Source organism: Pelophylax lessonae, assembly GCF_965119305.1.
Source record: "Pelophylax lessonae genome assembly, chromosome: 12".
In the NCBI taxonomy this organism is placed as follows: Eukaryota; Metazoa; Chordata; class Amphibia; order Anura; family Ranidae; genus Pelophylax; species Pelophylax lessonae.
Genome location: NC_138779.1, coordinates 27,439,034 through 27,583,212, shown reverse-complemented (window position 1 = coordinate 27,583,212; position 144,179 = coordinate 27,439,034). Strand labels below are relative to the sequence as shown.

General features: G+C 46.0%; 2 protein-coding genes across 7 annotated transcripts in view; one reads left to right on the top strand and one right to left on the bottom strand.

Annotated features, from left to right (window-relative positions):
* Nucleotides 1–50,291: 50,291 nt before the first annotated feature.
* Nucleotides 50,292–118,963, top strand: SCN3B (sodium voltage-gated channel beta subunit 3). Its single transcript, XM_082273759.1, has 6 exons — nucleotides 50,292–50,776; nucleotides 66,487–66,656; nucleotides 68,816–69,044; nucleotides 92,828–92,966; nucleotides 98,996–99,089; nucleotides 118,072–118,963. The coding sequence occupies exons 1-5, from the start codon at nucleotides 50,719–50,721 to the stop codon at nucleotides 99,057–99,059; spliced, it is 660 nt and encodes a 219-aa protein (XP_082129885.1). The 5' UTR covers nucleotides 50,292–50,718; the 3' UTR covers nucleotides 99,060–99,089; nucleotides 118,072–118,963.
* A 21,370-nt stretch (nucleotides 118,964–140,333) lies between these two features.
* Nucleotides 140,334–144,179, bottom strand: part of GRAMD1B (GRAM domain containing 1B) — a gene marked incomplete at its 5' end in the record, with an annotated part of 441,171 nt that continues 437,325 nt past the window's right edge. For 5 of the 6 annotated variants that reach the window (XM_082273757.1, XM_082273755.1, XM_082273753.1 and 2 more), the window contains 3 exons: nucleotides 140,334–141,403; nucleotides 143,445–143,577; nucleotides 143,660–143,767. In XM_082273757.1, the coding sequence (XP_082129883.1) occupies nucleotides 141,320–141,403; nucleotides 143,445–143,577; nucleotides 143,660–143,767 (325 nt within the window). In that variant the 3' untranslated portion in view covers nucleotides 140,334–141,319. The remainder of the gene's footprint in view (nucleotides 141,404–143,444; nucleotides 143,578–143,659; nucleotides 143,768–144,179) is intronic. The other variant, XM_082273752.1, reaches the window with a different exon arrangement.

The window sequence follows — 144,179 nt, the reverse complement described above, 5'->3', positions numbered from 1 at the left end:
TCACATCGGCTCTAAAAGAGGTCGTTGTTGAAGAATGGAAAAAGATAGATGTTGCAATTTGTCGCCAACTTGTTCATTCCATGCCTAGAAGACTTGGTGCTGGCCTTACAAATCATGGTGGTCATACAAAATACTAGATGTAGGAGTTTTAGTTGTGGGGTGTATTCATTTTTGCATCAACGAATTTAATCACTTGCCGACCGCCGCACGACTATTTACTGCGGCGGTCAGCCCCTCACAGGCAAAGCGACGTAGTACTACGTCGCTAGCCTGTGAGGGTCTCGGGAGCAAAAGCGTGCCGCCGGAGGCGCGCTCCCGCTCCCGCGCGGTCACGGACCCCCCCCATCCCGATCGTCCGCCGGTCACTCGCGATCGTCGGTGGAGAGGGAGAAAGGCAGGCGGCTGATGTAAACAAGCCGCCTGTCATTCTCCCCTGTGTAGGAATAGTGATCATACGGTTCTACTATGTAGGACCTTTGATCACTGTTCCTACACCTCAAGCCACAGCCAATCACAGTTAGAATCACGCCCCTAGGGACACACATAACCCCTCCCTCTCAAAAAAAGTTAACCCCTTCACTGCCAGTGTATTTTTACAGTAACAGTGCGTATGTATAGCACTGATTACTGTAGTAATGTCACTGGTAACCCCAAAAGTGTCAAAAATGTCAGTCAAGGGTCTGATCTGTCCGCCGCAATGTCGCAGTACCGCAAAAAAAAAAAAATCGCAGATCGCCGACATTACGCGTTAAAAAAAAAAACAACAAAAATGACATAAAATATTTCCCTTTGTTAGTAAACGCGATAACTTTTTCGCAAACCAATCAAAATACGCTTTTTGCGATTTTTTTTTTTACCAAACATATGTAGCATAAAACAAATTGGCCGAAAATGTTAAAAAATTTAGATTTTTACATTTTTTTGGGGGGGGGGGGGGGGGAATTTCATATAAAAAAAATGTGAAAAATATTGTTAGTTTTGCAAAATCGAATCGCAAAATAGGCCCTGGTCAGGAAGGGGGTTAAATCTTCTGGGGGTTAAGTGGTTAAGTAAAACTGAAGATTTCGTAATCTAAGTTATATTATTAAACTTACTTTCATGTAATGAGCTAAACAAATGTTCTTTTATGTATTGAGATATTGAGTAAAATCTAACTTTTCAAAAGGGGTGTACTCATTTATGCTAAGCACTGTACCTTTTGCTGGAGTTATGTTGGGACATGATCATTCCTGCCTATGCTTACCAATTCTCCTTCCATGGGAGCTATTCATATATTGACTTTAATTTCTGTTCCAGGGCATTCTTGGGTGTTAGCTGAAAGTTACATTAGCAAGCTGCCAAGCCCCATGTTCCTTTCCTCCTACTCCTAAAATCATTCCTTAGTAGCTGCTATTATAGGAGCTGCTACTAAAAATATGATTCAGTACAGAAGAATAATCATGTCAAGGGTTTGCTGAAAGGCAGCATGCTGTAGTGATTGCATTGTTACACACAACAGTTTGTTAAGTATTCTTATTTACCAGGTCGCTATGCAAAATATCTACTTGTACTGTGCCAGGATGGGAAATGAGCGGGTATTAGGAGACGCATTTGTCCCATTTTCCCGTGAATAACACGGAGTTCAATCTAATTTATACCAAAAGAGATTTTATTGCTCCAAAATTCATAATCATATATGAAGGGTAGGAACGCTGATAGGTGGGTGTTCAATACCTCGCTACCGCTATGCCTGAGCTGCTCCTGTTCTCTAGCGGACACGGGATGGAGAATAACAGCTGAAACTAAAATTGAAAGGGACATTGAGCCCAACAATGCTATTAATGGAAAGAAGTAAACTCCGCACTATGGATATCTACCGGGTGTATAAAAAGTATTAAGGCTGCAGCCTACCCTACTCTACAATCAAATGACTGTATAAAAAGGGGGGGGGGGGGGGGAATAAATATGGGTAATTGGCGCTGCCTCTGTTAAATATTAAAATATATAAATAACAACGTGACGTGCGTAAATGGAAGTGTCAATATACGCAATTAAATAAATAAAATAAAACCAACATATAAAAACAAGAATAATATAAGACCAACATATAAAATGAATGATATATCCCAGTGATAAAAAGTGGAATCAAGTGATAGAAAACAATTGCATTAGTACTGGTATAAGCAATATAAAGTGCTAAATAACAAATGGTGCTGTGTGGTGCACAAAAAGTAGAAAACGGGTGTATTAAGAAGAAACCTACAGAAAATTTGCAATGAATGCGGTAATGTGCAAAACAATGAATATTATGGCAAACTGGCTAAAAATATATAGTCCAAATGGCCAATAAAATGATAAAACCAAATATTAAAACAACGTGGATAAAGTGCAATTAATGCAATAATGTGCAAAAAAAGCAATGAATATTATAATATCTGGCTAAAAACTATATATTTAGTCCTAGTAGCCGGTAATGGTGATAAGAGATAGTCCGAATACAGAAAAAAGATCAGTGAAAAGAGATCCGTGAATGGATGAAATAGGATTCAGGTGACCCCGTGGTGGGCAACTGGCGAGGTGCAAGGAGATCCCCCTAGTGACTAAATGACCTACTAACCAGATGTACCCACCCCTCACAGGGGTAAAGGGCGGGTATTAGGGTGTGGATGGAACTCCTTCCCTTCACTCTTAACTTCTTGGGTCAGGGGGATGTTGAAGGCCGTCCCTGGGGGTCCCGGGTGTCACTGAAGGAAAAATAGGATCCTAAGGTCCTCTCCAATAGGAGTGAGTACCCTGTTTTATATATTGCTTTAATAAAGAGCCTTACGGTATTATACTATCGAGCCTTTTTCCTCGCCCTGTATGATTTACTGCTGAGTGGCCAGCCTTTATCTACGTACTTCGCATATATCACCATTCCTATTGGAGAGGACCTTAGGATCCTATTTTTCCTTCGGTGACACCCGGGACCCCCAGGGACGGCCTTCAACATCCCCCTGACCCAAGAAGTTAAGAGCGAAGGGAGGGAGTTCCATCCACACCCTAATACCCGCGCTTTACCCCTGTGAGGGATGGGTACATCTGGTTAGTAGGTCATTTAGTAGGGGGATCTCCTTGCGCCTCGCCAGTATGAATCCTATTTCATCCATTCACGGATCTTTTTTCTGTATTCGGACTATCTCTTATCACCATTACTGGCTACTAGGACTAAATATATAGTTTTTAGCCAGATATTATAATATTCATTGCTTTTTTGCACATTATTGCATTAATTGCACTTTATCCACGTTGTTTTAATATTTGGTTTTATCATTTTACTGGCCATTTGGACTATATATTTTTAGCCAGTTTGCCAACCGTGCCGGTTTAGGAGATATTAATTATACCTACAGGTAAGCCTTATTGTAGGCTTACCTGTAGGTAAAAGTGTCAAAAAGCGGGATACTACCGCTTTAAGCCCCGGAAGATTTGGCTGCTCAATGACCAGGCCCTATTTTGCGATTCGGCACTGTGTAAGACTTTAACGGACAATTGCGCGGTCGTGCGACGCTGTACCCAAATGAAATTGACGTCCTTTTTCCCCCACAAACAGAGCTTTCTTTTGGTGATATTTGATCACCTGTGCAATATTTATTTTTTGCGCTATAAACAAAAAAAGAGCGACAATTTTGAAAAAATAACAATATTTTTCACATTTTTTTATACGAAATTCTCCAAAAAATTTAAAAATCAAAATTTTTTAACATTTTAGGCCAATTTGTTTTCTGCTACATATTTTTGGTAAAAAAAAGAAAATTGCAATCAGCGTATTTTGATTGGTTTGCGCAAATGTTATTGCGTTTACTAACTACGGGAAAGATTTATGTCATTTTTATAGTTTTTTTTACTAGCGGCGGAGATCTGCAATTTTTTTTGCGGGACTGCGACATTACAGCGGACAGATCGGACCCCTAACTGACATTTTAGATACTTTTGGGGGTACCAGTGACATTACTAGAGTAATCAGTGCTAAAAATATGCACTGTTACTGTAATAATGACACTGGCAGGGAAGGGGTTAACTTTACTGGTGATCAAGGGGTTAAGTGTGTCCCTAGGGGCGTGATTCTAACTGTCAGGGGGCGTGGCTAGTGAAGTAACCACAGAGACATGTGATCCTATATAGCAGGATCACATAGCCTCTGTGCTTACTTCAGTGAGAATGACAGACGGCTGTGTTTACATCAGCCGTCCGTCCTGTCTCTGCTGCCGGAGATCGCGAGTGGCCGGCGGCCATCGGAGCTGCCGGTCACATGCACTGGCTCCCCAGGGAACGAGCGGGGGCGGAAGCACGGCACCAGCGGCGCACGCTCGCCCCCTACAGTCTCCTGAGCGAGCGACGTAGGGCTACGTCACTTTGGCCAGCAGCGGCAGGGTGCCGCAGTAAATGTACGGTGGGCGGGGTTAAAGTGGTTAACTAGGGATAAACAGATTATCGGCAAGGTGAATATATTTGGGGCCGATATGCACTTTCCCCAATATATCGGTATTGCCCCCGGAAATGGCTAATATTGCCGATATTTTTGTGATGTCATCCTGCCTTCTTAGGCCGCCTCCCTTGCCTTGGACAGCCTCATCTGGAGTCAGGACTAACCTCGCCGGAGTGTATTACAGCCATACACCCACCCACAGCAGCCCATACCAGCCAGCCACCCACATCAACAGGCCCTGTACCAGCCAGCCACAGGCCCTGTACCTGCCACCCATTGTACCAGCCAGCCACCCACCTACCACAGGGTGCCAGCCACCCACCCACAGCCAGGGTGCCAGAAGGCCAGCCATCCACAGGCCCTGTACCAGTCAGCCACAGGCACTGTACCAGCCGCCCACAGGCCCTGTAGCAGCCAGCCACCCACAGCCCCTGTGCCAGCCAGCCCCCTATCACAGGGTGCCAGCCACCAACCACAGGGTGCCAGCCAGCCACCCACAGGCCCTGTACCAGTCAGCCACAGGCACTGTACCAGCCGCCCACAGGCCCTGTACCAGCCAGCCACCCACAGCCCCTGTGCCAGCCAGCTACCTACCACAGGGTGAAAGCTACCCACCACCGGGTGCCAGCCAGCCATCCACCACAGGGTGCCAGCAAGCCAGCCACCCACCACAGGGTGTCAGCAAGGTAAAGCATCACACGACCGCGCAATTGTCTGTTAAAGTAACGCAGTACCAAATCGCAAAATAGGGCCTGGTCATTAAGGGGGAACATCCTTCCAGTCTTAAAGTGGTTAAATGACATTTACCGGCCCCTTTTCCTGCTCTCTGCCTTGAAGCATCCCCCTCTGTGCAGCTGCCGGGGGGAGAGGAGAGGAGGGAAGCCAGCAGCGCTGCAGGGGAAAGGGGCACACAGGGAGGCCAGCACAGCAGATGGAAGGGGTGCATGTGAGGGGGAAAGAAGAGCAGAAGCCGGCAGCACTGCAGGGGGAGGCAGAAAAGGATCAGTGTCTGCAATAAAACAGTACAGCCGGACCTCCTGCTTAACAGACGCCCAGGCCCCTCTTTTGAATGGATGTGGCCGGGCCAGGCACAGGATTGGCTGAATGACCTTGAATGACAGCAGCTGGAGCCAATGGCATCCACTGCTGTGTCTCAGCCAATGATGATGGGAGTCCCGGGCAGCTGAGACACTCCTGCAACATTACTGGATCTAAAAGGGGCTCAGGTAAGTATTAGGGGGGCGGAGGGGGCTGCTGCACACAGAAGGCTTTTTTTAATCTTAATGCATTAAGATAAAAAACCTTCTGACTTTACAGCCCCTTTAATTCTTGGTGGAATAGATTCAACAAGGTGTTGGAAACATTCCTCAGAGATTTTGCTCCATAGTGACATGATAACATCACACAGTTGCTGCAGATTTGTCGGCTGCACATCCATGATGTGAATCTCCCATTCCACCACATCCCAATGGTGCTCTATTGGATGAGATGTGGTGAGTGTGGAGGCCATTGGAGGACAGTGACCTCATTGTCATGGTACAGAAACCAGTGGTGAGATGATTGGAGCTTTGTGACATGGTGCATTATCCTGCTGGAAGGAGCCATCAGAAGATGGGTACACTGTAGTCATAAAGGGATGGACATGGTCAGCAACAATACTCAGGTAGGCCGTGGGGTTTAAACAACGCTCCATGGGTACTAAGGGGTCCAAAGTGTGCCAAAAAAATATCCCCCACACCATTACACCACCACCAGCCTGAACCGTTGATACAAGGCAGGATGGATCCATGCTTTCATGTTTATGCCCTGACACTACCATCTGAATGTTGCAGCTGAAATTGAGGCTCATCAGACCAGGCAACGTTTTTCCAATCTTGGTGATCCTGTGTGAATTGTAGCCTCAGTTTCCTGTTCTTAGCTGACAGCAGTGGCACCCGGTGTGGTCTTCTGCTGCTGCAGCTCGTCTGCTTCAAGGTTGGATGTGTTGTGCATTCAGAGATGGTATTCTGCATACCTTGGTTGTAACAAGTGGTTACTGGAGTTACTGTTGCCTATCATCTCGAACCAGTCTGCCCATTCTTCTCTGACTCACTGGATATTTTCTCTTTTTCAGACCATTCTCTGTAAGACCCCATTCACACTGGGGCGATCCGACTTGCCGGGGCGACCTCACAGGTCGCGGCGCGCAGCTTGCACCGCGACCTCGGATCGGCCGGCACAGACTTCATAACATTGAAGTCAATGCAGGTCGCTCCAGGTCGCCCCAAAGAAGCTCTGGACCCTTTTTCTAAGTCGGAGCGACTTGTGTCGCTCCTATTAGAACGGGTCCACAGCTTCTCTATGGCAGGCGACCTGTCAGGCGACCAGGTCGCCTGACAGGTCGCCCCAGTGTGAACGGGGTCTAAACCCGAGAGATGGTTGTGTGTGAAAATCCCAGTAGATCAGCAGTTTTTTTAAATCCTCGGACCAGCCCACCTGGCACCAACAACCATGCCACGTTCAAAGCCACTTAAATTCCCTTTCTTCCCCAATCTGATGCTCAGTTTGAACTTCAGCAAGTCGTCTTCACCACGTCCTAGATGCCTCAATGCATTGAGTTGCTGCCATGTGATTGGCTGATTAGCAATTTGTGTTACCAAGCAATTGAACAGGTGTACCTAATAAAGTGGCCGGTGAGTGTACAGTATATGTGTACACAAATGCAGGGAAAAAAGCAAGGGCCACCTTTTCAAAAAAGAAGGATTTGTCCGGTACAATCACTACAGACGAGACAAATCTTACTACAGTTATTGTTTTACAGCTGTGATCAACTCTGCTATATAATTTTCTTTTAGCCACTTGCCAACCAGGCGCTGCAGTTATACAGCTGCAGGCTGCCGCAAATCGCTGTACCTAAACTACGGTTCGCAGGAGCGATCCTGGGGGTGCGCGCCCACTGACCAGCGGGGAAGACGATCTACAGGGCCGGCGGCTGCAATCGCTCCCCGTGAAGAGAGAACGGCGATCTTCTGTTGTAAACACAGCTGACCTTTGTTCTCTCAGGAATCATCACAGAGCCCCGGTGTTCCTCCTATTTAGGATGGCAGGTGTTTTGATTTCACAAGCCCATCCCCCCCACAGTTAGAAAACACCCCCTAGGCTCACATTTAACTCTTTGATCGCCCCTGGGTTAACTACTTCCTTGCCAGTGTCATTATTACAGTAATAGTGCATATTTTTAGCACTGATTACTGTAGTAATGTCACTGGTCTCCCCAAAAGTGTCAAAAATGTCAGTTTGGTGTCCGATCTGTCCGCTGCAATGTCGCAGTCCAGTACAATATTAGTAAAATAAATAAATAAATAAAACTGACAAACCTTTCCCCTAATTTGTAGACACAATAACTTTTGTGCAAACCAATCAATATACGCTTATTGGGGAGGGGGGGGGGGGTTTACCAAAAATATGTAGCAGAATACAAATTGGGCTAAAATTATAAAAAAAAATCCGATTTTTAAATGTTTTTATTGGGAATGTTATATAGCAGAAAGTAAAAAATATTGTTTTTTTTTTTTTTCAGAATTGTCGCATCTTTTTGTTTATAACGCAAAAAATAAAAATCACACAGGTCATCAAATATCACCAAAAGAATTCTCTATTTGTGGGGAAAAAAAGGACATCAATTGTATTTGGGTACAGCGTCACATGACTGCGCAATTGTCCGATAAAATAACGCAGTGCCGAATCGCAAAAAATGGCCTGGTCATTAAGGGGGAAAATCTTCCGGTCCAGAAGTGGTTAAGGGGCCCCCAGGTGGGTTATGCCATAAGGTGATTGTGTAATAGTACATTATGGCAGACTTACCTGTCAATCGGTGCCCTCCAGCAATGCAGTGGGATCAATCCGGCGTGGCCCTGGCGCCTCCATCTTCGCCGGTCTTCCTTCTGGGTGTCTTTTGCCGTTTGACAGGCCAGCCCGTGATGACGTCACTCCTGTGCATGTGCAAGGGAGTTACATTGCAGCGGCACAGATTGAGGCCGTAAATGTTGGCTGAGCTGCGCATGCGTTGCTCAGTGTACAGAACGCCTGACAGGCAGGAGGAAGCATTTATGGCAGAAGAGACTGATGAGGACCGATAAGATACAATGTTACTTCCACTTTAATGAGAAATAGGAAATAATTATGAAGATGTGTGATTATCGATCACTGAATACGTCTTTGTGTGCCTTAATGCGGTATTAAACCCAAAAATGTCATAATGCAACTTGCCAATTATTAGATGTGACGGCTGCATTCGTTTTCTTCTTTTTTTTCCTCTTTTATCCCCTTTATTTCACATGGTGATCCTGCCAGTAACATGCCTCCTGTCTTCGGGTCAGTTCTGTGTTCTGGATGCGTTTCTGCATGCACGTTTTTGATGCTCAATTCATGACATGTGCATTCTGGTGCATTTTTTATGCATTTTCCCTCATCCCAGATGCGTTCCATGCAGAAAAGAATGCAGCATGTTCTACTTTTGCTGACTGCACTGGAAGGCGCTGCATTGGTGTGAACTAAAGCTATTGTAATACAAATTAAACACTGCCCATGCGTTTGTGATGCAGATTAAAAACGCACTGCCTCTTGTGTGAACCAGCCCTTAGGGCCCGTTCACATCAGAGCACAGTGCGGGAAACCCATGTTCTGTGCGTGTTTCTCCGCACCGCATTTGAGATGTACTTCCGTAACCGTTGACACCCCAAATGCAAGTCGCAAACACAGTGTGTATGCCCGCCACAGATTGCATGGATCAGATGTCCCATGCTCTCTGATTGCAGTGAGTCTCCAGAAGTGGTGCATGCACTATTGCACTATTCTTGGTGGTGCATTTTCAGCCCATTCAAAATGGATAGGCTGATATCGCACCGCACAGAACTTTATGTGAATCACGAAGGCACGCACAGTGCAGTACTGTGCGATTCCCCATATGAAGTGTCTGCATTCTGGGCGGAGTAATAAAGCAGAATTGTCAGTATGGGGGGAGGGGGGTAGTATTACACTAACAGATACCGTTACAGGGGGATCAGTGAGCTCCGCGGGGGCGGGCCCCTCAGCTCTACAATACAATGTACATTGCTTGTTACAGGGCAGGCAATGCTTACCAGTCGGTGGCGGTTTTATGATTGCAGAATGTCCTGTAAATGCTGCCAGTGCATGCTGAGAGGTGTAGCTACCGCCACAAGGCAGAAAACTGGATCCCCGCCGCTATTACCGTGTATGGCCGTCACCTGCAACCCCAACATCCGAGGCTCTGGCATCCTGCAGAACCATAAACAGCCACAAGGTGGCGCCTGCACCTCCTCACTCACACTGCATAGGGAGGAATGCCATCCTAGTGGACACACTGACACAGACAGTACATAGGATAGATAGAGGGGACACAGACAGTACATAGGATGGGGACACAGACAGTACATAGGATAGAGGGGACACAGACAGCACATAGGATAGAGGGGACACAGACAGCACATAGGATAGAGGGGACACAGACAGCGCATAGGATAGAGGGGACACAGACAGTGCATAGGATAGAGGGGACACAGACAGTACATAGGATGGAGGGGACACAGACAGTACATAGGATGAAGGGGACACAGACAGTACATAGGATGGAGGGGACACAGACAGTACATAGGATGGAGGGGACACAGACAGTACATAGGATAGAGGGGACACAGACAGTACATAGGATGTAGGGGACACAGACAGTACATAGGGTAGAGGGGACACAGACAGCGCATAGGATAGAGGGGACACAGACAGTGCATAGGATAGAGGGGACACAGACAGTACATAGGATGGAGGGGACACAGACAGTACATAGGATGGAGGGGACACAGACAGTACATAGGATGGAGGGGACACAGACAGTACATAGGATGGAGGGGACACAGACAGTACATAGGATAGAGGGGACACAGACAGTACATAGGATGGAGGGGACACACACAGTACATAGGATGGAGGGGACACAGACAGTACATAGGATGGAGGGGACACAGACAGTACATAGGATAGAGGGGACACAGACAGTACATTGGATAGAGGGGACACAGACAGTACATTGGATGGAGGGGACACAGACAGTACATAGTCACATCAAAGCCCCCTTCTTTACATCATAGCCCCCTTCACATCAAAGCCCCCCCCCTCTTTACATCAAAGCCCTCCCCTTCACATCAGTGTCCTCAGCCCCCCCTTCACATCCGTGTCCTCGGTCCCCCATTCACATCAGTGTCCTCGGTCCCCCCTTCACATCAGTGTCCTCGGTCCCCCCTTCACATCAGTGTCCTCGGTCCCCGCTTCACATCTGTCTCTCGGCCCCCCTTCACAACTTTATCCCCAGTCCCCCCTTCACATATGTGCCCTCAGGCCCCCCTTTACAACTTTGTCCTCCGTTCCCCCATTACAACTTTTTCCTCAGTCCCACTTCACATATGTGCCCTCAGGCCCCCCTTTACAACTTTGTCCTCCGTTCCCCCATTACAACTTTTTCCTCAGTCCCACTTCACATCTGTGCCCTCAGGCCCCCCTTCACATCTGTGTCCTCGGTCCCCCCTATTACATCTGTGTCCTCAGTCCCCCCTTCACATCTGTGCCCTCAGGCCCCCCTTCACATCTGTGCCCTCAGGCCCCCCTTCACATCTGTGTCCTCGGTCCCCCTTATTACATCTGTGTCCTTGGTCCCCCCTATTACATCGGTGTCCTCGGTCCATCCGTCACATCACAGCCTCATTTTACCCTTCACATCACAGTCCCCCCCCCCCCTTACATCATAGACCCCCTTTATATCACAGTCGCCCATTACATCATATTACCATTACCTTTTATATCAGATTCACCCTTATATCAAAGCCCCCCTTTACATCAGTGTCCCTAGTCCCCCTTTCGCATCACATTCCCCCCTTTACATCAGTGTCCTCAGTCATCCCTTCACATCACATCACTGACAGCGAAGGACAGGATTACACAGAGAGAGCACCTCTGCTGTCAGTGTGACAGTTCCTCGCTCTGTATGACCTCACACTAACAGCGAAGGTCAGGATTACACAGGGAGGCCAGCTCTTCCTGTGTAATCAGAAGGACTGAGCTGTCACTCTTGACAACCCAGTCCTGCTCTTTATTTATTAAGCCTAAAAAATGCTGGGTGAGTCTTTTATTGTGAACAGTCCTGTTTAATGATATTTACAATGTTTACAAAGTAAAACTGTAAAATCACATATTGGCATCCACAATCACAGCAAATCGTCGGATGTCAAGGCAAAGCGCCCAAAAGAAGTTCCTGTATTCTTTTGGGCGACAGGCATACTGCGATTCGATTTGCGCGATTTTACCGCAATTCATTGCGTTTAGGGTGCCATTGGAAGTGAAGGGAATTGCGGTTTCCCCGTGATTTGCCATGATATGGGATTGTAGGTAGAATCGTGCCGATTTTGCCCGTGATCCTGGATGACAATATGTGAACGGAGCCTAAGGCCTCTTGCCTCTTGGATGAAGAAGAATGTTCAATGTGTATACACCTACCCATGTTTATGCACCTATATGCATATGTATGAAAGATCTTTACAGAACATAAAACTTGGTTTTTAACTTAGGTCCCTTTCACACGAACGATCCGATCAGATCCGCCTGTCAGTTTTTTAGGCGGCCCTGATTGGATCCTCCATGCATCCCTATGGGGCAGCGGATGTCAGCGGAGACATGTCTGCTGACACCCGCTGCTATCCGATTCATATCCTATCCATGAAATCTGGACGGATGGAAACCCTATTTTCCATTCGTCCAGGGGATCGGATGACATCGGACAGGTGGTACGTTTTCATCCGATTCCCACCTAGAGAGCAGCGGGGCTCTTACACCTCCCTCTCCGCACAGTGAGCGGAGACGGAGCTGACATCCTCCTGCTCAGCGGGGATCGGCGGATCAATCCCCCGCTGAGCAACACAGAGTCCGACGATGGAGGCGGATTGTGTGAAAGGACCCTTAAGATATTTTATGCTAGCAAGATCCTGTGCATAAGCATCAGTAACGAAAAAATTTACAACAAATGCATTCTATGCATGAAGATAAAAACCTTCTGTGTGCAGCAGCCCCCCCCCCTTACCTGAGCCCCCTCTTGATCCATCGATGTGCATGAGAGCAGCGGCCCTCCCTGGTCTCTTCCACCTCATTGGCCGAGACATCAGCAGGAGCCACTTGCTACTGTCCATCACAGCCAGTGAGCCAATGAGGAGAGAGCAGTGACAGGGGCCATGTGCAAGTGTTCTAAGCAATAAAAAGGTTAAATGCATGAGAAACATAGTGGCTCTCTTATTGAAAGAGGTGGTAAACCATGGGCATCCGCAGAACTTTTTTTCGGGGAGGGGGGGGGGGGAGCATAATTTTAAGGTCACGCATGCTCCGCCCATTTTCAACAATGTCATGAAGGGGTGGTGCTTATTCATTATGCTTATTTTGAGCATTTATTTTTAAAGCATTTGTTAGCCTTTAAAAAAACAAAAAACAAAATGGATCCTGTTCCCTTAAAGTATGTTATACAGCACAGTGCTTTGCTCTGTAATTTGGCACCTTCTATCTCCTTAAATACCTGACTGATCCTGCCTATGTCCTCCCCTCTGTAAACTGACCACGGTATGCCATGGCTGCTGAGCCCTGACACTGTGGTCAGTTTACATGCTTCCTTCATCCGCAGCCCTCCTGCCCTCTGTCCTCTCTCCCCCCCCCCCCTCCCTCCCTGCCCATCTGCTCCTCTGTCAGTGACCGCCCCCCCCCTCTTCTCCTGCTGCTGTAGTTTCATTAAAGTTTCATATCCTGTCTACAGTCCGTTTAACAATCCTGTGTGCCCCTGTGTCTGTGTTTTATAAAAATAAGCCATTCTTTACAAGTTTTCAGAGTGCCACTCATCACTCACGTGACCTGCTGCCTCTCTCCTCCTCCTCCCTTCCCGACTGACATCAGTGAGGAATCCTCGGCCCCGCCCACTGCAGGCAACTGTCAGATGGGGAGAGAAGAGAGCCGAAGGAACACGAGCGGCGCTTGGCCCTCTGAAAACTGGTAAAGATTGGCTTATTTTTTTAAAACACATACACAGACACAGGATTATTAAACAGACCAGACAGGATGGTATAAAGTGACTTACCAAACAATTAAAAGTGGAAGTTGAGATTCCGGGGGGGGGGGGGGGGCATTTGCCCCTACCTGCGGACGCCCATGTGGTAAACCTAAGGAAAAAATATTCCCATCTATCCTATCCATTTGGAGTGTAAGAGAGATTGGAGGATTCTGACCAACATACTGGGCTTTGTTTGATGAGCGTGTCTGCTGGTCTATAATTTGATCAGCTCTGCATCTGGTGAGTTAAACTGGATACACACTATACAATTTTCTGTAGACTTTTCCGTTTTGATTTACCAAAACCATATAATATGAGGTCAAACCTAAACACTTTCAATGTGTATGCAATCAGGCAGGCCCTTGCACCACATAGTTGCAGGTAAATCTAAAGGAAATCTGACAACAAAAGTTGTATAGTGTGTATCCAGTTTTAGATCTAGAGGAAACGGTGGAGCACGGTTGGTGGGATTTCTCACGTGTGGACACTAACATATTGATCATTGGACTCAAGCAGTATTTGCACTTTTTTTTGTCACTTTTCCACATGGACTATTTATTGATCAATTTTTGAATATTGATTTACTTATTTATTTTTATTGTACGTCAATCCATTTTCTAGGATATTGATTGTCTTTGAATTTTAGCAATGAGTTTGTTGCATTAGCTTTTTTTGGATCAGGTTTAAATCATACTGAGTCCATAGCACTAGAACTTTTTGAATTTAGCTGCAATTTTACAAAATTACCTTTATCAGAACACTTTTTGAGTACTTTTTTTTTTTTTTTGTATTGACTGCACTTTGTAAGTATTTTTTTGTATTTGGATATTGATTGTCTTTAGATTATAGCAAGGGGCTCATTGCACTAGCACTTTTTGGATCAGATGTAATCATATTGAGTTCATTGCACTAGCATTTTTTGGAGTTAAACTGCAATTCCAAAAAATTACCTTTGTCAGAATACGAGTGGTTCTATCCTGATATCCAGGTGTTTTGTACATTGCACTTTTTGTATTGATTGCACTTTGCGATTATTTATTTGCATTTTTGCACTTTCAATATAGAAACCCGATTCCAAAAAAGTTGGGAAACTGTACAAATTGTGAATAAAAACAGAATGCGATGATGTGGAAGTTTCAAATTTCAATATTTTATTCAGAATACAACATAGATGACATATCAAATGTTTAAACTGAGAAAATGTAACATTTTAAGGGAAAAATAAATTGATTTTAAATTTCATGGAAACAACACATCTCAAAAAAGTTGGGACAAGGCCATGTTTACCACTGTGTGGCCTCCCCTCTTCTTTTTATAACAGTCTGCAAACATCTGGGAACTGAGGAGACAAGTTGCTGAAGTTTAGGAATAGGAATGTTGTCCCATTCTTGTCTAATACAGGCTTCTAGTTGCTCAACTGTCTTAGGTCTTTGTCACATCTTCCTCTTTATGATGCGCCAAATGTTTTCTATGGGTGAAAGATCTGGACTGCAGGCTGGCCATTTCAGTACCCGGATCCTTCTTCTACGCAGCCATGATGTTGTAATTGATGCAGTATGTGGTCTGGCATTGTCATGTTGGAAAAGGCAAGGTCTTCCCTGAAAGAGACGACGTCTGGATGGGAGCATATGTTGTTCTAGAACTTGGATATACCTTTCAGCATTGATGGTGCCTTTCCAGATGTGTAAGCTGCCCATGCCACACGCACTTATGCAACCCCATACCATCAGAGATGTAGGCTTCTGAACTGAGCGCTGATAACAACTTGGGTTGTTCTTGTCCTCTTTAGTCCAGATGACATGTTCAGTTTTCTACAAAGAACTTCAAATTTTGATTCGTCTGACCACAGAACAGTTTCCCACTTTGCCACAGACCATTTTAAATGAGCCTTGGCCCAGAGAAACGCCTGCGCTTCTGGATCATGTTTAGATATGGCTTCTTTTTTGGCCTATAGAGTTTAAGACGGCAACGGTGAATGGCACGGTGGATTGTGTTCACCGACAATGTTTTCTGGAAGTATTCCTGAGCCCATGTTGTGATTTCCATTACAGTAGCATTCCTGTATGTGATGCAGTGCCGTCTAAGGGCCCGAAGATCACTGCCATCCAGTATGGTTTCCCAGCCTTGACCCTTACACACAGAGATTGTTCCAGATTCTCTGAATCTTTGGATGATATTATGCACTGTAGATGATGATAACTCCAAACTCTGTAATTTTTCTCTGAGAAACTCCTTTCTGATATTGCTCCACTATTTTTCCCCGCAGCATTGGGGGAATTGGTGATCCTCTGCCCATCTTGACCTCTGAGAGACATTGCCACTCTGAGAGGATCTTTTTATACCCAATCATGTTGCCAATTGACCTAATAAGTTGCAAATTGGTCCTCCAGCTGTTCCTTATATGTACATTTAACTTTTCCGGCCTTTTATTGCTACCTGTCCCAACTTTTTTGGAATGTGTAGCTCTCATGAAATCCAAAATGAGCCAATATTTGGCATGACATTTCAAAATGTTTCACTTTCAACAATTGATATGTTATCTATATTATATTGTGAATAAAATAAAAGATTATGAGATTTGTAAATCCATTCCTTTTTTACTCACAATTTGTACAGCGTCCCAACTTTTTTGGATTTGGGTTTGTACATATTTATTTGTTTAAAATTAACCAATTAGCACCTCACACACAGTTTTAGTATCACCGACTGTACCACAGCAATTTTTTTTGGATTGTGGAATTACAATGTTTTATGCTGATTTAGTTTACTCTTTAATTCACATGTAGTATACCTGAAGCAGATCAGCAGCATTTCTTTGTGTTCCCTCAGTAGTCTTGATCATTTTTAACCTCTGAAATCCTTAGGCGCCAAATCTTTTTTATTATTAAATATATATATATATATATATATATATATATATATATATATATAAATGTATATATATATATACATATATACATACACACACATACACACACATACATACATACACACACACACATATATTTTTTAGCAGAGGCCATAGAGAATAAAATATCGATCGTTGCAATCTTTTATGTTACACTGTATTTGCGCAGAAGTCTTTCAAATGCAGTTTTTTGGGGAAAAAAATGGATTTTTGTAAAATTACCGTAAAATCCTTTTCTCTTAGCTCATTGACAGACGTAGTCCTCGGTGATACACCACCTTCGGTTTGGCTGGGTTATGTTGCCTCCACAGGAGCAGGACTAGACAGGAAATTAAAAAGCTCTGGCCACACCCTAGGGGCAGTCCCAGAGGGTATATCCTCTCTCTCTCTGCCTCAGCAAATCAGTTATGTGAAAAAGCAGTCTTTACAGATTTTAACCCAACCCAACTCAAAAACAGAGGGGCGGGGACTACGTCTGTCAATGAGCTAAGAGAAAAGGATTTTACGGTAATTTTACAAAAATCCATTTTTCTCTAGCGCTCATTGACAGACGTAGTCCTCGGTGATACACCACCTTCGGGACGTCCCAGAGCAGTATCACAAATGAGGGGTGGGAAAATGGAAATCAAATCCCAATCTAGAAGGCCCAACCGGTGCCAACTAGAAGTTTACAATGCTCATCCTTAATGATGAGACTCAACAAAAAGAAATTTTTCAAACAGAAAAAAACTCTCGAGGTAGACCACCGGTCTCCTCAAATTCCGGCCTGCAAAACCTTGCGGCCAAATGAGGCATCCGCCGATGCCGTCACATCAATTTTATAGAATTTTGTAAAGGTATGTACCGACGACCAGGTGGCCGCCTTACATACCTGGACCACTGACGCCTGATGGCGAAAGGCCCAGGAAGTACTGAGCGCTCGAGTGGAGTGCGCCCTAACAGGGAACGGAGGACTCTGACCCTTAATAGAATAAGCCTGTACCACCGTCTGTCTAATCCATTTGGCAATGGTCACGGCAGATGCAGGCAAACCCTTTCTGGGGCCATCCGTGATCACAAAAAGTGAATCCGTCTAACGGAATGATTCCGTAGCTTTCAGGTATACCCTGATTGCCCGAACCACATCTAAGGAATGCAACGCATGTTCCCGATGATGCTTGGGCTGAGGACACAAGGAAGGTAGTACAATATCTTCATTCAGATGAAAAATCTGAAACCACCTTAGGAAGAAAAGATGGCTTAGGATGAAGTACTACCTTATCCCTATGAATCACTAGGTATGGGGACTGGCATGATAATGCAGCCAGTTCTGACACCCTGCGAGCAGAAGTAATAGCCACCAAGAAGGCCACCTTCTGGGATAAAGTAAGCAAGGGAATCTCCCTGATGTTTTCAAAGGGAGGTTTCTGTAGAACCGACAAAACCAAATTAAGATCCCAGGGCGGTAAGGGCGCGCGGACTGGAGGAGCCAGGTGCCGCACCCCCTGGATGAAATTCCGCACCAAGGACTTGGTAGCTAAAGGTTTCTGAAAGAAGATTGCTAATGCTGAAACTTGACCCTTGATGGTGCTCAAGGCTAGCTTCTGCTCAACCCCTTGTTGCAAAAAGGCCAATATTCGAGTCACCGAATAGGTACGTGGAGGAAATCCTAAAGATTCGCACCACGCAATATAAGTCTTCCATGTGTGATAATAGACCTTGCTGGAAGTCGCTTTCCTTGCTTTAATAAGGGTAGGAATGACTGAAGTAGACAAACCTCTGTCCTTCAGTACTTGGGTCTCAATGGCCAGGCCATTAAACCCAGCGACTGTAAAGCATGATGGTAAATTGGTCCTTGAGACCACAGACACTCCCCGAGACGAAGTTCCCACGGAACGTCTGCGACTAGCATGTCCAAGTCGGCCAGGCCGGCTTGAGGAGGCCAGCCTAGAATTTCTAGGACCACTGGCGCTGATAGAATCTGAACCAGGCGTCCCTAGAGGTATCTGGCCCCGACCATCCGAGAAAGTCTGGTTGTTTTCTGTTCCCACACATTTATCAGATACCTGATTGTTATCAGGAAGGGTGATCTTTTCTGGTTGAACCTCAGGGACCGAAGTCACCCGACTAGAGGCTGCTTGGCCTATCTGGTCAACCAGATCCGATTCCTGTGAGGTATAGGGACTAATCTTAGGAAAAGGTAAAGGAAAAGATCTATTCAGGGAACGGTAACTACCGCTTCCTGTAGTACTTAAATGTTGGAAGGGAAGAATCGCACCGGTAGTAGTGGTTGAAGCTCGATCTAATGTCCTGAATACCGGTGAAAACGTCCCCCCACCCTGAAACCGGGTGGGGGCGCACCTTCAGGCTGTGTACTCCTTTGCTTCGGGTTTGGCTGGGTTGGTCCTCTGCTTGTCCGACCAGCCCTTCTTGAACCCTCCTGGAGGAGTCTTGCCTTTCCCGCTAGTACCAGCCGGGCGCCCTTTATGGGCGGTAAAGAAAGGTCCTCGCTTGTTGCGAGGTCCCTTAGCTTTAGCAGCCTTTGGCAAAAAAAGTGCTCTTGCCCCCAGTGGCATCCTTAATGATTTCATCTAGGTTGGCCCCAAATAGACGATTCCCCTGAAAAGGGAGATTTGTCAAGGTCTTTTTGGAACCTAGGTCAGCTGACCAGCATTTTAACCACAGCACACGTCTGAGGATCACCGCTGACATAGATGCATGCCCTAATAAGGGAGTAGTGTCCAAGGCTGCGTCACAGATAAACTGTAGCCCTTGTATAATCTGTTCCATCAAATCAGATGTCTCCTGGGGAATATCTTTTCCCCTAAGGTCTTGGCGTACCATTTTCGCCCATTCCGTAAGTGTCTGGGAAACTAGACCAATAACAATTACTGGTCTAAATGCTGACCCTATCAGAGAGAAGATGGTGCGGGACTCTGCTTCCATCTTTCGATCCACCGGATCCTTAAAGGACGAAGTGTCCTCCACTGGGATAACCGTGGCTTTATTCAGCCTGGAAATAGGTGGATCCACCACTGGTGGTACCGTCCATTTCTTAATGATGGATTCCTCAAACGGATAGCGTCTAGCAATACGCTTGGAAATAGTAAAGGTACGTTTAGAATGCTCCCATTCTCCTTTAATCTGATTACCGAAACATTTGGGTACAGGAAAAACCTTCACCGTTTTGATGGGCTTATTAGTACCAAAAGGAATCTCTGTTTCAGTTGCCTCTGCCGGTAAAGCCTCAAGTTTTAAGGTTTCCTGCACTGCCACAACTAGTGCGTCCACCAATGCTTCTTCCTGAATTATAGCAGGAGAAGAAGCGTCCTCCTCACTGTCTGAGGGGGCTTTACCTGGGATAACAGCCCTTGCAGAGGAACCTGCAACTGCAGTGACCATCTCTGAATCAGAGTCAGAGGTGTCAGATAGTATAGGGGTAGGCGGGGGTCGCTTCCTTGACCCCCGTCCCTGACAGGCCGCCTCCACCCGAGCCACCATAGACTCCAAAATTGCTGTAAATGACTCTACACTCTGTGCACCGGCGGGTCCCGTGGCCCCCTCGAGGGAAACAGGTGGGGAATATGTGTGGCAGGGTCCATGATAATTCCAGTCACTTCCTGGATAATATAATTCAAAAATAAAAAACTTTTTTTTTTTTTTTTTTTCAGACCCCCAGCGCCACAAAAAGCCCCTTAGTGTTACCTGCTAGGGATCCCTATCGATCGAGAGAGAGAGAGAGAGAGAGATAGACCCCCAGGCTCACCACTTGATGCTCAGAGTTTAATTGCAACAGGTTACAGCGCTGTCTTGACAAACAGGAAGTCTTTTGGCTGGCTGCCCAGGAAGAAAGGAGGCGGCTCCGCCCCTCTGCACGCCTTCCGGCGCCTCCCCTAGCTCCACGAGGTGTTTGGATCACCTCAAACATGCCCCCCCCCCCATGCTGGAGACACGAGGCTACGCCAAAATGGCGGCTCGTGCGATCCAGCAAAAAAAATGGCGGCGGCCTGTACTGAATAGCGGTGTGCTGCAGGGCACACAACACTCTCTCTGCATGGGGATTTGGCGTGGTTGGCGGTACCGGCCCTGGCGGACCGCATGGCCATTCGGGAGGCCTGCTAATAGCTGGAGATCTGATTAGGAAGGCAGTCTACAGGTCCGTGGCTTCTGACTGGTAGGTAGCTTATTCTTATCACCGTAAGATTCCCAGAATGCCACAGATTATAATCTTTTTAACATGTATACAATTAGATTGTTAGCTCCCAAACCAAGCCTCCTGGCTTTTTGCACATAAAATCACACTCAAAGTAGGGGGATCTGTGTCATGTTATAGGATAGAGAGGGACTCTATCTTACCATACAGAGAGGGGCCCGCGTTCACCACAAGACCCGTCAGGGAAAAAAGGGGGAACAAACTACTCACCATACCGGAACCAGGCGGGCACCAACTCCTGACAGTACCCCTCTCCACCGGGGCGGGAGGGCTGTCGACCGATCTGGACGCCGTGACTCATGGTCTTTGGCGTTTCAGCGAGACGTTTAACTCGCGGGGTCAGTCCTTTAATGGGACTTTGTCGCGGCCGACCCAGCGCGGAGCTATGGCCTGCACGCGCTCGTAGGCTGAACTGGGGTGACCACCGGATCTCAACATCCAGCCCGTCGCCCAGTTCAGCTTTCTTGCTTGAAGATCTCACAGGAACCCTGGAGAAAAAAGGCTGTCTAAAAAAATCTTTTAAGATAAAAATCTTGCCAGGACCTAAGATCCCAGCAAGGTATCTAGGTCCTTACTCCTAACTAGACAGAAAATAACTGATTTGCTGAGGCAGAGAGAGAGAGGATATACCCTCTGGGACTGCCCCTAGGGTGTGGCCAGAATTTTTAATTTCCTGTCTAGTCCTGCTCCTGTGGAGGCAACATAACCCAGCCAAACCGAAGGTGGTGTATCACCGAGGACTACGTCTGTCAATGAGCGCTAGAGAAATACACTTTAATTTTAAAAAATAAATAGTAAAGTTAGCCCAATTTTTTTGTGTAATGTGAAATAGTTACACAAAAGGACGGCCAAAAATGTCTGCCGTGTTACGGTGAACGGGCAGCACTGCAGGGGCTTCGTTATAAGGTAAGTATTTCATAATGAGCTAGCTCATTATGCCTTTGTCTTACAGGTTTTTCTTTTTTTTCTGAGGTTTGCTGTGCTCAATCAGTGCTTCTTGCTCCAAATTGATGCTTAAAGCGAGTGTTCCACTTTCCATTAGTGTTCAAATTCAGTCACCATTTGCTCCCCCCTCTAGGAATAATCCTACCTGAGGGAGTGTGATTTCTACATTGAAGTGAGATCAATGCACACCTTTTAGCCTTCACTGGCTTAGAAATCCCATGCTGTTACTTCCTCTCACATGGCTCATGATGATCCGTGATATCCAAAGTGTATGTAAAAAAAAAAAAACGAATAATGCTTATATCCTCCAAACAGACTACAATTTATTAAATAAACGATCATCCCCTGAGGAAGACACGTGACCCTGTGTCGACACGCGTAGGGGAGGGGCCAGGACGGTGACAACGTCTGTATCCAGCATCAGGCTGTGCATCTGATTGTTGTCTGCGAGGCTTGTGTGGAGTGAGTGGCATCTTCAAAACACTGATTTTAAACAGCACTTGTTTTAGCTTGGTGCACTGGAAGCACCTAAGCAATGGGAGTAACCTGCATTTATTTAATAAATTGAAGTCCGTTTGGAGGATATAAGCACTATTTGCTGTTGTTTTTTTACATGCACTTTGGATATCACGGATCATCGTGAGCCATGTGTGTGGAAGTAACTTCAATTCAAATTTAAAAAAAAAAATAAAAAAAGAAAAAACAGCTTGGAGACCCCCCCCCCCCCAGAGCCCCCCCTTCCCCAAGCACCCACCCACCCCCTCCCCCCATGTTGAGGGCATGTGGCCTGGTGTGGTTCAGAAAGGGGGGCGCTCGCTCATTACACCCCCTCCTTTCCTGACCTGCCAGGCTGCATGCCCAAGTGAAAGTCTAGAATGGATTTTGAGGGGGGCCCCACTCCAACTCGAATTTTTTACTGGCACTTTTTTTTTCCATTCACCCATTAACGGCTGATGACTCATCTGTTGTTAAGGACGCCGCAGCCGGCTTTCTGGCCCTGCTCCTTAACAACCAGCTTACACTGTGCCCTGATTGGGCAAAGCTTTGCCCAATCAGGGAGCAGAATGCACTGTGCAGCGCCCAGTGTATTGCAGGGTGTTCATCAGGCCGAACACCCTGCAAATTCTGGTGTTCAGGAATGGCCAAACAAGCAAAACTATGGCCTAAACTCATGTTTGGGCCAAACCATTCGCCCCTTCCCTACTTGCCTGTATTATTTCCATATAAAAGGATGTCAGCAAATTGGCCTCTACAAACTCGGCAGTGTCTAAAAATGGAGAACAACTGAGCATGTGCAGAGTCGGGTGAGACAGTGTATTACTGGTTTGTAAACCGTATAGGCACTTATTTTTTATGTTTTACGTAGCTATACCTGCTAAAGGGGCCAGTCTGAAGTAATGTAGGAGCACCTAATTTTCTGAATAAAGTTCTACTTTAAGTGAAAGGTCAATCAGTGTTATCACCCCTGTGGACAGCAGAGCACATCCCTGCAATACTATGGAGAGGAGTATAGAGGGAGGTGTTCTGTAGTCAAAATCAAAGAGTGAACATTAGCAGTGCACCCTATTGTTTTACAGGATCTTAAGTAAAAAAAATAAAGCTAATGAAGAAATGTAATACAGTCATGGACTGATAAGCTGTAATACAATATATATTATATTTTGTTCTTGGATTTATACGCAGTGTGAAATAATAAGATAAGATAATCATCATCCTCCATTTGTTCCTATCTGTCTGCTGTGTAATGTGAAGAGTAATCTCATCTTACCGCTGGAGGCTCTGAGAGAATACAAACAAGAAAGAGATATATATTTTTAGCTACAGATGGCATTCCTCGGAGGGTCACAACATTATTTCACATGTCTGCAGATGGTTTTGGCTACACGTGCTATATCCATACCTTCAGCATGCACGGGATCAGGATATCAGTGTATATAGTACACTGTATATTTCATTATAGAGACTTCTGGAATGATCTTCTATTTCCCTGCTGCTGGTCAAAGGCTCCCCCATAAGAGCTTCCCACATAGGAGCTGCCCATAATTGCCCATTGGTGCTGTGATAATTGCCGATGCAATGGTGACCAGAAGTGTACACAATCAGCGAATATTCAACCAGCGTCCAGATCTTCTATTTCCCTGCTGCTGGTCAAAGAGTTCCCACATAAGAGCTGCCCACATTGGAGCTGCCCATAATTGCCAATTGGTACTGTAAAAATTGCCGGTGCAGTGGTGACCAGAAGTGTACACAATCCGTGGGCATTCAACCAGCGTCAAGATCTTCTATTTCTCTGCGGTTGGTCAAAGGCTCCCACATAAGAGCTACCCACATAGGAGCTGCCCATAATTGCCCACTGGTGTTGTGATAATTGCAGATGCAGTGGTGACCAGAAGTGTACACAATTTGCAGGAATTCAACCAGCATCCAGATCTTCTATTTCCCTGCTGCTGGTCAAAGCCTCCCCCATAAGAGCTTCCCATATTGGAGCTGCCCATAATTGCCCATTGGTGCTTTGATAATTGCTGATGCAGTGGTGACCAGAAGTGTACACAATCAGCGGGGATTCAACCAGCATCCAGATCTTCTATTTCCTTGCTGCTGGTCAAAGGCTCCCACATTGCAGCTCTCCACATTGGAACTGCCCACATAAGATCTGCCCATAATTGCCCATTGGTGCTGTGATAATTGCGGTTCAGTGGTGAGCAGAAGTGTACACAATTTGCAGGAATTCAACCAGCATCCAGATCTTCTATTTCCCTGCTGCTGGTCAAAGACTCCCCCATAAGAGCTACCCATATTGGAGCTGCCCACATAGGAGCTGCCCATAATTGCCCATTGGTACTGTGATAATTACCGGTGCAGTGGTGACCAGAAGTGTACACAATCAGCGGGGATTCATCCAGCATCCAGATCTTCTATTTCCTTGCTGCTGGTCAAAGGCTCCCACATTGCAGCTCTCCACATTGGAGCTGCCCACATAAGATCTGCCCACATAGGAGCTGCCCATAATTGCCCATTGGTGCTGTGATAATTGCCGGTTCAGTGGTGAGCAGAAGTGTACACAATTCGCAGGAATTCAACCAGCATCCAGATCTTCTATTTCCCTGCTGCTGGTCAAAGGCTCCCCCATAAGAGCTACCCATATTGGAGCTGCCCACATAGGAGCTTCCCATAATTGCCCATTGGTGCTGTGATAATTACCGGTGCAGTGGTGACCAGAGGTGTACACAATCAGCGGGGATTCAACCAGCATCCAGATCTTCTATTTCCTTGCTGCTGGTCAAAGGCTCCCACATTGCAGCTCTCCACATTGGAGCTGCCCACATAGGAGCTGCCCATAATTGCCCATTGGTGCTGTGATAATTGCCGGTGCAGTGGTGACCAGAAGTGTACACAATTCCCGGGAATTCAACCAGCGTCCAGATCTTCTATTTCCTTGCTGCTGGTCAAAAAGTTCCCACATAAGAGATGCCCACATAAGAGATGCCCACATAAGAGCTGATGCCCTGCAGAGACCTTTGGCATACTGAAAGGGTCTATCCACTTTCCTGTGTAGGTGCAAGTGAACCTATGATTGGATATAATAGAGGTAATGTTTGCATTTTTATAGCTAACCTTTCATGTGTTTTTCTTTTGTTTTCACAAATAAAAAGAAGTCCTAATGCACCAAATGTCAGTATGGATCATGGTCTTTATTACCCGGTAGCTCCCAGACTCCAACTTTCAGTTTTTGAGCGCCATTTTCCAGGACCCTCGTCAATCCAACTGCTGGCTAATTAATAATAATTTCTAAACTTTTACTTCTGAATAACACATATGATTCAAGCATGCAACAGAACATGTTCATCAAAACAAAGGATGGAGATTTGTGCAAATGGAAATTGTGACTTGTTAAGACGTATGGCCAGGGGGCAGTAAAAGCAGGTGGTTAAGCGGCAGTTTTACCTCACCCTTCCCCCAACATCTCACCTAAACAAAGAAATGCAGTCACTCGGGGTTAGACAAATACCACGACCACGTGAAAACTTAAAGCGGAACTTTACCCATAACGACTTTATAAAAAAATAAAAAATAAGCAAGGAACATACATTCCACATCAATAATTATGCTACCAAAATTAGTGTGTCTTGTAAATTGCCTCCAGCGTTGTTCTGTTTCGTCTTGCTACTGCCATTTTGCTGAAGCCCAGAGCCCCTGAACAGCAGTAAATGTTAAAGCGGAACTAAACCCATTGATTTAACAGTCTCAAAAACAGTTACATTCCTTGCCGGGATTGCCAACTGTCACATTTGCTTGTTTCCTCAACCAAACTGTCAAACTATCAAATGGCTGGTGTCATAACTGATCACATGTGCAGTGCTATGGCAGTTGCAGATCAAACAGAAGCAGCTTCCTTGCCTGTAAAGGATAGGAGGGTTTAATTCCGCTTTAAAGCAGAGGTAAACCTATCAATTGTAAAAACAGCTACATTCCTAGCACGTGCTAGGAATGTAACTGTCACATTGGCAGGGCCGGGACAAGGGTGGGAGGGGCGGCTGCCCTGGGCGCATTCGTTTACTGTATGGATGGGTCACCTTCCTTCTGTTTCAAAGCTGACAGGAGTAGTGACAGCAGCAGTGATTTTGACAAGTGAGTGACTGCTTGGCGTAGGATCCATCATAACTGGGGGGGAGGGGTTGCAGTTTGCCATCTTTGCCCTGGGCGCTGAATGAACTGGGGGCGCACAATGAATTTGTCGTCAAGCTCCTTGAATTCTTACTCCAACATAACTATTTTCAATTTTTACAAAATTACTATCAACAAATTAGAGGTACATCCATGGGGGCACCGTGGGCTCCGGCCTACGCGTGTCTCCATTTGGGCCTCTGGGAGGAGCAGGTGGTCTATCCATCCCCGTTGTACCTCAGCCACTCACGTATGTGGCTGAGGTACATCGACGATGTCCTGCTCCTCTGGGGCGGTACCCAGTGCGAATTGGAGGAATTCATGTATGAACTCAACGACAACAACCGCAATATTAAACTTACATTCAATGCCTCTTCCAGTCATCTCCCCTTTTTAGACCTGCTCATATCCAATGAAAGTGGTAGGCTTAAAACGACTACATACCGTAAGGAGACTGCAGCCAACACACTCCTGGCAGCTAGCAGCCACCACCCGAGATCCCTGGTTCAGAGCATCCCAGTGGGTCAATTTCTCCGTCATAAAAGGAATTGCTCTGAACCAGAGGATTACCAGGTGGAGGCCAGACAGCTCCATAAGAGATTTCATGAAAGGGGCTACACACACCAGACCATCAAACGTGCCCGCAAAAAAGTGGCCTTGAGACCCAGGACAACTCTCCTGGGCAATGGTGATAATTTAACCCCTAAAAAAACTTTGAAAGAAACAACTTATCCCCGTATTATTACACCTTTCGGCACACAATGGGAACAGGTCAGGTCAGTGTTAAATAAACATTGGCCAGTCCTCACAATTTCCCCTTCAATAGAACGCATTGTTGGATCACGCCCCCTACTTACAGCCAAACGGGCACCGAGCCTTAGGGACAATCTCTGTCATTCAGAGTTTACACGCTCACGAGGAGAAGACAATTGGCTTACCTCGTTGCCTAGATTAAAAGGCATGTTCCCATGCGGGAGGTGTACAATCTGCAAATCGGTTTTGAAATGTAAAACCTTCTCAAGTTGTGATGGACGAAGGGAGTTTACCATAAACAGCTTTATCAATTGCCAAACAGAGCGCGTTATTTACGAACTTATCTGCCCCTGTAAGAAATCTTACATCGGTAAGACAAAACGTCAGCTCAAAGTGCGGATTCTGGAACACATCTCCGACATCAGGAAAAAAGTGGACAACAGAACCGTGCCCCTCCATTTCTTGGAGTATCACGGGGCTGACCCGGAGGGTTTGAAGGTTAGGGGGATCTATGCACTTAAATTGCCAGCTAGAAGGGGGGACTTTGACAATGTCCTCCTTCAAAAAGAAAAGATGTGGATATACATGATGGGGTCTCGGGTACCCCATGGTTTAAATGTTGAATTCAACCTCCAGCCTTTTCTTAATGTATGAATAGATCCCCCTGACCATCATCCTCCTGATGCCCGGGACCTGAGGGGCACGGTTCTGCTCCCACTTTGCCAACTCTCTATAACTCCTCCCTTTCTTATTTACCCATTCAGTATTTATATCTGCTATGTAATGTACATTTTCTGTATTCCAGGACAGTGTAAGAAGCAGTCTCTATCAGCAATAGGTCACTAGTTTTATGACCTACTTCCAGCCTGTTCAATTTTCGGTACCATTCACCTTTTATAAGGTATTGGTTATCTTCCCCTCTTTCCCTATAGGTTCCCACGGTGGTGTGCAATTATATAAACTAATTAGTTTTATCTGTGATGTCACATTCACTGTACAATGTGTTTGTATTATGCAGTATTTTTATTCTCATATGTATTTCTGTTCGTTTACAAAATGAACGCCGACATTTCCTGTGGTGCCACCCCGCATGATTGACCTAATCACTTTACCCCAAGATACGGGTGCCTTCTATCCATTGGAGAAATAATCTCTATTGATTTCCCATGAATGGGTTAAATGCTGTAATGGTAGTGATATGGTTAATCTGTTGTAGCCAATTAGGTCCATCATAAAGGCGGGCACCCTGGATCACACCACCAGCTCTGAAGAAACCGACAGCCCGTCGGTGAAACGCGTCAGCGTTGGCGTTGTGGCATTCCTCACATGCTGTCCCCCTGTGCAGTATAGCCCCCACGGCTTGCCATCTCGTTGGTCACTGTCAGCGGCTGTTCCCCTTACCTGGCACCCGGCGGATCGATCCTACCGGAAGTGACGCTGTTCACTCACACCAGGAAGTAACCGAATCCTCCATGCCGTGGTAGCCGACAACCGGGTCGAACGCCGCTCGGAAACAGACAGCGGACCGGACCGCACAGTTCAGCGGGACTGAGAAGGAGCTCTATACCTCCTTGGATCCCACTTGGTGCCCAGCTGGATCACATATCCTTACTACATCTGCAGGTAAAACTTGCATTTAAAATCATACCTGTGGAGCTATTCCCCTGCTGGCTGGACCCCAATTCACCGTATGAGGACATTTCCACTTCACCGGCATATCCAGCAGCCAAAACCGGGGGCGTCACTGGACTCCAGCGACCGATTAGCACAAACTTTCTATCATTCACCCCCTTCTTTTTGGAAGTTGGAGCTCACAGCCCCCACACATCTCCGTTTTGAGAGGACTGCACAATCTTCCGTGCCCCGTGTATATACCCACATGGATGTGCTGTGAGTTTCACCCAGTAACAGTGGGTCATTTACTTTCATCAATTTCCATCTAAGTACGTTTTCCATTGTGCTATTCGATGCATCCATAGGTCATTACATACCACCTGGCAACCGTACCGAGCTCATTGTTCGATACATGTCTGGTGGTATGTGAGGTCACGTATGAGATATATACTAGTATCTGGTTTTCTTGTCTTTATTCACCCTTGAGTGTATTAGCCAGTCCAGAAATATTACTAGATCATCCTCATCCGGTATTGACCGGCTCCAGTCTCTACTGTTACATGTGTCTTATGCCACTTTTTATTACATGTTTTTTTTTAACAATGTCCAAACAGTGTATCTCTCCATTGCCTTGTATTTAATCTTTTTTTCTCATTTTTTATTGGCACAAGTGCCTAAATAAAATTTACCGTTTTGCACTAATTTCCTTGCTCGAGTATCCTTAGTTGGCTTTCCGTGGGAGTGCTCCATGTTGGATCACTACCACAATTTTTGTTTTTGCATTATTATATATACCAACGGTTACTCTATGCTTTTTCTCTAGTCCTAGCTGTGCCACCATACACAATTGGGTGACTAGGCATATAATATGTTCCAGTACTTTTGAGGCCCACTACGGATTACCATATATCCTGTTCTGTTTGCTGAATGACCTTGTCCCGGCACTGCGCATTGGTTGTGCTCTCAACCACACTGTCAAACCTTCCAATGGCTGGTGTCATAATGGATCACATGTGAAGCATCATGGCAGCGAATGATTAAACTGAGGCTAAGATGGCAGCTTTCTAGGCTGAAAACTAAAGGAGGGTTTCCTTCCACTTTAAGGTTGTCAGCAGATTGGCCTCTAAAAATTTGGCAGTGCCTATAAATGAGAACAACTGAACATGTGCAGAGCAGGGTGAGACAGGGTTTTACTGGATTTTATACAGTATAGGCATCTATTTTTAATGTTTTACATAGCTATTCCTGCAAAATGGACCAGCCTGAAGTGATCTAGCAGGACTTAATTTTCTGACTAAAGTTCCACTTTAAACTGCGTCACATTCGGTGAGCAGCACTGCAGCAAAATGCAACCTATTAACGTCAATCTGGCCTCGCAGCAACTGCAGTAAATTCATGAACAATTGATTTTAAAAGCAATAAAAATGGATTCTAAGATTTTTGGGGTTAATTATAAGATGCATGGATACGAATGGAAAGTACTGCCCTAAGATTGAGTTTTTTCCATGTGCTCTGTGCATCAGCAAAGTCAGAAGGCTGGGGGTGCTGTATTTTCTCTGTGCAGAGTCATTGAAATATTGTGTTACAAGGTCGGCATGCAGCGTTTAAGTTGGGTGCAGCTGTGGCGACCTTTTAGCATTCAATCTAAACCACAATGACTTCGGAAAATCAATTTACCATACATTAATGCAAAGCACATGGAAAAAAGGCATCTACTTAGTAGACATGCTGCACTGGTATGGTAGTACGTATACACTTATACAACACTGCACCTGGGCAGACTACAGACATTATGTGCTACTGAACATCTGCAGTGAACACATTTTTATTAGAGAGGGAAAAAAACAACATTCACTGCCTAAGTTCATTTTTTACATTTCAAACTGAAGAATATCTTGGTATATGCTATCCACCCCCCTTTATTTCTATGCCCATACATTGTGTTAAAGTAGAACTGTGGCCAGGCTACGAACAATTAAATATAAAGCCCAACTCTGACAAATAAAAAGTTCTCCCTTGCAGTGGGGCTGTGCCTGCACTGTAAGGGCTAACTGCTTGTTTATGTCTAAGGGGGGGCATGGAAAAGTAGATTTACTTACCCAATCCACTGTGATGCAAGACCGGTCCCTATAGCCAGTGCCAGGACAAGGTCATCCAGTGCAAAAATGCCAAACTGCACCACTTCCTTCCCCGATTTATTGTGAATTAATCAGTGTCTATTCAAAACAAAAACATATTTAAAACATTATACAATAAATTAGGATTAATTAAAAACAGAATTCACTCACACATTTTAACTAATTATTTTAGTAGTTCCAGTGTTCCCACAGCAAGGCACGCTGAAGAGAAAGCAGAAGTAAAAAAAAGCCCAACTATTGGAAGTAATAGTATCTCCCAGCATTGGTGTCATGGGGCAAAATAACAACCCCTAACATTGGTGTCAGTAACAGTAAACCTCTCCCAGTATTGGTGCCAGTGTGCGCAATAATAACCCCAAGCATTGGTGCCCATTTCTGCAATAATATCCCCCAGCATTGGTTCCAGGTTCTGCAATAATAACCCCCAACATTGGTTCCAGGTTCTGCAATAATAACCTCCAGCATCGGTGCAAGTTTCTGCAATATTAACCCCGAGCATCAGTTCCAGTTTCTGCAATAACCCCAAGCATCAGTGCCAGTTTCTGCAAAAAATAAAACCCCAGCATCAGTTCCAGTTTCTGCAATAACCCCAAGCATCAGTGCCAGTTTCTGCAAAAAATAAAACCCCAGCATCAGTTCCAGTTTCTGCAATAATAACCCCAAACATTGGTTGCAGGTTCTGCAATAATAACCTCCAGCATCGGTGCAAGTTTCTGCAATATTAACCCCCAGCATCAGTTCCAGTTTCTGCAATAACCCCAAGCATCAGTGCCAGTTTCTGCAAAAAATAAAACCCCAGCATCAGTTCCAGTTTCTGCAAAAACCCCCCAGCATTGGTGCCAGTTTCTGCAATAATAACCTCCAGCATCAGTTCCAGTTTCTGCAATAACCCCCCGGCATTGGTGCCATTTTCTGCAATAATAACCCCCAGCATCGATGCCAGTTTATGCAAAAACAACACTAAGCATTGGTTCCAGATTCTGCAACACTAACTTCCAGCTTCTGTGTCAGTTTCTGCAATAACAACTTCCAGCTTCTGTGTTAATTTCTGCATTAATAACCCCCAGCATCGGTGCAAATTTCTGCAATACAAAAACACTTGGCATCGGAGCCAGTTTTTGCAATAATAACCCCAAGCATTGATTCCAGTTTCTGCAATAACCCCCAACATCTGCAATAACCCCCAACATCGTGCCAGTTTCTGCAATTACCCCCAGCGTTGGTTCCAGTTTCTGCAATAATAACCCCCAGCATCGGTTCAAGTTTCAGCAATAATAACCTCCAGCATTGGTGCAAGTTTCTGCAATAATAACTCCGAGCATCAGTTCCAGTTTCTGCAATAACCCCCAGCATCGGCGCCAGTTTCTGCAATAATAACCCCCAGCATCGGTGCCAGTTTCTGCAATAATAACCCCCAGCATCGGTGCCAGTTTCTGCAATACCACTCAGCATCGGTTCCAGTTTCTGCAATAATAACCCCCAGCTTCTGTGTCAGTTTCTGCAATAATAACCCCCCGAGCATCAGTTCCAGTTTCTGCAATAACCCCCAGCATCGGCGCCAGTTTCTGCAATAATAACCCCCAGCATCGGTGCCAGTTTTCTGCAATACCACTCCGCATCGATTCAAGTTTCTGCAATAATAACCCTCAACATTTTGCCAGTTTCTGCAATAACCCCCAGCGTCGGTTCCAGTTTCTGCAATAATAACCTCCAGCATCGTTGCAAGTTTCTGCAATAATAACCCCGAGCATTAGTTCCCAGTTTCTGCAATAACCCAGAGCATTAGTTCCTAGTTTCTGCAGTAACCCCCAGCATCTGCGCCAATTTCTGCCATAATAACCCCCAGCATCTGTGCCAGTTTCTGCAATACCAAAACACCTGGCATCAGTGCCAGTTCGATTCCAATTTTTGCACTAATAACCCCCAGCATCGGTGCCAGTTTCTGCAAAAATAACCCCTAGCATCAGTTCCAGTCTCTGAAATAATAACCCCATGCATCTGTGCCAGTTTCAGCAATAATAACTACCCCAGCATTGGTGCCAGTTTCTGCAATCATAACCCCCAGGATTGGTGCCAGTTTCAGCAATAATCTCCCAAGCATTGGTGCCAGTTTACACAATAACTCCCAGCACTGGTAACAGTAATTGGAATAATAATGAGGGTGTTATTTAACATTGCCACTAGCCAGTAATATAAGGTTAGTAAACTTTGTTACTGGCCACTTAAGCAGAAATGGCCAGTGGCAGTGTTAATTAACCCCCTTAAGGCTGCATTAGATGGCATTGCCAGTGTTAAATTAACCCACTTACTCCCACACAGAGTTAACCATTTTTCTATACAAATATCACATCAAGTGTAGCCCAATCGAACGTGCATAGTCCCAATAAAATTATAAAAATCAACTGTCGTGCAATATTCAAAAGGACTGTTAAACAGTCCTATAATCCAGTGACCTCCACCTATGGCTAGAATGCCAGCTCACCTCCAAGCAGTGGCCACACAACAGAGCCTCAAATGCCTGTAATTATGTCCTCCTGAATCTCACTGGGATTGACTTCCTCTGGATGTACTCAGACCCAAATAGACTCCTCCGCAGATATCCATCAATCGTGTATAACCAGAAAATAGAGAGACACCACAGTGCTGTCTATTTCCAATAATTTATTGAACTAAAACCAGAGATAAAAATACTCACATATTCTAGGGTGAAGGAGCTTTGGGACATGGAAGACTTGTCGGCTACTTTGCACAATCAGGAACAGGCTTTTCGGGACAAATGGAGACCGTGGGATCACTTCACGTGTACAGACGTCTACCTGTGAGAGCTTTCTGTCTTTTGCTAGGGCGCGGGGGGTATGGGCCTGGGAATCGGGTTACGCCAGCCCCTCCAGCTTCCTTCCTGCTTCTTTCCTCCTTCCTTCCTTCCCTCTTGTGCTTTTCTCCTCTACACCCTGTGGTTCCTGCCACTTTCCCCCTACTCTCACCTCTGTATGTATCCTCACTTTCTCCCCAAGTCTGGGGTCCTCTGTAACTTATACTTAACTGCTTGTTCATTCCCCGACTGACTCCACGGTTAGGAGTCGTGGTTTCTTGCTCTTGTTCTTTACAGGAGCCCGTCTGTCGGTACTACCCTGGTACCTGACACTCACAAGTTTTGTATAACTGAGGTTGTTTACTTATCCCCAAATCCATCAGCCCTTGTTTCATTTGATATGTCGGTTACTATACACGTCCGGGAGGGGTTTGACTTCACCTTTCTGGTCCAGTTGACCATGTTCATCCTCCAACTAATGTAACCTTTTTGACGAAACTATGTTTATGATGTTGTTGTCAGATTGTACTGTCTCTTTTTTTTTCCTGATGTGCCTTAACTCTGTTTATTCTGCAACCTCTTCTTAAAAAAAAAAAAAATAAATAAATAATAATACTCGCATAGAAATGGGAAAATAAAACACATCATCAGCTCTCCCTGCTGACTAAATAACATGGAAAATCCTGAACAGAGGCTCCCTTCACCTGTTTTTCAGTGACCAAAAATTTAGGGAGGGGATGGGGTGCGTTTTTATTTGCTCCTGTTATAACATTTATAAAATTTAGAAAATTTTGCAAGTGAATAATCGTTCAAAAATTTAGGCCAAAATGATTTCTGCTACATTTCTTTGGTAAAAACAACACACATCAGTGTATAATATTTAGTCGATATGAAAGCTATAGTCCACAAACTATGGTATATATCTGAAAAGTGATCAATCCTGATGTATTGACCGAAAATACCAGCACAGTACAAATATCCCCCCAATGGCCCTATATAATATATTATATATATACTATATAATATTATATATAATATACAATAATACCAATATAATGGATATAAGGTATTTAGTAAGAGGCATGGTGGGTTTTTTGAAGTTGTAATTTTTTGTCAATTTTTCTAAAATTAAAAAAGGATATACTGTCACCAGTGCAGCACAGCGTCATCATATAACTGGTGTGGTGGTGATCAGGGACACTAACACTATAAAAAAAAAAAAAAAAAATCTATTTTTTTAATATCTTTTTCTTTTTTATTACATCTTTTTTTACATACTGTGACCATAGTAACACTGTATTAGGGCTCTTTCACACGGGCCTTTCCGATCAGATCCGCCTGTCAGTTTTTTAGGCGGATCTGATCGGATGCCCCATTCAGCCCTATGGAGCAGTGGATGTCAGCGGTGACATGTCCGCTGACACCCGCTGCCATCCGCATCCGATCCTGTCCGTGAAATCCGGACGGAAGGAAACCCTATTTTCCATCCGTCCTGGGGATGGGATCGGATGGGATCGGATGAGAGCGGACAGGCGGTTTGCTCTCATCCGATTCCCCATAGAGAGCAGCGGGGCTCTGACACCTCCCTCTCCGCACACAGTGCGGAGACGGAGCTGTCATCCGCCAGCTCAGCGGGAATCGGCAGATCGATCCCCGCTGAGCAGAGCACGGTCCGCAACGGAATGCGGACCGTGTGAAAGAGCCCTGGGGAGGTGATCAGGATTTTTTTCCACCCTATGACAGCCTATAACAGTGCATATCACAGTTATAAACAACCATTTTTACTGAATGAAATTGATTTACTTAGTATTTACTAGTTGTGATTACCTGTGAATTGCCACGACCAATCACGTTACAGATGGGTTGTGATTGGCCCTGCCAGTACCATCTGATCACTGTGCCCAATCACAGATATCAACACAATAGTACACACTGAATGGCATGAATGAGAGCCAGGCAGGAACTGGTTAAAGAGAAACTCTCAATCAACATTGCTATGCTGCTAGCATTAGTAAATAGATAGGAAAATGTATTATATTTACTTGTATTAAACTTTTTTATTTATTTTTTTTATTTCTCTAGCTACTTCAAGGTTTCCAGGCTTAGGCAAAAGTAGTCTTCAGTAGTGGAGGAGGGATTTTCTCAGCTAAGCACATTCCCCTGCCTGCATGCCTGAGCTAAGGGCAGATGGATTCCAGGAAGTATCAAGATCAAAAAAATAATCCAAAATATCAAAAATCAATTGAACAACGTTATTGGTTTGTGGTGCGCAAATGCAGTGTAGTTCCGCTTTAAGTCAATCTCAAGATACATAATTTTACACTTTGTGACACATCAGTCAATAAATTATTAATGGTAGATCATTCGTCTTAATTTGCAAATTTCAAATTCGGTCACAAATTGCTTTGTGTATGGCTACCTTAAAAGGGGAATCCACTTTATTTTGGAATTTCCTGCAGCATTTCCGGGACAGGAAGTGGTGGGAAATATCCTCAATGGTACACAATCCGTAAAAAGAATGCCGGGGGTTTTAACCCTTTTCTACTCTAATCTATGCAAATGTTTAGGCTATGCATAAACTTTTAGTGATCTATACTATATACATTATTTGTCTACCTTGCTTTGCAAAGGTTTTTTTTATTTTATTTGCCACATGGAGCTACAAACTTTGTGTACAAGAGTCAAAAACCCCTAAGAATGCTGGGACAGGGTCCTTTAGCACCCAAGAGGAAAAGGCTTTAAGTGTGCCCCCCCCCCCCCCCCCCGCTGTGAGCCACTTCAGCAGCAAAGGTTGCAGATCCTGCCCTTCTTTCATCCCTTTATGCTGAAATGCCCAAGACAGCCACCTTCTTCCTACCCCTCAACCCAGTTTATAGCGGTGAAGTGGTTAGCACTTCTGCCTTGCAGCACTGGGGTCTTTGGCTTAAATCCTGACCGGGGAACTATCTGCCTGGACATAGGTGTGTGCAGCCCATGCATTAGGCAGCCCAAAGCTTAAACAAAGCTGCACTGGACAGGGAATGAATGGTAAGTGCTCTGTGCTGAACGGCTTCCTGTTCATTCACAAACTGAAGCATAGTAAATACAGTTTAATATGTTATGAATGAACACAGTGAGTGGGTGTGTTCATTTAGAAAAAGAAGGGGGCGGTAAATGACATATTTACTAGCCCTTTCCCTACTTTCCATTTTAACACATCCCCCGTAGCAGCTGGGGGGGGGGGGGGGGAGGAGGGAAGTCAGCAGCATTGTGGGGGAGGTGCCACCTGAGGAGAAGCCTGGCCAGGAGGGGGAATCGGCACCGCACATAGTGATAAGGGTATGCCCACACCTGGCACAGCCCCTGTGCACGCCTATGTGCATGGAGTTTACAAGTTCTCCCTGTGCTTATGTAGGTTTCCTTTAGGTACTCAGGGTACCTCCCACACTCCAAAAACATGCTAGGTGGTTGATTGCCTCATTGATTATGCCCAAGATGGCAGCCTCGCCTTCTTAGGCAACAGCCCAGGGTGTGCCTGGGCACACCCTAATCACCCTGTGCAATGGCGATTCCCCCTGCTTCCCAACTTCCCCTTGCAGTGCTGCCAGCTTTCCTCCTCTCAGGAGCGAGGAAAGGGCTGATAAATATTTAACTGGCCTTCCTTTTCTCACTGAACACGGTGAGTGATCTGTACGGATCGCTCCTGTCTTCATTCCTAACTGAAGTATAGTAAACTGTGTTTAATGCAGGCTGCAAAGAAAGGGAATGGGGAATCTCTGTCTTCAGTTTCTTTCTGTAGCTCAAAAGTGAGACATCAAGAGTCTGTTTAGACGCTTGGTATTTTGCTAAAGCCCCATAGCAGAGCTCCTAAAAAAAAATTGTAAAAATAATAATTATTGTAAAAAATAATACATTTAAAAAAATTACGGACACTGTCCACTGCTCTACTGACACCAATCTGCTCTACTGGCACGGTCCACTGCTCTGCTGATATACATGCATGTGTTTGCGCTCTGGGGTGCACACCCTAATGCAATAGGCCAATGCTCGCCTCCTAAGTGCTTTGAGTCCCCACTGGGAAAAGCATTATTGAAATACAAGATTAAAAATTAAAATTAGGAAGGCGTATTCAAAACAATACAAAGAGGAACTGTGTGAAGTGCATTGACTCATAGCAAGCAAACAGAACTCCGATCACTGCAGCCAGATCAGGGATGATTTATGATGTGTACTGAGCTTTACTGCCTTTTCCCATCCTCATCACTTACTACTACAAGACTTTATATATAGGAGTGTAGAGTTCCTATACTGCCCATTACATTATACATTACAGTCAAGTGTAACCACAAGACAGGCGCTCCAATCGGAGCCTCCTAAGGCTACAGCCAGGCAGGAGAGGACTGGGCCAGGGGGCAGGGGGGTTATTGCCCCCTTAGCTGCTGTGATGCTCCATAAAAAGCCTACACCGTTTCTGCCAAAGACATGCCTAAACGATTCCTGGTGAAGAGAAGTAAAAAGTCCCTGCCACTGACCTAATAAGTGAGGGTTGAAGACAAGGACAGAGCGCAGGCCTCTCCCCAGCATGGATGGTGTAAACTGTGTGTCTGAGCAGAGGCCGGTTCCATGCCCCACTGGAGATTCTCCTCCCCTGGCCAGCCTCAACTGAGCTGTCCAAGCTCCCCCCAACCACCCCCTGCTGGCCAGGTCAGGAACCCAGATTCAGCCAGTGAGTAGAGAGTACCTGGAGCAGAGCTTCAGCCTGGAATGGGGGGTCAGGAGGAGGCTGGGAAGAGGGAGAGTGGGAGGGGAGCCAAATTGCTGCACCATGGGCCTCTGGTTTGTATTTGCCCCCTGGGCTTAAAGTCGCCAGTTTGTATTCAGAGGTGGCTTAACTCCGTCTCTGGATGCAGCAACACCTTGTGCTTCAGCAGCATATAAATTGGCCTATTACCTGCAGCCAGATTGTGTGTGCGACTAAACCTCCAAAGAAATGCTGTCCCTGGTCGAACACTGGCAGGATCTAGGGTCGATTGGAGGCTCTATTCACATGTAACTGATAAGATGAGCAATTACATGCAAACAGCAGTGGTGCTGGCCGTTCATCTGTACAGAGGGACAAATAGGACACCTGCTGCTGGTTGCACACAAAGTGCCGCCAATGAGAAGCTACTGATTCTCTTCACCTTCACTCTCTGTGATAATGGTATAAGGAAGTAAAGTGGGGGAAATAACTATTTTATGCCCTGCAGAGTTTGTAAGTTTGCCCACTTATAAAGAAATTAAGGGTCTATAATTTTTATCATAGGTGTATTTTAAATGATAAAGACAGAATATCAATCAACCATAAATCCAGAAAAAAACACGATACAAATGTTATAAATGAAGTTGCAGTTCAGTAAATAAAATAATTATTTTATCCCCAAGCAAAACATGACTTAGTACTTGGTGGAGAAACCCTCTTTGGCGAGCACAGAGGTAAGACGTTTACATACATCTCAGGAGGGATTTTGGTCCACTCTTCTTTACAGATCTTCTCTAAATCCCTAAGGTTTTTTGTTTGTCACTTCTCAACTCGAAGTTTCAGCTCCCTCCATAAATTTTCTATAAGATTTAGGTCTGGAGACTGGCTAGGCCGCTCCATGACCTTAATGTGCTTCTTCTTGAGCCACTCCTTTGTTGCCTTGGCGGTACGGTTTGGGTCATTGTCATGCTGGAAGACCCATCCATGACCCATCTCCAGTGTTCTGGCTGAGGGAAGAAGGTTCTCATCCAAGATTTTACAATACATTGGCCGCTTAATATGGCAAAATCAGCCCTTTAGCATAGAAACGACCCCAAAGCATGATCCCGTGGTGCACTGTTCCTGATGTCTTCACGTCTACAGCAGGTCTATGGGTGTGATGACATCAGGAAGAGTCCACCACACAAGACTGGTGGGGGGGGGGGGGGGGGTTCAGGCAGGAGCCACCGGGACTGGTCTTGTGCTGAGAGGTAGCTGGGCTTCAAACGCACATTTTTTTTTTTTAAAAAGAGAAGAGCATAAAACCCAGTGACCTGTCTCCCTGGCTCTACTACTAGCTGAGGATTCTGAGGTGACGCTGGGGACCGAAAGACGGGTGAAGAACTGGCTCAGATGAGAACAGTGCTGGAATCCCGGACTGGTAAGTGTCTCATTATTAAAAGTCAGCAACTACTGGTAAATACATTATTTGTAGCTGCAGACTTTTTAATTTTTTTAAAAACGGACTGAAGATCCTCCTTAAAAATGTAGAAGTCCAGTCAAATCCCAACTATACTTTAACCAGCTTCAGTGTAGAGGAAGGTCAGCCGACAATAAATGCCCCATAGTAAGTCAATGGGTGATTCCATCACACAGGCTCTGCAGCCGTAGTTGGCGATCTCTCCTCTTCACTGAAGCCGCTGCTGGAGAGAACATGTAACCGGACCGGAGCACCCTAAGTATAGGTAGGTAAATGCATCTTACCACTACAGGGTAGTTATAATAGGCTCATACCTCCCACCTTTTTGAGATGAGAATGAGAGACACCTATTAGCAAACGTATGTAGGCCTAGGACACACCTCCTGCCACGCCCCCTTATAGGCGCACTCTACAAAATAAAGGTTAGTTAAACCCCCAAGTGCTATTACTATTCCTTTATACTGACTTTTGAAATATACAAATGTCCCAATTTGCAAATTGAATTAAAGGTTTAGCACTGGAAAACACTTCTTGAAAGATAAATAGTGTATTTTATATCCACTTGAGCTCCGGAAAGATTTTGCCCCCTCCATGACCAGGCCATTTTTTGCACTGCGCTACTTTAACTAGTATATGCATGGTCATGCCACACTGTACCCATACAAATTCTATTAAAAAAACAAGTTAAAAAAACAAGCTTGTGCTTTAAGTTGGGGTAGTAGATATGGAAAAGGAACCTTTTTATACTAGTTTGGGTATTTGGTATATACCTCCAGCATTTTTGACTACAGTTACCTAGATTTTACCTATTTTTGTTTTCAGTTTTATAATATCTGTATTTTCCAAAGAGGAGAGGCTCTGCTTTGTCACATTGCTTATTGTGAATTGTAATTCCTTTACATTTTCTTCTTGATTTATTATTGTGAACACCTTTAACAAAATATTTTTTAACAAAAAAAAAAAAATGGATTTTTGTAAAATCTTACCGTAAAATCCCTTTCTCTTAAGCTCATTGACAGACGTAGTCCTCCTTGATTAATATCAACTCGGGTTATACTGCCCTCTACAGGAGTAGGACTAGACAGGAAAGAAAACGTTCTGGCCACACCTTAGGGGCAGTCCCAGAGGGTATATCCTCTCTCTCTCTGCTACAGCAAATCCGTTATGTCACAAAGCAATGTTTAGAGAATTTAACCCAACCCAACTCAAAAACAGAGGGGCGGGTACTACGTCTGTCAATGAGCTTAAGAGAAAAGGATTTTACGGTAAGATTTTACAAAAATCAATTTTTCTCTGTCGCTCATTGACAGACGTAGTCCTCATTGATTAATATCAACTCGGGACGTCCCAAAGCAGTACCACAAATGAGGGGTGGGAAAATGGAAAACAAAATCCAATCTAGAAGGCCCAACCGGTGCCAACTAGAAGTTTTAAAGGCTCAATCAAAGGATGAGACTCCACTGAAATTCCAACGGAAAAAAACCCTCGAGGTAGACCACCGGTCTCCTCAAATTGCGGCCTGCAAAACCTTGCGGCCAAATGAGGCATCCGCCGATGCCATCACATCAACTTTATAAAATTTTGTAAAGGTATGCACCGACGACCAGGTGGCCGCCTTGCACACCTGGACCACTGACGCCTGATGGCGGTAGGCCCAGGAAGTGCTGAGCGCTCGAGTGGAGTGCGCCTTAACAGGGAACGGAGGATTCCGACCCCTAATCGAATAAGCCTGTACCACCGTCTGTCTAATCCATTTGGAGATAGTCGCGGCAGATGCAGGCAACCCCTTTCTGGGGCCATCCGTGATCACAAAAAGTGAATCCGTCTTACGGAAAGATTCCGTAGCCTTCAGGTATACCCCGATTGCCCGAACCACATCCAAGGAATGCAACACATATTCCCGAGGATGATTGGGCTGAGGACACAAGGAAGGTAGCACAATATCTTCATTCAGATGAAAGTCTGAAACCACCTTAGGAAGAAAGGATGGCTTCGGATGAAGAACTACCTTATCCCTATGAACCACTAGATATGGGGAATGGCATGATAATGCAGCCAGTTCTGACACCCTGCGTGCAGAAGTGATAGCCACCAAGAAGGCCACCTTCTGGGATAATGTAAGCAAGGGAATCTCCCTGATATTTTCAAAGGGAGGTTTCTGCAGAACAGACAAAACCAAATTAAGATCCCAGGGCGGTAAGGGCGCGCGGACTGGCGGAGCCAAGTGCCGCACCCCCTGGATGAAATTCCGCACCAAGGAATGAGTAGCCAAAGGCTTCTGAAAGAAGATTGCTAATGCTAAAACCTGACCCTTGATAGTGCTCAAGGATAGTTTCTGCTCAACCCCCTTTTGCATAAAAGCCAATATTCGGGTCACCGAATAGGTCCGTGGGGGAAATCCCAAAGATTCACACCACGCGATATAAGTCTACCATGTGCGATAATAGACTTTGCTGGAAGTCGCTTTCCTTGCTTTAATTAGAGTAGGAATAACTGAAGCTAACAACCCTCTGTCTTCAGTACCTGGGTCTCAATGGCCAGACCATTAAAACCAGCGACTGTAAAGCACGATGGAAGATCGGTCCTTGAGACCGCAGATCCTCCCTGAGAGGAAGTCTCCAAGGAGCGTTCGCGACTAGCATGTCCAAGTCGGCCTGACCGGCTTGACGAGGCTAGCCTAGAATTTCCAGGATAACTGGAGTTCCCTCCATCTCTATCCTGCGGAGAAATCTCAGCAGCAATCTGAGAGGAGGGAAGACATATAGTAGCTGACACTGCCTTTACAGGCCGTTCAGCGCATCTGCTGCGTCCGCTAGAGGATCGCGGGCGCGCGTTACCAACCTCCGCGCCTTCCTGTTGAGCCGATCTGCCAACAGATCCACCTCCGGGATGCTCTGATGAAGACACAGATGGTGAAATCCTTGGTGATCGAAGTCATCACCCTGATATTGTCTGACTGGATCCGAACCAGGCTGCCCTAGAGCTGCTTGGTCCAGGCAATCCGACAAAGTCTGATCGCTCTCTGATCCCACACATTTATCAGAAACTTAATTCATATCAGGAGTGATGATTTCTCCTGGTTGAGCATAAGAGACGGAAGTCACCAGACTAGAGGCTCCTTGGTCCGCTTGCTCAACCGGATCCGATTCCTGGAGGGAACTGAGAATGATCTTTGGAAAAGGTAAAGAAAATGATCTGTTCAGGGAACGGGAACTACCGCTCCCTGTAGCACCTAAATGTTGGAAGGGAAGAATCGCACCGGTAGCAGTGATCGACACTCGATCTTGTATCCTGATCATATGATCTCCTGAACCCCTTAGTCCGGGATTCAGGAAAGCCCTAGATCTGAACACCGGTGAAGACGTCGCCCCACCCCTAAGCCGGGTGGGGGCGCACCTTCAGGCTGTATTAGCCTTAACTTCAGGTTTGGCCGAGTCGGCCTTTTGTTTGCCCGACCAGCGCCTCTTGAACCCTCCTAGAGGGGCTTTGCCTTTCCCGCTCGCCCCAGCGGAGCGAACGAACCCTTTATGAGCGGCAAAGAAAGGTCCACGCTTGTTACGAGGTCCTTTAGCTTTAGCAGCCTGCGGCAAAAAAGTGCTCTTGCCCCCAGTGACATCCTTAATGATTTCATCTAGGGTGGCCCCAAATAGGCGATTCCCCTGAAAGGGGAGATTCGCCAAGGCTTTTTTGGAACCTAGATCCGCCGACCAGCATTTTAACCACAGTACACGTCTGAGGACTACCGCTGACATCGATGCAGGCCCTAACAAGGGGGTGGCATCCAGGGCTGCGTCACAGACGAACTGCAGTCCTTGTATAATTTGTTCCATCAAATCAGATGCTGCCTGGGGGATACCTTTCCCCTTTAGGTCATGGCGTAAAAATTTTGCCCATTCCGTTAATGTTTGTGAAACTAAACCAATGACAATCACTGGTCTAAAGGTTGACCCTATCAGGGGAAAAAATAGTGCGGGACTCCGCTTCCATTTTCCGATCCACCGGATCCTTAAAGGACGGAGCGTCCTCCAACGGGATAACAGTGGCTTTATTCAGTCTGGAAATAGGTGGATCCACCACTGTTCGTACCGTCCATTTCTTAATGAGGGATTCCTCAAACGGATAGCGTCTAGCAATGCGCTTGGAAACAGTAAGGGTACGTTTTGGATGATCCCATTCCTCTTTAATTTTATTACCAAAACATTTGGGTAAGGGAAAAACCTTCGCCGTCTTGGTAGGTTTACTAGTACCAAAGGGAATTTCCATCTCGGTTACTTCTGCCGGTAAAACCTCAAGTCTTAAGGTTTCCCGGACCGACACAACTAGTGCGTCCACCAATGCTTCTTCTTGTGCTATGGCGGAGGCAGGAACGTCCTCCTCACTGTCTGAGGGAACTTTACCTGAGACAACAGCCCCTGCAGAGGGACCTGCAGCTGCAATGACCATCTCAGAATCCGTATCTGAAGTATCAGATGAAATAGGGGTAGGCGGGGGTCGCTTTCTTGACCCCCGTCCCTGACAGGCCATCTCCACCCGGGATACCAAAGACTCCAAAACTGCTGTAAATGCATCAATATTCTGTGAACTGGAGGGTCCTGCGGTCACCTCGAGGGGATCAGGTGGGGGTACCTGTGTGGCAGGGTCCATGATTATTCCAGACACTTGCCTGAAAAAAATAATTTGCAAAAAAAAATAAAACTTTTTTTTTTTTTCTTTAGACCCCCAGCGCCACAGCGCCCCTCAGTGTTACCTGCTTTAGGACCCCTACAGACAGAGAGAGAGAGAGAGACCCCAAGGCTCACCACTTGATGCTCAGAAGTTTCAATACAACCTGTTCCAGCACTGTCTATTACAGACAGGAAGTCTTTGGCTGGCTTTCCCGGGTAAAAGGAGGTGGCTCCGCCCCTTTGCACACCTTCCGGCGCCTCCCCCTAGCTCCTCGAGGTGTTTGGTCACCTCAAACATGGCCGCCCCCATGCTGGAGACACGAGGCTACGCCGGGTAAAAGGAGGTGGCTCCGCCCCTTTACACGCCTTCCGGCGCCTCCCCATAGCTCCTCGAGGTGTTTGGTCACCTCAAACATGGCCGCCCCCATGCTGGAGACACGAGGCTACGCCAATATGGCGGCCTCGTGCGATCTGCAAGACAATGGCGGCGGCCTGTGTAGGATAGCGGCGGCTAGCAGCGGCCTGCGGGATGTATGTATTCGGCCTGGCGGCCTGCGGGAGTGCCTCGGCCCCACAAACTTCACCATGAATGGTGATAAGCCTGGCCGGCGGTACAGGACCCTGGCGGGCCGCATGCGGTCCGTGGGCCATCGGGAGACTGTGCAGCCCGTGGAAGTGACCGGTTGCTGGAGGAATGGCGATCTGGACTGCAGTAACTCAGGCATAGGCATCGGCCTGTGTACACACTCTGACAGGTAGGATACCTTTTACTTCAATAGTAATGCCTTTTAGTACTGCCACTGACTTCTGTCACCCTTACAGTCTTACAATGACTTTAGATAGTCAGCTCCCAAACCAAGCCTCCTGGTTTCTATTCACAAAAAATCACACTCAAATTGGGGGATCTGTGACCTGTTATAGGATAGAGGGGAGACCCATCCTACCATCCCAGAGAGGGGCCCGCGTCCACCACAAACCCGACAGGGGGAGAGGGGGAACATTCTACTCACCATACCGGAACCAGGCGGGCGCCAACTCCTGACAGAACCCCTCTCCACCGGGGTGGGGGGGCTGTCGACCAATACGGACGCCGTGACTCTGTTGGTCATTGGCGTCCAGGCGAGACGTTTAACTCGCAGGGTCAGTCCCTGTCCAGTGGGACTATGTCGCGGCCGACCCAGCGCGGAGCTATGGCCTGCACGCGCTCGTAGGCTGAACTGGGGTGACCACTGGATCTCAACATCCAGCCCGCCGCCCAGTTCCAGCGTGTTTGCTTGAAGATCTCACAGGAACACTGGAGAAAAAAAGCTGTCTAAAAAAGTCTTTCTAGAAAAAAATCGTGCCAGGACCGAAGATCCTAGTAAGGCATCTAGGTCCTTACTCCTAACTAGACAGAAAAAAACTGATTTGCTGTAGCAGAGAGAGAGAGGATATACCCTCTGGGACTGCCCCTAAGGTGTGGCCAGAACGTTTTCTTTCCTGTCTAGTCCTACTCCTGGAGAGGGCAGTATAACCCGAGTTGATATTAATCAAGGAGGACTACGTCTGTCAATGAGCGACAGAGAAATCAAGTTTTAGCCAAAATGTATCCTGCTACACATGTCCTTATTTAAGGTTGAAGGGTAACTCCACTTTCATGGGGAAAAGAAAATAGAAAACAAAGAAAAAATAGTATAGCGTATACAATTGTGACACAAATCATATTGTAATTGAATGTTATTAAAAATGACCTTTCCTTTTCAATCTGTAGCGGCTGTAATGTTCTGAAAATGCAATATGGCCGCCTGGAGTTGTTCTGTACACAGAACGTATACTGACCACACCCCAGAAACATCATTTCCTGCTTGTGTGATTGGCTCACCAATTTTCCCAGAAGGCTGCTTAAGGTACAAGTCAGATTTCTGGCATCCCCTGCAACAAAAATGTCATTTTTGGTGAAATACTCCCAATAGGAACACGTCTAAAGGGATGCAGGCCCAGCAGCTTTCCTTATTAGAGCCCTGCAGGTGCACAGCTGATTGATAATTATGAAACCACTCCCATTAGACCCACTCAGCACAGAGGAACAAACAATGATTTCTTCAGAATAACAAAAGGTAGGAATCTGCAACAAAGGTTGTTATAATCCTTGCAATGTACAGAGATCACCCGGAGTGGAGTTACACTTTAAAGTAGAAGTTCAGTCATATACTAACAATACCTGAACATGCTTCTATCCCCATTCTAAGCCTACATAGCTCCCAACTGTCCCTGATTTTGAGGGACTGTCTCGAATTAGGAAAAAAGTCCCTCTGTCCTCCTCATTTTGGTCTGATCTATATAACTGTTTATACGCTTAAAGACCGGCTAACCGCAATGTACTGCAGACAGGCAGCCGCTGTAGGCAAAGCAACACATCCGTATGTCGCTGCCTACTGCTAGGTTTAGGGCGTGCGCTTGCCCACGGCCGGAATCTGCTGTAATTGTATCCAGCAGGAGCCTGTCTGCAAGTCCTGTCCAATGATTCATGGCCTGAACCTGCTGATCGGCTGTGTGCAATCACAGTCCAAAGCTCTGTGTTAGTAAACTACACAGAGCTCTATACAGAAGGAGCGATCTGTCAAAAAGAGATCTGTTGGTAAAAGCGGCACACTGTACACACATTACACATAGTTAGGCACATATTTAACCCCTTGATCGCCCTAGATGTTAACTGCTTCCCAGCCAGTGTCATTAGTACAGTGACAGTGTATAGTATTATCACTGATCACTGTATTCGTGTGAGTGGCAGTTAGTCAGTTCCCCCCCAGCGTCAATTAGTGTCAGATTCCTCACCGCACTATTGCAGTCTCATTATAAGTCGTTGATCTCTGCCATTAGTAGTATAAAAAAAATGTAAAAAATAAAAATGTCAGTATATATGCACCATAGCTTGTAGATGTTCTAACTTTCAAGAAATCCATATACACTTATTGGGATTTTTTTCTTATTAAAGACCTGTAGCAGGATACATACAGTATGACTTGTCGCAATTGTATACGCTATATTATTTTTTCTTTACTTGCAATTTTTTTTCCCCATGAAAGTGGAGTTACCCTTTAACCTTAAATAAGGACATGTGTGTTCCAGTGCTTTTTTGGTGTGTTTAGGTGCATTCCAGTGCATTTTTAATGCGTTCTGTGTTCCAGTACAGAAAAAAATTCAGCATGTTATACTTTTTTTTTCTGGAACCGGATTGCCCTGGAACTGAGCGCACTGGTGTGAACTATGCCATTTAAAAACCATATAACCTACTACCCATGCATTTTTTATGCAGAAAAAAAAATGCACCGGACTGCATGTGGTGTGAACTTGCCCTTAAGGTTAAGAAAAAAAAGAAGTAAAAAAATGCACTGGAATGCATCAAAAATGAGCATGCAGAAAAGCATCCAGGACGCATCTGGACTGCGTTTCTATGGTGTGGACTGGCCCTTAATTGTTTTTTTTTTTTCTCCCTTGGCTTATTAGCAGTAAAAATCTGACAGGTATTCTTTGCGTTATCCAGAACTTGAAGCAGAGTCCCATCCGAAAGTGGAAATTCCGCTCATCTGCTCCCCCCCCCCTCCGGGCACCTTTCAGGGGGAAGGTGGGAATGGGCACCTGGGTTTAACAGCTACCCTTCCCCACTTCCGGGCGAGAGCACCGCGGCGCAGTCCCTCGGAGGTTCCATCCCCTTTCTCCTTTCCCCGCTGCCGAGCCAATGAAAATGCGCAGTAGGGAACTGGCTGTGAAGCTGAAAGGCTTCATTGCCGGTTTCCCTTGGAATGAATGGCGGTGGCAGCAACTGGCAGCCGATTGGAAAATCAGCTGGGGTGCAGACATTGCGGGCTCCCTGGACAGGTGTCTGTATATTAAAAGTCAGCAGCTACAGTATTAGTAGCTGCTGACTTTTAACCACTTCTGGACCAGAAGAATTTCCCCCTTAATGACCAGGCCATTTTTTGCAATTTGGCACTGCGTTACTTTAACTGACAATTGTGCGGTCATGCGACGCTGTACCCAAACAAAATTGATATTTTTTTTCCCCCCACAAATAAAGCTTTCTTTTGGTGGTATTTGATCACCACTCACTGCAGGTTTTATTTTTTGCACTATAAACAAAAAAAAAGAGCGACAATTCTGAAAAAAAGAAAAAAAACAAACAATATTTTTCACTTTCTGCTATATAACATTCCATAGAAAAAATTTAAAAATCAAATTTTTTTATCCTTTTAGGCCAATTTGTATTCTGCTACATATTTTTGGTAAAAAAAAATTTAGCAATAAGCGTATTTTTATTTGTTTGTGCACAAGTTATCACGTCTACAAACTAGTGGAAAGATTTGTGTCATTTTTATTTATTTTATTTTATTTTTTTACTAGTAATGGTGGCGACCAGCAGTTTTTACCAGTACTGCGACATTGTGGTGGAAAGATCGGACCCCTAACTGACATTTTTGACACTTTTGGGGCTACCAGTGACATTACTACAGTAATCGGTGCTAAAAAAACATGCACTGTCACTGTAATAATGACACTGGCAGGGAAGGGGTTAACACAGGGACAATCAAAGGGTTAAGTGTGAGCCTAGGGGAGTGTTTTCTAACTGTGGGTGGGATTGGCTTGTTATATCAACACAGATTCCAAAAACATGCTGGTAGGTTAATTGGATCCTGTATAAAAAATTGGCCCTACTGTGTATGTATGTATGTGAGTTAGGGACCTTAGATTGTAAGCTCCTTGAGGGCAGGGACTGATGTGAATGTGCAATATATATGTAAAGCGCTGCGTAAATTGTGACAGCGCTATATAAGCACCTGAAATAAATAAAATAAATAAATACCCGTGTTCCTAAATAGCAGAAACACAGGCATTCTGTATTGATAGAAGAGAGAACAACGGTCTGCTGTGTTTACAACAGCAGACCGCCGTTCTCTCCACGGGGAGCGATCCAATGGATCGGCTTCCCCACTGGGGAGTGGGCTTGCGCGCGCCCGCAGGATCACTCCCGCGGACCGCCGTTCTCTCCACGGGGAGCGATCCCATGGATCGGCTTCCCCACTGGGGAGTGGGCTTGCGCGCGCCCCCAGGATCACTCCCGCGGACCGCCGTTCTCTCAAAGGGGAGCGATCCCATGGATCGGCTTCCCCACTGGGGAGTGGGCTTGCGCGCGCCCCCAGGATCACTCCAGCGGACTGCCGTTCTCTCCACGGGGAGCGATCCCATGGATCGGCTTCCCCACTGGGGAGTGGGCTTGCGTGCGCCCCCAGGATCACTCCCGCGGACCGCCGTTCTCTCCACGGGGAGCGATCCCATGGATCGGCTTCCCCACTGGGGAGTGGGCTTGCGCGCGCCCCCAGGATCACTCCCGCGGACCGCCGTTCTCTCCACGGGGAGCGATCCCATGGATCGGCTTCCCCACTGGGGAGTGGGCTTGCGCGCGCCCCCAGGATCACTCCCGCGGACCGTCGTCTTCTCTTCACGGCAATCGCGCCCGCTGGCCCCCGTCTTCCCCTTTTTGCGAATGGGCGTGGGTGCGCGCCCCTAGGATCGGTATAGCAGTTCGCAAGAATGTTCCAACCTGCTGCCTTATAACTGCGGCGGCTGGTCGGCAAGTGGTTAATTTTTTTTCCCCCAGCTGCAACACCACTGCAAAAAAAAAAAAAAAAAGTTTTTCTTTTAGCTCTACTACGATTATTAAAAAAAAAAAAAAAAAAAAAAAAGAAAGAAAAGGGGGAAAAAGACCATATAAAACCACGTGACCTGTTTTTCTCTTAGCTGATTCCAAGCCTCTGGATGACTCACATGTAATGTCGCTGCTCTCTGCTGCCACCTAGTGGCCAATAAGCTCATTTATTCCTCTGCTCCCTCGCCTACTTGTCGGATAGCCATTTGCGGTGGCTGCATTGTATTTGCGGTGTATTAGATTAGCGCTTGGCAGGGGAGGGAGGAATGCATTGATGAAAGGTGATGATTTTGTAGCTGGCGCCAGGATCTGATGAAGGAGAAGCATTAGTGAGCCGCCTATCTGCAGACATAGAGCAGTGTGCTGGGCTCTGACCTGTCTATACAGGCTGCATACAGAAGAAGAAGTCTCCTGATCTCCCCATCCTGCCCCTCTCCAGGGTGCTGAACCATCTCTCTGACCTCCTATAGGGTCTCCACCCTGATACCATGGAAATCTAGGAAAGGGGGGAGATCCATCATCCCTGTCCCTCTGTCTCCTGTCCTATCCAGACCACCCCTGGAAAGACTAGAAAGAGCTGAATTCATCATGGCTACCTGGAAGGATTCATCCCACTGGAATCTGGCACTACTACTTCAATTATTCGGTATGTAATTCATTTCCAGAGCAGTGCCTCTGCATTGTGACCATGTCATTGTAGAACAATGGATGGGAGGGTAGGCAGTGCTTCATTAGCCATGCACAGAGCGGTGCAGCAGCAGATCAGCTCCCTGCCATGTAAAGTGTCACCTATTCCACATCTACAGCATGGATCTGATCTTTATACAGCATGGAAATAAATGGGTGGGGGGTGGTGAGAAGTCATTAATACTATAGAGCTGCACAAAGTCCCATAAGGGCACCAAACACTTAGTATTTACGCGTTTGGACCTTCTGACCTTTTTTTTGGACCCATCATTGGACTTGGTGCCATACATCTTGCAGGCTGGGCCCCCTGCTGTTGTTGAGAGCAGCCTTACCAGAGTCAGTGTGGCTTATCACAATCTGATCCATCTAATTATGGTTTTAATTCTGCTCCTCGTTTTTTTTTTTTTTTTACTTCTATTTAGCGTTGGTTAACACTATTGAAGCGCATTTACGCACGCACATCACGGGTACATCAACCCTGCCACTTCAATGGGCTCCTGTACCCCTGAGAAATGCGGGCAAATAAGTCTCAGATGTTTTTTTAAAGTGTTTGTAAAGCCTTTAAGTGATTGTAAACGATCGTCCTGTAATAGTCCATTCACACGAATCCGACTTGGACCGCGACTTGTCAGCCTGACAAGTCACGGTCCGTCACGCTCCCATTGTGCGGTACAGGAGCCGTTCTAATAGGAGCGACACAAGTCGCTCAGACTTAGAAAAAGGGTCCTGTACTACTTTGGAGCGACTTGCATAGACATTCATTTTATGAAGTTGCGCCAAAGTCGCACCGCACGCGACTTCACAGGTCGCCCGAAGTCGGATCCGCTGTAGTGTAAACGGGGTGTGAAACAATCCATTCAGTTTAAAGTAGAAATGAAAGGCAAAACATTTGTGTATAGATATTAAAAAACATTATCAATTCCCTTTTTTCCCCCATTTTATAAGTGATCACATTCCCTCTGTTCTCATCTGCATAAGAGCTGGGGGGAGGAGAAGCAGCTGTACACAGAGCTTCCCAGTGAATGACTGTGCAGGGGAAAAGTGTCAGGACAAGTCTGATCAATGGAGGAGAGCGGGCTGGGTTGCACTGAGTGCTCTCCTGCTTAGTGTGGTCAGTTTTTTAATAGGAAAGCAAAGGGACTGGCAGGAACACCGGGGATTTCACACAAAGGAAGCAATACAAAGAGAACAGGAGACTTTCTCATACAAGTACACGGTACAGCAGGCACATATCAGGAATATGAAATGTTGAGGTAACAAACGCTTTAAGGTTTTTCACCTTAAAGTAATTGTAAAGTCTCGTATTAGAAAAAAAAAAAATAAATAAATAACAAACATGTCATACTTGCCTGTCAAAAGGAGTAGGTGAAAATAAAACTGTTATACTTACCTCCTCTGTGCAGTTGGTTTTACACAGAGCAGCCCGGATCCTCCTCTTCTCAGGTCCCTCTTTGCTGCTCCTAGCTCCTCCCCCTTGTTGAGTGCCCCCACAGCAAGCAGCTTGCTACGGGGGCACCCAAGCCGAGCTGCAGCTCCGTGTGTCCATTCAGACATGGAGCTGTGATTTGACCCCGCCCCTCTCTCTCCCGATTGTCTCACTGACTTTGACAGCCGCGGGAGCCAATAGTGCCACTGCTGTGTCTCAGCCAATCAGGAGGGAGAGTCCCGGATGGTTGAGGGACTCGTGGACATCGCTGGATAGAGAGGGGCATGCGTTAAGATACAAAAACCTTCAGACTTTACAACTTCTTTAATACATTCTATGCATTAAAGTGAAAAACCTTCTATGCTGCAGCTCCCCCCAACCTCCCCCCCATTTTTCTTACCCCAAGTCCAATCCAAGCCAGCAATGTGCACAAGCGCGGCGGCTCCAGAGGCTCTCACTCTCCTCATTAGGCAGATTGACAGCAGCAATGGTCATTGGCTCCCGCTGCTGCCAATCAAAAGCTGCAACACAGGAGCGGGGGGCGGGGCCGAGTCCCACTGTCTCTGTCAGTGAGCGCAGCAGCGGGACTCAGGAGTGAACCCACACAGGTGCCCCCATGGAAAGCGGCTCTCCGTGGGGGCACCTGGTGAAGGGGAGGAGCCAGGAGCACCAGCAGGGGACCTGAAAAGAGAGGATCGGGACTGCTCTGTGCAAAACCAACTGCACAGTGCAGGAAAGTATAACATGTTTGGTATTTTTATTTTAAAACAAATCATAGGTTTACAATCATTTAAAGCGCGCCGCATGGAACCACATGGTGCTGCAGCATCGTGTAGTTTCACGTATGCAAATATGTGCTGCGTTTCTCAGTGCCTTGGGGTGCCATTAGGAATTAATGGCAACCTTGCATGTCTGCTAAAGAGCAGCAGGTTGTACCCGCAGGTCGGGAATGCGAATGATTATACGTGCATTGCTGCCCCAAACATATGTGAATCTAGGCTAATACTTTTCAAGCAGTCCTACTGTCGTGTGATCTGTGGATCTGTCCCCTGTATGTAATTGCCAGCTTACAATCCATATATTGAACAAGTCACACAGACATACCAGCACAGCTATGGTACTCTCCCTCACCCTGCCATTCTCCTTCATTAGACCAGAACCCATAGTAGAGTCTCTGGATCCAATCACATACTGCCTGTATTTCCTTTGCATGCAGTTATGTCTGTATGGCTTTATTAAAAACAAGCCTAATCTATATTGGTTAGCAACAATGTTAAAGAGCAGAGCACAGCCATAATTAGAAGGCCCCGGGGGAATCGTGCGCAGTCTGCAGACCGTTACACGTCTCAGCTTACAGGTTAGAAAACGTCTGTGCTTGTCATCCGTGTGCAGTCCTCAGGTGGGTGAATCCAAGAGATTCGGAAACCCCTCTGTGAACCAGGATTTCTACCAAAAGTACAACAGCTCGTTTTTCTGATTCTGGACATTTTTTCATATAAACAGGATCTGTGAGTAAGGAGTAGGCACAGGCCCAGAGTGGCAATTTTTCATCTACGGCAACACATGGAAGGGCAACACATGGGCGGGCGGGCTGTGCTCACATCTGTCACAATGGCTTATTTGGTTTCCTCTGTCTTTTTTATTTTTATAAGAACATCCACAGGGTTCTGCCACTACACCTACCATACTGAGCTCTGGCCCACTTATATGTCAGAGCATCCTCTCTTTCCAGTGCAACCATAGCAGGGCCTATATACATAGCTCCCAACTGTCCAGGATTTCCAGGGACTGTCCCTGATTTGGTCTTTCCTCATTTGTCCCTCATTTTGGTCTGATCTATAGAGTTGTATATAAAATTCACTTTTTACATCTCAAAAAGTGTTTCCCAGTGCCAAACCTTTCATCCAATTTCTAAATTGTTGAATTTATACATTTCAAAAGCCAATTACAAATGAATGATAGTGGTAAAATAAATTTTGGTCTGATCTATATAGTTGTATAAAAAAGGGAACTTTTTATCTCTCAAAAAGTGTTTCCCAGTGCTAGGAGCCAGTTCACACTGGGGCAACTTGTCAGGCGACCTGGTCGCCTGACAAGTGGCCACGGGTCGCCTGCCCATAGATTAGCACAGGACCCATTCTAATAGGAGCGACACAAGTCACTCCGACTTAGAAAAAGGGTCCTGAGCTACTTTGGGGCGACCTGCATTGACTTCAATGATATGAAGTCTGCGCAAGCCGCTCCGAGACGTCACAGGTCGCCCCGGGAAGTCGGGTCTCCTGTATGTGAACCGGCTCTGAACCTTTCATCCAAATACTAAATGGTTGCAAAAAAAAAAAAAAAACACTAGTGGGTTTAACTAATAATTTTTTTGTATAATTCTCCATTAACGGGGTGTGGCAGGGGGTGTGTCCTATGCCTACATACATTTGCTTATAGGTGTCCCTCATTCCCATCTCAAAAAGTTGGGAGGTATGTATATATAATGTACTGTGTGTACAGTATGTATTAAAGCGGACCTCCAGGCTCCTGCAGAAAAAAATTAAAAGTCAGACAAGCGGACCTTCCCCATTTTAGGTGGAGCTCCGCTTTATATGCTCTTCTGAGTGGTACTGAAAATTCAAGGGACAAGGGAATTTAAACTGGGATAATTGGCATGTATGAGGCAGCTGCTTTGGGACCTAAAAAATAATGGGGCCCAGGGCAGCTGCCCCTTTTGCCCTGCCTTAAAAACGGCCCTGGTGTCGCCGATTTAGAAAAGGCCAGCAGAGCAGTGCTGATTTTGATGTAAAATTTTGATTTAGTTTTAGTCAGTCTTTTGACTAAAATGCCATTTTAGTTTTGGTCGTATTTTAGTCATCTGAATTTTTAGTTTTAGTTGTATTTTGGTCTTCTGAATGGTTTTAGTTTTAGTCGTATTTAATCAAATAAAATCTCCAGTGCCAGTGTTAATTTCATTGCCGAAAATATTTTCCTGGACAAAATTAAAAAGTATGGGGTCTTTTTTTTTTTTTTTTGGGATTTATATACTTACCTGGGTTGATGCAGCATCAGTCCAATGCAGTATCTGTCCCCCGCCGGCTCGAATACTGAGAACCGAGCAATCAAACACCGCCAATCGTTTGGTTCTCAGGGCTCCCTGAGCAGAGCGCCAGGCTATGGGGTGGGAGCGAGCGGCTCAGGCAATCAGCGGCTTGCTAATAGGCTGAGCCAGGTGCCGGTCGAGGCATGCAGGCAGATCCTGACTTGTTTGTCGCGATCTTGCCCAAGCCTGGGCCTGCTCTGTGATGTCAGCTCGCTGTCTGCTGAAAACAGGTCACAGGAGTGCAGAACAAACTGCACTCCTGTTATCCACAGGAGAAATACAGCCAAAAGAGCTTTGGCTGTACTTCTCTTTTAACACTGCTGCCATACAGGAGCTGTGACAATATCCTAAAATATTAAAGATTACTTTGCTTGCTTTCCTGAAGAGTTTTGCAAAACCAGCAACTCCCAAATTCCTGACACCCTGACAGATTTAGTGCTTGTGGTACCCTATACCTGTGTCAGGATTTCGTCAGGTTCGTTTGGATCCTCCAGAGGAGGCCCTGAAAGGCTTTGAGCCCTTATCAGTCAACCCAGAGGGACAAAAAAACTTCTTATGAGCCGAGAAGGTAGGCCCACGTCTATGACAAGGTTTCTTGACCTTAGTAGCCTGCGGAAGAAAGGTAATCTACCCCCGTGCGACCTTTTATGATGTCATCCAGGGTAGCTCCAAACAGGCGATCTCCTTGAAAGGGAAAATCAGTCAAGGCCTTTTTAGAAGTCTGATCTGCAGACCAGCATTTGAGCCAAACGACACGTCAAAGGACCACTGCTGAAACAGAAAACTGCGCCACTAGGGGAGCTGCATCCAAAGAGGCATCACAGATAAACTGCAGCCCCTGGACCAGCTGGTTCGCCAGCTCAGCAAAGGCATGGGGGAGCTGTTCTCCTCCAGGTCAAGGCATAAAAGCTTATCCCACTCGGTCAGAGTTTGCAACACCAGGGCAATGGAAAATGCCGACTTCAGTGCAGACCCAGCCAGAGTTTACATATTGCAGGCCACAGCCTCCGCCTTCCTATCAGCCGGATCCTTAAAGGCTGGGGACTTTTCAACCGGAATCATGGTTGCCTTGTTCAATCTGGAAACCGGAGGGTCCACCACCGGTGGAACAGTCCATTTCATAATAAGGAACTCCTCATAGGGGTAACGCCTCGTAAAGAGCTTAGTGACCCCAAGGGGACGCCTTCATTGCCACCACTCTTTAGCAACAATCCTGTCAAAATAGGCAGGGAAAGGAAACACCTTTGCCGCTCTGGATGGCTTGTGAGTGCCAAAGGGAATCTGTGCCTCCGACGCAGCTGCAGCCTCCATCTTCAAGGTCTCAAGCACAGATACTACCAGTGCTTCCACCAGCACCTTTTCGTGCGCAGTTGCAGACCTGGAGAGATCATCCTCACTATCAGAGGATTCCAGGCGCATGGTTCCAGACCCAGCGGGGTGACCCACATCCGTGGCGGCCAAATACCATTCAGGATTTGATGAGACAAATGAGGCAGGGGAAGGTGGAGGGCGCTTTTTGCTAGCCTGTGGTCTGAAAGCCACCCCCACTCAGGACACAAAGGACTCCAGGACCGCCATCAGTGCATGAATGGATGGTTGGGACCCGGAGGCCTGCAGCCCCAGAGAGGGGATTGGGTGGGGAGATGTGCTCCAAAGACTCCATGAGTCACCAGGGGAACCCCACAAAACAGATGTAAAATGCTGCAAGGGACGCCCCTATCGAGCTGGAAGCACCACCCAATCGCCAGGCACAGAGCACCTGCAGCCACCTAGATAATCTGCACTGCACTTGTGGCGATCAGAAAGTAAAATAATCCAGAAGTCAGCACCAGGGAATGAGGAGGGGCTCACACCGCCGAAATAGCTACCCACAGGGCTCCACTGTCAAGGCCCCCGCTTTTTTCAATGGCAAACCATCGGAAAATGGCCACCGGAATACACAAACACGACCGCTGTGCATAAAAACACACAGGCTACAACAAAATGGTGGCCCTGTGCAGCACCATGAGGTTCTCAGGGACCCAGGAGGGATCTCTAGGCTTCAGGGACTTACCCAGGCACTTTGGGGGGACCTGGCAGGAGCCCCCACCAGGTACAACCCCCTACCCCCCCCCCCCCGCCCAGCCCACATCATCAGTATAGCACCCTACCTACACCCCAGGAGGTGGATCAGACCACCAAAACAGCCCCAGCATTAGTAGAGGGGGGGTAGGATGGGGTACAGATAAAAGGGGGTGCCTGAGTGGAAGGAGGGGAATCAGGGGGTCTGACTGTCCCAAGGAGGGGCCCACGTCCACCCCAAAACCCTCCAGGTGGAGAGGGGGAACAGCTACTCACAATACCAAGAACCGGGTGGGCATCGCTCCAGACAGAACCCCTCTCCCTCAAAATGAGGGGGGACTGTCGGCCAGGAGGAACACCGCGACTCAGGCCGAGACCCCGTTGTATGCGGCCTCGCAAGGCGTTTAACTCGCAGGCCAGCCCCACCCAGTGGGTCTATGACGCGACCGACCTAGCGCGGAGCTGAGGTCTGAGTGCGCTCGCTGACCAGACTGGGGTGACCACTAGAGCTAGATTATCCAGCCAGTTGCCCAGTCTGGCAGTTGATTGTAGATCTCACAGAAAAAATCCAGGAGAAAAAAAATTCTATCTAAAAAGAAAAAAAATTGCCAGGACCAGAGATCCCAGCAAGGAACTAGGTCCTTACTCCTGACTAGGAAGAAAAAAAACTGACTACCTACACCAAGGAGAGGGGATATACCCCCTGGGACTGCCCATAGGGGTAGCCAGACTTTTTTTCTGCCTAGTATCCTAATCTTGTAGATGGCAGTATAACCTAATGGTTAAAAATATCAGGAGATGTGTCCGTCAATAAACGAAAGAGAAATACTTATGTTTTTAATACTACACTTAGGTGCGTCTCCCTCCCCTTCCTTTGCTTATCAAGTGTTAGCTGTAAATTGGCCTTAATGTGTTAGGTAAGTTCATCTAAATCTGCTAGTACATCTAAATCTGCTAGTACATCTAAACACTATCCATTCACCAGACTGACAATGCTGCTGTTCAAAGGTATCTTCATTGCTCCTCCATGCAGGAAAATAAAAGGAAAAACCAGCATTAAAAAAACAGCTAAACTAATGCAGCCACTGCATCTAAGGATTGGTAAACTGCCACATATTACATTTTTGTTCTTTAGTTTAATATCACGTTAAGGTCCGTCAGCAGTTTTGAATGGGCCCTAAGGTCTGGTAGTAGTAGCTCACGATCTGTGGCCAGCGGCAGGGCTCTAGCAGAGGTATTTCTGTTGCTTTGCATATCCAGACCTAGAACAGTGGGCCCACTACACCTGAGCAGCGTCCTCTATTAAGTGGCAGCACCTCGAGTGGAGAGATATGCTCTACTTCCATGTCCATTCGCTATGGCAACATGTTCTGTAGATAAGTCTCCTTTCCTAAGCCTACCCATTGTGAAAGTTAAGTGGCTGTAAAAAGCAGAGCTACCGGTCGGAACTGCAATCACATTTAGACATGAAGAATGCAGAGTAAGATATAACCACACAAATTCACAAGTTAAAGGACCATTACAAATTAATGACAGGATGAATAAAAGGGAAGCCAATACAAAATTAATAACTAAGGAAACAAAAAGACTTTTCATCAGTACAGGTAAAATAATAAAATCCTGGTCATTAGGTGGAGAAATACTCTTGAGACATGCGCAGGAAAAGTAAAAATGATACAAAGTAACACAATGCTAGAGGATTTCTCAGATAACGAATAGTTACTATATAGGGAACTGAAAGATACAATTGCCAATCAGGGTAGCTACTATACTAAACTGCATAATGACCAAACAAAGAAGTAATGTTATATTACAAATACTCAGGTAGAGCCAGTTCTACATGCTGATTACGTAAAAAGACATTTGTATAGAACTAGTATATTTAAAGTCTAAGTGCAGGAAAAAAAAAAAAAACACACAAAAATCAATCACAAGGGGCATAACGTGTCCCTTGTGCTGATACCTCGCCTGTTAGGTGAAATCCTCCTCCATCTATGCCTCCCCCACCCCCCACCCCCCAGCTGTAATCCTAAAGTGTACAGGGGTGAACAGATCTGTAGGAGCTGGCACAGGCTCTCATAAAGAGTGCTTGGCTATACCCACCTTTTCCACCCAGCTCCTCTATTGATAGAAGTTGTACTATTTTAATTCAGCATCTCTGAATTAAATGGGATCTATGAATAGCGAACAGGTGGATGATTAAAAGGTCTACTCCCTCCATTTATAATATATACTAAAATACGGTTAGATTTGACCTAACAGGAGAAGCATCAGCACAAGGGATGCATCCTACTGACTAAATGATGTCCCTTGTGTTGATTTATTGTTTTTCTTTTTTTTTTGGCTGCACTTTGGTGTATTTTTTTTTTTTAAATTAAAGCCTATCAGCTATAACTTTATGATCACTGACAGGTAAAGTGAATAACATTGATTCACTTACAATCAGTGGCGGCTGGTGCATTGGGGGCGCAGGAGTGCCGCCTCCCCATCCATGCGTCCAGCCCCCTAATCTACATGCAGGGCGCCGGACGCATGGAGTTCAATGGGGCTTTTTTTTTTAAACCATGTGATTAGAGCCAGAGACTCTAATAGGCTAAAACGGATCCTCCTCCTCGCCAATCAGGAAGCGGGTCCTGAGACCATTTTCCTGATTGGCCAAAAGGAGAAGTCATGCCATTGGGCATGGAGGAGGAGACGCAGAAGAGGTGGAAGAAGCCAAAGCCGTCGCTGGGTGAGTGAGGGCTATGGGTCCTGCGTCCTGCTGTGGCCCTGGTGGGGGGGTATAGTGTGCGGCCTGGTGTGGTCCAGGCAGGGCCGTCTTTAATACTGATTGGGCCCTGGGCAAAAACTTTCTTGGGCCCCCCACCTCCGTTCTTGGGACATACATAAAAATAGCAGGTAGACTCAAAATCAGTTTACTGCAGCAGATCATGCAGTGATTACAGTTAGTTGCCAGAGGTTACAGTCTATCCTTACTGCTCACAGACTGGTTGCTAGAGGTTACAATACATCATTTCTGCTTGCCAATTGGTTGCTAAAGGTTACTGCACATTATTGCTGCTCACTGATTGGTTGCTAGAGATTACAGCAGATCACTACTGTCCACTGATTATTGATTGCTACAGCTAATTGCACAATATTACCACTGACTGAGCAGTGGAGCAATCCCAAATAATTGCGCAAGTAAAGCAGCACATTAATACACCTACTACAGGAGAGGGTCAGAGATTGCAAACGTACTACAGGAGAGCCTCAGAGACTGCAGACATACTACAGAAGATGGTCAGAGACTGCAGACATACTACAGGAGACAGTCAGGGACTGCAGATATGGTACAAGCGACGGTCAGAGACTGCGGACATGGTACAGGAGAGGGTCAGAGGCTGCGGACATGGTACAGGAGAGGGTCAGAGACGGCGGACATGGTACAGGAGAGGATCAGAGGCTGCGGACATGGTACAGGAGGGGGGGTAAGAGGCTGCTGACATGGTACAGGAGGGGGGTCAGAGGCTGCGGACATGGTACAGGAGGGGGGTCAGAGGCTGCGGACATGGTACAGGAGGGGGGTCAGAGGCTGCGGACATGGTACAGGAGATGGTCAGAGGCTGCGGACATGGTACAGGAGATGGTCAGAGACTGCAGACATGATACAGAAGATGGTCAGAGAAGATGGTCAGAGACTGCAGACATAGTACAGGAGATGGCCAGAGACTGCAGACATGGTAGAGGAGATGGTCAGAGATTGCAGACATGGTTGATTCAAGAGATGGTCAGGGACTGAGTTTACAGCTGAACCCGGTGTAAAAGTGTAAAGTATCGCAGGGCTGCTCCACTCTATTTAAACCAGCTGTGCAGGATCAAGTCAGTAAAAGTGACAGAAGACAGCAGCACATCCAATTTCCAAAATAAAAATTGTCTTACAAACAGTTAACTGCTCAAGATTAGTGGAGTTCAGTAAACAGGTAATGGGTTTGTGAAGCTTCTAACCCGAACCAACAGTAAATCCTCCAAAAATAAAATAAAAAACCCATGCAGCACACACAGAGCTCAAACTAGCTGAATGGAAGCTGAAATGGTTAACAGCCATGTGTTCCTGGTGTTGCTGCAGCGTCTTCTTCTTATCAGTGTATCAGGCAATGTACAGCTCAGGGAGATAAAACCATAAGCAGTGAGGGGAGAGGAGGCTGATCGATAACCTGCACAATGCCTGAATACACAGATATCTGGAACACACTGCAGCCCACCAGCATTCCATGTGACATTGCAGCCCACCAGCATTCCATGTGACATTGCAGCCCCCCAGCATTCCATGTGACATTGCAGCCCCCCAGCATTACATGTGACATTGCTCTAACTGTAGCCATACCTTCTTGTTCTTGCATCTATCTCCTTGGTGCTCCCAGTCAAATGTAGCGGACTGGAGAGGGGCGGGGGAGAAGTGTGATACTGCCTGCTGACTGGCTGTGGATGGAAGGGAGGAGGGGCTCCACATCTAGCCCGCCCATCCCCGACATCGGAGCTCCGATCTGACAGCTCTGCTCTCTCACTGACAATGTGCTGGACGCTGGTCACACTGAATGTAGAGCTAGACTGTCAGTACACTGCCCCTGAATCCGGGGACATGCAGGGAGGTTCTGAAGGAGCAGCGCCCTGTCACTTGTGCTTCTGTGCTACAAGTGACAGAAAATAGCGGTGATAGTGGACCTGCTTTGGGCCCCTCAATAAAGATTGGGCCCTGGGCAGTTGCCCCGGTTTGCCCCTTGGTAAAGACGGCCCTGGGTCCAGGGGGGGGAGGGGGTATGGTGCGGTCTGTCTGCCGCCCCCGGCCCATGGTGCACCAGCCGCCACTGCTTACAATGATATCTGAAAATCGGTGGGATGTATACGAGGCAGCAAATGAACATGTTGTCCCTGAGGTTAATGTCTCGATAACAGAAAAAATGGGCATCCCAAGTTGTTCTATAGCCACAGACCGGTCAGGGTGCCCATGCTGACCCGTGTCCACAGCCAAAGGCACCTACAATGGGCACACAAGCATAAGGGCTGGACCACGGAGCATTGGAAGAAGGTGGCCTGGTCTGATGAATCCCAATTTCTTTTACATCATGTTGATGGCCCGATGCGTGTTCATCATTTATCTGGGGAAGGCATGGCAGCAGGATGCAGTATAAGAAGGAAAGCCGGCAGAGGCAGTGTGATGCTTTGGGCAATGTTTACAAACAAGAAAAATTGGCCCGCGGGACTTTGTGTGAGGTGTGCTTGGAGGCTGGAGAGGAATTAAGTACACAATTAGTAAAAGCAATAATTTGTTTTATTGCAAAGTATGCACAGGTTGTAAAAATACAAATACAAAACATGTGCTCCGTGGCACATGACGTAGCTCAAAGGCTATAGTTACAATATTGTACAACACAGGCAAATTGAATAATATATTGAAAAACATCTTGATGTAACCACTTAATTACAGATAAGACATAAATAATGTGCTGAGTTGACATAACGGAGGGTATAGAAAAGCCGCCTTGAGAAAAGTGGATGCAAGGAGAAAGTAGTGCGGACAAGATAGTGAGAACAAGGCAGCTGACCTACCATTTGGACCCGAGACTAGGAGCACAGTTGGGACCCTAGCGTCATGCAGCGGGTGTGCAGAGATCAATCAGACTAGCAGCGTCTGTGATCTCGTGGAGGAGAGGAGCGCTGGGGGTGGACCTCTCCGACCCGTAGATGTGTAGGCATGCACACAGCGCGGTGACGTCAGTGACAACACTGACGCACCACGCTGGGGGTGCGGCATGACGCCGATGTACAGGTGGACCCGCTCCTCCCATGGAAGGGGAGGAGCGGGGACAGCAAGGGAGACGGAGCCTCCCAATTCGTACATCGCAGCTCCCGGGACTAGAACTAGCAACATCCAGCACACAGGGAATCAACATAAAGCAAGGACATTGGATGTAATAACCGTAACAGAGTAAATCTCAATAGATGGTTGCATATGGCATATAAGGGAAATAGTTTAGATAAACCTATAAGAAAATGGAGGGGCACCAAGATGTGATTGTCCAGCCAGAGAGGGAGCCAGTGAAGTATCAGTTAAGTAAAACTGCTTTTTTGCAGCCCCCTAGACCTCAATGAGCATTTAACCTTTGCAGGGCAGGGACAGCCATGCTTCAGGGGAGAATTTTTTCTTTCTGTAGAGTTCAGCTTTAATTTGTGTGTGTGCACTTTATTTATCAAGCGGATTAAAATTCTGTTTAAAAGACCAGCAAAGTCTAAATTTATAAGTTTTCCAAGGAAAACACTCTAACGAGCAAAACTATGAGAGTCCATTAAAGAATAGTTTGATAGACCCTGATTCCTGGGCTAAAGATACATCAGAGAGTTCCTCATAAAATGAAATGGTTAGTCCAGTAAAAACTTCAAAAACTGCCTTGTCCACAAAAAATTAAATTTGATGTATTACTAACTGTATGGCCAGGAACTGGCTTCCACTGACTGCCAAATATATATTGACAGCAGATGCAGAAAGCACAAGCATCGGAAACCTGATCCTGTGATAATGCATTCTTAATGTACATTACAGACATTCTTGGTGTAGTATCAGCACCTGAACAGCTGCCTGCATAGCGCAGCTATAGACATATAGTACCAACAGCTATTGCAGAATTAGAAACAGCTGACCTACTAAATGGCAGAGTCTAGGAAACACTCTGCCCTACAAAAAATAAAATAAAAAAAAGGAGTATAGCAAGTTGTAAAATGATTACCAATGCCCAGACCAGCCGACTATATCTCTCTTCCATTCTGCATTGGGGGAGCCAAAGGGAGGAAGGGCTGTGATGGGTGACAGACAGTTCTTTCTTCAGCCACTTATAATATGGCTAGCTATAACACATGCCTAACCCTTCTGTGACTTAAATAGACCGTTCATTTGAGACACAAGTCATATAATTGCTGAAACTGAAACGTAACTGAAAATCTCATGTCTTTTAGGGCCCCTTTGTGGTATTAACACTACAGCCTTCCTGGTTTTAATTGGGGATGCGACCTGTGGTACCAAATACTGATGCAATTTAATACTGTGGCCCAACCATAAATAGAATTGTTCTTCAAGGAAGCCTCTCAACCAGGGTGCTGTGAAACCCTAGGGTTCATCAAGAGGTTGCTAGGGGGTCCGTGAACAGTGAGCAATTTCTGCCGCTCAGATAAGTTTCCACTGACACCAATGATATTTTAGCCATCTTTAAGATGGGGGATTCTGCTTGCTTACCACACATGTGAGGAGCATGCTTCCCACTTGCCATCAAGCTAACGTACCGTGAACTGAAAATATGATAATTATTATCAAGGGTTCCCTGAGACCATAAAGCTATTTTAAAGGTCCCCTCCATGTTAAAAATGTTGGGAGAAGCTGCTGTAAGGGAACCAGATCAGACTTCGATGCACCAAGCACTTTAAAACAGCAGCATGACAGGGGTCTCTGTGTCAGGAGTTTGTATGAAGTGACACAAAGGGGCCCAAATCAAACATTGGATTTCAATTTTTTCAGTGCATGGCATTCATATTACCTCTTTTCTTTGACAAAAGGAGTGGATATGAAAAATAACTCCTGCCCCCCAAAAAATTATAACCTATATAGGGAAGAAAATGTATATATTGACTCACCTGTGATGTTGAAGTTGTACCCAATCTTTCCAGCTCTAACACATAGCCTATTGCATTGACCAAGTTACCTATTGACTGTGTCCTGTTAAACAGAAAACCAGAAATTAACTCCTTTTCTGATTTTTTTTTATCACCTGTGCTATGCTTATTGAATGGGATTCCACTGCCTTTCTTTCATGCTGATAATCTACATTTATTTTAGAATATGATAAGGCTACAACTGTCTTAGAAATATTTTAAAAGATAGAGCCACACATCTGTTCATTCATTAATGCACCAACATCCCTATAAAGTGTATAAAAGGACCAAATATGAAGTATCATGGGACTTTTAAGGTGCGTTTATTTACTTCATTGAGATAATGAGTGACATACCATCGAGTAGAATTGTCTTGGCTAGTGACATGATGTGAAAATGGGGTGTATATATATATATATATATATATATATATATATATATATACACACACACACATCTATATATTACAGTATGTTGGTACCCAAAAGAGATTTTGAGCCCAAAGTAATTTGAAACAAATGCAATTAACTCTTTGACAACGGTTTCTTTGGATCAGTTGATAGGCTACTCTTGGTTTGTCTGTTTTGTGATTTACTGACTGCCAAAAAAACAATCTGGTAAGCCCCCACTTTCCACACATTGTGGGGGTCTGCGTGGTGGTCGAATTGCTGAAAAGCTTTGGGATTCACAATCTTTCATTCCTTCTATTAAACATAGAGAAGATTTTTCAATCACTGTTTGGTTCTTCAGTGGGACTTTTTCTCAGTTCATATGCATACATTTATATTTGATTATTTTTGATTTTATTTATTTTTGCAGTATACTGTATGTTGAATACATGTAAGTAGTGTCTTATGTGATTTTTATATGTGCTGCATTGTATTTTTTCCAATTTACACATACCATGTATTAGGGTATTGTGCCAGCTGCTTTTTAATCCCACAAATTTGGGGCCCTAGCACGGTTTTTCTTCTGATTACAGAATAGGGATACTTGGCTAAGGCCGTGTTTTGTATATTACACAATACATGCAGAAAACTTTATATAAAGACAAGAGCAAATGCCTTTTTAATTTGTCAGTGTCTAACTGATGATCTGAATTAACGAGTTCTTTCCCTCTTCTCTCTCCCCTTTACTGTATTTTCGTGTGTTGTGTGGCCCTGTTGCCAACCCCATTGCTGTTCCTAAACTTTTACCCACACTTGTGTTTTCCCTTTATTGTATTCTTACTCATTTTGTTGTTTCTGACATGACCCTTTTGTATTCTCGTGTATTCCTTTTTTTGCTGCTGTTGTGTTTGTTATGTTTGTCTTTTTCTTGGTTTCCCCGGTGTTGTATGTCTTGCTTGCCTTCTCTGCCTGCTCCTTTAATTGGTGTACATGTGCCCCCTTTTTACTTTCCTGGTGACACTCTGCAGTTGGTTTCTGCTCGCCTGTATGTGTTGAGGTTCCTTCTGGGACAGAGGCCGTGCGAGGACAGAATATGACCTTATTGTGCATCTCCTGCATGCAAAGAGAGGAGGTCTACGCCATTACCAATGTTGAATGGTACTATGAACCCACAAATGGGATTGGAAACAAGTCACTTGTATGTATTTTGTATTCTTTATACACTTTTGTCATTTTGACCTGTTTATTTGAGATATTTGAAGCAATATCTCCCATTTTCTTGGTTGTTAAAAGGCTTTTCAGAACTGGACTTGGCTGTGATGTTGCATAGAGGTGTAAATGCTAAGCTCTTTAAAGTAGTTTTATATGGAGTTGTGGGTAGGAACATTGTTGCAATCCAGTATCTATTAAAATATAGCCATTATTTCATGAAGAACATTACAGAGATACATTAGGCTGGTTTTAAAATGTGAAGGAAAAGTGTTGCTCACTCCAACCGAATTCAGGGCCTGTGTTAACAGGCTTTCATTTGTCAGAACTGCTTCTTTCCCAATGCAAGTCAATGGGAATGCAAAAGCAACTTGAAACAGGTTGATGCAGGTGGGAAGGAGGTCAGGTGCAGGTCACCTTTCAATGATCTGTGAATGATCTCAGAAGCTTTTCAAACTGATCTCAAAAGCAAGCAGAATGTGCATGAAAGCAAGACACCCCTGCCAATCCACATTTTTTTTTTAATGCAGACTAGAAATCGAAACCTAGTATCACATTGGTACAGCACTTTCCCTTTCTCAGCTTTCCATACATTAGCCTTCATTGCTAGATCAGGTGTTTAGTAAAAGTTAATATTTTACTCTTAGCAATTGTCATATTTTAAAGCTCGATTCACACTAGCCCAACTCCAAAATCATGTGACTTTCAGTGCAACTTTGGAGTCCAACTTTAATACAACTTTGATGTGACTTTTCACACTCTGTGGCATTGAAGTTGTATTAAAGAGGAATCCTCTGACACTTTTACCTATAGGTAAGCCTATGATAAGGCTTACCTATAGGTACTGTAAATATCTCCTAAACATGTACCGTTTAGGAGATACTTACCTTACATGCAGCCAGTGACGTCACTGGTGCATGCGCTCTGAAGGAACGGCCGCTGGTGCCGTTCCTTCAGAGGCCCATGCCGTGACCGTCGGCTCCCGCGCGCGTGCGCGGGAGTGATGTCACCGTGGCTCCGGCCAATCAGATGGCCGGATGCCGGGATCCCGGAAGACGGGTGACTGGACATGTCGCCCGTCAGAGGTAAGCGGGTGGCACGGCGGGGGCTCGTTCTGAAGTATTTCATAATGAGCTAGTATGCGATGCATACTAGCTCATTATGTGTTTCTCTTGCAGGTTGAAAAAAAATAATAAAAATGTGGGGTTTACAACCTCTTTAAAGTAGTGCAGGAACCCTTTCTAAAGTCAGACAGACTTGTGTAGTATCAGATACGCAAGACGGCTCTCATAGGGAAACATTGAACCTCACATGTCATCCGACTTGGGGTATCACAAGTCTGATCCCATGTTGCAGCAGTGTGAACTTAACAAGCAATGCCAAATAATCTCTAAACTATCTCTTTAGCTCTTTTTTTTTCCTTTCTTAGAAATTCTCCTAGTTTGAAGGAAACAAAACTAAGCAGATGACAATTGTATTTGTTGAAAAAAAATAAACATACTGAAGAATGTGGTGTTGAAATTAAATAAATGAGGAATTCAAGTGGTTGCAAAGGCACGCGTTTTTTTTTACCTTCATGCATTTTATGCATGAATGTAAAAACCTTCTGTGTGCAGAAGCCCCCCCCCCCCCCGCCCCCCCGCGCCAATACTTACCTGAGTCCCCTCTCGATCCAGCAATGTCCATGAGAGCCTTGCCTCTCTGGGGACTCGTACTCCTGATTGGCTTTTGGCGGCAGCCATTGGCTCCTGCTGCTGTCAATCACAGCCAGTGAGCCAATCAGGAGACAGAGGGAGCGGGGCCGAGCCGTGGTCCATGTGTGAATGGACACACAGAGCTGGTGGGTCGCAAGCGCGCCTGCTTGGGTGCCCCAACAGCAAGCTGCTTGCTGTGGGGGGCACCTGGCAGGAGGGAGGAGCACCAGTGTGGGACCCAAGTAGAGGAGGATCCGGGCTGCTCTGTGCAAAACCATTACACAGGGCAGGTAGGTATAACATGTTTGTTATTTAAAAAAACAAAAAAAAAACAAGCCATAAATATCACTTTAACGTGTAAAATATTTGTCGTAATACAAATACAAGCAATGGCCTATGTGGTGTATATGTTTATGAATATTGCTGTTAATACTCAAGTCTTGCCTCTCCCTAGATCTATGAATACGTTGCTGGAAAGCACAATAAGCCTAAAAGCCCGTTTGAACGTCGCCTCCAATGGAACGGGAGCAAGGATCTGCAGGACGTCTCCCTCATATTACATAATGTGACCATCAAAGATTCTGGGAAGTTTGTCTGTCAGGTGAACCGTACACTGCAATATGAGGCTCACCAGCACTCCGTGCAGACCAGCTTAGAAATCAGCCTCATTGTCACCGAAGTAGGTAGGAGATACATGATATCTTTGTACATTGGTATTGCCATGAAGGTGCCCTAACTCCAACTCTACCTCACTTTGAGGAACCCTGCATAGTACCAGGGTCATTTGAGGAACCCTGCATAGTACCAGGGTCATTTGAGGAACCCTGCATAGTACCAGGATCATTTGAGGAACCCTGCATAGTACCAGGGTCATTTGAGGAACCATGCATAGTACCAGGATCATTTGAGGAACCCTGCATAGTACCAGGATCATTTGAGGAACCCTACATACTACCAGGGTCATTTGAGGAACCTTGTATAGTACCAGGATCATTTGAGGAACCATGTATAGTACCAGGATCATTTGAGGAACCATGTATAGTACCAGGATCATTTGAGGAACCTTGTATAGTACCAGGATCATTTGAGGAACCATGTATAGTACCAGGGTCATTTGAGGAACCATGTATAGTACCAGGATCATTTGAGGAACCTTGTATAGTACCAGGATCATTTGAGGAACCATGTATAGTACCAGGGTCATTTGAGGAACCCTGCATAGTACCAGGGTCATTTGAGGAACCCTGCATAGTACCAGGGTCATTTGAGGAACCCTGCATAGTACCAGGGTCATTTGAGGAACCTTGTATAGTACCAGGATCATTTGAGGAACCATGTATAGTACCAGGATCATTTGAGGAACCATGTATAGTACCAGGATCATTTGAGGAACCATGTATAGTACCAGGGTCATTTGAGGAACCCTGCATAGTACCAGGGTCATTTGAGGAACCTTGTATAGTACCAGGATCATTTGAGGAACCCTGCATAGTACCAGGATCATTTGAGGAACCCTGCATAGTACCAGGGTCATTTGAGGAACCTTGTATAGTACCAGGATCATTTGAGGAACCCTGCATAGTACCAGGGTCATTTGAGGAACCATGTATAGTACCAGGATCATTTGAGGAACCCTGCATAGTACCAGGGTCATTTGAGGAACCCTGCATAGTACCAGGTTCATTTGAGGAACCCTGCATAGTACCAGGTTCATTTGAGGAACCTTGTATAGTACCAGGATCATTTGAGGAACCCTGCATAGTACCAGGGTCATTTGAGGAACCATGTATAGTACCAGGATCATTTGAGGAACCCTGCATAGTACCAGGATCATTTGAGGAACCCTGCATAGTACCAGGATCATTTGAGGAACCCTGCATAGTACCAGGGTCATTTGAGGAACCCTGCATAGTACCAAGATCATTTGAGGAACCCTGCATAGTACCAGGGTCATTTTTACCTTAAGGTCAGGGCTTGACAAATCCCAGGCGCCAGGTCTGCTGCCCAAATGCTTTCATATACCCCGCGCACCCCCCTGCTATGTTCTACAGGCCCGGTATTAGCAGGTGCTGTCAGGGAGAGGGGAGGGCGGACACATGTCTGCTCTTCACACCTTGTTGCGGACCCCAAAGTGATGTGTATGACATCACTTCCGGGTTCCCTGCTGACAGTTTCCCTACCCATCAAGGCCGGGAAAGAATGTAATGCAGCGCGATGTGCATTGCATTACATTTAGTGGAGCACAGGAGAGACATGAGGGCTCTTTTAGAACCTGGATGTCTCACTAAAGAGAACCTGTCACCAACAAGTCATTATATAGGGGACTTTGTGTCCCCTATGTGATGTAAAGAAAAAGTTAAGTAAAAAAAAATATATATTTCTCTTACGTCCTCCAACAGTCGCCGCCCTCTTCATATTTGTCACAATGGGGTATTAGACTTTGCTCCGAAGGAGTAGCTAGGCAACAGAATATGTCAATATAAAAGTTTTAACACATCCCACCCCCAGGTGGTGGTCCCCTCAGTCAATACCCTCCCACTTCCTGCATCCATACTCCAGTTTCAATGTCTAGCTTGTCAGGAGTAGCTGGATGTCTCTATGCTGGGGCATTTGTCTCAGCCTTTTCTCTATTCTTTTTTGATTTTGTTTGAGTTTTTTCTCTCTGTTTGCTTAGCTGTTCATTTTGTCAGCGTTAGTTGTTCTTCTGATGAAGAGGATTCGTGCGGGCTGGGACTCGGGCTGATCCCCCTGATCGCAGGTTGTGGGTCAGTGGTTTTCCCGGCCTGCCATCGAGCGTTCAGCCAGGTATCGCTCCTGGCACAGTGAACGACCCATCCCTGTCCGGTGCAGGGATGCTTGGTGAGGTGGCTACCTCACTGGACGCTGTGCGGTTTCTTAACCCCGGTTTCGTGCGTCCTGGATGCGACTCTCCCTGCCTCATGTGCTGCGGTTTGTTCGCCTGTGCGGGTCCCCCGCGTCATTAGAAGGTAAGTGTACTTATGTGGGGACCTGTCTGTCGGGGGGGGTGTCAGTCTGGGACTGTGTAACCTGCCTCTGTTCACACTATTTGGCTCCCTGTCATTCTGCCTGCACGCTGTGGGCTGCAGGAGGGGGGGCTGTGTGGCACTGTGTGTCTGCCTGTTAATGTGTGAAGCGCTGTGTGCTGTGGGGCATGCTTTTGGTCATGTTGGGGGCACTGTACAGCGGTCGCTGCGGCGACCTGCCATGTTGCTTTTTACATGGGTGATGTTGTTACATCGCAGAGCGGGGGAGCGGCGTTTTCGGCGCCAAGCGCCGCCATTTTGCCTGCATCGCCCCGGCCGCATGTTTTCAATGCGGGCGGCCATTTTCTTGTAGCCTCTCATAGGCTTTACAAGAGCGCCCTGATTGCATCACTTCCTCTTTCCTGATGTGCACCGATCGAAGCAGCAGCTACCACAGGGGTCCCCTCAGGTTTTGCCTTTTCTATCTGCCTGTATCCATTGCCTGTGTTTCTGTGCTATCCCTGTGGGGGTCTCATTAGGCTTGTGTGTGTGGCGGTGGGCTGCGCTCTCCGCGCTTGTTAAGGGGGCTGTTAACCCTTTCTTGTCAGCATAAGTTTTGTGGGGCAATGGATTCTCAGGAGGGCAAATTTCCTGCCACATTGGTGGGTAGCCAGGGGACTGCTGTTTCTCCCCCAGGGGGGGATTTGGCTGTGATTGTGGCTAATCTTGCTGCCCAGGTGCAAATGCTGGTGGCTGCTCAATCCACAAAAAGGTCCAGAGTTTCAATTTCCTCTGGTTCAGAGGGTGATGGTGAGGGGGCTGATATGGCCGGGGTCTCCTTGTCGGGGTCCCGTTCCTCCCTGGATCTTGTGGGGTCCGAGGTGGAGGCTGAGGTTGAAGGGGTGGATAATTCTCCCCCTGGCTCGTCTGAAGAGCTTGCACTCATGGATGACTTGGTTGCTTCCATCAAGCAAACGCTGCGCTTGCAAGATGAACCGTGTCCGCCGGCTGCTTTGGCAGCTTATGGGACAAAGAGAAGGTGCAAAACATCGCAGGTTTTTCCCTGCACTGATGATTTTCAGAGCGCCGTTAAGGAACAATGGCGTAATATTCGCAAACCTTTTGCGGTACCCAGTAGGTTTAAACTGCGTTATCCTTTCACGCCCGCTACTGACGAGCGTTGGGGTGTACCGCCTCCTGTGGATCACGGGATCGCGGTTCTGAATAAGTCCACTGCGATTCCTGCTGAGGATACCCCGGTTTTCCGGGATGCCACAGACAAGAGGCTGGAGTCTCTTGCCCGTCATACCTATTCTATTATGGGTTCTATGCTGAAAGCTCTGTTTGCTTCCCTTATGGCGGCCCAGGCGGTCGCTAGTTGGACGCAGGTGCTTAGACGCGTTTTGGTGGCTGACTCAGCCCCGCAGGCGACATTGGACATGGTGGATCAAATCCATCAGGGTGTCATGTATTTGTGCGATGCGGACTTGGATATGGTCCCATTGGCCGCACGTGTACACGGTGTGGCGGTGTTGTCTCGCCGTTTGGTTTGGTTGAAGTGTTGGTCGGTGGACCAATCTTCTCGCAAGACTTTAGCCAATCTCCCTTATGACGGTTCTCGTCTGTTTGGCGAATCCTTGAAAACTCTGATTAAGGGGATCACTGGGGGTAAGAGCACGCTCTTGCCCCAATCCCAGAAGGCTAAGTCGGCTCCTGGTAAGAAGCATGCTTCCTTTCGGCCCTCTCAGGGGTCCTTTCGTGCCTTTCGGCCGCACTTTAAGGACAAACCGTTCAAAGGTCAGGGCTCTCAAAAGAAGCCGTGGACAGGTAAGCAGAAGTCCGGCCAATCCGGATCCGCTGCCCACAACAGTGCGGCCTGAAGGGGCGCCCTCACCCGGTTCTGGGGTGGGGGGACGCTTGCTCGGTTTTCTACAACCTTGGCTGGCCCGTGTTCGGGACAGGTGGGTTCAGGAAATCGTTCGATCTGGTTACAAGACCAAGTTTCTCTTTCGGCCGGAGAGCAGATTTTTTCCCTCAAATCTTCAACTGTCTCTGGAGCGTTTGCGGGATCTGCACCTAGCGGTGCGGGACCTGAGAGCTCAGGGAGTGGTGGTCCCGGTGCCTCATCGGGACAGATTTCGGGGGTTCTATTCAAATCTGTTCACTGTGCCCAGGAAGGGGGGCAAGGTTCGTCCAATTCTGGACTTGAAGTCTCTAAACCGCTTTGTGCGGGTTCGCAAGTTCCGCATGGAATCTCTGCGGTCGGTGGTGGCTGCCCTGGTTCCGGGGGAATTCATGGCCTCCATCGATCTGAAGGATGCGTACCTACACATCCCCATTTTCGAGGGTCACCAGAAGTACCTTCGATTCGCCATTGCGTAGGATCACTACCAATTCGTGGCGTTACCTTTTGGCCTCGCTTCGGCTCCGCGGGTTTTCACCAAGGTGCTTGCGCCACTGCTGGCCTTGTTAAGGGCCCAGGGCATCTCTGTCCTGGGGTATCTGGACGACATTCTGGTTCGATCTGCGACCAGCCAGGGTCTGGAGAGGGATCTGTCCGTCACGGTGCAGACTCTGCAGGAGTTTTGTTGGACGATAAATTATCCAAAATCGACACTGTGCCCGGCGGTTCGTCTTCCCTATTTGGGAATGATCCTGGACTCGGTCCAAGCGAAGGTCTTCCTACCGGACGACAAAATCAAGGTTCTTCAGGGAGAAGTCCAGTCCCTCAGGGACGTTCCGTGCTCATCCCTGCGGAAGTGCATGCGGTGTCTGGGTCTGATGGTCTCGGCTTTCGAGGCAATTCCCTTTGCCCAGTTTCACACGAGGGGTCTCCAAGCGGAGATTCTGTCCAGGTGGGACGGGCGTCCGCAGTCTCTGGATGTCCAGATTTCGTTGAGCCATCGCACCAGAAGGGATCTTCTGTGGTGGCTCCAGTCCCCGGCGGTGTCGGGGGGAAAGTCTTTTCGTCCTCTTTCATGGACGGTGATCACTACGGATGCCAGCCTGTCGGGCTGGGGTGGTGTTCTGGGCGTTCTGTCTGCCCAGGGGACTTGGTCGGAGGAGGAATCCTCCCTTCCGATCAACATTCTGGAGTTGCGTGCGATAAATCTCTGCCTTCACCGCTGGACGGACAGGCTGCGCGGCTGTCCGGTTCGTGTGCAGACGGACAATGCCACGGCGGTGGCTTACGTCAATCACCAAGGGGGCACCAGGAGTGCCCGAGCGGCTCGGGAAGTGGCCGACATTCTTTCTTGGGCCGAGACTCACGTCCCGGCGATATCGGCGGTACACATTCCGGGGGTGGAGAACTGGCAGGCGGATTATCTGAGTCGCCAGACCCTGGATCAGGGGGAATGGTCTCTCCACCCGGCTGTCTTCCAGATGTTGTGCGCGAAGTGGGGTCTTCCGGAAGTGGACCTGTTCGCGTCTCGTCTGAACAACAAGGTGAAAAGGTTCGTGGCAAGGACGCGCGATCCTCGGGCAGACGCGTCCGACGCGTTGGTAGCCCCGTGGCACCAGTATCGGCTGCTGTATGGTTTTCCGCCGATTCAATTGCTGCCCAGGTTTCTTCGCAGGTTGAACTCGGAACCACACACGGTGATTCTTGTGGCACCGGACTGGCCTCGCCGGTCCTGGTATGCGGATCTCGTGTCCCTGGCGGTCGACGCTCCTTGGCGTCTGCCTCTTCGGGAAGATCTCTTGTCTCAAGGGCCGATATTCCATCCTGCTTTACAGTCGCTGGCTTTGACGGCCTGGCTGTTGAAACCGAGGTCCTGAAGGATAGGGGTCTCTCTCCGGAGGTTATTCACACTTTGATTAACGCGAGGAAGTCTTCCTCGGGGAAGGTCTATCACCGTACTTGGAAGGCCTATTTTGCCTGGTGTGAGTCCAGGGGGTTTTCACCTCGCACATACTCTGTGTCTGCGCTGGCCGTTCTCCTTCAACGTCCTGTGGCGTTTAACTCTTTGGTTAGTACCTTTGTTCAAGGGGTGCGACATCTGGTCCCTCCTAGGAGGGCACCTTTACCTCCTTGGGACTTGAATCTTGTGCTGTCCGTGTTACAACATGCTCCTTTTGAACAGATCAGGCAGATCTCGTTGTCCATGTTGTCCAAAAAAGTTGCTTTTTTGGTGGCGATCACTTCGGCTCGTAGGGTTTCGGAGCTGGCGGCTTTGTCCTGCAAGTCTCCGTACTTGGTCCTTCATCTAGATAAGGTGGTCTTGCGGCCCAACCCTTCTTTTCTTCCGAAGAGAGTTTCAGATTTTCACATCAATGAGGACATTGTCCTGCCTTCGCTCTGCGCGAAGCCCAAACATCCGAAGGAGGTGGAGCTGCATTCCTTGGATGTTGTTCGGGCGATTAGGGTTTACCTGAAATCAACTGAATCTTTCCGCAAGTCGGATTCCTTGTTTGTCCTTCCTGAGGGACCTCGGAAGGGCTTGGCTGCGTCGGCCTCTACCATTGCCAAATGGATCAGACAGACTGTGGAACAGGCCTATTCTTTGAGGGGAAAAATTCCCCCTGTGCCTGTGAAGGCGCACTCTACAAGATCTCTGAGTACGTCTTGGGCCTGTCGTCATGGGGCTTCTGTGGCCCAGGTGTGTAAGGCGGCGACTTGGTCGTCCGTTCACACCTTCACAAAATTCTACAGAGTGGATGTTCAGGCATCGGCAGATGCTTCTTTTGGCCGCAAGGTTCTTAGTGCGGCAGTTCCTTAGAGCCTCTTGTATAAGCTTCTTGGCTGTTTGGGATACATGTTGTTATCCCTGGGTTATTTGTTTTCCTGGGATTTTTTGCTCTGTTGAGCAAGTTTTTTCTTCTGTTGCCCAGATGGTTTCCTTCCTTTGGTAAGGTTCCTTTCTCTGCTGTGGAGACGGCGTTGCCTGGGGCGCGGCTGCGTTTCCCACCCCTTATGTTTGCACTGCTTTGGGACGTCCCCATTGTGACGAATATGAAGAGGGCGGCGACTGTCGGAGGACGCAAGAGAAAACGGAATTTTTGTAAAATCTTACCTGTAAAATTCCTTTCTCTGAGTCCTCCGACAGTCGCCGCCCCCGCCCCTCTTTTAGGGTTGATTGTACTCTCTACTGCTATTCCACTGAAACTGGAGTATGGATGCAGGAAGTGGGAGGGTATTGACTGAGGGGACCACCCCCTGGGGGTGGGATGTGTTAAAACTTTTATATTGACATTCTGTTGCCTAGCTACTCCTTCGGAGCAAAGTCTAATACCCCATTGTGACGAATATGAAGAGGGCGGCGACTGTCGGAGGACTCAGAGAAAGGAATTTTACAGGTAAGATTTTACAAAAATTCCGTTATTTTCTTTAATTGTAAAAAATGTAAATTACACCCAAGCACATAAAATCCCCCCCACCCCCACATATGCGCACATATAAGCGTAAATGCACGCGTCAGGAGCCTATGCCTGAAAACATTGCTTGCAATGCACATTGTTACATATCGCCGCACACGCCAGAAAGAGAGCAATAATTCTAGCAGCAGACCTCCTCCATAACGCTAAAATGATGGTCTATTGAAGGGGGGGGGGGGTTTAAAGCTTTGCCTATGGAAAAAATGGATTTTTGTAAAATCTTACCGTAAAATCCTTTTCTCTTAGCTCATTGACAGACGTAGTCCTCGGTGATACACCACCTTCGGGTTATGTTGCCTCCACAGGAGCAGGACTAGACAGGAAATTAAAAAGCTCTGGCCACACCCTAGGGGCAGTCCCAGAGGGTATATCCTCTCTCTCTCTGCCTCAGCAAATCAGTTATGTGAAAAAGCAGTCTTTAGAGATTTTAACCCAACCCAACTCAAAAACAGAGGGGCGGGGACTACGTCTGTCAATGAGCTAAGAGAAAAGGATTTTACGGTAAGATTTTACAAAAATCCATTTTTCTCTAGCGCTCATTGACAGACGTAGTCCTCGGTGATACACCACCTTCGGGACGTCCCAGAGCAGTATCACAAATGAGGGGTGGGAAAATGGAAATCAAATCCCAATCTAGAAGGCCCAACCGGTGCCAACTAGAAGTTTACAATGCTCATCCTTAATGATGAGACTCAACAAAAAAGAGAAAAATTTTTTTTTTTTTTTTTTTTCAAACAGAAAAAAACCCTCGAGGTAGACCACCGGTCTCCTCAAATTGCGGCCTGCAAAACCTTGCGGCCAAAGGAGGCATCCGCCGATGCCGTCACATCAATTTTATAGAATTTTGTAAAGGTATGTACCGACGACCAGGTGGCCGCCTTACATACCTGGACCACTGACGCCTGATGGCGAAAGGCCCAGGAAGTACTGAGCGCTCGAGTGGAGTGCGTCCTAACAGGGAACGGAGGACTCTGAACCTTAATAGAATAAGCCTGTACCACCGTTTGTCTAATCCATTTGGCAATGGTCGCGGCAGATGCAGGCGAACCCTTTCTGGGGCCATCCGTGATCACAAAAAGTGAATCCGTCTTACGGAATGATTCCGTAGCTTTCAGGTATACCCTGATTGTCCGAACCACATCTAAGGAATGCAACGCATGTTCCCGATGATGCTTGGGCTGAGGACACAAGGAAGGTAGTACAATATCTTCATTCAGATGAAAATCTGAAACCACCTTAGGAAGAAAAGATGGCTTAGGATGAAGTACTACCTTATCCCTATGAATCACTAGGTATGGGGACTGGCATGATAATGCAGCCAGTTCTGACACCCTGCGAGCAGAAGTAATAGCCACCAAGAAGGCCACCTTCTGGGATAAAGTAAGCAAGGGAATCTCCCTGATGTTTTCAAAGGGAGGTTTCTGTAGAACCGACAAAACCAAATTAAGATCCCAGGGCGGTAAGGGCGCGCGGACTGGAGGAGCCAGGTGCCGCACCCCCTGGATGAAATTCCGCACCAAGGACTTGGTAGCTAAAGGTTTCTGAAAGAAGATTGCTAATGCTGAAACTTGACCCTTGATGGTGCTCAAGGCTAGCTTCTGCTCAACCCCTAAGGCCAATATTCGACCCCAAAGGCCAATATTCGAGTCACCGAATAGGTACGTGGAGGAAATCCTAAAGATTCGCACCACGCAATATAAGTCTTCCATGTGTGATAATAGACCTTGCTGGAAGTCGCTTTCCTTGCTTTAATAAGGGTAGGAATGACTGAAGTAGACAAACCTCTGTCCTTCAGTACTTGGGTCTCAATGGCCAGGCCATTAAACCCAGCGACTGTAAAGCATGATGGTAAATTGGTCCTTGAGACCACAGACACTCCCTGAGACGAAGTTCCCACGGAACGTCTGCGACTAGCATGTCCAAGTCGGCCAGGCCGGCTTGAGGAGGCCAGCCTAGAATTTCTACGACCACTGGCGATGATAGAATCTGAACCAGGCGTCCCTAGAGGTATCTGGCCCCGACCATCCGAGAAAGTCTGGTCGTTTTCTGTTCCCACACATTTATCAGATACCTGATTGTTATCAGGAAGGGTGATCTTTTCTGGTTGAACCTCAGGGACCGAAGTCACCCGACTAGAGGCTACTTGGCCTATCTGGTCAACCAGATCCGATTCCTGTGAGGTATAGGGAGGTAGTAGGGACTAATTTTAGGAAAAGGTAAAGGAAAAGATCTATTCAGGGAACGGTAACTACCGCTTCCTGTAGTACTTAAATGTTGGAAGGGAAGAATCGCACCGGTAGTAGTGGTTGAAGCTCGATCTAATGTCCTGAATACCGGTGAAAACGTCCCCCCACCCTGAAACCGGGTGGGGGGCGCACCTTCAGGCTGTGTACTCCTTTGCTTCGGGTTTGGCTGGGTTGGTCCTCTGCTTGTCCGACCAGCCCTTCTTGGACCCTCCTGGAGGAGTCTTGCCTTTCCCGCTAGTACCAGCCGGGCGCCCTTTATGGGCGGTAAAGAAAGGTCCTCGCTTGTTGCGAGGTCCCTTAGCTTTAGCAGCCTGTGGCAAAAAAGTGCTCTTGCCCCCAGTGGCATCCTTGATGATTTCATCTAGGTTGGCCCCAAATAGACGATTCCCCTGAAAAGGGAGATTTGTCAAGGTCTTTTTGGAACCTAGGTCAGCTGACCAGCATTTTAACCACAGCACACGTCTGAGGATCACCGCTGACATAGATGCATGCCCTAATAAGGGAGTAGTGTCCAAGGCTGCGTCACAGATAAACTGTAGCCCTTGTATAATCTGTTCCATCAAATCAGATGTCTCCTGGGGAATATCTTTTCCCCTAAGGTCTTGGCGTACCATTTTCGCCCATTCCGTAAGTGTCTGGGAAACTAGACCAATAACAATTACTGGTCTAAATGCTGACCCTATCAGAGAGAAGATGGTGCGGGACTCTGCTTCCATCTTTCGATCCACCGGATCCTTAAAGGACGAAGTGTCCTCCACTGGGATAACCGTGGCTTTATTCAGCCTGGAAATAGGTGGATCCACCACTGGTGGTACCGTCCATTTCTTAATGATGGATTCCTCAAACGGATAGCGTCTAGCAATACGCTTGGAAATAGTAAAGGTACGTTTAGAATGCTCCCATTCTCCTTTAATCTGATTACCGAAACATTTGGGTACAGGAAAAACCTTCACCGTTTTGATGGGCTTATTAGTACCAAAAGGAATCTCTGTTTCAGTTGCCTCTGCCGGTAAAGCCTCAAGTTTTAAGGTTTCCTGCACTGCCACAACTAGTGCGTCCACCAATGCTTCTTCCTGAATTATAGCAGGAGAAGAAGCGTCCTCCTCACTGTCTGAGGGGGCTTTACCTGGGATAACAGCCTTTGCAGAGGAACCTGCAACTGCAGTGACCATCTCTGAATCAGAGTCAGAGGTTTCAGATAGTATAGGGGTAGGCGGGGGTCGCTTCCTTGACCCCCGTCCCTGACAGGCCGCCTCCACCCGAGCCACCATAGACTCCAAAATTGCTGTAAATGACTCTACACTCTGTGCACAGGCGGGTCCCGTGGCCCCCTCGAGGGAAACAGGTGGGGGAATATGTGTGGCAGGGTCCATGATAATTCCAGTCACTTCCTGGATAATATAATTCAAAAATAAAAAATTTTTTTTTTTTTTCAGACCCCCAGCGCCACAAAAAGCCCCTTAGTGTTACCTGCTAGGGATCCCTATCGATCGAGAGAGAGAGAGAGAGATAGACCCCCAGGCTCACCACTTGATGCTCAGAGTTTAACTGCAACAGGTTACAGCGCTGTCTTGACAAACAGGAAGTCTTTTGGCTGGCTGCCCAGGAAGAAAGGAGGCGGCTCCGCCCCTCTGCACGCCTTCCGGCGCCTCCCCTAGCTCCACGAGGTGTTTGGATCACCTCAAACATGGCCGCCCCCATGCTGGAGACACGAGGCTACGCCAAAATGGCGGCTCGTGCGATCCAGCAAAAAAAATGGCGGCGGCCTGTACTGAATAGCGGTGTGCTGCAGGGCACACAACACTCTCTCTGCATGGGGATTTGGCGTGGTTGGCGGTACCGGCCCTGGCGGACCGCATGGCCATTCGGGAGGCCTGCTAATAGCTGGAGATCTGATTAGGAAGGCAGTCTACATGTCCGTGGCTTCTGACTGGTAGGTAGCTTATTCTTATCACCGTAAGATTCCCAGAATGCCACAGATTATAATCTTTTTAACATGTATACAATTAGATTGTTAGCTCCCAAACCAAGCCTCCTGGCTTTTTGCACATAAAATCACACTCAAAGTAGGAGGATCTGTGTCATTTATAGGATAGAGAGGGACTCTATCTTACCATACAGAGAGGGGCCCGCGTTCACCACAAGACCCGTCAGGGGAAAAGGGGGAACATACTACTCACCATACCGGAACCAGGCGGGCACCAACTCCTGACAGTACCCCTCTCCACCGGGGCGGGAGGGCTGTCGACCGATATGGACGCCGTGACTCATGGTCTTTGGCGTTTCAGCGAGACGTTTAACTCGCGGGGTCAGTCCTTTAATGGGACTTTGTCGCGGCCGACCCAGCGCGGAGCTATGGCCTGCACGCGCTCGTAGGCTGAACTGGGGTGACCACCGGATCTCAACATCCAGCCCGTCGCCCAGTTCAGCTTTCTTGCTTGAAGATCTCACAGGAACACTGGAGAAAAAAAGCTGTCTAAAAAATCCTTTAAGAAAAAAATCTTGCCAGTACCTAAGATCCCAGCAAGGTATCTAGGTCCTTACTCCTAACTAGACAGAAAATAACTGATTTGCTGAGGCAGAGAGAGAGAGGATATACCCTCTGGGACTGCCCCTAGGGTGTGGCCAGAGCTTTTTAATTTCCTGTCTAGTCCTGCTCCTGTGGAGGCAACATAACCCGAAGGTGGTGTATCACCGAGGACTACGTCTGTCAATGAGCGCTAGAGAAATATAGGGTATTGAAGTTTGTCGCAATTTCATGGATGCACCCACATTTAAAGTTTGACATGTTGGGTATCTATTTACTCGATGCAACCTCCGCTTTTATATATTGCAAAAATATTGGGTCATTTATTACGTTTTTGTGCCCTAAAAGTAAATTTATTTGTGTTTACTGAAATTTTGCAGTAATGTCCTGTGACATAAAAATCGGAACAACCCCCATTTCATTCTTTAGGGTGTCTGCTTTCAGAAAATATATAATGTTTTGGGGGTTTTATGTAATCTTCAGGCCTAACGAGATTTTTTTTAAACGTGTGCAAAAAACGCAAAAACGGCTTTGGCTGTGAAAGTGTTAAAGAAGTTTATCTTTGGGAACATGTTACATGTTCTACCTGTAAGCTTTGTTTGTTAAAAAAAAAAAAAAAAAACTGGGTCCTAACTTTTTTAACTGGCTCCTAGATTCAAAGCAAATTTGTTGAGCCCTGCTTTAGGTGCTTAAAATATATCAGCTTTTCTACAATGTTAAATGAAAAAAAAAAGTTACCTTTCCATTTACCCCTTCAAGAGAAGAGTAAGTGCCGGTTCACACTAGGTCGCTACGACTTTGGGGGCGACCTGTGAAGTCCCGTGCACCGCGACTTCGGCGCGACTTGCACGGACTTCATATAAGGAATGTCTATGCAAGTCGCTCCAGGTCGCCCCGAAGTAGTACAGGACCCTTTTTCTAAGTCGGAGCGACTTGTGTCGCTCCTATTAGAACGGGTCCTGTAGCACTGCATGGACCGCGACTTGTCAGGCTGACAAGTTGCCTGACAAGTCACGGTAGTGTGAATGGACACTTAAGTAAATCTGCCTGTACAGTTTTGCAACTTTGACATGTGTTATCAAAACTTTACATATCATCGCAACTGCTTGGTGGATCCAGGTTGATTATACCACATTTATTTTTCAGGACAGACTGGGCTTTCATTTGGTGGTAAATGATAATAGATATCTCGTTATTTATTTATTTTTATCAAAGGAAAACTGGCACAAAAAAAAAAAAAAAGAAAATGCATTTTCTATTTATTTGTATACTTACAGTATATATCTGTATGTTTCTTGCTATTACCATAACCTACAACCCAAAAAAAACCAAAATACATTTTCCTGCACCCAACGATAGCATGGATACTGCATACACTCACCGGCCATTATAATTAGGTCAGGGCACGACAAACCCAGGCGCCAAGTCCTGCGAGGTGCGGGAGTCTCCTGCATGCGGGCTGCGACTCCCTGACACCCTCAAGCACCGTGTTCGCATGTGGAGGACTCCTGCACCTCGCAGGAAACTTGGGATATCAGGCGAAAGAACAATGTCTGTCAGCTGTGACAGAACAGAGCTGATGCTTCCTGTGTAGTACCGGCTCTGTCCTGTCACAGGCGGAGTGATATCAAATGCACTCCGCCTGTGAGAGGAGAGATAAAGGAAGCATCGGCTCTGTATGCTTCCTTCTGCACCGTCCTGTCATCTCCGCCAGCGTTTCCCACAGCAGTACCCACAGCAGTATCAGCCAGCAGTAGACTCCAGCAGTACCAGCCAGCAGTAGACTCCAGCAGTACCAGCCAGCAGTACCAGCCACCAGTACCAACCAGCAGTACCCACATTAGTACCCGCCAGCAGCACCCACAGCAGTACCCAACAAAAGTACCCACCAGCAGTAAGTCACATGTGCTAGGGGAACAACTAGCCCCCAGCACATAATTGTAAATATCCCAGCATGTGCAATGTTTCTGACTCCTACCACCATGACCACTTCAAATCACTGAGGTGGTCATAGTGGTTGGAGTGTTCCTTTAATATCTTTCAGAAGAAGTAAACAAAGTACACACGGGTCGAATGTCGGGCAACATCAGCCGGTTCATTAAAAACTGACTGCCATTGGGCCCGTGTGTATGGCAGCCGGTCCGACAGAAGCCGGCCATTCGGCATGCGCGGAAAAAAAACTGGCCCCTAACATTTTTAGCTGGCTCCTAGACTTCAAGCAAATTTGTCAAGCACTAAATTGGGTACACCTTGCTAGTACAGTTTTGGACCCCCTTTTTGCCTTCAGAACTGCATTAATTCTTTGTGGCAAAGATTTACCAAGGTGTTGGAAACATTCCTCAGAGATTTTGGTCCATACTGACATGATAGCATTATGCAGTTGCTGCAGATTTGTCAGCTGCACATCCATGATGCGAATCACCTGTTCCACCACATACCAAAGGTGCTCTATTGGATTGAGATGTGGTGAGTGTGGAGGCCATTGGAGTACAGTGACCTCATTGTCATTGTAAAGAAACCAGTGGTGAGATGATTGGAGCTTTATGACATGGTGCATTATCCTGCTGGAAGGAGCCATCAGAAGATGGGGACACTGTAGTCCTAAAGCGATGGACATGGTCAGCAACAATAATCAGGTAGGCCGTGGCATATAAACGATGCTCAATTGGTACTAAGGGGCCCAAAGTGTGCCAAGAAAATATCCCCCACAACATTACACCACCACCAGCCTGGACTGTTGATACAAGGCAAGATTTTTTTTTTTTTTTTTAATCCTAACCAAAATACACGACCTTGGCATTAGTCCCTAACCCTGTCACTGACTTAGATTAAACCCTGATCTAGCCATTTTGTCTTTTTATTGTATAATATTTTTATTTAATTTTTTTTACACATACTCCTCTTTGTTTACATTTCTCTCCCCCAGCAAGGAGAAAGATGCAATGCATCTTTTTCTCTATTCAAGAGGAGAAAACACCACAAGGTGATTGATAGAGGGGAACGCACAGACTAGCACAATCAATCACTGTATTTGCAGTAGATGTAGAAATAAAAATAATTCATTCACATGTTCCAAATAAATATTGTGCTTGTAGCAGCCTCAGACATGATCCAATGATAGCCTGGCCAGAGCTTCAGCGTGTTACACAAAGCTTCTCCTCTTTCTCCTAGTGCCATGCTGATAGACCGGGAAAAGGAACTGAATTTGCTCCGAGCATCGGTCTGTTGCACTTGCAGGAGCTTGTGGAGGAGCTTTTAATGTAAGCTGGCCATAAATGCAGGTTAACATTGTATATACAGAAGAGACTTAAATATTGGGACACATATGCACGATAAGCGTAGAACATTTTTTTTTGCTCATATGTAGTGACTGATCGCTTTTTTTTTTTTAATCCGTGGTGGTGCGCAAAAACAAACGTGTACAGAAAAAGTGCATATTAAAATCACGCACAAATAAGTGCACTTAAGAGTGCGTCTCATGTTCACCCCTGTAGCAGTGGGACCTTACCCTGATCCCCCGTGGGTGCACGGCTCAATATGGTCCACCTAGCCAAAAGGTCTGGCGGATCCCTCTCCTTCAGTACTAGGTGAGGGGCTCTCCCGAAGAGAGACCCCCTGGCTCAGGGGAGGAAGGAACCAATGGCCACACATCCTCCCCCTAGACTTCAGAGTAGGCCTGAGGACCCATACTCTCCGTCCTAGTGAGAAAGCAAAACAGACAAAAGTGCAGTGAGGACAAAGAAAAATAAATTAAGTGTCTGTGCATAGGACAGGCCCCGAGGCCAGTTAACAAAAATTGCCTCAAACTTAGGCAAAAGGCCGAACCCTAAGAGAAGTGGTGCAGCAAAAACTTTGGTGTGGTTATCTTGTGCTCATTGTCACAGTGGGGTTCCCATGCCCAAGTGATCCCAGCACCTAGGATTCTCTGTCTTTCCAGCCCATGGCCAGACAAGGTAGACCTATTCAAATCATGAGGCACTGGGCTCTCCAGACCTCCCAAAATAATTACTCTCGTGTCCCACATTCCATGATCGCCCCAATTTCTGTTCCAGCCGGTACTAGCCTTCAGAGCCCTAAATCATACCAGCAGGGACACTATACAGCCAGCCATTCCTACCAAAAGGCCAGAATGACGGCGGAGCACTCTACTGGACACTGGCTAAGATCAAGTGTAGTATCTGTTCTTATCAAACGGTCGAGAAGTGATTTTTTACGGATGTGTATACAGCGACTGATCATTGTGATAGCCAAAACAGAGGCTATCACAGCGATCAGGTGATCGGGAACCAGGCTTCTCGGCTCCCGATCGTTCAACACCCAGAGCTTTCTGGGAGAGCTTGGTCTCTGAGCTGGGGACATGATGTGCAGGTCTTCAGTTTTCATAGCAGAGCAGTACTCTTGGAAGTTTATAGTTACATTTGGCTCATACTATTGCCATAATAAAAATGAAAGCCACCACATTTTTTCATGAGAAGTTACCGTGCATTCGGAAAGTATTTACAGCGCTTCACTTTTTACACATTTCATTATGTTACAGCCTTATTCCAAAATGGATTAAATTCATTATTTTCCTCTAAATTCTACAAAAAATACCCCATAATGACAATGTGAAAGAATCTTGCGCAAATTTATTAAAAAAAAAAAATCACATGTACAGTTTATAAGCATTCACAGCCTCTGCTTAATATTTTTTTGAAGCACCTTTGGCACCAATTAAAGCCTTACGTCTTTTTAAATAGGATGCTACAAGCTTGGCACACCTATTTTTGGGAAATTTCTCCCATTCTTCTTTGCAGGATCTCTAAAGCTCCATCAGGTTGGATGGGGAGCGTCGGTGCACAGCCATTTTCAGATCTCTACAGAGATGTTCAATTGGGTTCAAGTCTGGGCTCTGGCTGGGTCACTCAAGGACATTCACAGAGTTGTCCTGTAGCCACTCCTTTCTTATTTTGGTTGTTTGTTTAGGGTCGTTGTCCTGTTGGAAGATTAACTTTTGCCTCAGTCTGAGGTGCAGAGAGCTCTGGAGCAGGATGTCTCTGTACATTGCTGCATTCATCTTTCCCTCGATCCTGACTAGTCTCCAAGTTCCTACCGCTGAAAAACATCCCCACAGCATGATCCTGCCACCACCATGCTTCACTGTAGGGATGGTATTGGTCAGGTGATCAGCGATGCCTGGTTTCCACCAGACATGATGCTTGCCATTCAGGCCAAAGAGTTCAATCTCTGTTTCACCGAACTAGAGAATTTTGTTTCTCATGGTCAGAGTCCTTCAGGTGTCTTTTGGCAAACTCCAGATGGGCTGTCCTGGGCCTTTTACTGAGGAGTGGCTTCCGTCTGGCCACTCTACTATACAGGCCTGATTGGTGGAGTGCTGCACAGATGGATGTTCTTCTGGAAGGTTCTCCTCTCTCCAGAGAGAAACACTGGAGCACTGTCAGAGTGTCCATCGGGTTCTTAAACGCCTCTCTAACTAAAGCCCCGTACACACGCACAGATGGTTGGCCGTAAATTGTCGGCCAACGTCTGATCTGCCGATTGTAGGCTTGTTAGTATGATGCTTCCGACAACCAACTGCGAATTTTCAGCCATAAAAAATCTGGTGTGCATGCTATAAAATTTTTATTGGCCAACAAAGAACGGCCGATTGTTCCTCAGTCAGTACAGATTTCGGCAGACAAAAATCAAATGAGCAAGACTGGGCATGCTCAGAGAAGAAAAAACAAAGGGAAAGTCAACCATCACACTTCTGAAGTTGGTTTTTGTTGGCCAACAAAAGTCCAGTGCAAGTCTAGAGCACATTTCAACCAACAAACACTGGACAAAAGACGGCCAATCGGTTGGCCAACAATCTGTGCGTTTGTACGAGGCTTAAGGCCCTTTTTCCCTGATCGCTCAGTTTGGCCAGGTGGCCCGCTCTAGGAAGAGTCCTGGTGGTTTCCGAACTTCTTCCATTTACGGACAATGGAGGCCACTGTGCTAATTGGGATTAACCTCATTCAATGCTGCTGACATTTTTCTGGACCCTTCCCCAGATCTGTGCCTCCATACAATCCTATCTCGAAGGTCTACAGACAATTCCTTGGACTTCATGGCTTTGTGCTCTGACATGCACTGTTAACTGTGGGACCTTATATAGACAGGAGTGTGCCTTTCAAAAATCATGTCCAAGCTACAATTTACCACAGGTGGACTCCAATCAAGTTGTACATTGCAAGAATGATCAGTGGAAACTGGATACAACTCCTGAGCTTAATTTTGAGTGTCATGGCAAAGGCGGTGAATACTTAAGTACATGGGATTTTTCTTTATTTTTAGTACATTTGCAAAGATTTTAAACAAACTTCTTCCACATTGTCATTATGAGGTATTGTTTGTAGAATTTTGAGGAAAATATTAATTTAATCTATTTTGGAATAAGGCTGTAACATAACAAAATGTGGAAAAAGTGAAGCGCTGTGAATACTTTCCGGATGCACTGTATCTTCACAGTTTCTTCCTAATTTGACAGCTGCAGCATGATGTACCTGCAAAGTGCCAAAAACACAGTCCTGCCATGCAAAATCTGAGCATTCACAAAGCGTATACTGCAGTTCATCATGGGATGTACAACAGCCTGAGTCTGTCATTAGGGGTAAGCTGTCATTTCTGCCATTACCTCAAAGGAGGGAGCAGAATTCCTGACAATCATCTATTTCTGTCATAATGGTGGTTTCCTGCAGGCTGAATCGCTGTTGGCAGCAGCTGCACACACTGAATAGTTGGGTTTGTAAGAAGAGTAGGTGGCAGTGAATTCAATTATGACATTGCAGAAGGCTTATCTTTACTAACCTAACCATGGAAACAAAGTCATTCAGCAAGAAATCACGCTGAGGCTTACACGGGGATAAGACCAACACTGAAACCAATTGTCTTTGCATTCTTGCATGCGACAATTTATCTTTAAAGCGGTAGTATACAGCTGTGCTTTTCTTTTTTTGCAACCTGCAAGGCAAAGCCATAATGTGCTAGTATGCATACTAGCACATTATGTGAAACCTACTTTAGAACAAAGCCTTCCAGCGTGGTGATGTCACCACTGCAGGCGCTTCCATCTTCTCTCCATCTTCTTTCCGGGTTCATGGACATGTGCGTGTGGGAGTAGCCGTTTACGGCACAGGACTCTGAAGAGCGGCCCGGATGGCCGTTCCTTCAGAGCGCATCTGCTGATGACGTCACTGGCTGCATATACAGTAAATATCTCCTAAACGGTGCATGTTTAACCACTTGCCGACTGCTTACCGCATATATACTGCGGCAGTGTGGCTCTCCCAGGCAAACCGACGTAGGTATACGTCGGCCACCTGGCGGCAGTTAGGGGGCGAGCGCACACCACTAGCGGCACGCTCCCGCTCCTGATCAACAGCAGGGAAGCCGATGCAGCGGGCAGGCGGCTCCAATTGCCACCTGACACCCACGATCACTCACCGATGAGAGAGAAGGACGGTCGGCTGTTGTAAAACCCAGCCGACGGTCCTCCCTGGGATGATCATAGAGCCCATGTGATCCTTCTATATAGGATCACGTGTCTCTATGGTCATTTCAGAAGCCCCCCCCCCAGTTAGAATCACCTTTAGAGCACAGTGCACATGTGCCAGGGACTTTACCGACTCCAAAACATGCGAGTATCTCCTAAACAGTGCATGTTTAGGACATATTAATTTTACCTACAGGTAAGCTTTATTAGAAGTTTACATGTAGATTAAGGTTGCAAAGCAGAGTTTACTACCGCTTTAAGGGCTCTGCTCACGATAACCAGATTTAAAGGTTCATGGAAAAAAATGTAAAAAGAGTTAAAAAAGTGAAAGTCAAAATTAGAAAGTAGAGAGATTGACATGGCTGTGGAGTATAAATATAGATTATGTGGCAAGCATCTTGACAGAAAAGCAGACTTTTAAGACAGTTGGCATGTACAACTTATCCAAAACATTTTGCATATTAATTCATTGGCAATTACACAATCCGCACATAAACAATTAAAATAAAATTTTCATTTCTGTTATTTTGGAACACAGCAAAGTGATTTCTATGGAGTGAACCTGTTATATAAAGAACCCAATATTAGCATATAAGAATTTAATATTGTCATTTAACCAGTTCCAGGCAGCCTCCTGTAACTTTACTGCTACAGTGTACCGCTGCACTGGATCGTGTGTGTATATATATATATATATATATATATATATATATATATACATACATACACACACGATCCAGAATTTCTGGGCAGGTTGCGCACCCCCGCCACCCTGGCTGTGCTGTCATGTGCTACAGCACAAACCGGTCAGCAGGTCCCAGCCAATTATTTATGGCTGAGACCTGCTGATAAGCTGAGCAAATGACAAAGGAGAGCCGTGTGTTGGTAAACATCGCTTCGTAAAAGCAGCACACAGTACACACTGTACACATGGTTAGACACACAGTTAACCCCATTTTTGCCCCTAGATGCTAACCCCCCCCCCCCCCCCCAGCCAGTGTCATTAGTACAGTGACAGTGTACAGTATTATCACTGATCACTGTATTATTGTCACTGGTGATGTCAGTGTCACTTAGTCAGTTCCCAGCCAGTGTCAGATTGCCCGTTGCACTATCACAGTTCCACTATAAGTCACTGATCATTGCCATTACTAGTGTAAAAAAAAAAATTCCATAAAAATTCTATTATATATACCATAGTTTGGAGACTCTAACTTTCATTCAAACCCATAATATATGCTTATTGGAATTTTTTGGGAAGACATGTAGCAGAATACATTTTAGCCTAAATTTATGAAGAAATTAGATTTTTTTTTATTGGATATGTGTAATAGCAGAAAGTAAAAACTATTGGGGTTTTTTTTTCAAAATTTTTAGTTTTTTTTTGTTTATATAATAAAAAATAAAAAAAATTAGGTGATGATCAAATGCCACCAAAAGAAATTCTATTTGTGTGAAAAAAATTATATTATTTAGTTTGTGTGCAGTGTTGCATGACCATGCAATTACCAGTTAAAGTAGCGCAGTGCTGAATAGCAAAAAATGGTCTGGTCACTAAGGGGGTAAAACCTTCCAGAGCTGAAGTGGTTAACTCATTGATAAAACATATAATTATTTTTTTTTTTTTACTAGGCATGTTAATAACATATAAATATCTGAACGTTCATTGCCCGCTGAGCAGTGAACATTTCAACAAGTGCTGATTTAAATGTGTTTAGCAATTTAGTTTGAAATAACCTTTCATTCCACACTTGTGCATACAGAAACTTTCTATCACACTCTCAGCTACCAAAAAGTGACAACCTTATTATTTACTTGTGGGAAGCAGGGCTGGCCCAAGACATTGTGCTGCCTGGGTCCATGAATGAAATGCTGCCCCTCCCAAAAAAAAAAAAAAAAAAAATCACGCCCACCAAAAGGCTCCCACATTAATTATTTTTTATCATGATAATTAAAACAAAAATTGTATTTATCAGGAAGTTAGATTTACATGCAACAGCACCTTGTCTATATGCAAAATTATAGGACATACCACCATTTTATTCCTCCCCCATCTTGGCACCCTAAGGCATTCATGGGTGCAGTGTGGTAGGGCGGTATAGGGGCAGGCTAGGGTAGTATATGGGCAGCCTAGGGTAGCATAGGGGCAGGCTAGGGTAGCATAGGGGCAAGGCTAGGGTAGCATAGGGGCAAGGCTAGGGTAGCATAGGGGCAGGCTAGGGTAGCATAGGGGCAGGCTAGGGTAGCATATGGACAGGCTAGGGTAGCATATGGACAGGCTAGGGTAGTATATGGACAGGCTAGGTTAGTATATGGACAGGCTAGGGTAGTATATGGACAGGCTAGGGCAGTATAGGGGCAGGATAGGGCAGTATATGGACAATATAGGGCAGTATATTGTCAGGCTAGGGTAGTATATATAGTTACATAGTAGTTGAGGTTGAATAAAGGCAATAGTCTATCCAGTTCAACCTGTGTAGGTGTGTGTGGATGTATTCATTTCCCATACCCCTGAATGTTTTAATCTTGGAGATGTATGTCAAAGAGTCTTTTAAAAGTAGCCATGCTCCCCGCAGTTACCCCGAGTTCCACAATCCTATTGCCCTTACTGTAAAAAAAACCCTTGCGTAGCCTGAAGTTAAATGGACAGGTTAAGGCAGTGTAGGGACAGGCTAAGGTAGTATAGGGGCAGGCTAGGGTAGTATATGAACAGGCTGGGGTAGTATATGAACAGGCTGGGTAGTATATGAACAGGCTGGGGTAGTATATGAACAGGCTGGGGTAGTATATGAACAGGCTGGGGTAGTATATGAACAGGCTGGGGTAGTATATGAACAGGCTGGGGTAGTATATGAACAGGCTGGGGTAGTATATGAACAGGCTGGGGTAGTAAATGGGACAGGCTGGGGTAGTAAATGGGACAGGCTAGGGCAGTATAAGAGCAGGCTAGGGCAGTATATGGGCAGGCTAGGGTAGTATAGGGGTGGGCTAGGACAGTATAGGGGCAGGCTAGGGTTGTATATACACAGGCTAGGGTAGTATATGGATAGGCTAGGGCAGTAAAGGGGCTGGTTAGGGTAGTATAATGGCAAGCTAAGGCTGTATAGTGATTTTTGAGCATGGCAGGTTATGCAACATTTGGCCAGATCAGCAGCCACTATTAGAAAAAAATAATGGACACCCTTTATGTCCGGTCACCTGTAATACCTCTCTGTTGCTCTCTCCCAGTGCTCCCACAGTTTTCAGTGCCTAGTCTCATGCATGCACCAGAGGAGAAGAGGACGGGCCGGGTGCGAGGCCGGCCGCACCCCCTCCTCCAGTGTTACCCAATAGAAATGCAAGCTGCGCCCAAACATCGGCTGCTGGCGGAGCCGGTGGGGAAGAGATCTTTTGTTGCTCTCTGTCTCTGTGGGTACCCCGCCCCCGGCAGCAGACACACCTGAGCATCATGTGTGCTTGGGTGTTTACCAGCCAGTATTACCTGCGTGTGAGCACCCTCGCGCCCGGCAACTATGAGTATACATGTCGAGGGCAGCAGGGCGGCCTTTTTACACGGCAGCGGAGCAGCCACCCTGAATGACACACAAAAATGCTAGAAAAAATTCTTGGGCATCAATTTACCGCCCCTCTCAAAGTTCCGCCTGGGTCCAATGGACCCAGCAGGACCTACGACCGTCCCTGGTGGGAAGTCTTATTGCATGTATAATGATAGGCGATGGAGCTTTGTGACATTGTATTTTGTTAGTTCTAAGATATTATTAAAGATTCAAAACACAAAATAATTTAATCTAAACAGCCCATATTTCCATTCTCGCAGCCAGTGAAGATTTTACCTCGGTCCTCTCGGAGATCATGATGTACATCCTTCTGGCCTTTCTCACATTGTGGCTTTTGATAGAAATCGTTTACTGTTACAGAAAAATCTCAAAGGCTGAAGAAGTGACTCAGGAAAGTGTGTAAGTATATTCGGGTTTTCTGGGTTTAGGGGCCTAAAGCAGAATTAAACACAAAAGCAAACAATTTATCATATTGCAGGCTACCAATTCTCTAATGTGATAGCTGCATTCATTTTAATTTTTAGGATCTCTTCCTTTTATTTTCACCTGCTGGTAGGTCTGTTTTTTTTCCAACAGAACAAGCTGTCCTGCAGATGTAGCAGTTAGGGGTTGAGACAAACCATTTAACACTGACAGGGGTGCTTACAATGATCATCTCTTATTTATGTAAAACCTTTATTCCAAAAGGAACAGAACTGTTGCGGTAACTAACAGATTGGTGCTGCTCCAAACCCACAGTATCTACCGCTACAATTAAGCCCAATGTTGGTAAAACATGTCAGAGGAGCGTGACTGATAGGCAGGGATTTGAGCTGAAGCCTGTCTTATTTATTTCACACTGGAATTCAATAGTTTAGTGGTCTCCAAACTGGCCAGATGTAGCCCTTTGCTTGCCTATATCTGGCCCTTGGGGCACTTTTCCTCTAATCAACATTACCATGGGGCATAATTCCTGCCACTGACACCAACAGAGGGGCATTATTCCTCCCACTGACATCAACAGTGGGGCACTAGCCCTCCCACTGACACCAATGATGGGACAATAATTATCCCACTAAAACCAGTGATGGGACGATATTGCTTTTACTGACAAGTATAATGGGGTACTATTCTTCTCATGGACACCAGTAAAGGGGCATTGTTGTAGATGCCAGGACGTTTTCTACCTACTCCCACTGGCCACAGTCTGGCCCCTCTAAATTCTAAAGGATAGTAAACTATCCCTTTGTTTAGAAAATTTGGAGACCCCTGGAATAGAGTGTGCAGCTGTACTTCTGTAGCACCCTCCCAGTTAGATGCTAGCTAGGTTTGGTAGAGTTAGTTCCTTAGCTCTTCTGTAAATCAGTGGAGCTGCTTGTGATTGCTCTGGTCTGCTGTGGGTTTGACTCCTCCCCCCCCCCACCTTCTGGATAGTTCTGGAAAGTAGTGGGTTGGGAGAGTCGAATCTACAGTTTGAATATATTTATGTGGTCCCAGCCAATCTCTGGGGGGGGGGGTGCCCAGTAGGTGGCTGGGAGAGTGCATAAATAGATTGAGGCCTAGAGCTTAGGAGTTCTTGTTTAGGAGAAGATCCCAGGCTAAAGGGCTACTGCCCTTCTGGTCAAGTCTGGCTTCACTTCACTTCTCCATTTGCTCATCAAGGTCCCAGCTGTGGCAGAGCTGGGGGGACTAATCTCCCCAAGTTTGCTGGAGGTGACTGAGGGAATTGTCTGGGGATCTGATCTGAAGAGCCCACAGGAGACATGTCTGGCTGATACTGGAAGGAGGCACCAAATATCCAATGACATTTGTGAGTACACACTGGTGTGTGAGACCCCAGTGACTGTGTGCTGCTAATATCCCTTTTGTATCAGCCTGTGCTAAAAGGTGGACAGTCCTTATGGCGTCTGAAAGGCTCATGCCATTATTTCCTGCTGCAAGGACTGAGCTAGGATGTTTTGAGAAAGAGACAAGTGTCCTCAAGTTGCTATTTAACGTTACTGGAGTATCCCACAGTTACCCTGCACCCATCCAAGTTTAATAAAAGCATCAGAAAAAAAAAGATGCCCCCAAACTAAATATTGAGCCAGGAGAGTGACTGTGTTCTTGGCTTCGGATAGTACTAGCTTGGGAAAGAACCTTTGGGACCACTCAGCGGGCCCTTTCGGTGGTGAGCGCTACCCTTGTAGGCTATATTGTTGCTGTAAATGCTTAAAAAGTGTTATCTGGAGTTTAGCATCAATATGTCAATGTATTTAAATCTGCTAGTACATCTAGAATTCCCCTCCCCCAGAATGACAATGCTTCTGTCCAAAAATGTGTCTGTGCTCCTTCATACAAAATGGGGGCGCTCTAATACAGGCGGTGTGGTACTGCCCAGATCTTCAGAAAAAAGCAGAAGGAAAAAAAAAACGAATGCAGCCACCACATGCGATTTGTAAACTGCAATATATTACATTTTTTGGTAGGAGTTTAATAGAGCTTTAAATGACTAATGTGAAGGCTTGTATTGTAGATGCCAACTGAGAAAACTATTGAACTGTGCTGTAGTTGGTACACAGTCAGATCTATAGTACCAACAAAAATCACAATTATGTTATTCTCTCTACTTACAGTAGGTGATTGGTGGCCATCAGCAAGCACCCCTAAAATGATTTCTGTAGTCTTGCATTTCCCTTCAAATGGCAGCCATGGGACACGGAATGGTTAAACTCAGGGAAATGTCCTGAGCCATGGAAATTCTGTTATGTGAGAAAGGCATTAGATGTAAATACCCCTCGCTCATCTCTGTAAGCAAATGATCACATCTGTCAATGTCCAAAGGACAGTTCTAGGCTGCAGATCTGTTTATGGAAACATTTGGAACACTCATTTGCTCAAAACATTAAAGTAGAACTAAACCCATTTTAACAGTTTCAAAAAACACTTAGGCCCCTTTCACATAATTGGGCATAAAATAGTTATGGGGGTCTGGGTACTGCCCTGACATATATCAATGAAAAACATTTTTGTAAAAAAAAAAGTCATTTTTAAATGAGCAGTGATTTACTGATGCTTAAAGTGAAAGCCTCAAAATGAGAAATAATAAAAATGAATAATTCCTTTCAATATAGTGCCTGGGGGGTCCCCTTAGTCTACCTGCAAAGTGGCTAAAATGCATCTGTACTGTGTATAGAAGCTGCTGCAGAAATCATTTATAAATCCAAAAAAAATGACAATTTTCCCAGCAAGCTTTCTTTATTTTATAAAACAACGGCTTGGGGAGCCAGTCTGTATGATAATGCCACAATGTAGAGCACTGGGAACAAGATTAGAGTTTTTTTTTTTTAGGTAAATTCTGGTGTCTCTCTAGCAGACTTTGGATAAAATTAACAGGTGTGAAATTGGTCACTGAAGACAACTTGGCAATACGCTGAGGCTGGGGGAACATGACTGCCAATGTACCAGTGTTCTCCCCTCTCAGTAGGCTCATGTTCCTTCCTTCCTCAACCTCAGAACCAATATCTGAATCAAGTAATGGCTGTGCATCATCAAGGAGCAAGTGGCTGATGCTGTGTTCAAATAACTCAGCTGACTTCTCAATGCCTGATGCTGAGGCTATGGCAGGAATAGCTGTGGACAAGGAGGCAGGTTTAGCCACTCTGGCAGCTTTGGTGGACTGTGCACTAGTCTCTGCTTGGGTGACAGAGGATGAGGAGGATGGTTTAGAAAGCCAGTCCACCACCTCCTCTACATGCTGTGGCTGGATAGCATGGGCAACATCACTAAACAGAGGAAATTATACCCTGCCTGAGGATGGGCCATGTCCACCTTTGCTTGTGAACACATATGCTGCTGGCCCCCTCACAGTGCCACGGGAATGTCTGCCTCTCCTTGTTGGCCTCCCAGACATGATGGGAAGGTATTAACAAAATGTAATAAAGATGTGGAAATATGTACGTGGATGCACTTTAATCAATGGAAAGTGGTGCTTGGTGCACTTTAACCTGAGTACTCACTACACAGACACACTCCACCAATGCACAGAAATCTACTGCGTTAAACGTGCACTAACGCACATAAATATACTGCGTTGATAGAAAGATCTATTTGTGTGAACAAAACTATAAAAAATGTAGTTTGGGTACAGTGTTATACGACTGCGCAATTGTCATTTAAAGTGCGACAGCACTGAAAGCTGAAAATTGGCCTGGGCAGGAAGGGGGTAAAAGAGCCCGATATTAAATTGGTTAATAAGACAATAGCCCGAAAATCCCAATTATGTGCTCAGGGAAAGCAGGAGCAAACAATAAAAAAAAAAATGATCAAGGTCAGGCCAGGACTACATCCACAGTCCCAATTTCTTGTTGCAGATATTTAGCCTCATCCGAAGTACACTAAGATTAATGTTCTGCTAATAAAATGACTATTAGGATGAGACGAATTCTCTCAGCAGCAAGAAATTATATTGCCCTTTATTTGCAAACGTGCTTGATTTGCCTGAATATATTTAAGGTTTGCATTATATTTACTAATCTTTTGACAATATAGTGTATATCCGATAGCTTTCAAAGTATTGGGACGCCTGCCTTTACACACACATGAACTTTAATGGCATCCCAGTCTTAGTCTGTAGGGTTCAATATTGAGTTGGCCCACCCTTTGAAGCTATAACAGCTTCAGCTCTTCTGGGAAGGCTGTCCACAAGGTTTAGGAGTGTCTATAGGAATGTTTGACCATTCTTCCAGAAGAGCATTTATGAGGTCAGGCACTTATGTTGGACGAGAAGCCCTGGCTCCCAGTCTCTGCTCCAATTCATCCCAAAGGTGGTCTATCAGGTTGAGGTCAGGCTCTGTGCAAGGCTAAAAAATATTGAAATAAGCCTTTTAACCACCTGACCTCCGGAAGATTTACCCCATGACCAGGCTATTTTTTGCGATACGGCACTGCGTTACTTTAACGGACAATTGCACGGTCATGCAATGCTGTACCCAAATAAAATGTATGTCATTTTTTTCCCCAAATAGAGCTTTCTTTTGGTGATATTTGATCACCTCTACGTTTTTTTATTTTTTCTGCTATAAAACAAAAAATCCAACAATTTAGAACAAAAAACAATATTTTTTTTCTGCTATTAAAAAAAAAAAATCAAATTTCTCATAAATTTAGACCAATATGTATTCTGCTACATATTTTTGTAAAAAAAAATTCCCAATAAGCGTAAATTGATTGGTTTGCACAAAAGTTATAGCGTCTAAAAACTATGTTTTTTTTTACTGGACTTTTTATTTATTGATCTATTTTTTTTTTATATTAGTAATGGCGGCAATCAGTAACTTCTAGCGGGACTTCAATATTGCGGAAGACAAATCGGACACTGACACTTTGTGGGAACCAGTGACCCCAATACAGTGATCAGTTCTAAAAATATGCACTGTCACTGTACAAATAACACTGGCTGGGAAGGGGTTAAGCATCTAGGATGATCAAAGGGTGAACTGTGTGCCTAACCAGTGTTTTTGTGTAAACTGTGTGCTGCTTTTACATAAGGAAGTGATGGATTTTATTCCCTGCTTTGCAGAGACACAAAATCCATCACTTCTACCCGGTTAGAACGGAGCTCTGCTTTGTTTACATAGGCAGAGCTCCGCCCTGTGTCTCTGCCTGACAATCAGCGAGTGACGGTGGACATCCAGTGCCCGGCGCCCACAGATTGCCTTTTGCTGTGAGTAATCACAGCAGAAGTGGACCGATAGCGGTGTGCCCCCCTAGGCGGAAGTGCAAGGTCACGTGTATATATAAGTGATTGTGCACAGAATGGCTGCCCTGTAGCAGTATATCTGCTATGGGGCGGTAGGGAAGTAGATCATAAAGGAAGTTTTCTGTGTATCATTATAAATGTAGCCCATTAAGCTGCATGTGTTTTAGCGCACATTTAGGAGACTGGCACAGGGAAGAAATTAATTATTAAATATTAGAAATTAAATATTAACATTTCATCATTTTGTAATATTTATAAGCGTAAAAACACTCCTGAATAGAGATGAACCGATCCAGTAATGAGGGCAAATGATGCGAATCCATGCTCTCACACACAGATTTTCAGTTCTCTTGAGTACTTTAAGGTCAATGTGGATACTTGATGGAAAATCACACAGTTCTTAAAAAAAAAAAAAAAATAAAGTATGACCAAAGCTTTGTTAGCCATACTTCTCTTGTGGGTCACCGGAATGCACTAATTTTTGCTGTTGCCCACTCTTATACTGACGTGGCTCTGGAAGCAGATTAGCAGGGGGTAAAGTAGAGAACCATTTATGCTTTTTGGTTGGAGTTAGAGATTGCACTGTTGAAAGCGGAGATGAAAAGTGGAATGAAATGGATAATAATAGAATGCAGAGGCTGATAGAATTACGTCAGGAAGGCTCTACAGATCAGACTGTTCCTAGCTTTTTTTGTTTCCTCCTTCACAGGACTGATTATCTAGCTATACCTTCAGAAAACAAGGAAAATTGTTCTGTTCCAGTGGAGGAGTAATGAGGCCCAGTAATACATCAACACGTAGAGGTAAGATCGACTGAGGCGTAAAATTGGGCCATAATCTACTTAAATGATCTGGGAGTGTTTTAAAACGGTTGATGCGTTTTTATTGTTATGGCTCATAAAGATTCAGACACATAACCTGTCAAATGGCCAGGGCCACACCTTGAAGGGGAACTAATGTTGCAAAACATAATTGGGAACAGGCAGGCTGCTTATGGCAAAAAGAGATGCAAAAATAACATTAATAAAACATTATCTTAACCACTTCCTGCAAACCGACGTACCTGTACTTCGACTTGCAGAAGTGATTGTACCGGGATGATATGCAGCTGCAGGCATCAACCCTAGTACCGTTTTTTAGAGCCGGCGGTCAGCTTTCAGAAGATAACAGTCGATGCGGCTCCGCAGCCGCTCAGCTGTTATCCCAGCGTCCCAGCGAGCGGTAGGGGACCCCCCCGGGCTCCCCTCGGGTCTCCCGTCTCACTGGGAGACCCAAGCAACCCGCCAGCATGTCAGCCAGCTGGTTGGAGTCCTGAACAAAGCTGGATTGGACTTTAAACGGGTCTCCAAAGTAGTAACCCGGAAGCGACGTCACATCGTCACTTCCGGTTTACTCAGCTGCTAAGGGCGCCGATTTAAAAAATCTGTCTGTATTGAAAAATGCAGATTTTGGTATTTTGAATACTTTGAAGTGCAGTGGAGGGTCGGGGACCTTTTAGACCCCCAATCCCTTCATAAAGAGGGCCTTTCACTGCCTATTACTGTCACAAGGGATGTTTACATTGCTTGTGACAGCAATAAAAATGATCAGATTTATAAAAAAAAAAAAAAAAAAAAAAGAACTTGCTAAAAAAAAAAAAAATACATTTTAAAGCGCTCCCATCGCCGTGTGTTTGTGCACGAAAGAAAATGCATACGTAAGTCGCAACCACAAATGGAAACGGTGTTCCAACCACACATGTGAGGTATTGCCGCGATCGCCAGAGTGAGAGCAATAATTCTAGAATAAAACCTCCTCAGTAACTCTAAACAGGTAACCATTAAAAATCTGTAAAGCGTTGCCTATGGAGATTTTTAAATACCGTACTTTGTTGCCATTTCGAGAGTGTGCGCAATTTTAAACCATAACATGTTCGGTAACTATTTACTTGGCATGACATCTTTCACAATATACAAAAAATTGGGCTAACTTTACTGTTTAGTTTTTTTTTTTTTTAAATGCAGTGAAATGTAATTTTTCCCCAAAAAATTGCGTTTTAAAGACCGTTGTGCAAATACCACGTGACAAAAAATATTGCAACGACAGCCTCAGATGATACACAGAGATGAAACAAATGTCCCTACATAAGTTGTATTTGTATATCTGCGGTCTTCAGCTTTTTACACTGTTTAGAAAGTGAACATCGTGTTAGAATTTTTTCTTCCTGTTCCAGCACTTGGTGTGGAGTCTTGGCATACACTGTGTGACAGCTGATTGCAGGAAAGGCACCCCCCCTTCACATAGGCAGAGGAAGAAAGAAACATGCAGAGCTGTGCTTTGAATAGGCCATCTCTCTGCTAATCTATTTATAGCACGCACCCAGACACAAATTTCCAGCTGCTTTTACCTCCTGTGTCAGAGAACTTGTCAGGAGTTATCATGCTGATAACAGAGGAACGGAGCAGCAGAAAGACACAGGACTTAGGGATTTGTAGGGAGATAGGTAAACACTACAGATATACAGTATCTCACAAAAGTGAGTACACCCCTAACGTTTTTGTAAATATTTTATTATATCGTTTTATGTGACAACACTGAAGAAATGACACTTCGCTACAATGTAAAGTAGTGAGTGTACAGCTTGTATAACAGTGTAAATTTGCTGTCCCCTCAAAATAACTCAACACACAGCCATTAATGTCTAAACCATTGGCAACAAAAGTGAGTACACCCCTAAGTGAAAATGTCCAAATTGGGCCCAATTAGCAATTTTCCCTCCTTGGTGTCATGTGACTCGTTAGTGTTACAAGGGCTCAGGTGTGAATGGGAGCAGGTGTGGTACATTTGGTGTTATGGCTCTCACTCTCTTATACTGGTCACTGGAAGTTCAACATGGCACCCCATGGCAAAAAACTCTGATGATATGAAAAAAAGAATTGTTGCTCTACATAAAGATGGCCTAGGCTATAAAAAGATTGCCAAGACCCTGAAACTGAGCTGCAGCACGGCAGACAGGACCATACAGCGGTTTAACAGGACAGGTTCCACTCAGAACAGGACTCGCCATGGTCGACTAAAGAAGTTGAGTGCGCATGCTCTGCATGATATCCAGAGGTTGTCTTTGGGAAATAGACGTATGAGTGCTGCCAGCATTTCTGCAGAGGTAAAGGGGGTGGGGGGTCAGCCTGTCAGTGCTCAGACCATACGCTGCACACTGCATCAAATTGGTCTGCATGGCTGTCGTCCCAGAAGGAAGCCTCTTCTAATGATGATGCTCAAGAAAGCCGGTAAACCGTTTGCTGAAGACAAGCAGACTAAGGACGTGGATTACTGGAACCATGTTCTGTGGTCTGATGAGACCAAGATAAACTTATTTGGTTCAGATGGTGTCAAACGTGTGTGATGGCAACCAGGTGAGGAGTACAAAGCCAAGTGTGTCTTGCCTACAGTCAAGCATGGTGGTGGGAATGTCATGTTCTGGGGATGCATGAGTGCTGCTGACACTGGGGAGCTAGTGTTTATTGAGGGAACCATGAATGCCAACATCTACTGTGAAATACTGAAGCAGAGCATGATCCCCCTCCCTTCAGAGACTGGCCGCGGGCAGTGTTCCAAGATTATGACCCCAAACACACCTCCAAGACGACCAATGCCTTGCTTAAGGAGCTAAGGGTAAAGGTGATGGACTGGCCAAGCATGTCTCCAGACCTAGAACCTATTGAGCATCTGTGGGGCATCCTCAAACGAAAGGTAGAGGAGCGCAAGGTCTCTAACATCCACCAGCTTTGTGAGGTCGTCATGGAGGAGTAAAAGAGGACTCCAGTGGCAACCTGTGAAGCTCTGGAGAACTCCATGCCCAAGAGGATTAAGGCAGTGCTAGAAAATAATGGTGGCCACACAAAATATTGACACTTTGGGCCCAATTTAGACATTTTAACTTAGGGGTGTACTCACTTTTGTTGCCAGCTATTTAAACAATAATGACTGTGTGTTGAGTTATTTTGAGGGAACAGCAAATTTATACTGTTATACAAGCTGTACACTAACTACTTTACATTGTAGCAAAGTGTAATTTCTTCAGTGTTTTCACATGAAAAGATATAATAAAATATTTACAAAAATGTGAGGGGCGTACTCACTTTTGTGAGATACTGTATGTGCCTAGGTCAAATTTCATGAATGGGGTTTACATCCGCTTCAAAATGATTGTAAAGTCTCGCTTAAAAAAAAAAAAACAAATAGGTTATACTTACTTGCAGTAGTTTTGAACAGAGCAGCAAGGATCCTCCTCTCAGGTCCCTCTTCACTGCTCCTAGCCCCTCCCTCCCGTCGAATGCCCCCCACAGCAAACCTCTTGATATGGGGGCACCTAGAACTGAGCTGCAGCCGTGTGTCTATTCAGACATGGAGCTGCGGTTCGGCCCGCCCCTTCTCTCTCCTGATTGGCTGACGTTGATTGACAGCCATGGGAGCCAATGGCACTGCAGCTGTGTTTCAGCCAATCAGGAGGAAGAGTCCCGGATGACCGAGGGACTCATGGACATTGCTGGATAGAGATGGGCTCAGGTAAGAATCCTATATATTGTAATTTTATGGCACTGTAAAAGTCCCATACAAATATTTGTTTGCATTGTGAACTTTAATTAGGGATGAGGTGGCCAGACCTCGCTCAGCTCTAGGAACCCAATAATTTCTGCAATGGATACATACAGTGCTGGGGAAAAATATTTTCCTTAGATTTATTTATTTTTTTGCATATTTGTCACACTTAAATTATTCAGATCAAACCGATTTTAAATATTGAATGAATAAAAATATATACACCAGGCCTAGAGTCTGTGGTGTCTGTGTTGACTAGACACACTCCGTCTGGAGGCTGATCAATGTGCCAGATCGCCTCTACTAAATCGTGGGGAGCCACGGCAGCCAAATTGCAATAACAGAATCAAGGAAGATGGGGGCTATAGAACAGCTCCCTGGAACGGCTGCATTGAGGGATGCTCACACCAACTGTATACATTTTGAAAAAATCTTTATTGAAGAGCAAAGAGACACAATGTCTAAAACCCCCCCTTGGGGGAACAGTGTACAAAATATATAAAAGATTCAATTGTGAAAGATGAACGACAAACACGACAATCAACATGAAACAATGACACACACACGAGGCCGGCCACACATTCACACCAGAAGATCTGACCAACAGAATGGCATGCAGGCTGCATACGTTCCTATTCGGAATCTATGGATGCTGCTCTGTCATGGGTCTGTTGGTCGGCATGCCACAGTTGCAGAAATTGCACCACAAAGATATGACTTGATCACTTCAACTAAAGGTGTCATCACAGTGCAGTTCACATATTACATATAGTATATGCCTTTTGGGTCAGCATACTGCTTATAAACCAAATCCCTGAATGAATTGGAGTTCTGGAAGTCAGAGTTCAAAAAGGATGAAAAAATAGGATGAACCAGTGAATTTTCAATCAAAAATAATACATGTCATTCCTGAACTCATATAGATTGTAATTATTGGAATTTCTGCAGTTTCAATTGAAGTCCTCAAAAAGCTGGAATGCAGTTGGAGGAATATCTGTATGTCACTGCTGACAGGTTGCATGTGATATCAGTTCATTAGTCTGGACTGTGATAAATGACTCCTAGTGAGTGAAAAACAAAGTCCACTTTAAATTGGGGATAACGGTGTCAGGCCGACATGATCACCCTGTCACAAAAGAGTCTCTCCTAGTGTAGAACCAGGTGCGGGAGCTGGGGAGAGACGCAGTATTACTTGCTGACTGCGCAGGCTCACACCACTTCAGGGCTATGTCTGGTATGTAAGCATGGTAATCCACACATTGTCAGCCTCAAAAATATGAGTGTATACTGGATATGGGACCCAGACCTGCTGGTGTTCACTGCCTTTTCTCTATCCCGATTTTAAATATTACCCGAGTAAATACTGAATGTAGTTTTTAAAAATGAATAATTTATTAAGGGGAAAAAAGCTGTCCAAACTGTCCTGGTTCTATGTGAAAAAGTAATTGCCCCCTAAACCTAATAACCCTTGGTGGCAACAACTGCAATCAAGCGTTTATGATAACTGGCAATTAATCTTTCACATCACTGTGGAGGTATTTTGACCCACTCCTCTTTGCAGAATTGTTTTATTTCAGCCACATTGGGAGGGTTTCCATATGAATGGCCTGTTTAAGGTCATGCCACAGCATCTCAATTGGATTTAATTCCAGACTTTGACTAGGCCACTCCAAAACCTTAATGTTGTTTGTTTGTTTTGAGCCAGAGTTGGACTTGCTGGTGTGTTTCAGATCATTGTCCTGCTGCATAAACCAAGTGCACTTTAGCTTGCGGTCAGGAACTGATGACTGGATATTCTCCTTCAGCATTTTCTGGTAAAGCGCAGAATTCATGGTTCCATCAATGATGGAAATTTGTCCTGGTCCTGAAGCTGCAAAACAGCCCCAGACCATTACACTACCACCACCATGTATGTCTGTTGGTATAACTGTAATGTTCTTTTTATGAAATACTGTGTTAGTTTTATGCCAGATGTAACGGGACGCACACCTTCCAAAAAAAAAAAAAAAGTTCAACTTTTGTCTCATCAGTCCACAGAATATTTTCTTGAAAGTCTTGGGGATAATCCAGATGTTTTTTGGAAAATGTGCAATTTTCCACCACTGTTACATGTTCTCTTTATTTGTGGATAATAGCTCTCACCGCGGTTCACTAGAGTCTGAATAGACACAGGGAGCTGCAGCTTGGGTGCCCCCATAGCAAGCTGCTTGCTGTGGGGGCACTTAGCGGGAGGGAGGGGCCAGGAGCACCGTTAAAGGGACCCAAGAAGATGATCTGTGCTGCTCTGTGCAAAACCACTTCACAGAGCAAGCAAGTATAACATTTGTGGTTTATAACAAAAAAACACAAGACTTTAGTATCATTTTAAGAGATTTCTTGATTCAACAAGTCTGGCAGTAATCAGGCCTGGGTAGGACGAGTGAAATTTAATTCAGCTTTCCAAAAAATGTGGTTAATCACAGTTCATTCATGATTTAGAAAGGGGGGGGGGCAATTACTTTTTCACATAGGGCCTGGCAGGTTTTCTTCCCTTAATAAATGTAATCTTTTAAAAACTGCATTTTGTATTTACTCAGGTTATCTTTGTGTAACATTAAAATTTGTTTGATTTTCTGAATCATTTAAGAGTGGCAAATATGCAAAAAAAAAAAAAAAAACAATCAAGAAGGGGACAAATACTTATTCACAGCACTATACATTTCACATGTGATACGCTTTAAATGAAAAAACAACTACACACAATTGAACTTTGTCAAACTGCTGGGCCTAATCAGTAAACTCGCGGGAACCAGCGTGATTCCAGTGCGGGTTCCTGCAAAGCATGTCACCTGCCGGTGGTTCACACTGACATCTGCAGATTGGTTTGCAGATCGCAGTGCGAACTGACAAATGGCGCATGAATATTATGGCATGAGTGTTAACACCCAAGCAATCAGATTCCAGTGCAGACCGAAAAAAATGGTCCTGCACCATTTTGGTGCGAATGCGATGCAAATTCAGCCATACAATCTGTATGGCTGAATTTGCATTGCACAGACATCGCATGTGATCTGTACAGCAGTGCGGTGCGACTCACATGCATTGTCTAACATCGCCCCAGTGTGAACCCAGACTGAAGGTAAAAAATAAATAATAAATCCACATTTTTTTGCAGGTAAAAAAAGGTGCATTTACTATTTTTTTTTTCTTAGAAGCCTCTTAAGCTTTCCTTCCATGATCAGCAGATTGGGGGTTCGATGTCCGGCTTCATGCAGACTATCAGTGTAGCTGTCTGCTAGTACCTCTGATACAGGCAGGCAGTTACTTCAGCCCAGGAAGAATCAATGAACTACAAGGATGCTCACCAGTGCCCTGGTAGTTCATTGAGAACTATTAGCCATCAGTCGCAGGGGGTGTTGGTACTTGTAGTCTATTCATTCACAGAACTCGAATAGCTGCGCTGTTTTCAAATTGTTACAATTGACGTGCAGAGATGTAGTACGTACAGAAACCGAAAGGTTCTACATAAAGCTCATGGCTACAGCTTGCCGCTGGCTCAGGAAAACAAGTACAAGCTTTTGGTTGCTACTGCAAATTAACCTCCCTGGCGGTATGATTCTTTTGGATTTTAGGTGCTGAAAGCGGTACCATTATTTTGCATGTAATTCTTGTGAATGAGCAGCCCAAACCAACTGTATACATTTATTATATATATATATATATATATATATATATATATATAAAATATGTATACAGTTGGTTTGGGCTGCTCATTCACAAGAATTATGTATGTATATATATATATATATATATATATATATATACACACACACACGTACGTGTGTGTATATATATATATATATATATATATATATATACACACATATTTACATAAAAAGTACAGTAAAACTGCAGGAAAGGGCACTGGGGGGGCAATGTAATGTGATTTTTTTTTTTATTTTGAACGGTATCAGTGTGTTTGGTGTGTTTTACATTCGAATTTGCCGCCGGTTCCACCCCCGGCGGACGTCACGTCGCCGGAGACGGAAGCCGGGGCTCGCAGACGATCGGGAGGAAGCTCCGCCGCCACACACCGCCGGGATACTTCGCTGGATCCCGGAGAAAAGGTAAGTAAAACCTCCTCCAGCATCCAGCGATCTTCCTAGCGCTACCCCGAGTGTGACTCGGGGTTACCGCTTTTTGCTCTAAAATCTTACCCCGAGTCACACTCGGGAATACCGCTAGGAAGGTTAAAAGTGATTCAGGAGGCTGTGTAGCCACCGGATCACTTTCACAATGCGAGTGGAGCAGTCCCTTCCATGCCAGCGACCCCCCTCTCTGCGATTACTGGGCTCTCCTGCTCTTCCCGGGACCATATTGGAGGGCCACAAGATGGCGAACGGGGGAAGACCAAGGAGCATTCCTTCCTCAAGCTCCTCTAGACTGAATGAAGCCAGAAGAGGCAATGATGTATTCAAGTCTAGTTTCAGAGAAGTCATTCCCTGGCGGATACAGGCCAGGGAAGCAGCTAACCGAGCAGATCATTGCTCAGTTAGCTTCTTTGAAGGGCAGGGGAGACATGTCTCCATAAAGAGTACCTGCCACCTGCTCAAAGCTATCACATGGGGGTTTGTTAACCCTATGTGATAGCAATAAAATTAAATAAAAAATAAATAAATGAATTTGAAAGAATAAAATATGAAAAAAAAAAAATTAACCATAAACCCCATTGCCCTGCACACACCCAGAAATACAAACATATGCACAGCGTGTGCACATGTACAGTATGCTAACTGATTGCAGCACTGGTTTGAAGTATTGCCTCAAACATCAGAGCAAGACCAATAATTCTAGCGCCAGGTCTCACGATTAACTGTAAACTGATGAGCAGTAAAGGCTATTAAAGCTGCTCCCACTCCTTGTGCAATGTGACTGGTCTTGAAACAGCCCCCTGTAGTTTTTTGCAGGCAGCCTGTAGTTGGTAGACTTGATGGGTCCCACTCACAGCACTGCCCCCTGCACAGGCCATTTGGTGCACACATAATTCGTTTATAGCCTTTAAAAACGAAGGTTTTGTGTCAGGAGATCAGCTTTAAAGTAGTTCTAAAGGCTAAAAGGTTGTTTTTTTTTACATTCTCTACATTAGGGTAAAAAACCTAAATGCATCTCTTCCCAGCCTCCCCTTCTATTTACCTGAGTCCGGTCTTTATCTAGAAATGTGTACAAAAGCAGTGGTTCTCTCCCTCCTCATAGGCTCAGAGAAAGCAGCGGGAGCCAATCACAGCTGATGAGGAGGGAATTGGGGTGGGGGGGCGAGTCACACACTGGATCTATGGGCTCGAGTGCCCCCATAGGAAGCGGCTTGCACCAGCAGGGGACTCAAGAAGAGGAGGATCAGAGCTGCTCTCTGCAAAACCATTGCACAGAGCAAGTATAACATGTTTGTTTTTTTAAAAAATTAAGGGTTTACAGTCAATTTAAGTTGTAGGAGGGGTGAAGGCACTATTTACTGCTGGCAAACTGAACAGCGAAATCAGATTTGAAAAGACCAATGCCACCTCAAAATCTAAATCGGTTGTGGGTAAAGTTGTTGTCAGTAGCAATTGAACATTGTGCCAGACACATCTTTATCTGTTGGTACGACAATTTATAACGTAAAAGCAGCAAAGTCCATTAAAAAGAGAAGCAGTACTCAAAGTGCTTGTCTGCTATAACAGCTTTACAAGTCCCCATGGAGACAGGAGGGCAGCCAAACATTAGGGCACTTCTGACAGCCCACTCCTGCCATAAAAATATTGTGCCAACAGATGTTAGCTATTCTGACAGGTTTCTGTAACCAATGAGCTTGTACAGATTTGCAGCAAAATGTTCCAAGAACCCAACCCCCCTCACTGCTCACAAACCAGCTTGTATGCAACCGATTTTCTGTAATCAGTTGGGTGCCAAAGCCCTGGAATCTGCTTTTGCTCCTCTATATTTCTATAATAAAGGTTTATTGCAATGACAGCACACTGCTCGCTCCCACAGATAGCCTTGCCCCCAACGTGTTTCACCCACAGCAGGGCATAATCATGGGGATTCAATTATATGTAAACAGTTACCTTGTAAAACAACTCATTCCGTTTAAAAATAGAAATACAAGGCAAAACATTTGTGCATATACTGTATGTATATAAAAAAAACATTATAATGGGATTTTTGACTTACCATAAAATCTATTTCTCTGATGTTCATTGACAGACACAGCTCCTGAAATCCTAACCACTGGGTTATACTGCCCCCTACAGGAGTAGGACACTAGACGGGAAAAAAAAGTCTGGCTACGCCTATGGGCAGTCCCAGAGGGTTATACTCCCTCTCTCTGCTATAGGTACTCAGTTTTGTTACAAGCAGTGTTAGAAGAATTACAACTCCACAGAGGGGTGGTTGATGTGTCCATCAATGAACATCAGAGAAATGGATTTTACGGTAAGTCAAAAATCCCATTTTCTCTTTCGTTCATTGATGGACACAGCTTCTGATCCGGGTCCGGAAACCAGCAAAGACGTCCCCCCACCCCCCCTATAGGTGAGGGCGCACCTTCATGCTGAAGGAGCATTGTCTGTGGGTCTGGAGAAGCCCGCTCTCGGCTTGCCAGACCAGGTTCGTTTGGATCCTCCAGGGGAGGCCCTGAAAGGTTTTGAGCCCTTTTCAGTCGACCCTGAGGGACAAAAAAATGTTTATGAGCCGAGGAGGGGGGCCCACGTCTACGACGATTTAATGGCAAACCACCACAAAATGGCCACCGGACTGCACAAACATGGCCACCGTGCATTGAGCACACAGGCTACAACAAAATGGCGGTACCACAAGGCTCCCAGGAGGGATCCCTAGGCCTCAAGGACAGGCAGTCCTGGCAGGAGCCCCCACCAGGTAAACTCCCCCACACGGCCGATTGACCCGTTGCCGGCTGCGCACCCCCCGCCAGTATAACGGAATTTTTGTAAAATCTTACCTGTAAAATTCCTTTCTCTGAGTCCTCCGACAGTCGCCGCCTCTTCATATTCGTCACATATGGGGTATTAGACTTTGCTCCGAAGGAGTAGCTAGGCAACAGAATATGTTAACAATAAAGCTTTAACATATCCCACCCTCAAGGGGTGGTCCCCTCAGTCAATACCCTCCTACTTCCTGCAACCATATCTCAGTTTTAGTGGAATAGCAGTAGAGTATACATTCAAACCCCAAAAGAGGGGCGGGGGCGGCGACTGTCGGAGGACTCAGAGAAAGGAATTTTACAGGTAAGATTTTACAAAAATTCCGTTTTCTCTTACGTCCTCCGACAGTCGCCGCCTCTTCATATTCGTCACATATGGGGACGTCCCAAAGCAGTGCAAACATGAGGGGTGGGAAACGCATCCGCGCCGAAAGGCAACGCAGTCTCCACATCAAAGGAAGGAACCTTACCAAAGGAAGGAAACCAGCTGGGCAACAGCAAAAATAAGTGCTCAACAGGAGCAACAACCCAGGAAAAGACAAAAAAACCAGGGGATACAAAAAACTATCCCAACAGCCAGGAGTCCCCAACAAGGGACCCTATGGAACAGCCGCACTAAGAACCTTGCGGCCAAAGGAAGCATCCGCCGATGCCTGAACATCTACTTTGTAGAATTTTGTGAAAGTGTGTACGGTCGACCAAGTCGCCGCCTTACACACCTGGGCTACAGAAGCCCCATGACGGCAGGCCCAAGACGTACTCAGTGATCTAGTAGAGTGCGCCTTCACAGGCACAGGGGGAACCTTCCCCTGCAAGGCATAGGCCTGTTCAATGGTCTGCCTGATCCATTTGGCAATGGTAGAGGCGGAAGCCGCCATGCCCTTCCGAGGACCCTCTGGAAGAACAAACAAGGAGTCAGTCTTACGAAAAGACTCAGTCGATTTAAGGTAAACCCTTATCGCCCGAACAACATCCAGAGAGTGCAATCTCACCTCCTTCGGATGTTTAGGCTTCGTGCACAACGAAGGCAAAACAATATCCTCGTTAAGATGGAATTCCGAAACTCGTTTCGGTAGAAAAGAAGGATTAGGTCGCAAGACCACCTTATCCAAATGAACAACCAGGTACGGAGACTTGCAGGACAAAGCCGCCAGTTCCGACACTCTGCGAGCCGAAGTGATCGCCACCAAAAAGGCGACCTTTTTGGACAACATAGACAACGAGATCTCCCTGATCTGTTCAAAAGGAGCACGTTGTAACACAGATAGAACTAGATTCAAGTCCCAAGGGGGCAAAGGATCCCTCCTAGGAGGAACCAGATGCCGCACACCCTGAATAAAAGTGCCAACCAAGGAGTTGGAAGCCACGGGATGTTGAAACAGAACGGCCAGCGCCGACACCTGACCCTTAATCGTAGCCAGCGCCAAACGCTGATCGACACCCGTCTGAAGGAAAGACAGCACACGGGAAACCGAGTACGTGCGGGGTGAAAACCCCCTGGACTCACACCAGGCAAAATAGGCCTTCCAAGTACGGTAATAAACCTTCCCCGAGGAAGACTTCCTCGCGTTGATCAAAGTATGAACGACCTCTGGAGAGAGACCCTTCTCCTTCAGGACCTCGGTCTCAACAGCCAGGCCGTCAAAGCCAGCGACTGTAAAGCAGGATGGTAAATCGGTCCTTGAGACAGTAGATCGTCTCGAAGAGGCAGACGCCAAGGAGCGTCGACCGCCAGATTCACGAGGTCTGCGTACCAGGACCGGCGAGGCCAGTCCGGTGCCACAAGAATCACCGTGCTGCGTTCCGAGTGCAACCTGCGAAGGAACCTGGACAGCAACTGAATCGGTGGAAACGCGTACATCAGCCTGTACTGATGCCACGGGGCCACTAACGCGTCCGACGCGTCTGCCCGAGGGTCGCGCGTCCTTGCCACGAACCTCTTCACCTTGTAGTTGAGGCGAGACGCGAACAGGTCCACATCTGGAAGACCCCACTTCGCGCACAACATCTGGAAGACAGCCGGGTGGAGAGACCATTCCCCCTGATCCAGGGTCTGGCGACTTAGATAGTCCGCCTGCCAGTTCTCCACTCCCGGAATGTGAACCGCCGTTATCGCCGGGACATGAGTCTCGGCCCAAGACAGAATGTCGGCCACTTCTCGAGCCGCTCGGGCACTCCTGGTGCCCCCTTGGTGGTTGATGTAGGCCACCGCCGTGGCATTGTCCGTCTGCACCCGAACCGGGCAGCCCTGCAGCCGGTCCGTCCAGCGATGAAGACAGAGCCTTATCGCACGCAATTCCAGAATGTTGATCGGAAGGGAAGACTCCCCCTCCGACCAGGTCCCCTGGGCGGACAGAACGCCCAGAACACCACCCCAGCCCGACAGGCTGGCATCCGTGGTGATTATCGTCCACGAGATCGGACGAAACGACTTGCCCCCGGACACCAACGGGGACTGGAGCCACCACAGAAGGTTTTCCCTGGTGCGATGACTCAACGAGATCTGAAGATCCAGAGATTGAGGTCGCCCGTCCCACCTGGACAGGATCTCCGCTTGGAGACCCCGCGTGTGAAACTGAGCGAAAGGAATCGCCTCGAAGGCCGAGACCATCAATCCCAGACATCTCATACCCGTCCGCAGAGACGAGTGTGGAACGTCCCTGAGGGACCTGACTTTCTCCTGAAGAGTCCTGAGTTTGTCTTCCGGCAGGAAGACCTTCGCCTGCACCGAGTCCAGTATCATTCCCAGATAGGGGAGACGAACCGACGGACTCAGTGTCGACTTTGGAACATTTATCGTCCAACCGAACTCCTGCAGAGTTTGCATTGTGACAGACAGGTCCTTCTCCAGACCCTGTCTGGTCGCAGACCGAACCAGAATGTCGTCCAGATACCCCAGGACAGAAATGCCCTGGGCTCTCAATAATGCCAGAACCGGTGCAAGCACCTTGGTGAAGACCCGCGGAGCCGAGGCGAGCCCAAAGGGCAACGCCACAAACTGGTAGTGATCCTCCGCAATGGCAAATCGAAGGTACTTCTGATGACCCTCGAATATGGGGATGTGAAGGTACGCATCCTTCAAATCGATGGAGGCCATGAATTCCCCCGGAACCAGGGCAGCCACCACCGAGCGCAGGGATTCCATGCGGAACTTGCGAACTCGCACAGAGCGGTTCAGAGCTTTCAAGTCCAGAATCGGACGAACCTTGCCCTCCTTCCTGGGCACGGTGAACAGATTGGAATAAAACCCCCGAAATCTGTCCCGATGAGGCACCGGAACCACCACTCCCTGAGCCCTCAGGTCCCGCACCGCCAGGTGCAGATCCCGCAGGCGCTCTGGAGACAGTTGAAGATTTGAGGGAAAAAATCTGCTCTCCGGCCGAGAGAGAAACTCGATCTTGTAACCAGATCGAACGATTTCCAGAACCCATCTGTCCCTCACACGGGCCAACCAGGGCTGAAGAAAACCGAGCAAGCGTCCCCCCACCCCAAAACTGGGTGAGGGCGCCCCTTCAGGCCGAACTGTTATGGGCCGCAGGTCCGGATTGACCGGACTTCTGTTTCCCAGACCAGGGCTTCTTCTGAGAGCCTTGGCCCTTGAACGGTTTGCCCTTGTAGTGCGGCCGAAAGGCACGAAAGGACCCCTGAGGGGGCCGAAAATGAGCATGCTTCTTCCCAGAAGCCCCCTTAGCCTTGGGGAAATGGGGCAAGAGAGTGCTCTTACCCCCGGTAATCCCCTTAATCAACACATCCAGGGACTCCCCAAAAAGGCGAGACCCATCATAAGGCAGATTGGCTAAGGTTTTACGTGAAGATTGGTCCACCGACCAACATTTCAACCAAACCAGGCGGCGAGACAACACCGCCACGCTGTGCACACGCGCGGCCAACGGAATCAGGTCCAGGTCCGCATCACACAGATACATGACACCCTGGTGGATCTGATCCACCATATCCAGGGTCGCCGCCGAGGCCGAATCGGCCACTAGGACGCGCCTAAGCATCTGCGTCCAACTTGCGATCGCCTGGGCCGCCATGAGAGAAGCAAACAGAGCCTTAAGCATAGAACCCGTAACAGAATAAGTATGACGGGCAAGAGACTCCAGTCTCCTATCCGTGGCATCACGGAAAACAGGGGATCCCTCTGCAGGGATCGCAGTGGCTTTGTTCAAAACCGCAATAGCATGATCCACTGGCGGAGGCACACACCACCGTTCATCAGTGGCAGGCGAGAAAGGATAACGCAGCTTAAATTTACTTGGTACCGCAAAAGGCTTGCGCAAATCGCGCCATTGGTCCTTAACAGCGCGCTGAAAATCAGCATTGCAGGGAAAAACCTGCGGCGTCCTGCGTTTTCTCTGCGTCCCATAAGCCGCCAAGGCAGCTGGGGGACACACCTCGTCCTGCAAACGTAGCGTCTGCTTAATGGAAGCAATCAACTCATCCATGATTGCAAGCTCTTCAGGCGAGCCAGGGGGAGAATTATCAACCCCCTCAACTTCAGCCTCTACCTCAGACCCCACTAGATCAAGAGAGGAGCGGGACCCCGATAGGGGTGTCCCCGCCAGAACAGCTCCATCACCTTCACCCTCAGAATCAGAGGACAGAGCAACTCTGGGCCGTTTAGTAGATTGAGCAGCCACCAGCATTTGCACCTGTGCAGCAAGGCCAGCCACAATAGTGGCTAAATCCCCCCCTGGGGGGGAAACAGCGGTCCCCTGGCTTTCCACCAATACTGTGGGAAACTTGCCCTCCTGAGAATCCATTGCCCCTGTATGCCAGACAACCAAGGGTTAACTGCCCCCTTACAGCAAGCGCGGCAAGCGCAGCCCACCGCACCACACTCAGGCACAATGAGACCCCCACAGGGAATATACAGACTGAATACAGGCAATGGAACACAGGAATAGAAGGATAAAACCTGAGGAGACTCCGCTGCTGCTGCTGCCTCGATCGGTGCTTCCAGGAGAGAGGAAGTGATGCTGCCAGGGCGCTCTATGTAAGCCTATGGAGGCTACAAGAAAATGGCCGCCGTGCATGTAAACCATGCGGCCGGAGCGGGCGCCGGTAAAATGGCGTCGTTTGGCGCCGAAATCGCCGCTCCACAGTGCATAAAATCACACACAATATTATCCCATTATATGGATACATGTTAGATCGCCGCAGCGATCGCTGTATATGCCCCAACATGCCATTAAAAACATGCCCCACAGCACACAGCTCCTCACACTGCCCAGCCTGACATACTCAGTGTCATACAGCTCCCCCCCCCCCTTGCAGCCCACAGCATGCAGCCGAGAGATAGGGAGACAAGCAGTGTGATTAAAGGCAGGTTACACAGTCCCAGACTGAGACCCCCCCCAGACAGACAGGTCCCCACATAGATACACTTACCTCACATGGCGTGGGGAACCCGCACAGGCGAACAAGCCGCTGCACATGAGGCAGGGAGAGTCGCAATTCAAGACGCACACAATGGCGGTTCAGAAACCGCACAGCGTCCGGTGAGGTAGCCACCTCACCAATCATCCCTGCACCGAACAGGGATGGGTCGTTCACTGTGCCAGGAGCGTTACCTGGCTGAACGCTCGATGGCAGACTGGGAAGCCACTGACCCACGACCTGCGACCAGGGGGATCAGCCCGAGACCCAGTCCGCATGATCCTCTTCGTCCGAAGAACTAACTAATGCTGACAAAAATAACAGCTAAGTAAAGGTAGAGAGAAAACTCAAACAAAATATCAAAAAGAAGAAAGAGTCTGGGACAAAAAGTCCCAGCACAGAGAGAGCCAGCCACTCCTGACAAGCTAGACATTAAAACTGAGATATGGTTGCAGGAAGTAGGAGGGTATTGACTGAGGGGACCACCCCTTGAGGGTGGGATATGTTAAAGCTTTATTGTTAACATATTCTGTTGCCTAGCTACTCCTTCGGAGCAAAGTCTAATACCCCATATGTGACGAATATGAAGAGGCGGCGACTGTCGGAGGACGTAAGAGAAAGTGCCCTGCCCCCACCCCAGGAGGTGGACCAGAACACCCACACAGCCCCAGCATAAGTGGAAGGGGGGGTAGGATGGGGGGACAGATAAATATGGGTGACTGACAGGAGCCCGGGAGTCCGACCATCCCAAGGAGGGGCCCACATCCATCCTAAAACCCTCCAGAGCCAGCTACTCTCCATACCAGGAACCAGAAAGAACCCCTCGCCATCGAAAAAGGGGGAATGTCAGGCAGGAGGTTCGCTGCGACTCGGGCCGAAACCTGGTCGTATGCGACCGCGTGAGGCATTTAACTTGCAGGCCAGCCCCGTCCGGTGGGGCTAGGTCAAGGCTGACCTAGCGTGGAGCTGAGGTCTGTGCGCTCTCACTGGCCATACTGAGGTGACTACTGGATCTAGATTATCCAGCCGGTCACCCAGTCCGGCAGTTGATTGTACATTTCACAGGAAAAAAATTTCTATCTAAAAAGAAAAAATTGCCAGGATAGGAGATCCCAGCAAGGAACTAGGTCCTTACTCCTGACTAGGCAGGAAAAAAAACTGAGTACCTATAGCACAGAGAGGGAGTATACCCCCTGGGACTGCCCATAGACATAGGCAGACTTTTTTTTTTTCCATTTCTCTGATGTTCATTGACGGACACAGCACCCACCACTTTATGGAGTTGTATTCTTCTGTCACTTCTGCTTGTAACAAAACAGTGACTATAGCAGAGAGAGGGAGTATGTCTGGGACTGCACATAGGCATAGCCAGACTTTTTTTTTTCTGCCTAGTGTCCTACTCCTGTAGGGGGCAGTATAACCCAATGGTTAAAAATATCAGGAGTTGTTTCCGTCAATGGACGAAAGAGAAACCTTTTTTCATAAATGATCACATGACCTCTGTTCTCAGCTGCATAAGGGGCTTAGAGAGCTGGGGATGGAGACTACAGGTGTGTGTGTCAGCAGGAGGCAGAGAAACAGCAGAATACTGATCTTCCCATTGAACAGCTGTAGGCAGGGCATGTCAGCAGAAGGCTGACCATTGCAGAACAGACAGGCTGTGCTGCCGAGTAGAATGCAAAGCAGCAAATTAAACCACACTTTGTTGGATGTGCTTCCATGCCTAGGGTGGTTAGTTTAAAAAAAAGAAAATAGGGGGACTGGCGGGATCACCAGTTATTTCACACAAAGTAAGCAATGCAAAGCGAACAGGATACTTTTTTCATACGAGTACATGGTAACACCATCACATTTTAGGAATATAAAATGTTGGGGTCACAGACTTTAAAAGAGAAGTACAGCCAAAGCTTGTTTGGCTGTACTTCTACTGTGAATCACAGGCGTGTAGTTCATTCTGCACTCCTGTAACCCATTTTCAGCAGACAGCGGGCTGAAGCCCGCTGTTGGCTGACGTCACAGAGTCAGTCCAAGATCACAATAGTCTGGATCTGCCCACATGACTGGACCAGCACCCGGCTCAGTGAGCCGCTGAGAGCCTAAGCCGGCCTCTCCATCCACTGAGAGTCACCATCTCTTTGCTCAGAGAGGTCTTAGAATCAAGCATTCTGTGGTGTTTGATCACTTGGTTCTCAGCTTTAGAGCTGGAGGGGGACCGATGCAGCATCCACCTAGGTAGGATTTAAAATAAATAAAAAGACGTACTTCTCTTTTATGTCTGGCTGTGGTTGTAACATTTTAGGGGCATGGCTTTGAGTGAGAGTGAGCAGTCAATGCATAGAGGCCGGGTTTACATATGCTGTGGCCTCAGCTCACAGCAGGGGGTCCAGTGCATCCCTGCTCTCCATTTCAGGTGTGAATCAAGTCCAAATTTTTGCCTGAATTCGGACCTGAAAGGGAGCCAAAGACGCACAGGATTTTTTTCCAGTGCAGACCGCGGCCGGGCCAGAGAGTGGCAGTCACACTCTCGTCATGCAAATTGGATGCAGGGAAACCCACATCCAATTCGCATAAGTGTGAACCCGGCCTAAACCTTGGCTGGAGCGGAACGTCTTTGGTGTGTGGCCCATTATTTGGATGGTGGATTACAAGTTCTGTGCTCCCACATCCTCTCTATACCCATGCTGTAGCATGTCACCAATGTTTCTAATGTAGCATGTCACCAATGTTTCTAGCGCACTGAAATTGTTGTGAATTTTCTTTCATAGGATTTGTCTCACCTCAGCAAGCTCTCTCAGCTTAGTAAATTCCTGGTCCTAGTAAGGGTTTTGCCGTCCTAATGATCCATATGCTGTCTTGTCTTCATTTCCTAGGAGGCCAATGAAGCTAAGAGGACACCAATCAACTTCCTATAACCACAGGAACAGGAGTTAGCCATGCAGATCCCTGTCCTACGTACTCAGAAACTAAACCGCTCCTTCTATAATGCCTTACCTGCTTTGTAAACTACAGACACATATTTTATGTACATTATGGCTTCATAAGAAAACTAACTGGGGTTGTAGTAACATACAATATTGAGAAATTGGACTGTCTCCTTCACAGCCAAGGTGCCAAACGGCTGAACAGAGTGGAGTTGTCTGTTAGTAGTCGGCAGCCCAGTAAAACCTTCCTGCAAACGTTAATAGTATAATGTATGTATTATGCCAGGTGGCCAAGACTTTTTATATTGAACAGAAATATCCCAATAGCCTGTTCCTAATCACAGAGCTGTGAAATGGGTTCATTGAAGATGTTTTCCTAAAATATTGTCATTATGATGGGCGTTTTTGTGCCTAGCACTTTTTGTGATGTTCACACAAGTATAAAACAGTTGCTTTCATCTCATAATTTATTCTATGATATGTTCGTTTGCAAACACTCCTGCAGATAAGAAGCCCGCCATTGTGGAGGATTCGGATTCCGGCCCTCTGTAGGAACACTCACAGCAGCCACTCACATGTTCATGATCGATTTGTCTCTTTTTGTGCTACAATAACTATTGCACTTTTTTGCACTTGCTTTTTCACAGTTGCTGTGAGAGTGACCAGTGTGGGCTGACATGACTGTTATACATGTAGGACGGGAAATGAAAGGATTTGGTAGTGATGTCTTCCTGGCACCTTTTATCTAATCAGCTGTCACATGACTGAGCCAAACACTTTCCTAGGAGAATAAAAATTGTGTTCTGGATTTTAAAATAATAAAGTTGTGTGTAAACATGAAGATGGGCTTAGTTATTAGTATATGGAATGTTTTTATCAAAGGGCAAAAAAAAAAAAAAAAAAAAGATATATAGGATTTCAACAGGTCTAGAATGAAGGAATCACATAGATCTGTGTTTTAAAGGTCTGGTGTTAAAGGGTGGAGTGGATGTGATATTCAGAGGGTGGAGGTGTTCTAGGGATCTGGTGTCAAATGGTGGAGAAGTTATGGGAATCAGAGGGTGCAGGTGTTCTAGGGGTCTGGTGTCAAATGGTGAAGAAGTTATGGGAATCAGAGGGTGGAGGTGTTCTAGGGGTCTGGTGTCAAATGGTGAAGAAGTTATGGGAATCAGAGGGTGCACATGTTCTAGGGGTCTGGTGTCGAATGGTGAAGAAGTTATGGGAATCAGAGGGTGCAGGTGTTCTAGGGGTCTGGTGTCAAATGGTGAAGAAGTTATGGGAATCAGAGGGTGCAGGTGTTCTAGGGGTCTGGTGTCAAATGGTGGAGAAGCTATGGGAATCAGAGGGTGCAGGTGTTCTAGGGGTCTGGTGTCAAATGGTGAAGAAGTTATGGGAATCAGAGGGTGCAGGTGTTCTAGGGGTCTGGTGTCAAATGGTGGAGAAGCTATGGGAATCAGAGGGTGCAGGTGTTCTAGGGGTCTGGTGTCAAATGGTGGAGAAGCTATGGGAATCAGAGGGTGCATGTGTTCTAGGGGTCTGGTGTCAAATGGTGAAGAAGTTATGGGAATCAGAGGGTGCAGGTGTTCTAGGGGTCTGGTGTCAAATGGTGGAGAAGCTATGGGAATCAGAGGGTGCAGGTGTTCTAGGGGTCTGGTGTCAAATGGTGAAGAAGTTATGGGAATCAGAGGGTGCAGGTGTTCTAGGGGTCTGGTGTCAAATGGTGGAGAAGCTATGGGAATCAGAGGGTGCAGGTGTTCTAGGGGTCTGGTGTCAAATGGTGAAGAAGTTATGGGAATCAGAGGGTGCAGGTGTTCTAGGGGTCTGGTGTCAAATGGTGAAGTTATGGGAATCAGAGGGTGCACGTGTTCTAGGGGTCTGGTGTCAAATGGTGAAGAAGTTATGGGAATCAGAGGGTGCAGGTGTTCTAGGGGTCTGGTGTCAAATGGTGAAGAAGTTATGGGAATCAGAGGGTGCAGGTGTTCTAGGGGTCTGGTGTCAAATGGTGAAGAAGTTATGGGAATCAGAGGGTGTAGGTGTTCTAGGGGTCTGGTGTCAAATGGTGAAGAAGTTATGGGAATCAGAGGGTGCACATGTTCTAGGGGTCTGGTGTCGAATGGTGAAGAAGTTATGGGAATCAGAGGGTGCAGGTGTTCTAGGGGTCTGGTGTCAAATGGTGAAGAAGTTATGGGAATCAGAGGGTGCAGGTGTTCTAGGGGTCTGGTGTCAAATGGTGGAGAAGCTATGGGAATCAGAGGGTGCAGGTGTTCTAGGGGTCTGGTGTCAAATGGTGAAGAAGTTATGGGAATCAGAGGGTGCAGGTGTTCTAGGGGTCTGGTGTCAAATGGTGGAGAAGCTATGGGAATCAGAGGGTGCAGGTGTTCTAGGGGTCTGGTGTCAAATGGTGGAGAAGCTATGGGAATCAGAGGGTGCATGTGTTCTAGGGGTCTGGTGTCAAATGGTGAAGAAGTTATGGGAATCAGAGGGTGCAGGTGTTCTAGGGGTCTGGTGTCAAATGGTGGAGAAGCTATGGGAATCAGAGGGTGCAGGTGTTCTAGGGGTCTGGTGTCAAATGGTGAAGAAGTTATGGGAATCAGAGGGTGCAGGTGTTCTAGGGGTCTGGTGTCAAATGGTGGAGAAGCTATGGGAATCAGAGGGTGCAGGTGTTCTAGGGGTCTGGTGTCAAATGGTGAAGAAGTTATGGGAATCAGAGGGTGCAGGTGTTCTAGGGGTCTGGTGTCAAATGGTGAAGTTATGGGAATCAGAGGGTGCACGTGTTCTAGGGGTCTGGTGTCAAATGGTGAAGAAGTTATGGGAATCAGAGGGTGCAGGTGTTCTAGGGGTCTGGTGTCAAATGGTGAAGAAGTTATGGGAATCAGAGGGTGCAGGTGTTCTAGGGGTCTGGTGTCAAATGGTGAAGAAGTTATGGGAATCAGAGGGTGTAGGTGTTCTAGGGGTCTGGTGTCAAATGGTGAAGAAGTTATGGGAATCAGAGGGTGCAGGTGTTCTAGGGGTCTGGTGTCAAATGGTGAAGAAGTTATGGGAATCAGAGGGTGGAGGTGTTCTAGGGGTCTGGTGTCAAATGGTGGAGAAGCTATGGGAATCAGAGGGTGCTGTGCTATGGGAGTCTGGTGTCAGAAGTTGGATGCGTGATAACCAGATGGTGGTGTGCTGGTGTCAAGTGGTGAAGATGTGAGAAATCACAGTGTGTGGTGTCACAGGGTGGAGAGGGTTTCTGTTAATTAGTGGGTGCTGGGTTTTAAGGATCTGGTATCAGAGAAGAGGGTGGAGAGAATGTGGGAAGCAGAAGACGCTGTGCTCTAGGGGTCTGTTGTCACAGGATGGAGAGGATAAGTGGATTAGAGGGTGCTTTGTTCTAGGAGTGTAGAGTAAGGCCCCTTTCACACTTGTGCGACTTCAAAGTGGCACGATTTTACCGCGATTTTGATGCGAGTTTGACTGGACTTATAATGTCTTTTCCTCAAAACACACCAAATTCATGCCAAAAGTAGTGCAGGGACTACTTTGAAGTCGGTGCGACTTCAAGTCGCACAGATATGAATGGGGCTCATTGGAAATAATGAAAAACGACTTGTCATGCAATTTTGCAGTCCCAAATCGCATGACAAGTCGCACAAGTGTGAAAGGGGCCTAAGAGTGGAAAGAATTAGGAAATCAGAGGGTTCTGTGCTCTAAGGCTCTGGTGTCAGGGATTGGGGAGGATGAGGGAATCTGAGGATACTGTGGTTCAGGGATCTGGTGTAAGATAGTGGCAACAATGAGGGGATCAAATGATGCTTACTTCTAGGAGTAAGACGGTGGAGAGAATGAGGGAATCATAGGGTGCTCTGTTCTGGGAGTCTGTTTTCTGATGATGCACAGAAGGAGGGGGTCAAAGCATACACTCTTCTAGGGGTCGGTTGTAGAGAGGATGAATGAATTAGAGGCTGCTGTGTTCTAGGAGTGTAGTGTAAGAGTGGAAAGGATGAGGAAATCGGAGAGTTCTGTGGTCTAAGGGTCTGGTGTCAGGCGATGGGGAGGATGAGGGAACCTGGGGGGTACTGTGGTTCAGGGATCTGGTGTAAGATAGTGACAACAATGAGGGGATCATATGATGCTCTGTTCTAGGGGTCTGGAGTAAGATGGTTGGGAGAATAAGGAAATCACAGGGTGTTCTGTTCTAGGGGTCCACTTTCAGATGGTGGAGAGGAGGGGGGGGGGTCAGAACATGCTCTCTTCTAGGGGTCTGGTGTCAGAAGGTAGGGAAGATAAGAGGAGTATTGGGTGCGGTGATGTGGGGGTTAAGGTAAAAAAAAAAGCGAAGATGGAACTGTAATTGTACCCAAGCAGTACCCTGAAAGATATACCTCCCTGTAAGTCCTGAATTCCTCCTGCAAAACTGTAATACACTTCCTGTGCCTGAGCCTCAAACTGTAGATCTGCAGCATGAGATCGAAGACACTTCTAACTGCTAGTCTCACCAGATTTGGAGATATATGTAGGGATGTCACTACGGTTCTACTAACTTTTCTCCTTGCTGGAGAGAAACCTGTAGCTGAGAATCAGCAGACAAACATTCTGCGGATCTGTGCTTCCTCCAACATTCCTGCTGCCTCTTGAATATTCATTCTCCCAGCAGATCACCAGTTATTAGGGGGAAGCTCTGACCAGTGTTCATTTAGTCGACGGAAATATTTTCCTCAAATAAAACGGCATTTTAATCAAAAGATTGATTAAAACTAAATTGAAATTTGACGCAACAATTAACACTGACTCGAGAAAGCAAAGCCCTTCGTCTAGCAAGATAGACATCTCTACATGGAGCCACAGTACAGAACAAGGCCTAGTAAGTCAGTAATGGGGAAAAGTTCAGCTGCAGGGAGCCTACAGACAATTACAGATGACTAGCCCTTTGCCACTGGTTTAATTTTATTGGCACAGCTTCCACAGTTCATGACCTCCTTATGTGATGAGAGGGTGGAGAGGATGAAGGATAGTGGGTGTAGCGAATGAAGTGAATGGAAAACAAGAAGAAACAATCATTCAGAACATGCAAAGTTCGGACAGCAAAGTGGCAAGACTTAAAGAGGAAGAAGGAATTTAGGAGGAGTGCTAGGCTTAGTAACAAGGAAAGAAAGAAAGTAAAGAGGATGAAGGAATCTTAAAAAGACTCAAAGGGCAAAAACGACAGTCTCTTTAATGCTCTCTACTTCCCTTGCACTCCCCCCTACACTGCTTTCCTTCAGGGGAGATATAACCTATATAAGCTCCATGACAGAGCAGGGTTGGCAACATCCTCTTCCCTTATGACAGCATTCAGGTCAGATCGGCCACAAGACTTGAATGCTGCATAATGGGAGATCCTCGTACCTGGAAACACGGAATTTTGCAGCGATTTCAGTGGGGAAAGGAGACACCTGGCCCTGGAGACAGTAAATATAAGTGGGTTGGGCTTTAAAGAGACTAGTTGCTCTAAATCATAGAGAAGTCAAAGTCCTTATCTGTATACTTGCTCTAGGTCAGTGACTGAAAGCACTGATTTAAGAGTGTCATCCATGACAGCCAGCATCTTAAAGTATATGTAAACCTAGAATAAAAAATGTAATATCTGTTGCAGCAGATATCTGTGAATGTAGTTTGATCTTTTTAGGTTTTCATCGGGTGAATTACTTTTCTCTTGTTCTTACCTGGGAGGTCCTGCCAGTCTTGGTACTGTCTTTTTGGCTTCCTGGAACAGGGCAACAACATGAATTCACTAATTGATGTATCTGCAAATATTTTCCATTATTTGTCTAAGTAGCAGCAGTTTTTGTTCATTATAGCAGTCAAAAGACTGACTCCTCCTCAAGCGCAAAGATATTTTACTTGACAGTGGGTGTCCAAGTTTATATATATTTTATTTTAACATGAATTCACTGCCTTCAATGCAGCAGTAGTGTTGTCAGTCCATCGTGGGCTCTGTCCACACCTCCCATGCCACTGTGTAAGGTTTGATGGACGGGAGTTCCTCACACCGCAGCAAATAAGCATGGGATTTAAAGACCCATAAAAGAAAAAAAAGGCATTTCACCTAGTTTACATGCATTAAAACAAGACCCATTCACAATATTTTAAGGAGACCTCATCAATGGCAGCCTCCGTGTTTCTCCCATAACAGGGTTAATTTAAAGGCCAAGTTGACCTTTTTTTTAAAAAAAAATAATCAATGCACATCTTTTTGCAGGTAGGAAAAAAAAATGGGATTTTTGTACTTACCGTAAAATCCATTTCTTTGAGTTAATCGACGAACACAGCGCTCCATAAATCATAACTACTGGGTTATATTGCCTCCTCCAAGAGCAGGACTAGGCAGAACAAAAAAACACCTGGCTATCCCATGGGCCATCCTCAGCTTGGTATATAACCCCCCTTTCTGCTCTAGGTAATCAGTTTAGTAGCAAGCAGTATTAGACGTATCAGAACTCCATAGTGGGGTGGGTACTGTGTCTGTCGAACTCAGAGAAATGGATTTTACGTACAAAAATCCTATTTTCTCTTTCTTTCATTGACGGACACAGCACTACATAAAACAAATACGGGGACGTCCAAAAGCAGTGCCAAAAGGAAAATGAGGGGTGGGCAAAATAACCCAAAGCTAAACATAGAGCCCTTAACCAGGACATAGGAGCCTTAACTGGGTCACAGGAGCCCTGTCTGAAAAATAAAGGTTTAAAGAGAAAACACCCTCTTAAACAGCAGCCTGCAAAACTTTGTGGCCAAAAGAATCATCCGCAGATGCCAAAAGATCTACCTTAAAAAAATTTGTGAAGGTATGCACCGACGACCAAGTAGTTGCCTTGCAAACTTGCGATATTAAAGCCTGATGACGGAAGGCCCAAGAAACACTCAGCCTTTAATGGAATAGGCCTGAGTCACCGTATGTCTGATTCATCTGGAGATGGTAGTTGAAGAAGCGGCCAGCCCTTTTCTTAGTGCCCATAACCACAAAAAGCAAGTCTGACCTCCGAAAGGACACAGTAATTTCCAGATACACCCGAATCGCACCAACCACATACAAGGTATGCAAAGCAAATTCCATGGGATGAGCTGGCTTGGGGCACAAGGAAGGCAACACAATGTCCTCATTCAAATGGAAGTCAGAGACAACTTTGGGCAGGAATGATGGACAGGGACGAAGAACCACTTTATCCCTATGGACAACTAAATAGGGACTGCGACAGGATAATGCCACCATTTCCAATACCCTGCGGGCCGAGGTGATAGCCACCAAGAATGTCACCTTCTGGGATAATGTAGGCAAGGGAATCTCCCGAATATATTCTCAAATGGAGGTTTCTGGAGAACCGAAAGTACTAAATTTAAATCCCATGGTGGCAAAAGAGACCGTACAGGTGTAGCCACATGTCGGCCCCCTGAATGAAAGTACGAATTAAAGAGTGCAGGACTAGGGGTCACTGACAGAAGATTGCCAGGGCAGACACCTGGCCCTTGATGGTACTCAAGGCCAACTTCTGATCAACGCCCTGTTGAAGAAAGGTTAAGCTCCGAGCCACAGAAAAAGATCGAGGATGAGTGCCAATCGACTCACACCAAGAAATGTACGCTTTCCACATACCATGGTAAATCCTGATGGAAGAGGACTTCCTCGCCTTCACCATAGTAGGGATCACTGATCCAGACAGACCTCTATCTCTCAGTACATGGCTTTCAATAGCAAAGCAATTAAAACCAGCGACTGTAAAGCAGGGTGGTAGATCAGCCCTGGGGACAACTGGTCTTCTCTGAGAGGAAGCCACCAGACTGATTGGAAGATCCTCGCCCTTGAGTCCTCACAGTAATTGCGGAAGAAACCTGAGCTGAAGAGGATAATGGCCTTACGCTTGATACACACTATACAATTTTCTTTAAATTTTTTTCCTTTAGATTTACCAAAACCATAAAATATGTCAAACCTAAACACTTAATTTGTATGCAATCAGACAGGACCTTGCACTAATATAGTTGAAGGTAAATCTAAAAGAAATCAAACAACAAATCTTGTATAGTATGTATCTAGTTTTACTGTGGCCCTTGGATGCCTGTGGCGTCTGCCAGAGGAACCCGTGATCTTGCCACAAACCTCGGTATCCTCCTGTGGAGCCGTACCTGAAAAGGAGCTGCATGTAGAACTGTGCAAACAGAAATGTCTTGAAGGTGGATACCACCAGACTAAGAACCTGTATGCAAAATGGGAGAGAGAACGATCTGTATGACAGCAGCCGGTGAATCACGGCCTTTGGTTCCCGAAGTTTGTCCAGAGAAAGGACCACTCTAGTCAGAATTAGAATCACACCTAGGTAAAATCAATTCCCTGAACAGGCATAGGGGGACTTTAGGTAGTTCTGACATCACCTGAACCTTTGCAGAAATGAAATCCGCACAAGGAAACTCAGGACCTAAAAAGGACAAGCTTTACCCCCTTTCTGAGTACCCCCAAAAGAATAATTTTGTGGATCCCATTGACGCTCATGAAGGAGGTCCAGGAGGCCGGAAACCAGCGAAGATGTCCCCACGTCCTAATAATTGGTGAGGGCAGACTTTCATGCTGTAAGAGTCTTGTCTGCGGGTCCAGAAAAGCTAGCTCTAGGCTTACCACACCAGGATGCTTGGAAACTCCCGGGAAAGATTTGAAAGACCTATTTCCCTTATTCTCTGTCCCAGAAGCATGAAATAATATTCTATGTGCTGAGAAAGAGGGCCCCCCATCTGAGACTAGGGTCTTTCCCTTTCCTAGACTATGGAAGGAAGGTAATCTTCCCCCTACCCCCCCCCCCCCATGATATCCTTAAATTAGGTCGTCCAGCATAGCCCCAAAACAGGCAATCACCTTCAAAGGGCAGATCAATGAGAGCTCTTAAGAGGCTTGGTCTGTGGACCAATTCTTAAACTACAGCACGCGCCTAATTACCACCACTGCAACAGAAAGTTTGGACAGCACAGGAGCTGTATCCAAAGCTGCATCACAAATAAACAAACTGCAGCCCATGGACCAACTGGTCCACTAAATCAACATAAGAAGAGGGGACCTGCACACCTCCAAGGCCTTGGTGCAAAAGCTTGGCCCATTCAGTTAGGGTTTGCAACACCAGGGCTGAGGTAATGACTGGCCGCAATGTCGAATCAGCCATAGTAAACATGCTGTGTGCCACAGCCTCCACTTTCCTGTTAGCTGGGTCCCTAAAAGGATGGCCATTCCTCTACTGGGATCATAGCTTTGTTCCACCTGAAAACTGGAGGGTCCACCACTGGTGGACTAGTCCATTTTTTTTTTTTAAAAGTGACCCCTCAAAAGGGTAACTTACAGCAAAATGTTTGGGGACCACAGAGTAAATTTTGGTTGTTCCCATTCCTTACAGGAAAACCTGTCAAAATAAGGCACATAAGGAAACACCTTTGGAGTGTGAGGCGACTTATGCATACCAAACGACACATCAGCCGTGTCCTCCATTTTTAAAATCTCACGCACTGCAGTGATAAGTGCGTTTATCAGCGCTTTTTAATTCGCTGCTGCGACCATGGAGGAATCATCCGCTCTATCGAATGGATCTAGGGGTATGATATTAAGCTCCCCTGGACAGGCTGCGTCCACGGTGGCATCAGGCTCAGATTCAGAGGAGACAGCCTGAGCACTTCCTTCTGGGCCTTTGCCCACACACCACTTCCACCCAGGGCACTAAGGCCTGCAGGACCGCCGTCAGTTAAACCATGGGAAGCTGGGGTTGCCACCTTCATGGGGGGGTCAGTGGGGGAGATGTGACCCTGAGGCTCTATACGGAAAGGAAGACCTTGCAGTACAAAAAGGATCTTTTGGCACCACTAAAGGATCTCCTCAAGGCTCAGGGTACCTATCATGAGAGACAACAGGGACCTCCAAGGACTCACCCTACCGATTGGAGGAGCGCCGAGAATTTGTACCCAGCATCACCATAGACGCGATCCCTGTTCATATGTCCTGGGCACAGGAAGAGGAAACTGAGGAAGGAGGAGGAGCTTCAGCATCCCCACGAGGCTTCGGTCGTCTCCAGCATCAACCAGACTAAGGGAAAATAGCCCCCGAGACATCATCGGCTACACAAACATGGCTGCCGTGACATCATCGGTCTACACAAACATAGCCGCCAACCGGAGACCAGCCAGACTAAGGGAAAATGGCCCCCTGTGACATCATTGGGCTACACAAACATGGCCGCCAACCGCAGACCAGCCAGACTAAGGGAAAATGTCCGCCATCAGCTACAGCATGCTGTCAGGATCTGCCCTGCGTCCTCTGCAATACTGCACACTCTGCAAGGGGACACCCTCCTGAAGGTAGGACACATGTTAGGGGAGACTCCACTGCGCACTCTGCACTGCTCTCTGCACTGGGACTCCCTGCATTATACCCACACTGCAAAGAGTGGGGCATGCACCTAGGGGTCTCCTACACTGGGACCCCCTCAAGACTACCAGGGCAGGACACACTATCCCAGGACCCTACAGAGTGGGAATAGCGGGGGAGACCCCAGGGGTCTCCGATGCATCCTTTGCTCTGGGACCGCCACCAGACTACAGGTCCAGACAGGGGAGAAGGAGTGGGGGAAGACCAGCTCACTGAGGGATTTTTTTTAAGGATGGGAGGAAGGAACCTGCAGGCTGGTTCAACTGCCCCTTAAGGTTACCCGCATCCACCTAAAAAAAAAACTAGACAAAAGGGGAGAGGGGGAACTGTACTTACCCTTCCATTGTGCGGGTAACGGTCCAGACAGAACTCCTCGCCACAAAAGTAGGCGTTCTGTCGGCCAAGGGACGGGCCATGCCCGGTCGTATGGGACCCTGTGGACATTTAACTTGCAGGCCAGCCTCTGTCCATGAGGCTATGTGGCAGCCAACCTAGCGCATAGCTGCAGTCTGCACGCACTCACTGGCTGGGCTGGGGGGGGGGGGGGAGCAATGGATCTAGATTATCCAGCCCGGCAGTTAATTGTAGATCTCCCGAGAGAAAAAAAACAAAAAAGATGCAAGGAAGGAGAAAAAAAACTGCTAGGACCAGAGATCCCAGCTGGGAGCCTAGGTCCTTACTCCTGACTAGACGGATTAAAAATGATTACCTAAAGCAAAGAGGGGAGTTCTATCCCAAGCTGAGGATGGCCCATGGGCGTAGCCAGGTGTTTTTTGTTCTGTCTAGTCCTACTCCTGGAGGAGGCAAAATAACACAGTAGTTATGATTTATGGAGCGCTGTGTCCATCAATAAGCAAAAGAGAAAGTGTGTCTTTTTTTTTTTTAGGCACCTGTAAGGAAATGCACCTGTGATCTGCTGATGATCAGTGTCAGGCTTCTGCAGAATGTCATTGAAGCTGTCTGCCTGTACCTCGTATGGGCAGGCAGTTATTGAATTGTGGGAAGAGTCAATAACTACGAGAGTGTTTTACCGGTGACCTCTTAGTCTATTGAGAACTACAAGCTGTCAGCCTCAATGGTTGAGGGTAGTTGTAGTTCATTCTTTTACAAAACTCTTTATATTAAAAACGTTATCCAGATGGGTGGAGCCCACATGGGCGCCTTCTTTTTAAAATTGTGACAGTGGGTGTAGGGAGAATATCCCCCGCCCGCTGTCAACAGGGACCGATTACCAATTTAGTAACATATTACACCCTGAATACGGGAGTAACATGTTTTGAAAGGTGAACTTTTTCTTTAGGTAAAGTAGAGGGGGAGAAGATGCAGGAATCTGAGATGATTAAGAGAAAATGGTGGTGAAAGGGTGCCTTGGTCCCAGTACAGTTCAGGAAAAAAATGAAATAAAAAAAACACACAGACACATTCCCTGTTGGAATACTTATTTTATTCATAGTTAAGTCTATCTATTTCACATTGAAATTTGGCTGAGTAGCCATTATATACCTATGCTACCAGGCCCCCAGGACAAATTTCCCCTGCGCACAGCGCAAAGGTTTATTATTTAATAATTTGTACACGTACAGTTCCGCCATCCAGAGGTCAGTAACACCATAGAACAATATGATTGTAGAGATCTCTTGACGAACAGGCTGTGCAGGTGCAATATATCTGCTGAAATGAAACTCTCTGCTGCTCTTTAAAGGACCCTTCTGTGGTGCACTTTCCCATCTCACTCAAGAGATCAAAGATAAAAGAATGACGTGTATTTCTGCATTTTCCAGTGCAATTTGCCATGAAATTGAAATGACAAGTTAGTGGTACATAAATAGGCATAGTACACAGCTACAGTAAGCATTTTCAATATGCATTGTGGGGAAGGAAAGAAAAAAATCTCGTAATATCAAATATTTCACATGCCATTCCAGACAAGATCAGGCTCCACAACCGCATCTTATGTGCTGGCCTGGCCCGTCTCCACCAAAGCAGTCAATTGTAATAGCAACACCAAAATGCAAATTAACCTTTTTTTTTTTTTTTTAATAAAAAATTTGATTTGAGAACAAATTTGATTCCGACATGTTTTGCACTAGGCACAGCGCTTTCTGTGCCTAGGGTGAAACAGGTCAGATTATTTTGCATCTCAGTGTGCGGTATACCTCTGTGCATAACGTTGTCATGGAGCAGATAATTCAGTCAAAAGCCTAAATGCTAAGGGTAATTCTTAAACAAACTCCAAATCAGACTTTTTGGCTTGGAAAACAATAGGCCTTAAATAAAAATACCAACTCAAGGCAAGCAAGCACAGATCAGTCTCCACAGCCCTTGGCTGATATCCAATTGGCTGAGATTGCTCTTAGCATTGGTTTATTAAATCGGTCACCAAGAAAAGCATGACTGCAACAGGAACAAAAAGAGGAGGGAGAAACCTCAATGCAGTGCTCAGTTGAGGATTTTGCTATATACAGCTACTATAAGGGGAGAGAATGAGCATGTCAAGCATCAGAGGCGCTCATTATTGCTCACAGGAAATTTCCATCTTGTTGGTATAATCGATCAGGCTTTTCATTGGAAAAAGTATTTAAAGACTGTTCATGTGCTTCTTTGCCTTGACGGGCAAATCCCTGAGCATATATTGGCTCCCTATGCACGGTTTAGGCAAAGGTTGACTGACCCGTCATTCTCAGGGAGATGTTTGCCCCCCCTCCCTCTAAGACACGTCTTAAAAAAAGTTGGGGATTTTTATTTTAGAATCATACTAAGGTGGATGCAGCATGTCCCCGCCGCCTCTTAAGGATGAGAACTGAGTAATCAAAAACCGCAGATCGGTTCCCAGTACTCCCTGAGCAGAAAGCTGCTGACTGTCAGTCACCGGTGTCTGCTCTGCCTCTCCAGCACTCACTGGAGCGCTGGGCTGTGGAGGGGGCGGTAGCAGCCAGATCATGCTCTCAACAGCTTGCTGAGAGGCAGAGCCGGGTGCCGGTCCAGGCATGTGGGCGAATCCCGAGTTATTGCCGTGATCTTTACCGAGCCTGGACCTGCTTTGTGACATCAGCGGGCTTCCTTTACTCAACAATGGCAGCACAGATTCACAAAGCAAAAAGTGATTTATACATTTTTTCAGTCCGTTCCACAACAACGTGAGCTTTCTTCACATGTGACAGAGCTACACAGGAGCCTTTGGTGAACATAAATCAGCCCCTGTAAAGTTCATAAAATTATGAGGAAAAAAGTTGCAAAAGCACACCAAGCCATTATATAGATCTGTATTTTTGTAGTTTGAGTAAAGCTCATAAATGAAACCTCAGACAGAACAGTTAATGCCCACACTAAAAGGTACCAGTAATCAGAGATCACAGAAATGAAAGCACCATCCTTACTGCAGTTTGTTAGTGCAGCTATTTTTAGAACGACACGGGTCTTCATGATTAGCACCTTACAATTGTAACAATGGATAAAGCTGAGAATGCAACCAACAACCAATCACAAAGAAAACACTTTCTCCCCCGTGACATAAATGAAAACCTGGCCGCAAACATTACATTACAGTCTGAGCTGATAAGGTTACCAAATTGATCCTGCCGAGGCAAAGGTTGCAGTTGCGGAATATTCCAGAATGTGTACTATATACATACATAATACACAGATCCTGATTTATCAAACTGTAATTGCATGCTAAAGTGGCCTCTTGGTCAAAATGTACTGCATATCAGCACGACTCAAGTGCTATTTAGCATGATTAAAGGGGCTACTGTTGCTTGAAAAAATAGGCCATAGTCTTCTGTAAGCAAATGTTACATAAGGGCATTTACCAAAACTTTCTGCCCAGATATTCTTTACTACTGAACTTCTTTTATAATTGTCCCAGCCAATCCTTTGACTTCCAAAGAATCGTAATGTTGTATAAAATGTTGAAAATTAGGCCAAAACAGAATCTAAGCACAGAATTCCCCATGTAACAAGGTACCATAATATAGAAGCTAACACCAGTTTGGATAGAATAGGGAAGGCTTAGATCTGCTGTAAAGATCAGGATCTGTTCCCACTCGATTTCCCCACACTTCCAGTCCCAACGTCCCTCAGCAATAAAAGCCTTTTCTACATAGTGTGAAAAGGTAATACAGTTGTCTCTGCCCCCAATGGGGGGGGTATTTTTCTTACTTCCTCTCCTGTCAAATTGTGTATCAATGTGTGACAGTCTGCTACCAGGACAGGAAGTGAGGGGTAATCTTCTCAAACAGGCACCACACAGAAAAAAAACCCCAAAAAACTAAACAATAGGAGGTTCCCTACTTTATTTAGGTAAAAAATAATTTGGCCTGGAGTTAGACATAAATAAAAATCTTTAAACCAGGGATCTTCAAACTTTCCAAACAGAGGGCCAGTTTACGGTCCTTTGGAATTTAGGGGTGGCCGGATAGTGATTAGTGGGAGTAAAAATTGCATTAGTGGTAGTAAAGAATGTCTCAGGCTTGGTGGTCAGTGGAAGTAAATAAATTACACAGTGCCTGTGGTCAGTAGGCAGAGGAATATTGCCCCATCATTGGGATTAGTGGGAGGAATAGTGCCCTATTGTTGGTGTCAGTGGAAGGAATAGCGGTGTCATGCTAATGACATGAGGCTCATGCCACAAATATCTGTAAAACAGGGACTAGCAAACTGTTGGCGCTATTTAAATCCTGTATAAAAATAATATTAGTACAGGGATAGGGATAGCTGTATACAACCTGCTTAACCCAGCTGCTGATTGGATAGGAACCCCCAACAAATAGCCTTGTTGTATTCTGCCTTGGCTTATCTGTATCCTGGCTCAGAGTGGCTGTTCACTACTCTCACTACTACTATTAGTATAGAAAAGCATGACAATGTGAACCTGTACAAAAATAGGAAGCAGCCATTTTGCTGAATTTAAGGGGGCGAAGTCTGATTACTGGGAGTAGAAAATGCCTCAGCATCAATGGTAGTAAACAATGTCTCAGGTTTGGTGGTCGGTGGGATTAAATGTATTACATAGTGCCTGTGGTTTGTAGTTGGAGGAATATTGCCCCATCATTGGGATTAGGGGGAGTTGTAGTGCCCCATTGTTGGGGTCAGCGGGAGCTGTAGTGCCCCATTGTTGGGGTCAGCGGGAGCTGTAGTGCCCCATTGTTGGGGTCAGCGGGAGCTGTAGTGCCCCACTGTTGGGGTCAGCGGGAGCTGTAGTGCCCCACTGTTGGGGTCAGCGGGAGCTGTAGTGCCCCACTGTTGGGGTCAGCGGGAGCTGTAGTGCCCCACTGTTGGGGTCAGCGGGAGCTGTAGTGCCCCACTGTTGGTGTCAGCGGGAGCTGTAGTGCCCCACTGTTGGTGTCAGCGGGAGCTGTAGTGCCCCATTGTTGGTGTCAGCGGGAGCTGTAGTGCCCCACTGTTGGTGTCAGCGGGAGCTGTAGTGCCCCATTGTTGGGGTCAGCGGGAGGAACAGCGCCCTACTGTTGCTGTCAGTGGGAAAAAAGGTGCCTCATCTTTGGTGTCAGCAGAAAAAAAATAGTACCTCATATCGGGGAGGGGGGGGGGGGATTGGGGCTTGAGCAGCTGCCCAGATAAAGGCAAGCAAAGAGCCTCCCATGAGCCCAAGTTTGGAGACCACTGCTTTACACCCAGTATTGAATTATTATTGAAAACTGTGACGAGAAGTGAGGGGGGTGAAATGTCTCTAGCAGAGCTCTGGAGAGCAGTGAAGATCTGACAGAAGATCAAATCCTTTCCCACTCGGTCCACAAATGGAAAAAAAAAACAAAAAAACATTTGGCTGGATATACATTTTTGTCTATGCAAGCCTTTGCCACTGCGGAGTTTTATCACATTATCTACATTACGGCCATTGGGTTATACAATTAGCTACAGTTATTGGTGTTTGGATTGAAATTTCAGACTGTAATGTGCATGTGGCCAGCTTCAGACCCAACTATTGCAGATATTAAGGTGGCTAACTTCTCTGACATAACCTCTACAAACGTCATGTGACATGAGAGTTTGGCTGAATCGAGTCCTACACAAATGAGGAATGGCACGAAGATGACATGGCAGCAACATATTAGAGAAGAAAGCCATTTGCTAGGACTCTTGTTCTTCTCTGTGGAATGTCAAAACTACGACAACTTTTTCTCTGAAAAGAAGAGGATATAAAGATGGAAGCCTGGGTAGATACTGAAGATAATGGAAGCACCCTTACCAATGCTAAAATGTGCGATAAATTCAGAGTATGAGGCTTCGAGGTTCATATTGCTCTCCCACAATCCTGCACATGTGAATCACTAGAATGTGCCGGATTCTAGAACATACTGCTACATTTGATAGGTATATTCAGTGTCATGTGTTTTAAAGAAGGGAGGAAATAAAAATATAGAGCTGCACCCCACCAAGTTCCTAGGGAACCTGGTCTGATTTTGAAGAGCACAAAGCATAAAAGGTTTAAAATGTTCAACATGATTCTGCACCCCCCCACCCAAGGGTGAGCTACAGCAGATATTTTCAGCATTGGAGTAACCTGATCCAGAACTGTACTTCAGCCGCAAGACCAGCTTTTTGGAGAAAGTCAAATAATCGCATAATACTTCTTAGTGGTGTCATGCTAAAGACACAAGGCTCATGCCACAAATATCTGTAAAACAGGGACTAGTACAGGGACAGGGATAGCTCTTTACAACCTGCATAACCCAGCTGCTGATTGGCTACAAACCCCCCAACATACAGCCTTGTACTCAGCCTTATCCCACTTACAGTCGCTGTACACTACTCTCTATTGGTATGGAAAAGCATGACAATGTGAAACTATACAAAAATAGAAAGCAGCCATTTTTCTAAAGGAAAGAACTTCATTTCACTAAGAGTGACATGCTCTAGCAAATGAATAAATAGAACAAAGTAATGGATAACCTGTTTATCCTTTTTTTTTTACAAAAGGGAACATCTAGGCACTTATTCTGGGATCATTTATAACACTATATACAGGTACACTTTAATGATAACAAACATGTATAAATTTGGTAATGCAATAGTTTATGGATGCTGACTAATATAACCTGACTTCTGTTAGACGGCCATGTTTATGAGCTATGCTTGCCCAAAGTATTCTCCAGAAATATAGAATAAAAAAAAAAATTGTAAATCGAACTGAGCGGATATGAGACACAGCCTTTTGGAGATTTCAGAAACACACAACGCAAAAGGTATGCTCACCCCTAAAGCTTGGTACACACAGGTCATTTTTTTCGTTTACCCCACGGGCTGAATGAAAAAAAAAAAAAAACTGAAGAGCTCGGACACGCGGTTAACGCTCTCAGCCACTGGCTTAGAGCGCTAATTGAATGCCAATTAACAGACCTTTTTGGCCAATGCCCCTTCAACAGATGCCAGATGTTCAGCTGCTATACACATGGGTCAAATGTTGGCTGGTTTCTATTGAACCAGCCGATACCACACGATATTCGGCTCGTGTGTACGGGGCTTAAGACCTACAAAAGGACTTTTTTAAATGTTCGCCATAAACCCTTTTTTTTCATTGTTAGAAGGATATGGCACTGTAGATTCAGAACGTGTATATACTGCCACCCTAGAGGGTGTTGAGTCCCTCAACAAACAGAATATTTTGCCTTGTTTACATAGGCGTATTTATAGAGTACACCTCTGCAAAGGGTGTTCCATGTATTCACGTGCAGTTCAACTGGGATGCAAAGCTGCATAGACACACTGCTGCTTCCAATGTTACAGCGGTCTTCAGTGCAGGTCCCTGAACGCACATTGTCTGCATTCCATGACAAGCATCCACACCCACATGAATGTCAAACTGGGAGCAGCGGCTGTGTCCATGCAGCCGCTGCGCCCAATGTGACATTCCAATCTATAATAGAGGAAGTGCACGCAGACCTTGGGCAATATCGCTTTATTTGGGGAACAAACAGTACGATTAAAATGTACTGTTTGTTCCCCAAATAAAGCGATATTGCCCAAGGTCTGCGTGCGCTTCCCTCTATTATAGATTGGAACCTGACTTTTATCCGCCCCCCCTTCCCCCCAGTGGAGTGTGAGAGGAGCTGCAGAGACCAGGACATACCGGCTTAAAAGCATACTACAAGTAGGAAGTGGACACATGATCAGCGCCATAGGCTGGTGAAGTATATCCCCATGTATATGCTGTCATCCAGCACATGCAGGGGTTGTTCTTATTGATTGCCCAATGTGACATGAATGGGAGTGCCTGCAAGGAACACACTTTACACAGATATACGCTTTACATCTGCTAAGACAGGTGAAACAGAGTGCTACCTTTTTAATTATCCACAGCTTGCAAGCAAAGACTTCCAGCTAGAGAGGTCTCTGGTAACCTCCAATCTTCAAACAGCATATAGAGCAGTAATGGTGAACCTTGGCACCCCAGATGTTTTGGAACTACATTTCCCATGATGCTCAGCTACACCGAAGAGTGCATGAACATCATGGGAAATGTAGTTCCAAAACATCTGGGGTGCCAAGGTTTGCCATCACTGATGAAAGGTTTGCCATCACAGAGAAAGCTGGCGCCCTAGTGCGACGGCTATAATCAAATGCTTTTAATTACTAAAGAGCATTTGATAGCTGTTGCACTGGAACGCCAGCTCTCTCTATATACTACTCTTTACATATGCCCCTGTGAACAAGGTTTTATATTCTCAATTTGGTTGTTGAGGGACACAGCACCCTATAGGCATGCATCCATTCGTGTGGGTGTATGCTCAAGTACTCCCGAGTGAGCAGGACCCAAGATTTTGTTTTTGTACTCTGCGTAAAATCCTTTTCTCCAATGGGTATTGAATGATCCCCTCCCCTCTTAGGTGGTCTTATTATGGTTGGCTTGTAGCCATACTTTGCACCGCTGTGCATTAAGGGTTAAAATAAGTGTCCCTTCCTCTAGTCTCTTACCTACTGCTTTGATACAACTGAGCTGTAGAGCAGGTTCCAGAGTTACAGCCACTAGAGGGAGATGGGCACTTTTCATTTTACTAAAGCTTAGTACACACAGGCTGAATGTCTGGTGACATCGGCCAGTTCAATAAAAAATGGCCGACATTTGGCCCATGTGTATGGCAGGTTCCAGAGGTACAGCCACTAGAGGGAGATGGGCACTTTTCATTTTACTAAAGCTTAGTACACACGGGCTGAATGTCTGGTGACATCGGCCGGTTCAATAAAAAACGGCTGAAATTCGGCCCGTGTGTATGGCAGCCAGTCCAACAGAAGCCGGCCGACTTCTGTCAGAACATACATGCTGGAAAACCTGCAGCCGACTGCCTCCCAATCAGCGCTCTGAGCAAATGGCGTCCCCTTGTCAGAACACAATAGAACAGCAGGAGAGATCACTGTACTAACATTGCATGGTTAGTACAGCAGCTCTGATGGAAGCTGTCAGTTTTTTTCATTCAACCCCCTGTGTTCAACGTAAAAAAAAAACGAGTATTGTGTACCAGGCTTTAGTTTGTACCCCCCCCCCTTTTGGCAGCAATATACCCACAGGTTATGGATCTATAGTGCGGAGCCCCTCAATTAATGATGAAGAAACTTGAATCAAGACAGGTGCTCGCTTTTGTGGAAATAACCTTCAAAAAGGGGATTCCTGTAAATTTTACGTATATTGAAGTTTTTGTCAATGGACATTTGTGGACTTGTTTATGTATCTGGAAATTAGAATTTTACTGTAGCTGCACGTTTCCGATTTAAATTAGACGCAAGGCATTCTGTAATCGATCAATGCCGCCACCATTTCCACCACAGGGCAGTAAAGGCTTTCAGCAGCTGTTAAAAATCAATAGGAAAGTGAAATGCGATGGACAATGGCCTCTCTCTTCAGGGTCCTGCCCAGCAAGAGAAGAACATGGGAAATGTTTAAAAGCTAAATCATTTTATACAAAACATGCAATAAGTGCCTTAATACTAACAAGCAGAAAAACTCTGCGAACCAGGAATAGGAGCTCCTATACTATGGCAGGCCGCTATGTCTGTCGTCAGGCCACATCGACGTATCTAGAATCAGACTTCTTACTCAGATGTGCCAACACAATGCCCTCCCCCCAAAATAAACTGAAGGTGAAAAAATCTGGGTACACAGCCAAGGGCAGGAAGCATTGAGATTGTGTCACCACAACAGCAAATCAAAAATAGCAGCAAGATAATAAAACACAAGACAAACATAGGGTCACATTCATCGCCCGTGGGCCAGAGGACTGCGTAACATCCTGAATAACATACAAGCAATAAAAAGCTGAAGCGAGGCAGAAGTGCAATATTTACCTAGTACAAGGTACAAAAATCGAGCTGGTTGCATAACCGGCCACTCTGCCACACCGCGTCGGTGTCACAGAGTTTAGGGCCAGCGACCACTCTTATCTGTGATCAAATATTTAAAGGTAAAGTCAAAAAATTAAAAAAAGGATGCCTTTAAAAATGATATAAAAATATGCCAGACATTAAGTGGGTCTAAATCTACCTTCTAAAACTACCATTCCCATAATCCTCAGCAAGACTAGCATATCGTAAATGGATTTCTTGTGCTTGCTCAATCTTCATGCAAAAGGGAGCATACTTGGTAATAAAACTACATCTTTATACTAAAAGAAAAAAGATCTATGCATAATTCAATAAATTATTCCCAATGGAATAAAGTGAATCAGGATATAGGTTATTTGGATATTTTGCAATGCCATTATAAAAAAAGACTAATCAGAGCTGTAAAATTCCCACTTAAGACTTTCTATAAGTTTAAAAACAAACTTCCAGAAAGTTATTTTAAATGTCTACGCATGTATGCAATATAAGTGGAAGCTCAGGCTATATATGAAGTGGATCGATGGTGATATAATTTCCCCAGAAATATGTTAATAAATAAATAACGATAAATAACACAGTCCAGTGTATCTGCATATATGCACAGGATTTTTGCCAAACAGCTGAACTGCCTATGTTGATAATTGTGGTCCCGAATCAGCCGATCCCTAAAGCAGTCACTTTACATTCACCCTTCACCTGGAATGGAAGGGGACAGAAGTCCTGTGCCATTCCCTTCCTTCAATCTTTGGAATCGCTCTTTGCGCTCAGAACAACATTCAGGATATAATGACACACTGTACCAGTTGGTTGTGAATGACGTGAAATCATAAAGCAAACACTTGACAATGCCAGTGCTGGAATGCAGAGCTACATATTCTCCTATTCCTGATCCCGATAAACCGCGCTTCAGTCGCACAATACAGGCAAGCTGGCTACCCAAACAAAAGCAAGTCTTCTAGCTACTTCCCAATTTCACAAAGCAGATATATGGCAGTGTCAACCAAGGCCTGCTGGTCAACAAAAAGCCCTTTCTACAGGTGCCGGAGGCATGGCGCCCTCTCCTGCACTGCCGGCTCATCTGTGACAAAGTTGAAAGATTTCTGTAGTATCTAGCAGCATTCCCTTATTTATACGTAGAGATTTGTCTTTACCTAAACAGACACATTCAGGATTGGACAGTCATTTAATAGTTAGCAGCTGTGGCAGCTCTTGTAAATAAAATTGGGGGGGTGCCCAAATGTAGTGGGGGACATGTGACCGCCTAGCACAGCGGCCTAGTCTTCAGCAATGCTTGCCAATCACAAAATGCATTCTTCTCTTATTTTTGATACCATTGAGAGAATGGCATAATAACACTTTGCAGGTAAAAATTAAGCTGTTCAGTCATTAATCCGAATTCAGAATCGGACAAATTCAAAATTATTAAATTATTTTACCATTCTTTCTACATTTATAATATAAACAGAAGAACCTGTTCCTTTCTAGAGGTTTCTCAACCCTTGATGCCGTAACAGTTAGATGAATTGTTGTGCAATAACTCAACTGTCCCCCACTGCATTTAGGAAGGACCTCCGCTGATTAAACTCATTTGAGTTTGGAAAGGATAAAAACAAAAACAGAAAAATAAAATAAAAAACAGAACAGACAATAAGTTAGTAGATGTGGTCACCAAACACTGGCATGAGGTTGCTCAGCCACTGCCTAGAGTAGAGCTGCAGACAGAGCATTGTAACCCATAAACAAGGAATTACATAAAGACAAATAAATCCCTAAAGTTTTTTTCAAGCTTTAAATTACTCAAGAGAAAAAAAATATATTATAAAATCTAGCTTTTCCCATGTATTGCTCCGTCCAGGAGACAGGACACTTCTCAGATTCTGCACCGTCTAAGGTTGATTGGACCAGTGCTGGGTGGCAGTGGAGTCTTCACGGATTAGTTCAAGAGTTTTGTGATGACACAGACATCCGCTAGGAGCGATTGTGCCTTTTTTTGCTCCGTACTCCCCTCTTCTACTCCTTTGTTCTGAGGGTGCCTCTGCTTATCTCCTCAGCACCTATCCACTTGGGGCACCAGCCTAGACCCCAGGTGCTGCGTCGAGCTGACATCGGCAAAAGGTTTGCGGGTGTCGGAGGTAGAGCAATGGCGCAGGTTTATACTCTGGGTTAAGATCCTCGTTTCGAGGAAGAGCTGCACAAATCTTTCTTCAGAACAAGAACGCTGAGAAAATCAAGTTTTGAAACACCATACCCAGTATATCTCTGAGCTAAAACGTCTTCAGGCAGCTGGACGAAGAAGACCATCCCTCAACACAGCTGCTGCGTATTCAGTTCATTCTAGAATATAAATTTTGTATTCATAGTATACATATATATATTTATATATGTACCTACATATAAATCTTCTCTATACACATATTGCACACTTTCTCCCGCCATACGTTCCCGTCACCCTCATTGGTAAGGTTTGTCCTCCGAGTCTGAGACAAAGTCTCGTGAAACAATGCCATTTTGGAGGTGTATCAAGGAATCTTTCATCTGGGGAGGGAAATAAAGCATTGTCCATTAGACAAAAAGAGCAAAAAGAAAGTCACAAGATCACACTGAGCTGAATTTATCAAAACTGGAGCAGCTGTGCATGCAAATTAATCCCCTTCTGTCTTTCATTTACAAAGATTACCTGAACAAGCTGAAGCTAAAAGCCAATTGGTTGCTATTCTGCACAGTGTGTTTATTTGATTGCAGGTAATCAGTTTCATCCCACTTAAAAAGCAGTACTAAACTTTCAAAAAAATAATTACAATTTTCTCCTGAAAGGTAATATCATAATGCACTGGTATGCACTGTATACTAGCATATTATGAAAGACTTAACCTAAAGTGATTGTAAAGACACAAGGTCTTTCACGCATGAAGGTAAAAAAAAGCCCCCCCCCCCCCCCCCGATCCAGCGATGTCCACGAGAGCCTTGGCTCTCCAGGGACTCGCACTTCTGATTGGCTTTTGGCAACAGCAGGGGTCATTGGCTACCGATGCTGTCACTCGCTGCCAGTGAGCCAATCAGGAGACAGAGGGAGCGGGGCCTAGCCATTGCTCCATGTGTAAATGGACACACAGACGCAGCTCAGGAGTGCACCTGCTTGGGTGCCGCCACAGCAAGCTACTTGCTGTTAGGGCACCGAGCAGGAGGGAAGGGCCAGGAGCCCAGGTGTAGGACCTGATAAGAGGAGGACAACTGTACAGAGCAGGTAAGTATAACATGCCTATTATTTAAAAAAAAAAAAATTTAATATTTCTAAGGCTGGGTTCACACTGCTGTGCTGTGCAGATCACAGCAAGGGCTCGGTGCGCGTCCCTGTTCTCCGTCTCTAGGATGAATCAGGCCCAAATATTTGGCTGGATTTGGACCTGAAACAGACCAGAAGACGAACAGGGCTCTTCTGCAAACCATTCCGCAGCTGCCCCGGAGCTGTGTAAACCAGCTCCAATGAGAGCAGGTCAGTCTCCTGACATGTAAATTGGATGCAAGGTTTCTGGGCATCCAATTCGCACTAGCATGAACCCAGCATAAAGAGAAGCCCTATAGTGGTGCACTGTCATCGCTCACAGAGCTCCCATCTTCACCTGTTCTTCGTGGGCTCCTGCAGTTTGAACGGCCAAGCCGCGATGACATCACTCCCATGCATGGGAGTCACGGCCATAGCATAGTGAAGGAACAGCATGGGGTATGCCATCCATTCAGAGCGCATGCGCCAGTGACGTTACCGGCTGCAGCAACAGTGAATATCTCCTAAATGGAGCACGTTTAGGACATATATTTAGAAGTGCCACTTAAGCTTTATTAGAAACTTAACTGTAGATACAAGTGTCGGAACACTGTTTACTACCGCTTTAAGAATAATAGGTCACCAAGGTCACAATGATTCAAGGAACAGAACTTCCTTCTCACTATCTTTTATAGAAGCAAAAAAAGTGGAAAGATTCGTCTTGCTTTTGCATCTCAGACAATCTCATAGCTATGACAAAGGCCAGGATCAGCTGAAATGCATAAGCGAAGCTAATCCTTTTCCTCTGCAATCTACTTCAAAAAAACATAAATGAGATGAAATGTTCTGGTCTTTGCATGGTGAGAAGAGTTTCCTGAGCGCCATCCACATAAGTTAGTTTTATTAATAACAGTGACGGCTCAGCATTACTGCGCACTGGACTGTTTATGGGGCCCTCATTTTATTTACTAGCAATCAGTAACCCATGTATGAAAGACGCAACGCAAGTGCACGTCAAAGCTTGATAACATTGGGAAACATTTCCTTAAGTCACCACTAGGTGGCATCAGTCTAGCACAGGCTGTGAGTAAAGGCCAATGCGTGAGATAAAAGAGCAAATGCTGTTGTGATTAGTGGTTATCAACGCCTCATTGTTCTGCTATGCAATATCGGTCTATGAAAATAATAGAAAATACTAGGAAAGAAACCCATGTGAAGGTTGTATACGTCTCCAAACTAATCTAGCCATACTATCCAAGTCTACAATCTGTTAGTGAACAATGTTGCAATAAAAGAGGCTCTGGTGATACTGGCCTTTTTTTTTACCTGATCCAGCAGCATGACAGATGACTTTACAATCTGCCTCCATTTTTGAAGCTCTGTGTCGTGGTGTTTTTGCTGAGACTCCAGCAGCTGGGTCCACTCGGCCTGCGACTGCGGGAGGGGGCTGCAAACATACAGACAACACAATTAGCACCAATGAGATTTTGCTGACAGACCGTGTTCAGTTTTACTCCTTCTGTGTTTACCTTTCCTGGAGTCTGAAGCCTTGCCACGTGCTCAGGGCTTGAGTGCTATATTCCAACATCCAGAGCTTGTAGAACAGCATTACATTGAGCATGACCAGCAGCACCAGGCTGTGAAAGAAGACATAATCTATGTGAGTAAGGAGGTGATAGACTACACCTGGAATAACTTTACTCTAATAGCTTAGAGATGTCACAGGATAAACACTTTCCTATCGGAGTACATGGCTCCCCCCATATCCTGCGTAAAATGATGGCCATAAAGATTTGGTGATTTGACGACTGCCATTTCCCTAATACATACAAGGCCGGCCATAGAGCCAACCAATTTTTTTTCCTGCAACCAATGATTGTAAGAAAGGCATTCACTTGATTCAACACACAGTGTTAATAGGGGAAATTCCTCCCGCTGAGCCATTGCATTCTCCCCACAGGGGGTGTGGGGAGGGGTACGTCCCTGCCGGGAGAACACAGTGATTATTGTTAGCGGCTATAGCAGCCTCTAGCGATAACTGCATGTAAA

What these genes read in the sequence shown, in the direction of transcription:
- SCN3B (XM_082273759.1), top strand. Translation starts at nt 50,719, where the DNA reads ATGGCTACCTGGAAGGATTCATCCCACTGGAATCTGGCACTACTACTT. An exon ending in CCTCATTGTCACCGAAGTAG is followed by an intron (nt 69,045 to 92,827) that starts GTAGGAGATACA and finishes CCATTCTCGCAG; the next exon opens with CCAGTGAAGATTTTACCTCG. An exon ending in GAAGTGACTCAGGAAAGTGT is followed by an intron (nt 92,967 to 98,995) that starts GTAAGTATATTC and finishes CCTCCTTCACAG; the next exon opens with GACTGATTATCTAGCTATAC.